The following is a 118,173-nucleotide window of genomic DNA, read 5'->3' on the forward strand; positions in this document are numbered from 1 at the left end:
TCCCAGGTGTTCACCTAATTCTTTCCAAACTACCCTTAGGGAATGGGAATGAAAGGTATAAATTGGTGGCGCTCAGAGACAAGGCTACAGAGGATATGGTCAGACCAGGTTTATTGAAAGGGGAGGGTGACCAGCCTGAGTAGTGCAAAGAACACGTCTGCACCTGTGGGGCAGTTGGAGATCCCCTTTATATAGAGTCTGCAGGGGGTAGGCACATTCCACAGGTTGCCTGTCAGGTTAGGGTCTTTTGGTAGGAACTTCTGGGGGATGGGGCTAGTCAGATCCTTTGTGCCTTTGTTTTAGGAGGATTGGAGGAGGAGGAGAAAAGGATTTGTGTGTGGCTGCATTAGGCCCCCAACAGGGAGAATTTCTTGTTGTTTGTTTTTTTGTTTTCATATTTCATTCCAGTGTAGGGAAGGCAACTGTAAATATAAAAGCTGTTCCCTGGAGTTTTAGATCTTATTGCTGTTGTAATATATTCTCTTTAGAAGAATAAGTCCTAAAGGCTCTCTATTAGAATTTTGCTTAATACAAAGGCCGACTAAAGGCAAAACTTTTCAAATTGCAATTCTGAATCATTAGTGGGTTATAAAATCAATACAGAGGACTGTTTGCTACAACAGATTTTATTTAAATACTAATTAGGGGCGGTGCCCTACATCCATAGGTAGGGCACTGGCCACATACAAGGCTGGTGGGTTCAAACCGACCCCTGGCCAGCTAAACAACAGTGACAACTGCAACAAATAGCCAGGCATTGTGCTGGGCCCCTGCAGTTCCAGCTACTTGGGAGGCTGAGGCAAGAGAATCACTTAAGCCCAAGAGTTGGAGGTTGCTGTGAGCTGTGACTCCACAACACTCTACCCAGGGCAACAGCTTGAGACTCTGTCTCAAAAAAAAAAAAAAATACTAAGTAGGGCGCATCACATGTAGTCAAGGCTTTTTTTTTTTTTTTCTTAATGTACACTGGGCTATAGAGAGATATATTTCTTACTGCATCATATGGTCAAAAAAGTTCGAGAAACTATTCTACACAGATAGGTTATACGCTTAATCTATCCATCTACCTCTTTTTCTCTTCTTTTTTTCATGCTATACAAACAAGAGAGAGGAAGGCAAAGTCCACCAATGGCTGTTGTTAAGCCTTTTTATGAAATAGCTACACATTTGGAAACTTCCGTGCTGTGACTTGAGATTCTATTAGATTGATGGTCCTGATCTCTAGCCATGTTACCTGGGAGCTTAAGACTATTAATGTCCCACACCCATCTGAAACCATGCAAATCAGAATCTCTATATGTAAATCCAGGCATTTGTGTTAGGTAAAAGTCTTACTAATGTCTTATCATATGACAGCATGATTTAAAGCTACTGAGTAGACCCACCCTATTTCCCACTATTTTCCTGGTTTAGCTCTTCCACCATAGGCTTGTCTTCCTTCTCACAGTTGCAAGTAAATCATCTCTTTCTCAACCAGACTTCCAAGGCAAAGATTGTATTGTATTGCATTGTATTGTATTGTACTGTATTGTATTGTGTGTTGATATGAGGGTACAAACTATTAGGTTACGATGTTTGCATTCATTAGGTGGAGTCCCTGTTGTAGTTGTGTCCCAGGAGGTGTGCAATATACACTTATATGGTGTCTATTAGGTGGGAACACGCCAATCACTTGCCCTCCTTTCCTCTCCCCCCTCCCCCAACTTGAATTGAATTGAGTTTTTCTCTTGTGTGGGATTGTATTTATTTGTCTATTGGCTTCACAGTAATTGAATACAGTAAATACTTGCTTTTCCATTCTTGTGATACTTTACTAAGAAAAACTCCATCCAGGTTAATACAAAAAATGTAAGGTCTCCATCTTTTTAATGGCTGTATAGTACTCTATGATATACATATACCACGTTTGTTAATTCATTCATGAGGTGATGGACACTTGGGTTGTTCCTACATCTTGGAAATTGTAAATTGGGCTGTGATAAACAATCTAGTACAAATGTCCTTATGAGAAAATGATTTCTTTTCCTCCTAGGTACATCAAAGGCAAGGATTTTATTCTATGTATCTATCTGGTTCTTTACAACTTTGGCCTTTGGATTCCCTTTCCCAAGGCTAATCATCACTAGGACTCCCTGAAATCAAGTAGCTGGGCTTTTATACTCCTGCAATGGGCAGCTCTGGCCTGCCCATTGTCTTCTGTCTCTATAGCTGGATGTGGCAAGAGAATAGAGTCATTTGAGAGTAATTGGAATGTACATTGTGGGATTTTACCACTTACCTCTAGAAGTACAACTCAGGCAAGCAGGAAGTCTCTGGTATTCTTCCCAGACGACTCTGTTTTCATCACACAGCTGGGCAATGGAATCTAGGATCTGCCTGTAGAGGTCCGAGTTGCATCCTATTCCAGGAAATAATTACAACTTAGGCAAGTAACATGTGTTTTCTTAAGAGAATGCTTTATGTCCTTCCATTCTATCTCGGTCTAGGAAAAAAGTCATGGGGACTCAAGAGCTTGGATGCCAATGTGACAGGGCAGAAGCTTAATTTTCACATGATCCTCAACAAATGCCAGCACATTCACACATGTGTTATCACCCCCAATGGCTGCAATAGGAAAAGGTTTTTCCCATTAAATAGCTGTTGCTTTGTGTGAGAAGGACCGATTATTGTTCTTCAGGCCCAGCATGATGTGGAATGATGCTCTCTTGATGACAGCAATGTAGGAGGAGGATTGGATGGGGGAGGAACCACCTTGGGGACCATGAAGAATAACCAAGGTGAAAGGGAGGCCTATGAAGATGGCAGCAGAGGAGCTGCTCATTTTGCTGAATAAAGAGCTCAGAAAAACCTGGATTCTATTGAATGACATTCACATGAGGAGACAGACAGCAGACAGTACACAGCATAGGAATCACTACAGATCACTACAGTAGTTTTTATATCAGGTGGATCTCAGATGGAAACATAGCTTAGGCTTGGGGAAATCTCTTAAGTCTATTTATTCACCTACAAAATAGGAATAATAGTACCTTCCCTATCTCCCTAGATGGACCATTTGTGATAAATAAGTGAAGTAAAATATGTCAACTACTTGAAATCTGTAACGCTCTGCCCCAGCAACATGCCCTACATGTTGGCTTGGTGCCCGTAGCACAGTGGTGATGGCACCAGCCACATGCACTAAGGCTGGCGCGTTTGAACCCGGCCTGGCCCTGCTAAAGAACAATGATAACTGCAATGACAACAACAACAAAATAGCCAGGCATTTTGGCAAGCACCTGTAGTCAGCTACTTGGGAGGTTGAAGCAAGAGAATTGCTTAAGTCCAAGAGTTGGAGGTTGCTGTGAGCTGTGATGCCATAGCACTCTACTGAGGGCAACATAGTGAGACACTATCTCCAAAAAAAGAAAAAAAAAAAAGATACATGTTGCCAAAAGCAGGCCAGCTTGGGCCCCACCTACCATTTCTTTGGTCAAAGATGCTGAAATGATATTCCAACTTTTCTCGCAGGCAGTCATTGATGAAAAGAGTTTCGTTCAGGTGCTGCTGCAGGTTCTGGATTTCATCTTCTGCAGCCATTCCACCAGGACATGGAATAAGACAGGAGATAATGAACCCTTGTTGCAAATGGGACCTGTCCTCAAGATCCCTGCCTTTCACCATTCTTCTGCAACTTGATCCTCTCATCAGCAACACCATGCAACTGCCTTTAAGAGCTCTTAGGGTTTCTAACAAAGCATGGCCAAGTGCTAAGTGAACTCCACAGGATGTCTCCCTCACAGGGATGCGGGATATGGGATATCTTCCATACAGGGATATGGGAGGTGGACAGGAGGACCTCAGTGTTTTCCATGTGTCTGGGATGACTTGTAGGTACTAGACAATATCTTCCTTTCCACTAAACACCTCTCCCAAACATTTTTATCAGATGATAAAGATCTTATGCACCTCAGGGTGAAACTGAAAACAGAAATGAGTATGCTTTTGCAGGAGAATGATTTAGTAATAAAAGGAGCATATTTGTAGCCACCACTGGAAAAATGAGGTAGAAAGACAAACCTAACATGGCTTATATTACTTCAAAAAACTCCCTTGATAGTGAACAAATTAATATAGTCTTTTTCTTGCCTAGAAGAGGATATAAGATATAAAGTCCCCTAACAAACATTTGTCCTCAAAGGAAAGCCAAACAGTCAAGTAAGGGAGAGGAGATAACGGTTAAGGTTTTAACCTATGTACACAGCAATGAGGTTGCTATCCAAAGGGGCCTGAACCTACCTGAGGGCACTCCACTAGATAACTTGGAGTTATTTTGGGATGGGGGAATACTGGTGGCATTTCTGTTAAATTCAGCTTTTTCTTTTTTTTTTTTTTTTTTTTTTGGGTCGTCTGTAATTTCTTTCTTTCTTTTTTTTTTTTTTTTATTGTTGGGGATTCATTGAGGGTACAATAAGCCAGGTTACACTGATTGCAATTGTTAGGTAAAGTCCCTCTTGCAATCATGTCTTGCCCCCATAAAGTGTGACACACACCAAGGCCCCACCCCCCGTCCCTCTTTCTCCTTCCCCCCCCCATAACCTTAATTGTCATTAATTGTCCTCATATCAAAATTGAGTACATAGGATTCATGCTTCTCCAGTCTTGTGATGCTTTACTAAGAATAATGTCTTCCACTTCCATCCAGGTTAATACAAAGGATGTAAAGTCTCCATTTTTTTAATGGCTGAATAGTATTCCATGGTATACATATACCACAGCTTGTTAATCCATTCCTGGGTTGGTGGGCATTTAGGCTGTTTCCACATTTTGGCGATTGTAAATTGAGCTGCAATAAACAGTCTAGTACAAGTGTTCTTATGATAAAAGGATTTGTTTCCTTCTGGATAGATGCCCAGTAATGGGATTGCAGGATCAAATGGGAGGTCTAGGTTGAGTGCTTTGAGGTTTCTCCATACTTCCTTCCAAAAAGGTTGTACTAGTTTGCAGTCCCACCAGCAGTGTAAAAGTGTTCCCTTCTCTCCACATCCACGCCAGCATCTGCAGTTTTGAGATTTTGAGATGTGGGCCATTCTCACTGGGGTTAGATGATATCTCAGGGTTTTGATTTGCACTTCTCTAATACATAGAGATGATGAACATTTTTTCATGTGTTTGTTAGCCATTCGTCTGTCATCTTTAGAGAAAGTTCTATTCATGTCTCTTGCCCATTGATATATGGGATTGTTGGCTTTTTTCATGTGGATTAATCTGAGTTCTCTATAGATCCAGGTTATCAAGCTTTTGTCTGATTAAAAATGTGCAAATATCCTTTCCCATTGTGTAGGTTGTCTCTTTGCTTTGGTTATTGTCTCCTTAGCTGTACAGAAGCTTTTCAGTTTAATGAAGTCCCATTTGTTTATTTTTGTTGTTGTTGCAATTGCCATGGCAGTCTTCTTCATGAAGTCTTTCCCCAGGCCAATATCTTCCAGTGTTTTTCCTATGCTTTCTTGGAGGATTTTTATTGTTTCATGCCTTAAATTTAAGTCCTTTATCCATCTTGAATCAATTTTTGTGAGTGGGGAAAGGTGTGGGTCCAGTTTCAGTCTTTTACATGTAGACATCCAGTTCTCCCAACACCATTTATTGAATAGGGAGTCTTTCCCCCAAGGTATGTTCTTGTTTGGTTTATCGAAGATTAGGTGGTTGTAAGATGTCAGTTTCATTTCTTGCTTTTCAATTCGATTCCAAGTGTCTATGTCTCTGTTTTTGTGCCAGTACCATGCTGTCTTGAGCACTATGGCTTTGTAGTACAGACTAAAATCTGGTATGCTGATGCCCCCAGCTTTATTTTTGTTACTAAGAACTACCTTAGCTATACGGGTTTTTTTCCGGTTCCATACAAAACGCAGAATCATTTTTTCCAAATCTTGAAAGTACGATGTTGGTATTTTAATAGGAATGGCATTGAATAGGTAGATTGCTTTGGGAAGTATAGACATTTTAACAATGTTGATTCTTCCAATCCATGAGCATGGTATGTTCTTCCATTTGTTAATATCCTCTGCTATTTCCTTTCTGAGGATTTCATAGTTTCTTTATAGAGGTCCTTCACCTCCTTCGTTAGGTATATTCCTAGGTATTTCATTTTCTTTGAGACTATGGTAAAGGGAGTTGTGTCCTTAATTAGCTTCTCATCTTGACTGTTATTGGTATATACAAAGGCTACTGACTTGTGGACATTGATTTTATATCCTGAAACATTACTGTATTTTTTGATGACTTCTAGGAGTCTTGTGGTTGAGTCTTTGGGGTTCTCTAAGTATAAGATCATGTCGTCAGCAAAGAGGGAGAGTTTGACCTCCTCTGCTCCTATTTGGATTCCCTTTATTTCCTTGTCTTGCCTAATTGTATTGGCTAGAACTTCCAGCACTACGTTGAATAGTAAAGGTGACAGAGGACAACCTTGTCTGGTTCCAGTTCTAAGAGGAAAAGCTTTCAGTTTTACTCCATTCAGTAAAATATTGGCTGTGGGTTTGTCATAGATAGCTTCAATCAGTTTTAGAAATGTGCCACCTATGCCTATACTCTTCAGTGTTCTAATTAGAAAAGGATGCTGGATTTTATCAAATGCTTTTTCTGCATCTATTGAGAGGATCATGTGATCTTTATTTTTGCCTCTGTTAATATGGTGGATAACGTTTATGGACTTGCGTATGTTAAACTAGCCTTACATCCCTGGGATGACTTGATCATGATGAATGACTTTTTTGATGATAAGCTGCAATCTATTGGCTAGGATTGGCTAGGATTTTGTTGAGGATTTTTGCATCTATATTCATGAGTGAGATTGGTCTGAAATTATCCTTTTTGTTTGGGTCTTTTCCTGGTTTTGGTATCAGGGTGATGTTTGCTTCATAGAATGTGTTGGGGAAGATTCCTTCTTCCTCAATTTTTTGGAATAATTTCTGCAGTATAGGAATAAGCTCTTCCTTGAAGGTTTGATAGAATTCTGGTGTGAAGCCATCTGGACCAGGGCATTTTTTGGTTGGAAGCTTTTTTATTGTTTCTTTGATCTCAGTGCTTAAAATTGGTCTGTTCAGGAGGTCTATTTCTTCCTGGCTAAGTCTAGGGAGAGGGTGTGATTCCAAATAGTGATCCATTTCCTTCACATTGTCAAATTTCTGGGCATAGAGTTTCTGGTAGTATTCAGAGATGATCTCTTGTATCTCTGTGGGATCAGTTGTTATTTCCCCTTTATCGTTTCTGATTGAGGTTACTAGAGATTTTACTTTTCTATTCCTCGTTAGTCTGGCCAATGGTTTATCTATTTTATTTATTTTTTCAAAAAACCAACTCCTTGTTTCATTAATTTTCTGAATGATTCTTTTGTTTTTAATTTCATTGATCTCTGATTTGATTTTGGATATTTCTTTTCTTCTACTGAGTTTAGGCTTAGATTGTTCTTCTTTTTCCAATTCCATAAGATCTCTTGTGAGATTGTTGATGTGCTCTCTTTCTGTTTTTCAAATGTAGGCATCTAAAGCGATGAATTTTCCTCTCAAAACTGCTTTTGCAGTATCCCACAGGTTTTGGTAGCTTGTGTCTTCATTGCTGTTATGCTCAAGGAAGTTAATGATTTCCTGTTTTATTTCTTCCTGCACCCATCTGTTATTCAACAGAAGATTGTTTAATTTCCATGTCTTTGGGTGGGATCGAGCATTTTTGTTAGAGTTGAGTTCCACCTTTAGTGCCTTATGGTCTGAGAAGATACAAGGTAAAATTTCAATTCTTTTGATTCTGTTGATATTTGTTTTGTGTCCCAGGATATGATCAATTTTGGAGAATGTTCCGTGGGGTGATGAGAAGAATGTATATTCTTTATCTTTGGGGTGGAGTGTTCTATATGCGTCTGTCAAGCACAGTTGTTCTAGGATCTCATTTATATCTCTTATATCTTTGTTTAATTTCTGTTTAGATGGGCGGCGCCTGTGGCTCAGTGAGTAGGGCGCCGGCCCCATATGCCGAGGGTGGTGGGTTCAAACCCAGCCCCGGCCAAACTGCAACCAAAAAAATAGCCGGGCGTTGTGGCGGGCGCCTGTAGTCCCAGCTGCTCGGGAGGCTGAGGCAAGAGAATCGCGTAAGCCCAAGACTTAGAGGTTGCTGTGAGCCGTGTGACGCCACGGCACTCTACCTGAGGGCAGTACAGTGAGACTCTGTCTCTACAAAAAAAAAAAAAAAAATTTCTGTTTAGAGGATCTGTCCAGCTCTGTATGAGGAGTGTTAAAGTCCCCTGTTATGATGCTATTATCAGATATCATATTGCTCAGACTGAGTAAGGTCTGTTTCAAGAATCTGGGAGCATTTAAATTGGGTGCATAGATATTTAGAATTGAAATGTCTTCTTGTTGTATTTTTCCCTTGACCAATATAAAGTGACCATCTTTGTCTTTTTTGACTTTAGTTGCTTTAAATCCACATGTGTCTGAAAATAAGATTGCAACTCCTCTTTTCTTCTGAATTCCATTTGCCTGAAAAATTGTCTTCCAACCCTTGACTCGGAGCTTTAATTTGTCTTTTGAAGCCAGGTGTGTTTCTTGCAGACAGCAAATGGATGGCTTGTGTTTTTTAATCCAGTCAGCCAATCTATGTCTCTTCAGTGGGGAATTCAAGCCATTAACATTTATTGAGATAATTGATAAGTGTGGTAGTATTCTATTCATCTTATTTTGTGAGAGTCCATTGCTTAGTTTTATCTTTTGCATCAGTGTGGAGGTTACGTTCTGTCCTTTAATTTCTGAGTTCTTACTTTGCTGCTGATCCAATGTGGTGGTCAGTGTGCAGAACAGGTGGAAGTATTTCCTGTGGAGCTGGTCTTGTTGTGGCGAATTTCCTCAATGTTTGTATATCCATAAATGATTTGATTTCTCCATCAGTTTTTAAGCTTAGCTTAGCAGGGTACAGAATTCTGGGCTGGAAATTGTTCTGTTTAAGTAGATTAAAGGTAGATGACCATTGTCTTCTTGCTTGGAAAGTTTCATTAGAGAAGTCTGCGGTCACTCTGATGGATTTGCCCCTGTAGGTCAACTGGCGCTTACTCCTGGCAGCTTGCAGAATCTTTTCTTTTGTCTTGACTTTGGACAGGTTCATCACAATGTGTCTTGGAGAAGCTCGGTTAGAGTTGAGGCGACCTGGGGTCCGATATCCCTCTGAAAGCAGTGTGTCAGAATCTTTGGTGATATTTGGGAAATTTTCTTTTATAATATTCTCTAGTACGGCTTCCATTCCTCTAGGGCATTCTTCTTCCCCTTCTGGAATTCCTATAACTCATATGTTGGAACGCTTCATAAAGTCCCATAATTCTGACAGTGAACATTCTGCTTTCTCTCTCTTCTTTTCTGCCTCTTTTACTATCTGAGTTATCTCAAAAACTTTGTCTTCTACCTCTGAAATTCTTTCTTCTGCATGGTCTAACCTGTTGCTGATACTTTCCATTGCATCTTTAAGTTCCCTAATTGACCGTTTCATTTCCTTCAGCTCTGCTATATCCTTTTTATATTCTTCATATCGTTCATCTCTTATTTTATTCTGTTTTTGGATTTCCTTTTGGTTATTTTCCACTTTATTAGCAGTTTCCTTCATTGTTTCCATCATTTCTTTCATTGTTTTCAACATGTGTATTCTAAATTCCCTTTCTGTCATTCCTAACATTTCTTCATAGGTGGAATCATCTGCAGTAGCTACCTCATGGTCCCTTGGCAGGGTTGTTCTGGACTGGTTCTTCATGTTGCCCGGAGTTTTCTGCTGATTCTTCCTCATGAGTGATTTCTTTTATCTGTTTCCTTGTCCTAATTTTCCTTTGACTTCCTCTTGCTCTTTAAGTTCTCGTGCCTGTGGACTAAGGGTTACAGGACCAGAAGGGTGAGATGGTTGAAGAGCAAAAAAGGGATGAAAGAAAGGAGGACCGAGTGATAAGAAAAACAAAGAAAAATAGAGAAAGGAGAGGGGGTGGGTAAAAGGAATATTGACAAAAAGAAGAGAGGCACAGAAGGAGGGAGACAGAACAATATAGGTGTACAGTAGGGTACTTTGACACAACCTTAAAAAACCCACTTTCTGGGGGTGCCCAGTTGGGTGGTTCCCTTGAGGTCAGCAGCTCTTTGCTAACCTGATCAGACACAGTACCCCACCTCCACCAAGTAGAGAGGAAAGACAAAAATGCTATAAATCAAACCAAAACAAGCAAACAGAAAACTTTATGGGGTAAAATTGGGTGAAAAACCAAATAATAGCAGTAGAAACACTAGCAAAAATGAAGTTCTAATTATTGAAAAAGGCAGCAATGGGAAATTATAATTAAACTAGAAAAATTGAGAAAGAAAAAGGATCTGTATGGAAAAGGTCGAACTTATAAAACAAAACAACACCAACAACATCAAAATAAACAAACAAACAACCAAAAAAACAAAAAAAACAACCAAACCAAAAAAAGAAAAAAAAAAAAAACACAACCAAAAACTAAGCAGTATGTATATGTTATTGAATATTGTCTGGGCAACACGTGGTCTTCTGGGGTATGAGATGTTAATCACAGTTCTGATACGACTGGAGGGTGCTGATTTCTCAAACCCCAGCAGGTAGACACCCTAAATCTCTCTTCAGCCCACTTAAAAGGCACTTTGAACTTGTTCACTTGCTTGCAAAAGCTTTCCCAGGAAAGTGCTTGTCACTGGAATCACTGCTGAAGTGGCTATCCACTTACCCTGTGTGCCAAAACTGGTCTCACTCTGCCCCTGAGGGTTAGGGCTGCAAGGCGGCTCAGACCCCGCCCTTAGGCTACTTGGTCACTGGGTTACCAGCTCCCATCCAATTCTAGCTCTGCGACCCTGAGGGTGGAGCTTGCCAGGGCAGATCACTCACAATGGCTCCCTGTGACCCACCGCCAAACACCATTGGCTCCATCTGGCTCAGCGGCTCAGACTGGGGCCCTAGACAATGGCCAAAGTTCTCTGCACTCCCGCTCAGGCTCTCCCCAAGGCAGTTCAGCTGAGTGCCAAGTCCAAAGACACCAAAACAGTTCACAGGTAAGGCCTTTCTGGTTTGCCGTCTCGCTGCTACTGAACTTACAGTTGCGGGCGGGTTTAGATGGATTGAACACACGCGACCACTTGCCGGTTTTCCACTGTTTTAGTCCTCCTCTTGGGGTCCAAAAGTCTCTTGCTGACTCCCTGTATCCTCACAGGGGTGATGATAGGCAGATCCCACCAGCCAGAGATGCCTGGAGTTCTATCTCCCCAGACTCACGGTGCCCATATGCAAGCTAAATTCAGCTTTTTCCACAGCAGATATCCTTGTTCTTGATTTAGACTCGCTTACAGCACTAAAACTAAACCCACAAAGATTTTTTTAAAAAATCTTTGGTGCCACACAAAGGATGGAAACCCTGGGAATTTACCCAGGAATTGCCAAGCTCAGAGTCTTGTCTTAGGGAAATCACCTGGTGTTTTAGTACCTTACAGGGAGGCAAGCACTCAGGTAGAGTTGGAGACTGAAGGTTGAAACCCAGGAACCATGGTTATTGCACTTCCAAAAATATGCTCCAGGCTGCCAATATTCTTGGACAGCTAGAAAAACTCAGGGGGACTGTCCAGGAACTATCATGATCAAGATCATTTTAAGAAAGATAAGATATCCTGCCTTACAGAAGGAAGTCTGTTAGATTCTATACCTGTCTTACAGTGGTGGTAGTGGAGTTTGCCATGATCCCCTTACTCTCTGCCTTGAGTCCAGAGTGACTAAAGTGAGATGTGGATGAGGAACAGTACAAATGCCCTGACCCACCAGGGACCTGACCTCCAAAGTCTTAGGACTTGATCCCAGAGCCTAGTCTTTTCAAGGTGAATATTTAGGGTCTACATACAGAAATGATAGCTCTCATAGTAGTGGTGAGCATGTAGGATATAGAAGCTACTGGAAAGTTGTTGGAGCTTTATTTTCATTATAAGGGGAGGACTCACTGGCTACATCCAGAGCAGAGGTGGCCTCCTGTGCATCAAACAGGAAAGCGTTGCTGCTGGGAGGCTGCTGGGAATCACTGTGGCTGGAACACATCAAATACCGTTTATCTAGTGAGTCCATTAGTGCCTCTTCCTGGAGATCCCTGCTGAGCCTTTTGGGGTAGGCAAGACAAGGGATTAAATCAAGGCAACCTGGAGCCACAGCTTCATAGCTTGTCCTGATATGAAGCTCATGGAAGAGGTACCCAAAACCCAAGGGACAATCTTTTTGGTGAGGAAGCATAACAGTGCACTTCTGACGGGAGGACAGTGCACTTAAAGAGTTGGGGTAGAACAGTTATAACGTAAGAATATGGGGAAGGGGGAAGGGAGGGGAGGGGAGGGGGGAGGATGGGCGGAGGGATGGTGATTGGTGGGATCACACCTACGGTGCATTTTACAAGGGTACATGTGAAACTTACTAAATGTAGAATATGAATGTCTTAACACAATAACTAAGAAAATGCTAGGAAGGTTATGTTAACCAGTGTGATGAAAATATGTCAAATGGTATATAAAACCAGTGTATGGTGCCCCATGATTGCATTAATGTACACAGCTATGATTTAATAATAAATTTAAAAAAAAGAGTTGGGGTAGAAGAGGGAGAAGTAGGTGCTCAGTGTGCTGGCCTTGTGGCCTATGGATGAAGAAGTAGAATCAGCAACTACTCTGAAAATACACTCATGACACACAGGACACACAGAGACCTATAATGCTGGCTTCAAAATTCTGTGTACAAATTTTATTTAATACTATATGAAGTGGTCCATTGAATACTGGCTCCTAAGACAATGTAATCTGCCAGGGCATTTTAAAAATCTGCAGCTTTTTAGACTCCTCTCTCTAAACATTTGATATTTTTTAAATCTATTTTTCAAGGTAATTTTTCTGGCTATGAAATATCTGCCAACATATTTCAGGACATCCATGCAGAAACCAGATGAGGCTCTCAACTTTGCTTTTTAACCATAAGATACAGAAACCAGGGACCTCTGGTTAATTTAACTTTTGGTCAGACTGACTAGTTAACTAAACTTAAGGAATTAGTAGGAAAAGGGAACTAATACAAGACCTGCAAAAAGAACAGATAACCATTTTTAAAAGAACACATCTTTGTATAATGAATGAACAAAATAGGTATAAACACCAGTTTCTGTTTTTTCCTAGCTCTGGGACCTTCGACCTCTTGACATTTGCATTTGGAATCCTCTCTAGATTCATCATTTCATTATCAGTCCTTTCATCATTCAGAATTACCTGAGAGCCAGTAGCTCTTGTGTGTCTTCATCCTTCTTACCATTATGATTTTCTGCAAATCCCAAATAGAAAGATTTAATTAGAAATTAAGCAGGTCCCATTTCATACAGTGCCAGGGCTTATATCATCAGAGACATAACACTCTACGTGTGTGTTCTGAACACTCCAGGAGAATTATTCCAGGAGGGCTCAGGTTGTGTCTTTAGAGAAGTGGCCAGGCAGGCTTTCCGGAGTGAATCGTCTGCTACCAGGATCAAGGCGGAAAGGTTAAAATGCCTTCTGTCCCCAGTCCCCAGGGTTCTTGCTTGGCTGCCTGTGGGCTTCTCTAGCTGTCAGCATTCCTGCCACAGGCGGGTTGCTGGACCACCTTCATGTGCCCATTACTCCTCTCACACACAGCCAGCCTTTTAGGAGAGGACAAATAACTCTGTCCCACCTCTGCTCCCAAACCAGAGGACTACCTGGGCACCTACAAGTCTGTTCTTGTGGTACTTCCTTAGATGTTCTCAGTGGGTAATTCTCACTGTGAAAAGTGTTCCAGTATAAATCAACTTTTCTAACACCAGTTTCTATTATACTCAAAGCCTAAACTAACCCCCAAATAGAAATACACTCATGAATATTACTTCAGTTTATCTCTACAACTACCATGGCATTATGATTTGACCTACCTTACAAAGGAGGAAACAGAAATTCAGGAAGGATCAATCACATGTGCAAAGTTAGTGCATACAGTGCTGATATTAGAGCTTAGGTAATTCTGACTCTTAGTCACAGCTCTTTCCATTCCAATAGCTGCCTCCTGTCATGCTCTGCTTTCTGCCTACTCTGAATGAATGAAGACTTCTGTTCCTGGGCAAGGTGGAGTGACAGACTTGTTCTCCCACTTTTTTTTTTTTTCGTAGAGACAGAGTCTCACTTTAACGCCTTCAGTAGAGTGCCACAGGACTCACATCAACCTCTAGCTCTTGGGCTTCAGCGATTCTCCTGCCTCAGCATCCCGAGCAGCTGGGACTACAGGCGCCCGCCACAACGCCTGGCTATTTTTTGGTTGCAGTTCAGCCGGGGCTGGGTTTGAACCCGCCACCCTCGGTATATGGGGCCGGCGCCCTACTCACTGAGCCACAGGCACCACCTGTTCTCCCACTTTTAACAGCTAAAACATTGGGGATAGTATTTTAATTGCTTTTGGCACTGGGTAGTATGCAATATAGTACAGTTACAGTGATCCTGTGAGAATGAAAACAAAGAACGTGAGTCCTATAATTGGTCCTGAGATATGTACCCTGCACAGCAGGGAGGGAGGACCTAGGAAGGGCTTGGTGTTAAGTTCAAAGAAGTCCAGGAGGCTAAACATCACAGGACAGAATACTAGAAAGGAGATTGCTGTAAGAGAGAATGCCTTGAATATCTGTCTTTAATCTTCAGCTAAGTACTAATTAGTACATATGTGTGAGGAAATTATCCAAAACGTGGGAAGAACTTCTCAAAAAGAATAATCTCTGCAGCATACTGAGCTTTCACTAGCTAATGTTTCCACCAGTTAGAATGAAAAACATTTTAAATAAAGAGGGCATTGATCAAGAGTATTGCCCCAGAATGTAAACTATGGACTTTGAGCAATAATGACATATCAATGTAGGTTCATTAATTGTAAAAAATGTACTATGCTGGTGGAGATATTGATAGTGGAGAAGGCTATGTATGTGTGGAAGCAGGGAGGTGTATGAGAACCTGTACTTCCTACTCAATTTTATTGTGAATCTGAACTGTTCTAAAAGTTAGGCCTATTTTTTAAAAAGAATATTGCCTCCATAATGGGAAAAAAATAGCCATAGACTAATAGCAGCTCTTGTTCTGCTCTAAAAAAATTTAAAAATCAGGTGCTGTGGCATTATCATAGCTCACAGCAACTCAAAATCTTAGGCTCAAGTGACCCTCTTGCCTCAGCCTCCTGAGTAGCTGGGACTACAGGTGCCTGCCACTATGCCTAGCTAGTTTTTTCTATTTTTAGTAGAGACAAGATCTTGTTCTTGCTCAGGCTGGTCTTGAACTCCTAAGCTCAAGCAATCCACCTGCCTTGGCCTCCAGAGTCTCCTAGGATTGTAGGCACCAAAATATTTAAAAATATACAAAATGCAAAAAAAATTCAACACTCAACAAGTTACAATTCACAATGTCTGGCACCAAATCAAATAAGGCCAGGCTTACAAAGAAGCAGAAAAATATGATCCATGATGAGGAGGGGAAAAAAGAATCAATTTAAATCAACATGAAAAGACACATTTGTGAGAATTTGTAGACAAAGATATTGAACTGATCTTATATTTTCCTCTGCCTTCTTTAATTCAATTTAATTAATTTTTCTTTAATTCAATTTAACTAATTAACTAATAATTTAATTATATTCCTTGAATTAAAGAAGGCAGAGGAAAATATAAGATGATGAGACATATGGAAGACTTTAAAAAGACTTCAATTAAACTTAGATGGGAAAATGTCTGGGATGAAAAATATACTGGATGAGATTAACAGCAGATTAGATACTGCTAATGAAAAACTCATGAATTTGAAGGCACAGAAATAGAGGCTATTCAAAATGAAACATAGGAGAAAAAAAGGTAAATGAAAATGAACAGAACATTAATCAGCTGTGGGAAAATGTCAAAACACCTAATACAAATGTAATTAGAGTCTTTAAAGAAGAGGAGAGAAAGAATGGGAAAAAAGACATGCAGTATATGTGCCATGTTTTTTTTTCAAATTTGATGAGAACTATAAACTTTCAGATGCTATAAACTCAATGAAATAAAATAATATGTAGAATAAACAGGAAACCCACACAAAATCTCATCATAATCAAATTGCTCAAAACGAGGGATGAATAGAAAATCTCAAAAGTAGCCAGAGGAAAAAGGACATATTATGTACAGAGGAACAAAAATAAGAATTATGAAAGATTTTTTGTTGAAAACAATGTAAGCAAAAGACAGTGGAATAGCACCTTTAAAGTATTTTTTAAAAACAAAAATAAAACTGTCAACCTGGAATCTTTCATCCAGTGAAAAATATCTTCCAGAAATGAAGGTAAATTCTTGTTATGCTCATCAAGATGAAGTAAGTCAACTGCATCTCTTTTAGTGATTAAAACTGAGTAGTTTAGAAAGATTATTAAAATTAAGTACCTGAGTGCTCTGCAAAGAAAAGAAAATAGCATATAGATTAGGACCATAATCATGTAATATAATAATCTACATTATTTGAGATTATGAGATTAACTTTACATAGTTTTCTCCCTCCTTTGGGGGACTTGGGTGGAACCTGCAGTCAACTTACTCGTCGTGAGTTTGCTGGCCAGGCTCTCCGCCAGCTGGCCTCCTTGGACCAGTTGCTCACAGAGTCTCTGCCCCTGGTAGTGGGCAATGTCGGTATTCCTGAGGAGGCTCTCAAAAGACTTGACTGTGTTCTTCACATGCTGGGTGAAAAGGTAGCAGGCACTTCTCCCTTCCTGGATTATCTGCTGTAAGTGGGTCAGTTCTTGGGCTTGAGTCTGAATTAGCAAATCATGTTTCCTAAGGTGGGAAATAAGAGTAAAATTTAAGAGTGAATGCAGCGAGTGGCAGCTTGTTGGCCTTGCAGTAGAGACGTCTCTCAGAAGCCCCTAAGGAACTTCCCAAACTGAATTCATGGGCAAGTTGTGTGACTTGCCTGTGGCAGAAGGAATAAGAAAACAGCCTTGGGTCTGTTTGTTTTTTCTTTCTTTCTTTTTTTTTATTTAATAATTTTGCTTTGAAAAGATGGCCCTTCGGTGTCTCACTTCAGCCCAAGTCCATTTCCTTGTAATATACATCAAGTATTATGCAGTAAACAGCCAAAAATGCCAGATACAGAGTGTTGGGCAGGTACCTCTGTGTTAATTGAAAAGTAAAAAGAATAGTGAAAGGACCAAGGAAAACATTCTTTTGAATGATATGAAGATAAGCTGTAACTAATAATGAGGCAATTTAGAGTAAATAAAGTTCTGAGCAACAGTTGCATTACTCTATATGAGATTTCATTGTTTTCTAATTATTGTATAAATATTTCTTACGGGTTCCAATGTAGAATGAGCTCTGTGAGGCTAACAGCTATTTAAGTATTACCCAACTTACAGCACCAAGTAAAGTGTACACATGTAAGTAATGCAGGGGTGAGGGGAAACTTGCCTGTTCCCCAGAAACTTCACTGTGAGATCAACTCACAATTAAGACAGATGAATAACAGAAAGGATTTATTTACCATGTACATGAGGAGAAATCACAGAACAATAACCCAAGTTTTCAAAGGAGTTCAGGTAACTTCATACAGACCTTTTAAAGGGGAAGGGGGAAATCGAGGAGTACAGAAATGGTTGCTAGGGAGGATGAATGAATGGGGGAGAAATTGACTGATTTGTAGATTAACCTGGGAGACAGTGTTTATGACCCAAATAATTTGGGCCAGGTCCACCTACTTTCTTGACCCCCATTCCTGAAATATTTTGAGATAATAGTAAAGGAGAAGGGGAGTCAGTTTGAAGCCAGAAAAGTGGCCGGCAAGAGGGAGTCTGACAAGCTGAGCTGAAGCAGTACAGCTGACCAAGTCTGCTCAGCCTTCCCCACACACCTATGATTATCTAGTTAAAGCTTCACCATGATGTGAGGATGTTTGTCTCAGGGGACTCTGAGGAGTGGTCACACATAGACAACAGGTGTTATGATATTGGTAGAGTAAAGGTTACTTTGAAGATGTTTTCTCTGATGATTCTCTTAGCTATTTTATTAAAGTGAAAATCACCTTTCTGTTGTTTAAACATTTTGCATTGTTAGAATGGAGACTACTTTGATGTTACTTCCTATCAGATAAAAATAAAATTTTCTAGGTTAGTATCCTTGCATTTCATTATAAAAGTTATTAGAATTGTAACTGAGGCAGAACAGCATTGAGAGGCTACTCTCGCTGTTCTCCAGAATCACTGGCCTTCTGATAATAAAGCTTGTTGGACCTAAATCCCTGTCTCTGAGTATTGACAGTGACAGAGGGCCAGACCTCTTCCTCCAGTAACATTTGTCCCCTTTGATCCTCTGATCAGGCCAGTCCAGTGCAGAGAGAGGGACGCCTCCTCCAGTGTTTCTTGACCTTGAATGGCCTTTAATTCAAAGTTATTCTTTATACCAGAGTGTCTTATTTTGGGGTGGAATTTCCTTAGCTCCTTCAGTAAACATTCAGTGAAAGCTTAGAAACATGTAATCCTAAACTGAATGTTGACATTCATCTGCTCCATCTGATGCTTGAATCTCCTCCCTCCTGTCCTATGAAGAAGTTATCTATAGATTATTTTTTAAACTCTAATCCCTAGAGTTCCTAGATAGAGTCAGGGGAAGTGAAGGCAAAAGGAGAAAAATAGGGGTTCTAGATCTCTGCCCCCTTCAATCAAGTATCTCTGTTTTAATGGGGTTTATGCATTTGAACTTCTAAGATTTCACTTCAACAAAGGGTTAAAAATGTTTTGAATGTTGCAATCCACCTTATGTCTGAAACCCTCTAAGGATGGGCAATGCTAGTCCTGAGCAAATTAATAATTCATTTTCCATATAGCAGCTGCTTAATTATGTATTTATAATATTAATAGCCCTACCAATTAATACTTCACATAGTATGATACTCAACAAAAAAGCTGCAAGAAGACACACTTTTATCAAGAAGGGCACTTTGCAGTGGCTGTCACATTTCAAACAGAATTCACACACCTCCCACACAGGTACCTCCTTACCGAAGCCATGAAGCTGGTCTCCTCTCCTCTACCAGCTCCCCTTTCTCAAAGGGCAGCTCCTCTTCCAGCACCGATGCGATGAGGTCTTTGTATTCTTCACAATCTGAGAAAAGAGACAAACTCACCTCAGTGGAAGCTGGACATGCAGCTGTGGTCACTGCTTACAGGGGAGGAGCCAGGCTCCATCCCTGGGACAAAAGAAACCCTAGTACCAGGCTCTACACTGGAATTTCCACTTTTTTTTTTTTTTTTTTGAGACAGAGCCTCAAGCTGTTGCCCTGGGTAGAGTGCTGTAGCATCACAGCTCACAGCAACCTCCAACTCCCAACCTTAAGCGATTCTCTTGCCTCAGCCTCCCAAGTAGCTGGGACTACAGGTGCCTGCCACAACGCCTGGCTATTTTTTGGTTGTAATTGTCACTGTTGTTTGGCAGGCCCAGGCTGGATTTGAACCCCCCAGCTCTGGTATATGTGGCTGGCACTTTAGCTGTTTGAGCTACAGGCACCAAGCTAGAATTTCCACATCTTTATTCCTCAATTCTCCAATGGTTTCTCCATTTTAGTGGGAAGGAAAGAAAAGCTCACATGCAGGTAAAGCAACTTGAGAAGATAGTTGAACTGGAATTAGGCAAAGTCAAAATTCACAGCCCCTGCGGTCTGACTCCAAATCTCAGCCACTTTGGCAAGCCCTTGCAGACTCCTAAGTAAAACATCAACATGAAATAGTGGTTTCCTGTGTGTTTGGAAAGACACTGGGGAGTGGAGGATTGATGGTTCTCTTTTGTTGAGAGTTTCAATTATGCCCAGACATTTTGAAGACTTAAAAATTGATCTGGATACAAGTGTGTAAGAAAATGTATATGAGGGGAAAAGATCTAAAACACATGCTAAAGGATGTTGCGTCAGGTTACAGTGAAAGCCAATGCATACTGCACTGGCTCTGTTTTAGTAGGTATTCAACAATTATCATCATGTGAGTATCCCCACTACCTCTAGCAGGAACTCTGTTACCATTACAGAGGAAGAAACTGAGACACAGAGATAATAAATAAGTTAGATTCAAACCCAGGAAGTATATACCCAGGTCCTAGAGTACAAACTTTTTTTTTGAGACAGGGTCTTGCTCTGTCACCAGGGCGCCAAAGTACAGTGACATGATCACAGCTCACTGCAACCTCAAACTCAAGAGCTCCTCCTGTCTCCTGTCACAAGCCTTCCAAGTAACTGGGACTATTGGCTTACACCAAGGTAAATGCTTTTTCATCACTGCATTATATTATCTTTATAACAAGGTCTTGGGTGATATCTTCTTCTCTGGCTTGAAAAATTTTGTCCTACAATTGTATAACAATTATAATGAATTATATAAAGTGTAAAATGAATGTGTAAGTTTTTCAAACCCCAAAGTTCATGTTTTACTTCTTTAACAAGTAGGCTTTAATTTTACTTTTCTGTCTAAGGTGGATAGCAAACTTTGCTCCCCCTATTGATTTATTCAAAAATGGTAGAAATTGCAAAGCAAACTCAATGTCAATGTTATCAAGAATCTTCCTCTAATATTTCTGTTCTTGTGCCCTCTTTCCATGTTTCCTTCAATTACTACAGAACCAGAAAAGCAGCCTACGAGATGGAGTTTGAGAAGCTAAGCTGAAGCTGTGTGGAGAACCCAGTCTGCCAAGTTCACATTCCTCCCCACACACAATGCCCCTGTGATTATCTAGTTAAGGTTTCTCAATGATTGTGCGGGCATTTACCTCAGGAGACTTGAGGAAGTGGTCACACATAGACAATAGATGTTGATATCAGTAAACGTTATTTTGATGATACGTTTTCTCTGAAGATTCTCTGAGATTTTTTTTTTTTTTTTTTGAGAGACAGAGTTTCACTTTATGGCCCTTGGTAGAGTGCAATGGCATCATACAGCTCACAGCACTTCCAACTCCTGGGCCCAAGCAATTCTCCTGCCTCAGCCTCCCGAGTAGCTGGGACTACAGGTGCCCGCCACAACGCCCGGCTATTTTTTGGTTGCAGTTCAGCCGGGGCTGGGCTTGAACCCGCCACCCTCGGTATATGGGGCCGGCACCCTACCGACTGAGCCACAGGCGCCGCCCTCTCTTAGATATTTTAAGTGAAAATCACCTTTCTGTTATTTAAACATTTTGCATTGTGAGAATGAAGACTACTTTGATGTTACTTCCCATCAGACAAAGTTAAAATTTTCTAGGTTTATTTCCTTGCATTACCATTATAAAAACTGTAAGAATTATAACTGAGGCAAAACAGAACTGAAAGGCTACTCTTGCTGTTCTCCAGAATTGCTGGCCTTCTGAAATAAATCTGGTTGAATCTAATTCCTGTCTCTGCATTTGGCTGACAGTGACAGGTGGCTGGATCCTCTTCATCCTCACCAATTTTTTTTTTTTTAGTTTTTGGCCGGGACTGGGCTTGAACCCACCACCTCCGGCATATGAGGTCAGCGCCCTACTCCTTTGAGCCACAGCTGCCGCCCTCACCATTTTTTTTTTTTTTTTGAGACAGAGTCTCACTCTGTGCAGTGGGTAGAGGACTGTGGCATCACAGCTCACAGCAACTTCAGACTCATGGGCTCAAGAGTTCCCTTGACTCAGCTTTCTGGGACAACAGGCTTCTGTCACAATGCCCAGCTAAGTTTTTCTACTTTTAGTAGATATTGGGTCTCGCTTTTGCTCAAGCTGGTCCTGAACTCCTGAGCTCATGCCATCCACCTGCTTCAGCCAGCCCCACACTGGCCTGGCCTGCTTCTGCCACTGGGCCTTGTTCTCATTTTGGCTAGTTGTCTCATAGCCCAGGGCCCACCTGGAGTTGCTTGCAGGTTCATTTATATTCAGGGAGAGAGAGAAGGGAGTTATAGTGTCTTTGATTTTTCCTGGAAACATCCTCAATCTAACTAGAGCATGAGGAATTGCTTCTTTGAACTTCTGTGGGAAAATAATCTTGCTCCAGACAAGGCTTTCCTCTGTGTCTGCTATCGACTGTTCCCATCTCCAGATATCTGTGACTCCATTGGGAACAGGTAGCTTTAAACTCTTTAAAGCTGTAGTAACAGCAGAAAAGGAGGCAAACTCTGCAAAATAATTTAAAGAGGTTTATTCTGAGTCACATTTGAGGAACATGGCCCAGATCTATGCCTAATAAGGCTTAAGTAGACTTGCTGTGGTTGGGTAACAATTTGGTTTTATACATTTCAGGGAGATAGAAATTACATATAAAGTAAATCTGGGAAGGGACGCTAAGAAAAGGACTTCAAGGGGAGTGGGGGGAAAGCTTGGCCTGCCGAACTGGGAAGTCTGGAGGCCCTTAAGAATGTGGATATGAGACTTTACATCTTTTGTATTAACCTGGATGGAAGTGGAACACATTATTCTTTGTAAAGTATCACAAGAATGGAGAAGCAAGAATCCTATGTACTCAATTCTGATATGAGGACACTTAATAATTAGTATGTGGAGGGGGGTGGGGGAATGGGAGAACAGAGAGAGGGAAGGAGGGAGGGAGGTGGGAGGTCACGGTGTGTGACACACCTTTTGGGGGCGGGACACAATTATAAGAGGGCCTTTACCTAACAAATACAATCAATGTAACTTGGTTCTTTGTACCCCCAATGAATATCCAAAAAAAAGAATGTGAGTATGAGGCAACCTACCCCGTTTCCCTGAAAATAAGACATCCTCCAAAAATAAGACCTACTTATAGGAAAGGTAAGATGTCCCCTGAAAATAAGACCTAGCGCATCTTTGGGAGCACACCTTAAAATAAGACAGGGTAGGACCAATAGAAAGAGATAATCAATGACCAATAGAAAAGGGCAATAATGCCTAGAGGTGCAGAGAGGCCAATGAAAGACTTGCAGCCCATTTCAAACAAATAAGGTGCTTATACCCCTGCAGGCCTTTGCATCTCCCTCTCTCTCTCACCTCTTCTTCATGAGAGGGACTCACTTCTAACTCTTTGGAAGTGCTCTAAACTTCCTCTTTGTTCTTCCTAAATAAAATTTATCTTTGTTGCTCTGAAACTTGTGCAGGTGACTTTGCTCTCAATTCACACCGCCTGTGCTGCTTCAGTTTTATTTTCAATTTCCACTATTTTTTTTTTTTTTTTTTGAGACAGAGTCTCACTTTACACTGTGCCTTGGTTGAACTTTCTAGCTCAGCCAAGTAACCTAACCAAGTCAGCTGGGTTCAGGGAATCAGGACCTCTGACCCACAAAAAATCAATGCATGGGAGGTTTGGCCCCAAAAGACGGGACATTTCGAAGAAGGGACTTATGGGTTATAGGTGGGTGTAAAGGCTCTGATTTGTAATTGGTAATTTTAATTTTTAATTAAAGAAATGAAGCTTTATCTAAAGGCTTGGGATATTTTTAAATTAAGGAAGTCTGTTAATCAGAACTTCTAACCAGACTCAAGTGATTTTTTTTATCACTTGAACTGCAGATTTGTCTTGCAAAGCCTTAGACATGTTAATGGCTTATAAAGGAAATCTACAAGAAGGGAGAGTGGCATGATGAGGCTTTCTGACCTCCCTTTTCATGGCTAGCATCTCATTTTAGGGTGATAGGAACACTTTGCTTGCTAGTAAAATATTAACCATAGTTTCTCAATAAGGGCTAAGATCAATTAGCTTTCTTCCTAACAGGCATCCTATGAATTGTGCTTTCACAAGATCTAAAAGGAGTGGAGGAGATGGAAAGGAAACGTAACATCTTTTTACAATTGCTAGACCTCACTAAAAACTGCCTTTTAGAATCTGGTTTTCTACCTTCAAGAGTTTCTGAGTTGGACAAGAGCAGACAACAAGGGTGCTAGGTACAGTCCTCATTTCTGCCCTAGGGACAGAATCAATGATGACCATGATCACTTCTCCAACGGGAAGGCAGCTGCTTCTGTTATCAGTCTGCTGCTAGGAAGAGACGAGATGCAGGTGCAGCAGGTCTGGACCCTGTTAATTTGGCTACAGCCATAAATCTCCATTCCCTTTATGACCCCTAAATAAAAAGACAGAGCATCCGATTGTCTCTGCCAACATCATCTCCCTCTCTTTCACCATGTTGGCCTTTTTTCTCATCTGAAAAAAGTAAAATAAACTTTTCTCCTTTCTATCTTAATCTTTGGAGAAAGCTTTCTCAAAACCCACATCCACTAGCCAACACCCTGATAAGTGTATTCCTTGGCCAAGAGGTGGTCAATTCAGTCATCTGAGGGGGTGGGGCTTAAGATTTTATTTTAGTTCAGAGGAGGATTTACTATTACTTCTTTCTCCCTCATGCTGTTGACACAGTGTCTTGCAAATGAGTGCTGACTAAAAGTTTGAGTTGAATTCTGAGATATTTAAGCCAACTGTGATGTTATATGTTTGTAGAAGCTGAGACATGTTCCTGTGAGAGAAAAGAGTTCAGTGCCTGAACCATGTTAGTCTCTATTTCTCTCTACGTTCTCCCTGCCAACCTTACTCCTCTGTGCCTTCATTTTTCCATCCTCTGCAAATTAAGAGTAAAATACCCACTTCTACTTTGGGGGGAGTATAGTCAGGGTAAAATTAATTTTGATGAAGAAGAGAGAAGACTAAAGTCTTGAGAATGTTCATTTCTCAGAGGAGAGATGGATGATCTTTGATCACTTTGGTGACCATGACCCCGCAGGACTTACTGTATTTCTGCAGGCGGTTGGCCAGGCAGAAGGCAGTCGCTGTGGATGTCAGGTACTTCTCTGTGAGGTCTCGGAAGTTCTGTTTGTTTTTTTCCAGCTGGGAGCGCAAGTACCGATTGGTTTCTAGGGTGCTCATTTCTGCCCTCTGACCGGAAGAAGTGGTAAGAGACATTTCCATGTTGAAGCTTATGGGGGACGTAGAGCCAGAACCTGGGAGAAGAATTGAAACAAATAATACATTAAAAGCAAGTGAATAGATTATGGTGATGGTTGCACTACCTGGATAAATTACTAAAGATCTTTAAACTGTACAATTGTACTGGGCAGTAGTATGTCAATTACACCACCCTTCTTTATATTTAAAAAAGGACTTAAACGGGTCTCAAGAATGCAGATTTTATTCATAACTTACTTTTGGGATATACCTTGTCAGCATCCCACAACTTTGAGAACCCTTAACCACAAAATAAGGCACAAGATGCCTAAACTCAGAGGTACTGCCTATAACATAGGCTCTGACAGGACTGCCAGAGGTAGAATGCCAGGTAATGGTCTGGAGTCTCCACAACAGAATTAGAAGGTGGGGGTGCCATGGAATCCTAGGAGCTCCTGCCTTCTAGTTGCCGAGGCCATGAGGAAACACATGGCCAGGACACCTGGTCTCTTCTGCAGGTCACCACCAGTGAGGACCACTCCCTCAGCAGTCATTCTCGTTTTTGTGTACCCTTATGACAATAACACAAGCCTATCTCTTTCTAAAATTTATGAGCATTTTCGTTCTTTATTATTGCAAGTGCATAAAAAATATCAGGGAATTGATATTTTCCCAAATTCTTTCACTGCCTTAAGGACTGTCATGAAGTCATCTTTTCTTTATTAAAAATTTAAAACTTTCAAGTAGTCTTGGTGTTCTTTGGTTTTTCAGTTTTCCACACCATTTCAATATGATAGGAAAAAATTATAAGTGTGGTGGCTCATGCCTCTAATTTTAGCACTTTGGGAGGCTGAAGCAAGAGAATCTCTTGAGGCCAGGAATTTGAGATAAGCCTGGACAACATAGTGAGCCCTGTTTCTATGAAAAGTGAAAAAAAAGTTAGTCTAGCGCACTGTAGTTTCAGCTACTCAGGAGGCTGAGGGGGGAGGATCACTTGAGCTCAAAAGTTCAAGGCTGCCGTGAGCTATGATTGTGAGCCACTGCACTATAGCCTAGGGCAAAAAAAGTGGAATAATGTGTAAAAGATAGAAAGAAAGAAAAAGAAAGAAAAAAATTCTGAGTATAATATTTTGTTCAGTATGGGAAGAATATGAATAGTTTATGAGGATTTTGGACTTGTGTCTCAATGTTACATTGGACTCTTTACCCACCCCTACAACTAGGAAGCATGTTGGCTTTTTATTAAACTTGAAGACAAGTTTGACATCCACACCTCCTACACACACCCTCCTCCTCTATGTGTAGGTTGCTTTGCGTTTGAATTGCTATATACATGTTTTGTGCTTGTCACTGATAAATTTCATTCTAGCTCTAAAGGGTCTCTTTCTAATTTTCATTGAGATAGTTTATGTATATCTATGTTTGTGTATATTAGTTGCTGCCATAGGACATTTCAATAAAAATCAGGAGTATAATGGGTTGGTTACTTGTTGCACTGGAGGAAATGGGGAAGCAAAATGATGAGTGCAAGGCTCTAAATTCCTAGCTCAAGATTTAGGTTAGGGACCTAAAATGCTCTACCCAATTCCCCTAAATCCAGAAATAAGCTCAGTCTGATTCAACATTATATTTCTTCTTCCCTGCTTCTTCACCCTTAGTGTTCATTCCCACAGAAGGTCTCCAGGATTTCTGTTCAGATAAATTGACAAAATCTTGCCGTCTGTTGGGTCACCACACTTTGTACCTTCCCTCTGGAACTTTCTGGGACTAGAGTCTGATTGTAGGTCTGTAAGGCAATGACACCTGCTGGAAGAAGGCTCTGAGGGGAATCAGTAGGTCCCCTGGAAGGCAACCACTCAGGGGAGGCCATTAGAAATTCTTTAGGCAAGTGGAGACAAACCTCAACATGAAGGAAGGGCTGCTTCTCATGCAATGTGAGGGGCAGAGGTGTTTAGGGTTCCAAGATCCTCAGCTTCATCGGAAACTGTTCATACTGCCCAGCGGTACCTTTACAATTGATACCCTGACTTTTAATGGAAGTGCTCCTATGATAACGGGAATTCAATTTAGGTTTAGTTTACAGAATTAGGCCTACAGCTTCACTAGATAAGGTTTGTTGGTTTTCTTTTTTCAAGACAGTCACAGAAGATTTCAAGTTCCTAAACTAAATTTTGAGCTGGGAATTTAGAGCCTTGCGTTCATCATTTTGCTTCCCTACTTCCTCCGGGGCACCGACGAGTAACCAACCCATTATTCTTTTGATTTTTATTAAAATGTTCTATGGCAGCAACTAACATACACAAACATAGATATACATAGATATGCAGAAACTATTTCAATGACTTTGACATTGGAAAGAGACCCTGTAGGACTAGAATGAAATTTATAAGTGACAAGCACGAAACATGTTTATAGCAATTAAAACACAAAGCAAACTACACATAGACAAAGAGGGTGGGTGTAAGAGGTATGGACATCAAACTTGTCTTCAAGTTTAATGAAAAGCCAACATGCTTCCCTAGTTGTGGGGGTGGGTAGAGTCCAGTATATACTCCTTATTTTTATCCATTGTGTTACTCTAAGCACCTGGGAGTGGATCTCACTGTTTACTTGCTTGGTGGACTGAAGCTTGCATCCAAAAGTGGCCTATAGTAAATTAAAAATGCTAGAACCTTTTTGATAGTATTAAAGGACAGTTCCCAAAGGCTTCTGGAGATCAGCAGTGGATTAATCATGTAAGATATGTTCATTCAATCCTTCTATATCCTATCTAATGGTCAAAAGACACTGCTTTCAACAAGGCTGTGAGAAATATATTCAAGAGATGTGTCCCTTCATCCTCCAAGAAGTCTGTGGTGGCAATTTTATGTAGGACACTGAAAACTGCTGCCACTGAACTATGATCCCTGAAACTAAAGGTATGATCCCTGAAACTAAAGGAGATGATGGGAAGACATAGATGGAAGGGTCATGTGACAACTAATTGCTAAAGACCAGGGGGCCCTAATTACTACAATGTGTAGCAGACCTGAAGCCAACATCAGAGTGGCCAAACCATCAGAGTTCTTTGACATTAACTCATTGATTAGTGCCCCTAGAACTGAAATAAATGGGAAGCCTAGTAAAGACTTAACTGATCTGTATGGGGAAAAACACTCTGGATCTGGTGAACGTAAGTCTCGTTGATCACGATAGACTTTCAAAAAATTCACAGACCCTCAACAAATTCACAATTCTATACTCCTTCAAATGAGGAAAGATAGATCCTCTCAAGGAAAGAGGATTTACACAGGTAAAAATGACCACTGGGTTATTGGATATTCACATGAGATCTCCTTGAAAGTCTAGAATGTTTTACTGATCTCTGAATCCATAGCTCTTAGCACAGCACAGGCATTAAGGTCATCAGTAATATTTATCCAGTGGCTGAAAAGTGATTGCAAACCTCTAATCATCTCAACTATATTTCTGTCCCAAATGTCCTCTCAGGAATACATCCTCCAAGGAGGCAACAAATTCTCTTCCCTAGAAATCACCCTGCCCTCCACTATTTGGTCCATGTTCTAGGACCAGTTACTTGTGGTAAGCTTTAATGAAAACAAACTGTCCTCAGGGATTCCTCTCCATCATTCCCCCTCTCATTAAGAAGAGATGATCTTGGCTTCCCTGCCTGGAATCTGGGCTGTCATAACACCCCAGTTTAGGAGAACTACCACATTTTGTTGAAATGAACTCATTGTGTTCTCTCTCTCACTTGAGTCTCCTCCGGGAGACATTGATATCTGAACTCTGATAGATAAAAACCGAGAGAAGGAGATCAAAACACTCCAGACCACAGACCATTGTAACAAAAGACAATGATGTTTATTTTCACACTTGGGTGCAAATGTCTAGGATCTGAAGGATGTCAGCCGCTAGGGAGGGCGGCAGATCTATTTATGGCAGGCTGAAGAGCAGCTGGCTTTACAGACAAGTCTTTATTTATTTATTTATTTATTTATTTTGCAGTTTTTGGCCGGGGCTGGGTTTGAACCCGCCACCTCCGGTATATGGGGCCTGCACCCTACTCCTTTGAGGCACAGGCGCTGCCCCAGACAAATCTTTCTTATCAGGGTGCCAAGTACCTGAAGTTCATTAGTGGGACTCTCCCACTGGCTCTTCTTATCAAGGTGTCAGAGGCTTGTGGTGTAAGTATATTTGTCACAGGTTTGTAACTGGCTGGTGCAAGGACATGACAAGTCTGGAGCATATCTCTTTTATCTGAGTCATGACCACTGTAACAAAATGTCACAGAATGTTTTTTTCAGATCTGAGATGGAGTTAGCTTGGCCCACCTAACAAACTCGAAGTGCTTAACACAGGGAAATTAACATTCAACAAATATGCGTAAGGTACTGTGTATAAATCCCTTTACCTTTCCCAACTGTAAATAAGAAGAATAGTGTTAGTATCACTGCTTCAGTTACAAGAATCCTCTTACCCTGCTTCGTTTGGCCTAGGGCAGAGTGTTTAAGGCAACAATGGACTTTTCCATCACTTTTCCAAGCATTGTCTATTCCCACTAAGCCCACGCTTACTTGGCAACCTCAAGGTTGAGACTCGTGGGCCTAGACAGGGTCTCATGGTCTCGTCCTTCCCCCTCTTGGAGTTGGTGTTTCCCCTCAGTATAAACCATCCTGAGTCCATCTTGTGTGTCTCCTTGACCAGATGTATAATTTCACTGTGGAGTAAGTTACTTTCAGTCATCACTGCTCAGCTCAAGATGTTCCTTGAGGAATTTGATGATGGTATAGGCATGCCTCTGTTTTCCCTGATTTATCTGAACCCAGTGAAGTGTTCTCATTCTCCACATCATTGGCCACCACATGCTTCACCATTACTTTGACATTCTTTGAATTATTTTCATTCTCCAAACTTGATGACTTACATTTGCTCTCTTGGCTCTGTACTTGGTCAGGAGGAAAGAGCTGGGTCCTAGAGGAAAAACACGCAGCAGGGACCAAGTTCAGGTCTCAGTTGCATTTTCCAGGGCATGTGTAATATATAGCTTAGTCCCTCCTGGTCTCAGAAAACTGAGCAGAAAGTGACCTTTAGAGAACTAGAACAATAACCTGTCCTCCTGATGAAGAAACGGTAGCTCAGAAAGACCAGGAGATTTTCCCAAGCTCCCTCATCACTTGCTTTTTTTTTTGAGACAGAGTCTTATTCAGTTGCCCTGGGGTTGAGAGCCATGGCATTATCGCTCACAACAACCTCAAACTCTTGGGTTCAAGTGATCCTCCTGCCTCAGCTTCTCCATCAGCTGAGACTACAAGCGCCAACCACAATGCCCAGCTATTTTTAGAGAAGGGGATCTCTCACTTGCTCAGGCTGGTCTTGAACTCCTGAGCTCAAGCAATCCACCTGCCTCAACCTCTTAGAGTGCTAGGATTATAGGTATGAGCTACTGCACTTAGCCAGAGGGAAAATATTTTATCATAGTTCCATAGTACTTACTTTTCTATCATTGGCTGTGGATAGTTATCAACTAACACTTATCACAAATAAAATGTATTTATGGGTTTATCTGTGAGATGTCTGACTCCAGGGCCAGAAGATATCTTCCTGATAGCATAGACTCACTCTGTCTGCCTTGTTCACACCACATCCCCAGTGCTTCTATCCCATATCTTCCAGATAAAATTCAGTGCGTATTTGTGAAATGAGAAAATAATTTTTACAATGTTGTCTAGCTCAACCATATTTCCAATCAAATCCTATACTGGATTTGCACAGCATTAGCAGAGGCAGTCTCAGACATGAATACCACGCATGTCACATAGAGTGGATGATTTCATTATCTTCTTTGAGTCTGTCTTGTTTACATAGAAAATGGAGAAGGACGTATTAACCAGGAAAGTTGGTGGATATTCAAATGAAATAACATCAACAGAGAGGGCTGCTTCACAGAGAATCCCTGCTTCACAATCACAGGTGTAATAGCTAAAAATATCTGGTAATATAGCCCAAGAAGCCATATTTTAGACAAATTCCCCAGGGAGATTCTCATGCAAATAAAAAGTCCCACCATTAAACCAACAGCTGGAAGAGAGACATCAAAAGGACTAACGCAGCAAGAGTAACTGAGCTGAAGTGACGCAAGTTCCTTGTTCATGGTGGCCTTTTGATGGGAAATATTCCTGTTGCAGGAAGGAGTGTCCCACCTGACTGGGAAACAGAAAAACCTCCCTCCCTAGTCTGGCCCTTTAGTCCTCCATTCTCCTTCCTCTGCCATGATTGCTGGAAAATCTCAGCCCTTATGTGAGTTATTCCTTTATGAAGATTCCTATTATTGTCTTCTCTTAGAGAAAGATAAGGCAGAGACTGGTCTGGGTCTTCACAGTTTCAGACTTCCTCCTAAGCCTCCAAAATGAGCCGAAAGCAATTATGGCTGATAGCAGTCAGGTCATTATAGGGGATCTCAAAGGAGCCTCAGAGTCTATGGGCAGCCCCCATGGGAGAGAGTAGAAAACATGACATAGTCAGTATCAGACAGATTTGGGAGGAGAGGACAGGGCAACCTGTTAAGGAGGCAATGCCTCCAGGAGGAGGAAGAGGAAGATCCAAAGGAGTATAAGAAGAAAAAAACTCAAAATACAATGGATTCAATGAGGATGGAAAAAATGGGATTGCAATTGGCCTGGCAGGCAGATATTTGCCGCTGAGAGGTAAATCCTTAGTCTCCCGAGGATCCCCTCAGCAAACAGTAACTTCATTAGTACCCAGGACAGTCAAGAGTTCTTGGCCCCAAGAAATAAGGCTCAAGATGCTGAAGCTTAAAGCCTGAGACACTGCTTGTAGATGTCAACATAATTGCCCATTCTGTCTGGGGTTACAATCAGAGAAGCAGAATTAAGAAAAAGCTTCCTACCCAGAGAGGCTCTGCCCTTTGTTTGCCTGGCCAAGCTGACACTGAGGCAACCAGCTTGCTTCAAAAGTCTATGCTGATGGGCATTGCCCTTATTAACAGCCATTCACAGTCTTATCATGTCAAAACCACCAACCAACCACCTTTATAAATCTATTTCTGCTTGTTCACCCTATGCATGTGAAACATCAAGATGTGAATGTTTTCCCTTTTTTTTGAGGACTTTCATAACCATCCTCTATTCTCTTTCAGTTAAAATGGATTTTACAGCTTTTCTTCAAATAAAAAAAAAAAACTAAGAGTTTTAGACATTTTTCCTTCTTCATTGGATTGGCTCCAGTTTTTAAAAATTGTCACATTTTTACATTTTAAAATTTATTTCATGGAGATCCAGTCTCACAAATTGTTCACATTCTTAAAAACAAATATAGTGACTAAAGCCTAACTAATATTCTCTTTAGGTATGACTAATCAGTCAATGCAGTAGGGTCTTTTTCTGACTTTTAATATTCATAATATACCCTAATGGTTGGTGGGGTTTTCCCCACACAGTGGAACATGTTGGGGGCATAATTTAAGTTGTGAACAATTTTTCTTTTTTGAGACAGATTCTCACTCTGCTGTCCAGGCTGGAGTGCTGTGGCATCATAGATACAGGACACGTTGTGCCCCAGCCAGCTCAGAAGAGCTGAGGGGTGAACCTGCTGCCTCTGCCTGGGCAGTGTTGGTGCGGTGGCAGCGGGCAGAGGAACCAGCTGGCTGTAAGGTAGGCAGGAGGACCCTGCAGGAGGCTCCAGTAGCCAGAGGGGCCAGACAACTGCCGGGGAGACACCAGCACCTTAAGGTTCTCTCTAACCCTTTCATTTGGCTGAACAGGGAACCACCCACCCACACCCACACCCACACCCATTTCCTCCGCCTGGTCAAGTTCATGTAAGTTTCCTAGGCCTCGGAATGAAAGGGGTTGTAGCCATTCATTTGCTACCGAGTCCCGCTAAATGTAACTACAGAGGACCCGTGCACGCTAAACGTAACTACAGAGGACCCATGCAGGCTAAATGAAACTGCAGAAGCCCTTATGTGACTGTATATACCCCTAGAGAATGAGCTCCGGGACGGAGAGGGAGTCAGAGAGCTTTTTTCCCCCACTTGGTTTGTTTCTCTCTGCCAGGAGCTCTGGTGTTTCTGTATTCTTTTCTATAAATAAATCCTGTCTTACCACACATCTATGGTCCGTGGATTCTTTCCTCTCATCACCCAAACCAAGGATCTACTGAAGACAAAATTCTGGTATCAATATGTAGGATAATATTTAGAAATAAACTTATCCTACAGCAAGCACACAAAGTAAAATCAGTGTGAGTTTAAAATGACATGCTTTTCTTCCAGAGGCTTAAGACGCTTGGACCCCCCTGGGTTACTCACAGAGTTAGGCTCTTTGGAAAACTCCTTAGGCCTTTTCTCTGAAGCAGTACACCCCGTGAAGCCTGAGATCCAAGGGCATGCCGCCCTTCCTCAGAGATACGGGCCAGAGGGTTGACATATGTTAACAACATATTGTCAGAGGTCTATAGGTGCTCTGCCCTGAAGGAAGGTCACAGTCGTTACTTCATACTGAGTAAACTGAGTGAATGCTTGAAGATTAACTCTGTTCCCCTATAGCTGTTTTCGTCTTTGTGCCCTGCTTGGAAAACTAGTCACTGTTTAGAGGAAGAGATTTACTACACAAGTGGTTACATTGATATGTTAAATTTCCTTTCAAAGTTCAAATTCAGCTAATAGATATTGGATTAGGTGTGTACATGACTGGAAGAGTATAAAACTTAAACTTGGAATAAAGAACTTTGCTATATGCCATCAAACGGTGTATAGTCTGTTTCTTGACTTAATAATTACAGGAGCGAGTTTACACCTACAGCAAAGCTGCTGCTCGTTCGCGTCTCGGTTCACGCAACATCAATAGCTCACAACAACCTCAAACTCCTGGGATCAAACAATCCTCCTGCCTCAGCCTCCCAGGTACCTGGGACTACAGATGCCCACAACAACATTGACCTAATTTTTCTATTTTTAGCAGAAAGGGAGTCTCCTTCCTGCTCAAGCTGGTCTCCAACTCCTAAGCTCAAGGGATCCTCCTTCCTCAGGCTCCCAGAGTGCTAGGATTAGAGGTGTGAACCACTGGTCTCCCCAACCTCCTGGGCTAAATTGCAATGAATTTTGAGCTACCAATGTCTCACCTTTTACTACTACGTCTGTGGAATCCGTTTGTTTTTTATTTCTATAATATTGTTCTTACATTTGTCAGTTTTATGCATCATGCTAGTTACACAAAATCACTTCCCAATTAATTTTCTTAAATATAAATGATGGATACCTGTTTGATGACTTGGACATCTGATGATTTTCTTCATTCTTTTGTTCTAATGTAGCTTGAGATAAATCTTGATTGATTTGCTCAAGACCACCATAAAACAATTGAGTATGGCCCATGAATGTAACATCCCTATAGAGCGTGGTAAAATCTAGTCCTTGGGCATTTTGTGGGTGATCCATGGCCTGCATGTACAGTGGTAATTTAGTGATATTGCAGCTAAGATTGTGAAGAGACAGATGCTCAAGCATAGAAGGGGAGAGACTGATAGTCTAATCCACACCCTCTCTCCTGGGCATCCTTTTCAACTGAGGGTGAATCCTGAGATTAGGGAGCATAAAATGGAATATCTCTACGGCTTTGCTGCTGGGCTTGGCTAGGCTGGTGGTAATCACATGTATGACCCCAACCACCTGCACAAGTGCAGCAGAACAGTGTAAAAAGTTGAGGAAAAAACCATTTTTAGAAGTTGTCCCACCCCTCCCTGCCCACATCTAGTTATGTTGTGCCTACTGCACTGTGAAATGTCTTAAACATGTTTCTGAACTCAAAAAAGACATTCTAATCAAAATCCTTTTTTAAAAAAAAAATCAAATCCTGTCTAAAATCATGTGCTTGCATGATGTAACTCAGTGATGAGTTAATTGACAATGATAAGGATAGTCACAGTAATAGATGCCATTTATTACCAGGCGTGCACTGGGTACTATGTTAAGTATTGTACATCTCCATTAACACACTTACATTTCTATTAACATTTAAACAAGTGTTATTATTCATTCATAGTTACCAAAAAAAAAAAAGTGAGGATTAGGAAAACCAGATAATTTATTTGCTCAGGTGCTCAGGTTATGAAGGTAGAACTGGGACCTATGACACAGATCATCTATCTCTAAATCCTAAGGAGTATCTCTCTGCCAAAAAGATGAAGTTTAACTTTAATGATAACTGCCCATTTTCAATGTACTTTTTGCATATATGCCATGGGATTCTATAGACAAAGTATATCCAGACTTTAAAAACATTTTTACCTTGATCCCATGAAATAGTAATAGTAGAAAAATATGAACAGCAGATTCTCAAATTCTTCCATTTTAAGATAAAATAGATAAGTCTAATATTTGTTTTAAAATGATAAATAATTTTATTTTTGCTAATACATTTGAAATACTTTTTTGAGTATAAAAGTAACATAGTAGATGATCTATAGTAGTTTAATATTTGCATCTAATGTTTGTCCACAAATAACATTGCCAACTTTTATATTATTTAAAACTAAAAGAGGAATTGAGATACATTTTAGATAATGTTTATACCTTAAATAATGTAAATATGTACCATACTTTATGTAAATGGAAACAATAGGGGTGTTCACTGTGGGAAAGGAAAAAGAAAGGACACATTTCATGGAAAAGGTGACCTTTTGTAATCTCCTTAATATTATTTTAGCTTGGGTTAATTCAAATTTTCATATTCTCTTTTTGAAGGTGTCTTAGCTTAGAAAACCATTTCAAATAAAAATATATTAAAATTGATTCTGACCCTCATTATTAGTTTTCTGTTTTTGTCTACAAAGAGTACAAGTTTATGATCTTATTTTGTTTTCCCAAATGAAATTTCTCTGCTTTCTGAATGAGTTTTGGTGGTGATGGAGTCTCCTGATGATGGAGTGACTTTATGAACTGCCCCCTAGGTAATCATATCTCCTAGATGATCCTCTCCAGCTCACCCATTCATTGTTTAGTTTCCTTCATGATCTATACCATTTACTTTGTACGTAAGCTTCCCATTCCCTGCCAGTGGTCAGTGAGAAGTTGTGTTTTCTTATAGGAGTATGTTTTCCCTTCTGTCTACAGGACTCGAATAGTATAAGTCAGTTGTTCTCAGACAGCTTGGCCTAGCAAACTCTAAATTTGTCCTTCTTACTCATTCTCTTAACGTCATTAAAAATTAGCCTTTCCTGTGGTGGTGCATGCTTGTAGTCCCAGCTACTCCAGAGGCTGAGGTGGGCGGTTGGCTCCAGCCCAGGAGTTTGAATCCAGTCTGGGCAGCATACTGAGATCGTGTTTCTTTTTTTTTTTTTTTTTTTTGTAGAGACAGAGTCTCACTGTACCGCCCTTGGGTAGAGTGCCGTGGCGTCACACGGCTCACAGCAACCTCTAACTCTTGGGCTTACGCGATTCTCTTGCCTCAGCCTCCCGAGCAGCTGGGACTACAGGCGCCCGCCACAACGCCCGGCTATTTTTTGGTTGCAGTTTCGCCGGGGCTGGGTTTGAACCCGCCACCCTCGGCATATGGGGCCGGCGCCCTACTCACTGAGCCACAGGCGCCGCCCGAGATCGTGTTTCTTAAAAAAAAAAAAAGTAATATTAAATTAGCCTTTCCCAAGGGAATTCAAATAATGTTCTAGATTTTTTCCTCTGGTTTCATATTGAGATCCTTGATTCTTTTTCTCCATTATAAACAATCAAATGAAGAGGGCTAACTTGATGGAGTCTCCTGATGATGAAGTGACTTTATGAACTAGTTTGTCTGCCAAGGGCCAGTGAGGCTCACATTATGAGGCTATTTAGCGTGAGGTGCTTAGAACCTGGTTCCCTAATAATGTCTCTTGTTCATTTATATTTGACTTACCCCTGTCTAATAGCAGCAGTGGCCATTAGTGACTTGGCCCTGTCCCCAGATGGCTCTATCTTAGAGTGCATATCTGTTCATCTTTCAGGTTCCTCTGTCTCAAGATTGTCATTGAAGTCAGAAGCAAAGAGCAGAGAAACCTGGTCAGAGAGGCAGAAGCAGACCAAGTTAAGGCAAGAAACTTCAGCTAGGAGGACTCAAGAGAAGCTTTCAAGCACAAGGGAAGGGATGATCGTGAAAGGACTTAAAGCAGGATGAGGACCAGCTCTGGCTCTGGCTTGTAGCAAAAGAAAAGATCTCTGGTTTTCAAGCAATGGTCCCTCAGCCTTAAACACATGCTTCATTGCTCTGATTTCCTGGGTTACCTGCAAACCACATGTGTCCTTTGCCTGCTGGCTGCCTGTTATAGATTCTGCTAATAGGGGGCACTAGAACACAACAGGAAGGCAGAAAAGTGCAGGGAGATTTGCTACCTTCTGTTTGCTCAGTATTCCTTTTCAGCATCTCTTCTGCAATGGTTCTTTACCCTGGCAGTTGTTTCCGGTAGTTACAGTTGGTCCCAGATTCTAGGATTTTCCCCTACTCCCAATGTGAGTCTCCACAACCCCCTTCAGAGATGTCAGCATCAGCTGCCAGGGCCTCCCTCTGAGCCCTTCAGACGCCAGCATTTTTGGCAGTGCCCTCGGAGGTCTGGATATCAGTCCCATGGGGCCTTGCTCAGGCCCTGGAGGTCAAGGTGGACTTCACCCCTTCCTCAAAGCCTGGGCGCCAGCTTTGCAGGGTCCCTCTTTCTGACTTCTGATCAACCAGCACTACCAGATACTATCAACCCCTAAAGATTTGAGTCCTAGTTTGGGGGGCCTCATCTGATTTCCTGAGGTAATGGCAAGAGCTAGACAACCTCATCTCAGACTGCTGGGTTCTAGCTCCACAGCACTTCTCTCCAGACTAAAAATTCCAGACTAAAAATTCCAGCACATTCCCTTTGATTTTCCAGCCCTAGGTGTGGCAGTTGCTGGCTACTTTTTTTTTTTTTTTTTTGAGACAGAGTCTCAAGCGGTTGCCCTGGTAGAGTGCCGTGGCTTCACAGCTCACAGCACCCTCAAACTCGGGCTCAAGGGATTCTCTTGCCACCGCCTCCCAAGTAGCTGGGACTACAGGCGCCTTCCACGACACCCGGCTATTGTTTTTTTGGAGAGGCAGGGGGTTGTGGTTGTCATTGTTGTTTTAGCTGGCCTGGGCTTGGTTTGAACCCGCCAGAGTTGTATGTGGTCAGCACCCTAGCCACTGAGCTACAGGCGCCGCTCATGACTACCCTTTTTACTGTTAATTTGCTACTTTGCCTTTTGTATTTTGAGCCTTCAATAACTGTTTATTCAATTCCACATGTTAAATTATCTGGTGTGGTTTCTGTTTCCCAGCCATCTATTCATCTTTATAGCCAATGCGTGTGCCAAATCCTGATCACGTGAGCTCTTTTCGTTAGATCCTTTAGCTGCTTTCTATTTTTCTCATGTAGGAGAGGAAGAGCTATCCCATGGAGCTCATCCACTCCATGATCCTCTAAGACAGCTATCAATGGGAAAATAACCAGCTATTTCTGCAGAAGAATCCATGTTCTACTTTCAGCAATTCAGAGTGCCACATCTATAAATGGCACTGGGTGAGTGGTGACACCTGTGTCCCTGTCCTCGGCCTGGGGGGTCCAGAGAGTACTCTACGATCACTGTTAGTGACTTGAGTTCTGAGGGCCAGATCATTTGCCCTAAGATGGTAGGACAAGTTACAAGTGCCTGTTTCAGTGGTGAGTGAGAGTGGTTTCCATCTTGGCTTCTGAGACTTTGTCAAATTTGACTTTGTCAAATTCTGAGAGTTGACATGGGCTTGCTCCTAGTGCTGTATCTGCTTGTCAACAAGTGCTCATATCCTGGGCATAGGATAGCAGTTCGCCAGAGCCTCCTAAGAAAGTCCCCTTTAACACTGGACATTTCACCAAGAAATATCCCTTTTGCTGTGCACTCAGGTTCTCCTGAAGTTGTCTGGAGAGCACATGTCACCAAGTAAGTCCAAGATACTTCCAGTCCCCAAGCTGATCATCAAAGATCTCCTCTTCCTTTGTGTGTCTCAGGTCACAGATAGGAGTTGCCATCTTCTTGTTGAGTGTGCAAATGTTTCTGACACTATAGCTACACAGGGTAAAAAAGATAAAAGAGGAGCAGGAGAAGTCAAAGAACCAGAGTGTGAAAGCAGAAGAGTTAGAGAAGCAAATGGAGATAGGAATCCTAGGGTTAGGGTCAGGTACTGACTCTCTAACTTGTGCAGCCTTCCTGCTAGACACTCGGGATGAGCTCTGGGCACCCTTCTTCTCTTTGCCTGCAGCTGCTTCTGGAATCAAATGCTAAGGAGTAAAGTGACTCCCTGTGGGATGGTTTCCAGGAAGCATCTAAACATAAAATCCCGGGTGGCGCCTGTGGCTCAAGAGTAGGGCACTGGTCCCATATGCCGGAGGTGGCGGGTTCAAACCCAGCCCCGGCCAAAAAAAAAAACCAAAATATAAAATCCCTACTCTGCCTCGTTGCTTTCCTCCTATATGCTCTCCCTAGCCTACTGGGACAACAAAGTAGACAGAACTTTCCTGCTTTGCTGACATGATCTCACAATTCTGTAGCCTTAGTATCAGATCTTAAACTGGCCTTCTCACCACTATCCCCATGGAGCTGACAGTCACCTGAGTTCAGAAGGTCTAAGTTATTCTCAGCCCTGCCACTATGGGCTATGTAACCTCAACTTCCACTGCTGTAAAGCAGGGCCACGTGTGACTCGCCTATTTCCCACCACCGAGAGCCAAAGGGATCCTTGACAAACTAAAGTAACTATTCTGAGATTAGGCCAGCCCTGTCCCCTCACTTTGTCCATTTCAGTTCTGCAACGCAGTAATCATGCTCTGGAATTCCTCCTGTGGGGCCCTGTGCCCAAGAGAGCCTTAAGCACAGAGCGGCCCCAAATTTTCCTTATTTACTCCTCTGACTTTCCCTCCTCCATCTTCCCCAAGGTCTTGTTCAATGCCACTTTACCCAAGGCTTTCTCACACTGAACACCAAAGTGACATTTAATCTAAAGGCAAATTCAAGTTAGGTCATAGTCACTCGATGTGCAATCCTACATACCTTGCTCCATATGACAAGTATAATTCGTCATTGCTGTGTAATGTAAATCTGGAGTATACCACAACTTATTTATCCTTTCTGCTATCAATGGCCTCTTACTATTTGGCCTTAACAAATAATGCCACTAAAATTATTTTAGTAAATGTTGTCTGATTAAAATGTGATTTTCTATTGGGAGATCCTTCTCTCCAGCTTCCTTAGAATTTTAATATGACCCCATCATTCCTTGACATCTTCCTTGGCCTCAGTGTAGAGTGAAGTCCATATCGGCAATCATCTAACCTGTATGGTGCCATGAGAGAGCTGAGAGCAGGGCTCACTGACTTTGTGTCAGTTTTCCAACAATCTATCCACACAGCAGCATGTTGTACTAGTTCCTGAGGGAATCAGGTACAAGGCAATGGGCCAGTTTGGGGATCACCTAATTCAGTCATAGGGGCAGGATTTTCTTTGCCTTGGAAGGCTCCTGTGCTGCTATCAGTGAATCCAAGTTCACTTGAAGCTTGTTTAAAAGCAGGATTATAGTTTATGCATGATAATCCAGCTGTAGAAGGATTACTGACTTTCTACCTAGCCCAAGAGAACATAGCTGTGACTACTTTTTCTGAGCCACCGGTAGGTTTGCAGAGACAGGGTTTAGATTTGGCGCATGACATTCTGCTCTAAAAGTTGGGCAATGTCGGACTCATGCTTTCTGATGATTTCACGAGTAAGGGTGGTTTTGTTTCTTGCCTGGCTTCTACAAGTCAGCACTCACAGAACCAGGGCATCTACTTAGGTTTGATGTGGAGACAGAAAATGAAAGAAACCTAAATGCGAGTCTTTTGGGGGGTCCTACTGACAGCTATGCAGACCTACAAACCAAGAGCACACTGAGCGTCTAGTAAGAGGACAGGCTGAAGTGTGAGCTGCAGTCCTGCAGGGGGAAATCATGCCAGTAGGTTAGAGGCTTCTCCTGTGATGCAGGATGGATGCCCACCACCAGGAGCTGGCAACGTCCCTGCCAAAAGCTTCCAAAGGTCCTAGGCATGCATACCCCAACTTCACTGCCAGTTTCCTCTACAGACCCACCTAGCAAAAGATAGCTTTTTCCCTCATTCAAAAGGAAGAGAGGTATTTAACTTCAAACATGCACATAAAAGTCTGATTCATTTTATAGGGGGGAGAACTATTTCCTAATTATATTTTCCTTTCCATTTAGAGAAAGGAGAGGGGCCAAAGAAGAGCCTTTAACTGGAAAAGCTACTGGCTCTTCAGAGATCACATAAGCCTAGTTCCAGCTTGCACAGATCAGGAAACAGCAGTTCTAGGATGCTGAGGGAGTATCTGAGTAAGCACAACCATTTGGTGAGAAAGCAGAGATCAGTGGAAATGGGGAGAAAAGGCTTCCATTTGGAAAGATCCAACAGTCACCAGACACTGATGGGTCACCTCTGTGGGGACCAATAATAAGCCTTTAGAGAGGTCATATAAGTGTTTTTGTGAATAGGTTCAGCAGAAAAAGGAATCATCAGAGAAATATAAAAGAGAATTGACAAAAGAATTAGAGATTCTACCAATTTTCACCCTGAGCTGAATATCCTCTAAAATTCATCTCATTACACTATGTGGACATTCTAAGCGTATTGTGAAAAACCTCGCCTTTATATTTTGAGATATTTCTCTGACCTATAGTTCTTCAAACTACTCATCAGGTAATGATTTTCCTCTTAGTTTCTCATGACAGGGTAAAAAACAGCCTGCACACAGGTAACAATGTTCTTACATGTTTTAATTCCTATTTAAATGATTGCTTAGGACCATAAGGCCCAAGACTTCTCTTTTAAAATATTCCTTGGAATGGATTAACAAACTGTGGTATATGTATATCAGGAAAAACTATTCAACCATAAAAAATACAAGAGATTTTACATCTTTTTTATTAATCTGGATAGCATTGAAACACATTCTTCTCAGTAAAGTATCACAAGAATGGAAAAGCAAATATCCAATGTGCTCAATACTAATACGAAGCCAGTAGATGATCGAATTCTCGCTCACATAGGAGAAAAACTCATTTCAATTCAAATTGAAGGGGAGAAAGCAGAGGGTTTGGAGTGCTCCCACTAAATGGGCACAATGTAGGGATGTATGGCACACCTTTTGGGTACGTGACACAAATACAAAAGGTACTCTACATAACAAATTCAAATATTATGACCTCGTTGTTTGAACCCTCACTTTAAACTGAAATTAAAAAAATATTTATGCCTCGACCAGTCTGAGCAAGAGTGAGACCCTGTCGCTACTAAAAAAAAAAAAGAAGAAAAAAAATTAGCCAGGCAAGGGTGGTAGGTGCCTGTAGTCCCAGCTACTTGGGAGGCTGAGGAAAGAGGATTGCTCAAGTCCAAGAGTTTGAGGCTGCTGTGAGCTATGATGCCACAGCACTCTACCCAGGGTGACGCTGTCTCAAAAAAAAAATTAATTAATAAATAAAATAAAAATGCCTAAAGAATACTTTTCAAATCTATATTTTTTGAGCCATGTTTTCAACCCTTGGATGGATTAGAAAATCAGTTTAATGTGGAAATTATTAAAGTGCATTGCACATGGTAAGAGTAAGTATAGTTTCGTGATGCTTTTAACTACATATGTGTATAGTATGAACTGGCTCACAATGTGATGTGCATTTCTTACTGTGGGTTGTGGTACAGAAAATTTGAGCAACATGGCTCTAGAACAGTGATTTTTAACCAGTGTGCTGTGGACACTGGTGTGCCATGAGAGGATCTTAGGTGTGCTATGAAAATTTTTAAAGATCATTAATTCAATTATTTTTGAAAGAAGTGCAAAGCACAGTATATTCTTTCTTTACTCTTTTTTTTTTTTTTTGTAGAGACAGGGTCTCACTTTATGGCCCTCGGTAGAGTGCCGTGGCCTCACACAGCTCACAGCAACCTCCAACTCCTGGGCTTAAGCGATTCTCTTGCCTCAGCCTCCCGAGTAGCTGGGACTACAGGCGCCCGCCACAACGCCCAGCTATTTTTTGGTTGCAGTTTGGCCGGGGCCAGGTTTGAACCCGTCACCCTCGGTATATGGGGCCGGCGCCTTAGTGACTGAGCCACAGGCGCCGCCCTTCTTTACTCTTTTTTTTTTAATCAACATAATTTAAGTGTGCCTCAGAAATTTAACTATTGGTTCAAATGTACCATGAGATAAAAAAGGTTGAAAAACACTGCTCTAGAAGGAGATTATCTGTGTGGGAAACACAACTGACATAACCTTTCTATCTTCTGCTTTTCCCTTGACTTTTGTTCTAGGCTCTATAACCACTACTGAGAGGAGAATGTGAATCATGGCTGTGTCTGATTTGCAGCCTCTGCTGGGAATGAAGTACACATGTTGAGGCACTTCATAGTCATTTTATCGGCAGTGCTACAATTCTCAATCCTGCTTGTTTAATAGATTCACTTGTGGAGAACTTCTAAATCCCTATGCCAAGCCCCATCTCAGGTTAAATAAGTCAGAATATCTAAAGATAAATTTTGGTACCCACTTTTAAAGCTCCTCGGGTGGAAGTAAGGTATAGCCAAAATTGAGAACCTCCTTTTCCTTGGCACAAGGAGCACACAGCAAATCCCTCCCTCGGGACCATGGTCATCTTAATTATTGTTTTATCTTCCTATATCTCTGTACATTTCAATAAAATTGGCTTCCTTCCATACTCCCTTGATCTCAGGCAAAGTCTTTTACGTGTATCCTTAAGATTCAAATGAGTTGCATTTCACATATTCAAAACTCAACAAAAGAAAAGTAAAAGGAGCAAAGAGAATGATGATGGGAGGCTGAGGAGAATAGTGAGAGAATGAGAGGGACTGACCAGGGTGGAGATGGAAAGTAGAAGGATATGAATAGGGGTATAGGTAACTTGGGGTATATTCATACAATGGAACAGTACTCAACAATAAAAAGGAACTAATGACTGATATATGCAACAAAACGGATGAATCTCAAGTGTGTTATGATGAGCTAAAGCCACCAGGTAAAGAGCAGTAAATGTTTCATAGCTCCACGTGTATATGTGGGTGCAGGGTGGGCTCTCTGACTCTGGCTAGTTGACTAGACTTAAGCCTCGGTTTATTGAAAAAGTATCATGTGATCTGGTCACTGAAATGGGACAGCTAAGTAGAATTGTTTGACACGACTTGTGTTTCCACAGAAAGTCTTTCTTCTTCATTCTTTTGTTGTTTCTTGTTGCCTCCATTTCCCTTTCCCTGCATCCACAGTTACCCACGTCATAGGCAGTCCAGGTGAACCTGAGATCAGGTTTCTACCCATCACTGTATCCTCTGGCCTCAGGGTCACTGAACTATCTACCAGCCCAGGTGGAGTGTTGGAAGTCCCCCTCCTCTTCGTTATTCCCTTCTCTTGATATTCATGTTGGTTGATAAGGAGCCTCTCGAGGCTCTCCTCTTGAATGCTCGTCTTCAGTTGTCCATTGTTCGTTGAGGGGACTCTCTACATGTATGCTTTTCTCTGAAGGTTAAAGTCTTTGTTGATTCTTCCTGAGGAACAGGATCAGGCTCTCTATCAGAAGTAAGGAGGTCTAAGGCACCACAAGTTCTATATCTCGAAACCCTGCCTTCTGCATCTATTTCTGAATTGATCTCCCCTTTCTCTTTAGTGTACCCTCTAAAGTCCTTCAGGGAACTTCAGCTTCTGATGAGGCCATTGGGTATAGCTACTGGACACCTGAGGGACTCACAATGATGAACACAGGTCTACAAGCCCAATAACAGGGGAAAACTAACTTGAGGGCAGGACTGCCATTCTTAATTCTGACCAGCAGTTCTCATTAAGGACTAGATGTGGGGGCTCTTGCTCTTGGTGATCACTTTTGAATCAGAAGGACATGTTGGATATTGGGGTCATCCTAGGTCAGATTTACTAGGAACAGATCCTGAGACAAGGATTTACATGCAAGTGATTCCTTAAGATCACTATCTGAGATCTGGAATGGAGTACAGGAAGCAGAAGAGCAAAGAAGGAGCCAAGAAAGGGTGATTTCAGGCAGAGTCTCTTTGACAGTAGGCTGGTGTGATGCTGCAGGAGAACTCTAGAATTTATTGTGCCTGAGAGCTTTTCTAGTCCCAGGTCAAGAGACTGTCACTTCCTCCTACCCTGTCCCTTTAAGCTTTGCACTAGTAGACTGCACAATTCTCTCAAGTCTGAGGTCCTTATTTTTTGCAATGGCTCCTTTGCTCTTTAACAAATGGCACCTTGTGCTTCAACCATGCTGAGTAAGTTGTAGTACCAATTTAAGGATGCACCTGCCTACCTAGAGAACCCTGCAGCTTTCACAGCTGTCTGAAATATTTTCTCTTTTTCTTAGGAAGAAATGATCACATCTGCCTTTGTGCCCTTGTTGTAACCTTGACAATTTTTTCTTGCTATACTTTTAGGGTTTTTTTGCTTTTTGAATTATGTTTCCACTAATGTAAGACCCCCTTGGCCATTCACTCCCCATCCATGAAACTTCGGTCACTCACCCATTGTTCATCCTTGAAGTGCTCTTAGGTTGATCAGAATATCAATGACCACCTTACCCATCCCCAGTTGGTATGAAAATTGTATGGCTACCAAATCTCTAAATATTCCCATACGTGTGAGTCATGTCTTTCTGATTGTAATGGATTTGTTTTGCTCTCTGGATGTCCTTTGCTCATAGGTATATGCCAGGTCACCATAAGCTAATAAAGGGGGACCAACACACTTTGTATATTTTGGGGCTCAATGAATGTGCTACTAAGCATAAAAGTGCACAGACTCCCCTGTGGCTGTGAGGCAGGGTGGGGAGTGGAGAGAGGAGAAATATTAGGACAATTATTTCTGGAACCAAGCAGAGTTCAAAGTGCACAGAGCAAACACAGATGGGAGGGGCTGGCCAGCAGATGGCCACAGCTGTTATTCTGGATTCTCTATACAATGACATTGTTAGGGGAAATAGCCTTGTGAAAGGAAATAAGAAGGTATTGAGAAAGGCTAAAAGAGGCTTTGAGATATAAATGAGACCCTGAGTGAGGCAGAGAGGATGAAAAGGTGAAATAGATGCACCCAGGACTGCCTGCCATGGAGGAGCCATCATGGAATCATTGAGTCAAAGTCAACCAGAAAACGGCCCCCGTCTCCCAGGAGTGGGTCAGTCTTGGCACCTCCTGCACTCCACGATTGGCAAGGAGCAGCCCAGAGCAGGTCAACCTCAGTGATGGATTCTAAGGCACAGCAACCAGGGCCTTAGTCACTCAAGTTCCATGTGCTATGCATTGTCTACAAGGCAAAAGTTCCTGTGGCCATCACAGCAGCAACATCCAGAAGAATTAGCTTTTGGCAAAAATATAGCATAGAAAAAAGAACAATGGTCATAAGCGAGCTATAAAGGGCAATAAGAAATAAGTGGACCCAAGAGCCACAAATGTAATTATTTCTGTGTCCTGGGCTTAAAGGCAAGGACAGTAATGTGCTGATCTCATGAGAGAATCCATCTTATTGGCAGCATCTTGATTAAAACTACCCCTTTTCTGATAAATATGGCATGGTTTCTTTCTCAAGCCTGCATGGTAGGTGAGCATGTCAACAGTGACTGAGACATAAGGCTGGCTCGTGTTGCAAAAGACAAAGAGACAAGAAAGACTGGATGGAGGGAAGGAAAGACATAAGCAAAAGTAGTACATTTCTTTAAAAAAGTAGATAAAATGTGAGGAGTTTGGGTTGCTGAAGGAATCTACATTCTTTTTGAAGACAAGGAAGATTAGATTGAAACAGAATACCAAAAGAAGGCCAGACACTGTGGCTCATGCCTGTAATCCTGGCAGTCTGGGAGGCTGAGCCAGGAAGATGGCTTGAGCTCAGGAGTTTGGGAACAACTCTGAGCAAGAGACCCCCATTTCTACTGAAAATAGAAAAATTAACTGGGCCTCATGCTATATGCCTGTAGTCCCAGCTACTTGAGAGGCTTAGGCAAGAGGATCACTTGAGCCCAAGAGTTTGAGGTTGCTGTGAGCTCTAATGATGCACTCTACTCGGGGCAACAGAGTGAGAAACTGAGAGGAGAAGGGCTAGGTATACCCTTCTGAGAAAGTAAGTACAACTGAGTCCATAAGGACTGAAAAATGCAAGAAGCTTATGCACATCAGATGGACTAATAATGCATTTTGTTGATTTCTAAAGCACCCCCAAACACAAGAGAGAATGTATTGAATGGGCACTGCCATTATTCAGATTCTTTACTGTCTTTATTATGCCGTAAGACAGTATTGTATACATTAACTCATCTTATAGTAAAAACATTTTATGTATAACTGTAAACTGCTGCAAGGATAGCTCAAACTTTAAAATGGATTATAATTTTAATCCATTTTATGATATATAAATTGGAAAATAGTTTCTCTGTAGAAAACAGTAAAAATGATAACATTGCCCAGCCTACCCCAACAAGTCATTTAAACCAAATAGTAGCTAAATACATTATACATTTAAAATATGATTTAAATTCTGGGATCCAGGAGAAACTTTAGTTTCACTTATTGAAACAGTTATATGTTTTTCTTAAAATTGAGTTATGTGAAGTGAAATTCCTATGAATTTCCCTATTACTCCTGATTTAATACCTGAATATTTTTCTTTTTTTTTTTTTTTTTTTTTAATTTGGCCGGGGCTGGGTTTGAACCCGCCACCTCCGGCATATGGGACCGGCGCCCTACCCACTGAGCCACAGGCGCCGCCCCTGAATATTTTTCTTTAGGCCAGTCTATAGTTCACATCAAGTTTTAGCTGTTCTTCCCTAATCTGTTTGATAAAGTACCCATTCCTATCCAAATCACGAAATGTTTTGTTAGTAAACCGTATCCATAATTGGGCAAAACCCAGAATTTAATAAATTATAACCCACAAGGTATATGTGGATATCACCAAACATCTTCCCCTAATTCCCTGTGACTTGATGGGAAACCACAACTGACAAAATTAACAAGCAGATCAAGGATAAAAGCAAGAGAATTCTGAGAACAGAAGGCAAGAAACATCTAGTCAGGATTCAAAGATAGAACTGAAGTTCAAAAGAAAAAGGACGTTGCCTCAAGGATCAGGAGTTAGGTCGGCAATCAGAGCCTCTCTAGTGCAAGGTGATCAAGTAAACAGAAATAAAGACTGGATTAAGCAAGAGAAACCTGGGTCTAGCAAGATTTTAGTTGTTCACACTGAATGAGAACAAGACAGAGCATGTAGTTTTAATTATCCTAGCATAGTCTGTTCCAGGATTCTCAGTATGGAATCTCTAGGAATTAAGGCAAGAAGACAATGCCACTGTCACACTCCTGTGCTGTGTGGAATGTTTCCCAGAGAAATGGTATCTGAGAAATCAGGCAGAGTTAACTAGCTAAGGGCTACATTAAGTTCTTCAGTTTCCTCAAATCAACAACTTAAAATATCCATACAGTTTGTCATAAAAGGAAGTCTCTAAGGATCTGAAAACCTTTCACTAGAGAAGCTGTTTAACAGAAACCGAGTCTCCTGGTAGCTTTAGGAACAAAGCCTCTGAGAACCTAACCTGGCTCATTCCACCTAAAAGCCGGATCAGGCCCAGTAGAATTTAACCTCTAGAAATATTAATGATCTATTAAGTTTTCACCAGTAGAAGAATATTTAATAATGCTTCTTCACTTGTTCTCTTTGCTCTCCACAGTTGTGAATGTTTTCCTCTTGTATGTAAAGAATATTCTGGTGGTTTTCTTTTTTAACCTACCTATAACAATGCTAATCTGTGCCCCCTCCCTTAATTCCTTCTTGGTAAATAATGTTAATCTCCCAATAGGAAGAAGTGGAGTACATTGTCATTTAAGTACCATTTATCCAGCCTTCTTACAAAGAAAGCTATGGAGCCATCTTACACATTTAGAATTCCTTAAAGACAGTGGCTTTCTATTAAAATGTATGCTTTCTATTAAAATGTATTTCTGGTGGGGCTCAGTGGCTCACATCTGTAATCCTAGCACTCTGGGAAGCTGAGGCCAGTGGATTGCTCTGAGCTCACGGATTCGAGACCAGCTTGAGCAAGAGTGAGACCTCATCTCTAAAAATAGCCTGGCATTGTGGTGGGCACCTATAATCCTAGCTACTCGGAAGGCTAAGGCAAGAGAATCACTTGAGCCCTAGAGTTGGAGGTTGCTGTGAGATCTGACACCATGGCATTCTATGGAGGGTGACAAAGTGAGACTCTATTTCAAAAAAAAAAAAATGTACTTCTATATATACTATGGGTGAAGAATTCATGGAAGCACAAGTCACCTTATGATGAGAAGCTAAAAAGGTATCAAAATGCACATAATATAGGTAACCTATACTGAATGTACTACACCTTCCAAACCTAGAACATATAATGGCATAAACTGTATTATAACCCAGCTAAGTTTAAAATCTTGTTTCAAACCATTGCTCAGTATGAACTCTCAGAAGACAAGTTACAGAATGACATGAGTAATTGTTTGGCAGGTGGTTGAGGCATGCCATTTACAGAACTTTGACTTCCAAAGGCTCGAAGTGGTCCTTGAGAGACTGTTGCATTCCTTTAAGTATGGAAGGACCCTATTAACAGCCATTTTTAAGTATAAAGACAGGTCAAAATGTACAGTCAGAAACATGCTTGCTTTTACCTTGTAACCTATACACAATGCATTAGAATAAAAATGAAATGACTTTCCAACACCTTTTCAAAAGGAAAACCTGATGAAATAGCAATAAAGTTACAAACGATAATGATCAGATAAAATAATTTAGATGAAGCTTGTCTGTCTGAAAGAAGAGGGGACTAACTGGCAAGTGGTCCCAAGGAGGCACAATATGCTTTTAACTTTGTATGAAAAAGAATGTTGACTTCTATACTGCCAAACATTATTCTCTTTTCTGCTATAAAAATCCTCTACTTCTACTTATTTACTGAATGCTTTATTGAAATTCCATTTCTGGCCTTTGTTTTGGGATCTGTTGCTTTTGTTGCTACCTCCTGAATGCTGTCCCCTGAAGCTTCTGTTTCCTACCAGTGTACCCCTGGAGGCTCGATAGCCTTCCAGCTCTGGTTGCTCTGTGGCCACAGCGAGCTTCCAGCGTTGTGAATCATGCCATGTCTCCTGTCACTGGTGCAGTAGGTACATCAAAGCACACACCCAGCTTTCCTTTGAGAAAGACCATTCCCTTCCCCTTGGAATCAACATCCCCTCCCAGTTGCTCTTTTAAGTTCTTTCCAAGCATAACTAATATTTGGCATTTCAGCCAAGCACTGCAAGATCACAGTCACAAAACACACTTCTGAGTTCATCAAAGAGCTCTGGTCTACTGACGCAGTGCCTGAAATATGGCCAGTGCTGCCACAAGGGCTTCCACAGCTCCCTTCTCCTCTATCAGCTCCTCTGCTGACTCCTTGAAGTGAGAAACAGCAGTGGGAGGCACAGAACCCAAAAGCTGATGCCATCTTTGCTGGACGCTTTTATTATTTCTGTTGCAGAAGGAACACCTATTCATTTAAACGTAATTCCCACTTTTTGTTCCACTTGTACCAAATTATATTCTTCCCTGTGCTGGTAAAAGCTGCTGCAAACCCCTGCCCTTCCAGCTCTACCTGTCCAGCCAAGGCAACGAATTCTGTACAACCAAATCAACCTCAGGGATGTCTAACCATGTGCAGCAACATTGCTTGCCACCAAAACTCCAAAAGCTCTAAAACCTTTCAGGGTGATTTCCTTTTGCTTCTGTGGGATCTCCATGTAATGACTGCTCATCCTGCCTAGTAGCCACTTCTGTGACAGCTCCTGGGCTTCTTTCTTGGTTTCACAGAAGATGATACTGCACCCTTGATGACCACTGTACACTCAGATCACAGCCCCAGTCACTGCTGCCCTCTGAGTCCAGTGGCTCTTGATGGCCAGATGCTCCACAGTTATTGCAGTTTTCTGTCTTTCTGCTAATGAGGTCCACTTGTAAGTTTCATGCATTTCTAAGCAACATTAAATACCCAACGAGGGTAAGTTGCAGAAAAAAGCAGTGTTTGGGGTTGTCTTCAGAATCTTTCTTGTATGCAACACTTAAAATCTCTTCCACTTCATCTTCAAAACCCGTATCCAACATCAGGTCGACTTCATCCAGGACAACATGCGTAAGTTTGGTGAGATCCAGTTTGTCATTCTGTAGGTGACCTTTGATCCGTCCTGGTGTTCCAACCAGGATATCAATCCCGTTCCACAGGCGTTCAATTTGACCTCCACAGGGAGTTCCACCATAAAAACAAGTCACTGCCAGCTTTTTTGTGATGTCACTAAAGTCTTTGCTTACTTGTTTGCTAACTCTCTTGTAGGTACAAGAACTTGTACCTGAGGGGGACAACCTCTCTTCCTTGCAGTTCTCCCTGAAGTTTCGAAATCAAAGGGATGGCAAATGTTTTCCCAGTTCCTGTCCGTGCCTGAGCAATTAAGCCCTTCCCAAGGTAGACATGAGGGAAAGTCTTTGTATGGGAAATAGGAAGGTCACCCTTCAGCCTTTGAGAAGCTTAATAGTCAGATATGGGAAAATGAGAGAAAGTGCCCTTTTTATGTTCCACAGGTATTTCTTGCTCTATCTCACTGTACTTTCTTCACCGGCAGTTTCAGTGGAGTTAGGTCAGGTTCAGGATGAGAGAATCCATTCTTCAGTTCAGGGCTCTTCTCTCCTGTTTCTCCATTCACTTCCTCTTCTTCATGCTCTGGGGCTTTGGAGCACCTGCTTCTTCAGAAAACGTCTCACTTCTTAACGTTTTTGACTTTAGGAGAAACAACTTTCTTCTCCAAGGGTTCCTTTTTCTTTTTCACACTTGCTTTTAGGTGAAACAATGTTATCTTGAGATGGCTCCTCTTTCTTTTTGCCTTTTTGGCTTTAGGAGAATTCATGTCAGCTTCAGAAGGAAGCTGCTTTCTTTGTAACTTATTTAGCTTTGGGGGAATGATTTCTTCCTCTTCTGCTGCCTCTTTGGTCTTACTCGATTTTGGTCTCTCTCTCCTGAATTTGCTTTTGCAGCATCTCCACTTGTTCCTGGTTGGGTCTGATTCCAAATTGGCATCACTAAGAAAGAAGTCCTCCCAGCATTATTCAGCACCTGCTGCCCCGGTCCACCGGTCTCCTCAACCATGTGGAAAGGAAGGCATTATTCACATTCTTGTATTGCTTGGCACCCTATATTGCTTGGCACTCAGTTAATGCTCCTAACAATCATGAGGTAATTTTTTTTTATTATCTTGGTCTTAGAGATAAAGAATTTGAGCCTAGCTTAAATACCGGAGAGCCTAAATTATTTGTCCAAGGCAAAACCCAAAAAGCAGTAAGTGGTGGCAAACCCAGAACCTAGTGTGGATTGTGGGGACAAGTACATCTGCTCACCAAAAGCAAGAGACATTAAATTAGAAGGTCAAAGAAAGTGCCCAGAGGGTTGAGCCCAGGGTAAAAATTAGGCCCAGATATTCTAAATTAGTCATGATATCACTCGGTTTTAGAAGTACTTCTGGATGACAGTTTTATTTAAATCTGAGGGGCCAGATGTTTTTAGATGTCAGAATTTGTTATTCTTTTAGGAACATGATATAGAACACATTTCTACTACATAACCCCTCTAGCGAGGACTGGCACTATATCCCATAATCAAATCTATTGGGAGTCTATAAATGTGGGCACTACTGTCTTGCCCTGGTCACTTCTGGCTCATAAAATGAGGGTAACATTAGTTGAAGTCTAGACATGCCTCGGGAAATACAAATTTTTCTGTTGCTTCTCCTTCACAGTTCTATGAAAGCTTCTGTCACTCCACCTTCCTTTACTCTTGAAATCCTGAAGCTGAGGTTGAGAGGACAGCAGAGACTCCCCAGGCATTCTGTCTCCTCTGAGTGCTCTGCTGACTGGGGGCTGTGAAGGGGGATAAAGGGAGGGGCAAGTTCTCAGTACTGCAGAGCTGTCAGCCTCAAGGTGAGCTCACCACCCACACACAATGAGATCCAAGGCAAAGGCAGAGGAAAGAACCACTGCGGGTATCTGAGGTGGAGCCAGCCCTCCATAGCCACATAATGGCCCCTGGGAGGGCCTATACTTCTTTGAGTTCAGTGAAATAAGTGTGGTGTCTGAATTCCTGGGAGCTGAGCGTAGGGTCTAGGTGTCAGGAGATGCAGGGAGGTGTATTTGTGGGAGGCTGGTGAGGAATGCAGGAGCTGTTGAGGTAGTGTGGGCAGCTTTGTGATAACCTACTGAAAAAGGTAACATCTAATGAAGACAAGCAACACAAAAACTATGCAACAAAACTATTTATTTAAAAGACCAAAATAGGACTGAACCCAGCTTTCAACAGAGGCTCCCGTCCAGAAGGAGAGTTAAGGGACAGGAATTTAGTAAATATCCTGGTGGACTTGAGCCTCACCAAGAGAGAAGGTTGAAGAACGCACATCAACACCGCTGAGGCAAGCTGTGATCACAAGGACGCAAACAAAAGGTACAAAATCCACCACCAAGCGGACGGGAGTCCCCCTCCCCCATGAGACCGGCTCAAGAGCCCCACAATTAAATAAGCAGGCGGAAATTAAAGGCCCTCCCACTACACTCCACGGGAGAGACCTTCTAAAAACTGGACCTACCTCCCCTACTGGGGTGCCGTGGCGTTCTCCTGCCGGGCATAAAACTGAATAAAACTTTAAAAATCCTTTGCCGGCAACCCTGAATCCCCAACACTCCCCTCCCGCCCACTGAGGTCTGGAGGCCTGTCCCCCAGGAGTTCGGATCCTTGAGTGATTTCTCAAGGGGAGTGGACAGTCCCCAAGTTGCGACTGGTCAGCATTGACTCTGAGGCACGCGAGTGAGGAGAGGGCACCGGGCTGAGGGGGAGTCACGCCTCTGCGGCACTTCCCTGTGGTGCGGTGCAGCAGCCCTCCCCGGGCGGGTGTAAAACTGAATGAAACTCTAGCTTCCCCCCACTCCCAATCGGGGTCTGGGGGCCTATCCCTGAAGAGTTCGGATTCTTGGGGGATCTCTTGAGGGGTGTGGACCCAGCATAAACTGCGGCCGCTCAGTGCTGACTCTGGGGTGCGAGACAGAGGAGAAAAGGGTCGGCTGAGTGCCCACACCAGAGCAGCAGTTCCCTGGAGGTAGATCAATAGCCGTTTTTTCTTTAACGGCAGAACGCTCACTTCTGGATATTCTGAGGCCACATCCCCTGTCTCCCTGGGCAACCAGAGGAGGCCACCGGTAAGCGGGGGATTTCCTGACACTGCTCACAAACCTGGGAAGCTTCCAGGGCGGGGCCGACCCAGAGAGGTGAAACCTCCAGCAGCAAAGACGTTTGAACTCAGAACAGCCCGTCTTCTGTAGGCGATTTCGGCAGGAACAGAGACAGAACCCCACAAAGTTGTCTGTTCTGTTCTGTTCTGTTCTGTTAGCAGCATCCATCAGGGACAGGGCTAAGCCTGAGTGAACACCTCCTTCCCATCACCTGCATCAAGCACTCAAAGATGTCAGGCCCCATCTCCTCCTGCTAGACAGCGGCAGTCTGAGGGGGCCTGGCAGACTTCCTTGTGATTCAGGCAGGTGCAAACCCCTGGAGTGTCTGTTCACTACAGGCAACTGGGTTAGCCATCTGCAGAGATACCAGTGACTGGGTCCGACGGAGGGGCAAAGTGGGGAAGGAGACATCAACCTTCCCAGACTGCTCTGTTTGCTGGGTGGCTCCTCCTGACTCCACGCTGCACTGGGGTGAGCCGTGTCACAGGAGTCACCAGGCCCCTGTGATCCAGTTCCCAGAGACCTCTTGAACTCTCCCACCCGAGACAGGTGCCGATTGAGACAGTTGATTTGGACCTTTTGAACTGGGCTAATAGACTGAGGACTTTTCAGGCGGTGCCCTGGGTGTGCGGTTGTAGGAAGGTTTGATTCTCCTTTTCCAACTGGGGCCAGAGGTGGGCAGGCGGGGTGACTTAATTGCTGATTTTTCCACACAGCTAAGACTTCAAGCCAGAGTAGAAGTTGCAATAGGATCGAACAGAAACCAGCTGAAAACAAGACAGAACCACTTTGCTCCACCACACCAGACAGGGCCCCAGTTTCTCAGGCCACAACACTGTACGGGCCCTCGATAAAGCCCCAGGGGAAAAACCAAAGGGAGTAAAATAACCATGGGGCGGAATCAGCGGAAAAACTCTGGTTACATGAATACCCAGAATAGATCAACCCCCCCCAAGAAAAGATATGGCAAATGTGATTGAAGATCCCATTCATAAACAACTGGCTGAGATGTCAGAAATTGAATTCAGAATTTGGATTGCAGACAAGATTAATAAAATGGAATTAGGAATTCGAGGAGAAATTCAAAAGTTGTCTCAAGAATTTAGCGAATTTAAAGACAAAACCACCAAAGACTTAGACACACTGAAGCAAGAATTTACAGCCCTCAAAGATATGAAAAATACAGTAGAATCCCTCAGTAACAGAATGGAGCAAGCAGAAGAAAGGATTTCTGACATTGAAGATAAAGTCTTCAAATGCTCCCAATCTCTCAAAGGGGAAGAGAAATGGAGAGCAAAAACGGATCACTCACTCAGAGAGCTCTCAGATAATTCGAAAAAAAAGCAATATAAGAATTATAGGGATTTCTGAGAACGATGAAGTGGCCTCCGAGGGCACAGAGGCCCTTCTGCATGAAATTATGAAAGAAAATTTTCCAGACATGCCTAGAGAATCTGAAATTCAGATAGCAGACAGTTTCAGAACCCCAGCACGATTCAACCCCAATAAGTCATCCCCCAGACATATCATAATTAGCTTCACTAAAGTTAACATGAAAGAGAAGATTCTCAAAGCAGTCCGGCGAAAGAAAACTATTATGTACAAAGGTAAGAATATTAGAATAACTGCAGATCTCTCTGCTGAAACTTTTCAAGCCAGAAGAGGGTGGTCATCAACTTTTAATCTCCTAAAGCAAAATAACTTTCAACCCAGGATCTTGTATCCAGCTAAACTGAGTTTCATCTATGATGGAGAAATTAAATACTTCAATGACATATGTTGAAAAAATTTGCCATAAGTAAACCAGCTCTTCAGGATATTCTCAGACCTATCCTCCACAATGACCAACCCAATCCTATACCACAAAAGTAAACTCACTCAGAAACTTCGGATCAAACTCCAACTTCCACACTGGTGAAAGGATTAAAAATGTCCACTGGACCTTTGAAAAACTCGATACCCAAAATTCCACCAGACTTATCAATACTCTCCATCAATGTGAATAGCTTAAACTGTCCTCTAAAGAGACATAGGTTAGCTGACTGGATACAAAAACTCAAGCCAGATATTTCTTGCATACAAGAGTCACATCTCAACTTAAAAGACAAATACAGACTCAGGGTGAAAGGATGGTTATCCATATTTCAGGCAAATGGTAATCAGAAAAAAGCAGGTGTTGCAATTTTATTTGCAGATACAGTAGGCTTTAAACCATCAAAAGTAAGGAAGGACAAGAATGGTCACTTCATATATGTTAAGGGTAATACTCAACATGATGAGATCTCAATTATTAATATCTATGCACCCAACCAGAATGCACCTCAATTTATAAGAGAAACTCTAACAGACATGAGTAACTTGATTTCCTCCAGCTCCATAATCGTTGGAGATTTCAACACTCCTTTGGCAGTGTTGGATCGATCCTCCAGCAAGAAGCTGAGCAAAGAAATCTTAGATTTAAACCTAACCATCCAATATTTACATTTAGCAGACATCTACAGAACATTTCATCCCAACAAAACTGAATACACATACTTCTCACCAGCCCACGGAACTTACTCCAAAATTGACCACATTTTAGGTCACAAGTCTAACCTCAGTAAATTTAAAGGAATAGAAATTATTCCATGCATCTTCTCGGACCATCATGGAATAAAACTTGAATTGAGTAACAACAGGAATTTGCATACTCATACAAAAACATGGAAGTTAAATAACCTTATGCTGAATGATAGCTTGGTCAGAGATGAGATTAAGAAAGAAATCGCCAATTTTTTGGAACAAAATGACAATGAAGACACAAACTATCAGAACCTCTGGGACACTGCAAAGGCAGTTCTAAGAGGGAAATTTATAGCACTGCAAGCCTTCCTCAAGAGAACGGAAAGAGAGGAAGTTAACAACTTAATGGGACATCTCAAGCAACTGGAAAAGGAAGAACAGTCCAACCCCAAACCCAGTAGAAGAAAAGAAATAAACAAAATTAGAGCAGAATTAAATGAAATTGAAAACAAAAGAATAATACAACAGATCAATAAATCAAAAAGCTGGTTTTTTGAAAAGGTCAATAAAATAGATAAACTTCTGGCCAACCTAATCAGGAAAAAAAGAGTAAAATCTCTAATCTCATCGATCAGAAACAACAAAGACGAAATAACAACAGACTCATCAGAAATCCAAAAAGTCCTTAATGAATATTACAAGAAACTTTATTCTCAGAAATATGAAAATCTGAAGGAAATTGACCAATACTTGGAAGCGCGCCACCTTCCAAGACTTAACCAGAATCAAGTGGAAATGTTGAACAGACCCATATCAAGTTCAGAAATAGCATCAACTATACAAAACCTCCCTAAAAAGAAATGCCCGGGACCAGATGGTTTCACGTCAGAATTCTACCAAACCTTTAAAGAGGAATTAGTACCTATATTACTCAACCTGTTCCAAAATGTAGAAAAAGAAGGAAGACTACCCAACACGTTCTATGAAGCAAACATCACCCTGATCCCCAAACCAGGAAAAGACCCAACAAGAAAAGAAAATTATAGACCAATATCACTAATGAATATAGATGCAAAAATATTCAACAAGATCCTAACAAACAGAATCCAGCAACACATCAAACAAATTGTACATCATGACCAAGTTGGTTTTATCCCAGGGTGTCAAGGCTGGTTCAATATACGTAAATCTATAAATGTAATTCAGCACATAAACAAATTAAAAAACAAAGACCATATGATTCTCTCAATTGATGCAGAAAAAGCTTTTGATAATATCCAGCATCGCTTCATGATCAGAACACTCAAGAAAATTGGTCTAGAAGGGACTTTTCTTAAACTGATAGAGGCCATCTACGGCAAACCCACAGCCAATATCATATTGAATGGAGTTAAATTGGAATCATTTCCACTCAGATCAGGAACCAGACAAGGCTGCCCATTGTCTCCATTGCTTTTCAACATTGTAATGGAAGTTTTAGCCACCGCAATTAGGGAAGAAAAGGCGATCAAGGGTATCCATATAGGGTCAGAAGAGATCAAACTTTCGCTCTTCACAGATGATATGATTGTGTATCTGGAAAACACTAGGGACTCTACTACAAAACTCCTAGAAGTGATCAAGGAATACAGCAGCGTCTCAGGTTACAAAATCAACATCCATAAATCGGTAGCCTTTATATACACCAACAACAGTCAAGTTGAAAAAACAGTTAAGGACTCTATCCCATTCACAGTAGTGCCAAAGAAGATGAAATATTTGGGAATTTACCTAACAAAAGACGTGAAAGATCTCTATAAAGAGAACTATGAAACTCTAAGAAAAGAAATAGCTGAAAATGTTAACAAATGGAAAAACATACCATGCTCATGGCTGGGAAGAATCAACATTATCAAAATGTCCATACTACCCAAAGCAATATATAATTTCAACGCACTCCCTATTAAAGCTCCACTGTCATATTTTAAAGATCTTGAAAAAACATTACTTCGTTTTATATGGAATCAGAAAAAACCTCGAATTGCCAAGACATTACTCAGAAATAAAAACAAAACAGGAGGAATCACACTACCAGACCTCAGACTTTACTACAAATCGATAGTGATCAAAACAGCATGGTATTGGCACAAAAACAGAGAAGTAGATATCTGGAACAGAATAGAGAACCAAGAGATGAATCCAGCTACTTACCGCTATTTGATTTTTGACAAGCCAATTAAAAACATCCAGTGGGGAAAAGATTCCTTATTTAACAAATGGTGCTGGGTGAACTGGCTGGCAACCTGCAGAAGACTGAAATTGGACCCACACCTTTCACCATTAACTAAGATAGACTCTCATTGGATTAAAGATTTAAACTTAAAACATGAAACTATAAAAATACTAGAGGAGAATGCAGGGAAAACCCTTGAAGAAATTGGTCTGGGTGAGTATTTCATGAGGAGAACCCCCCGGGCAATTGAAGCAGCTTCAAAAATACACTACTGGGACTTGATCAAACTAAAAAGTTTCTGCACAGCTAAGAACACAGTAAGCAAAGCAAGCAGACAGCCCTCAGAATGGGAGAAGATATTTGCAGGGTACATCTCTGACAAAGGTTTAATAACCAGAATCCACAGAGAACTCAAACGCATCAGCAAGTAAAAAACAAGGGATCCCATCGCAGGCTGGGCAAGGGATTTGAAGAGAAACTTCTCTGAAGAAGACAGGTGCACGGCCTTCAGACATATGAAAAAATGCTCATCATCTTTAATCATCAGAGAAATGCAAATCAAAACTACTTTGAGATATCATCTAACTCCAATGAGACTAGCCTATATCACAAAATCTCAAGACCAGAAATGTTGGCGTGGATGCGGAGAAAAGGGAACACTTCTGCACTGCTGGTGGGAATGCCAATTAATACATTCCTTTTGGAAAGATATATGGAGAACACTCAGAGATCTAAAAATAGATCTGCCATTCAATCCTGTAATTCCTCTGCTGGGCATATACCCAGAAGACCAAAAATCACAACATAACAAAGATATTTGTACCAGAATGTTTATTGCAGCCCAATTCATAATAGCTAAGTCATGGAAAAAGCCCAAGTGCCCATCGATCCACGAATGGATTAATAAATTGTGGTATATGTATACCATGGAATACTATGCAGCCTTAAAGAAAGATGGAGACTTTACCTCTTTCATGTTTACATGGATGGAGCTGGAACATATTCTTCTTAGTAAAGTATCTCAAGAATGGAAGAAAAAGTACCCAATGTACTCAGCCCTACTATGAAACTAATTTGGGGCTCTCACATGAAAGCTATAACCCAGTTACAACTTAACAATAGGGGGAAGTGGGAAAGGGGGGGATGAGTAGAGGGAGGGGGATCGGTGGGATCACACCTGTGGTGCATCTTACAGGGGTATTTGCGAAACTTGGTAGATGTAGAATGTAAAGGTTTTGGCACAGTAACTGAGATAACGCCGGAAAGGCTATGTTAACCACTGTGATAAAAATGTGTCAAATGGTCTATGAAGCGAGTGTATGATGCCCCATGATCATATCAATGTATACAGTTATGATTTAATAAAAAAAAATAAATTAATTAAATTAAATTAAAAAAAATAAAAGACCAAAATATAAATATTGATTAAAAAATCATAGAAAAACCTACAGTTGGATTGTTCCTAAGGTACCTCATTCAGCAAGATTTCCTTTCAGGGATTCCCTCTAAGACATTTCTCCTGAGGAAACATCCCCTGTGCCCTTGAACACCTGCTCCATGATGAGGCATGCTGCTTCTTTTATTGGGACAGTTTCAGTTGAGAGAAATTGCTCTCTTCATCAAGTCCTCCTCGGGCCTTCATGTCACTTGCACTCACTGGTGTTCATTCTGTCCTCTAACTTCATAGACAAAGTCTAATTTCAATTTCATATGGAAGCCATTCAAATATTTGATGGACCTGGATTATTACAGTATATTTACGGTATATTTTCCTCAGGTAGCTTTTCCTTATAAAATATTCCTGTATCATCCTCTGAAAACCCTAGCTAAGATACATGCCTTTTTAAAAAGCTAGCATCCAGAAGTCTTCTTTAAGCTGAGTTATACACTGGCCAATGTAGAGAACATGGGTCTGATTTTTACCGTTGGCTCAACCCTCTGGGCACTTCCTTTGACCTCCTAACTTATGTCACTTAAAATTTGCTCTTGGTGAACCGTTTTGGCTATCAGTGCCTATCTTTTCTACATGGTGACACACTGTCTAATTAATATCAAACTATTCTTAGTTTTCTAAAGATAAAAATATAATTACTCATATGTTAAAATACATTTTAATAATTTTGAGATTTTGACAATTGCTGTCTACTAGGCTTAAGGAAACTGTTTTTTGTTTTGTTTTATTTTGTTTTTGAGACATAGGTCTTGCTCTGTTGCCTAGGCTAGAGGGTATTGGCATCATTATACCTCATTGCAACCTCCAATTCCTGGGGTCAAGAGATCCTCCTGCCTCCAACTCCCTGGTAACTGGAACCATAAGCCCACACCCCCACCTGGCTAATTTTTTCTATTTTTCGTAGAGACAAGGCTTTTGCTATGTTGCTCAGGCTAGTCTGGAAATCCTGGTCACAAGTACTTCTCCCACATTGGCCTTCCAAAGTGCTGGGATACAGGACTGAGCTATTGTGCTGGCCAGTCTACATGACTTCTCACTGGTCATTCCCACTGAGAGACAGCGTCTGTCATTCTCCTGAATGGAGCTCACCTGGGTCTGGTAAATTGTTCTCATTTTAAACCATTCAGATTTCATTCTACTAGGTGATAATAGGTTTTCTGTTCTTTGCAAGCCTGTAACAGGAGTCAAAGAATTCTCTAGTTACTAGGGAGACCAAGCTATGATGATGGCACTGTCCTCTAACATAGGCAACACAGCAAAATCTCAAATAACAATCCAGAAGGCCTGCCTGCCTACCTCATACCTCTTGTCCACTATCAATATTTCTTACCTTCCTCCAGCATGGCCTTTCATTCTAATCTTCTTAAATAGAGAAAACTCACTTCCCCTTGAACATTTTTGGTGAATTCCAGGCCATTCTGGGTCTTATTCTTTCCTACACGAATTTTACTCTTTATAAAGTACCCAAAATATATATATATATGAACAATATTTTTAAATAGCAATTTATTAATTTGATCTATTCATTTAAGAATAATTCTGATGACTACAAGTTTGCACCCAAAAATGTTGTTAGGACTGGGAAAGTTCTGGAGTACATTCTTCTAGACACACCAGGTGTCATGTCACAGGATGTCCTGGCCAGAGCCAGAAGGATGACTCTGAGTATGTGAACGAGGGGCTGTGAAAGAGACATCTGGGGCTGAGTGGGCAGTACCTAAAGGGAGAGAGAGAGCTGCAATGAAGTTCTAGAGAGACTCAGGGAGATCTTTCCATGATTGTGCCAAATATAAACTGGTATTCCTTCCCCTCCTCGTTCATATGCAGTTGGAAGTGGGAAAGGCCGTGGTGGTATAAGGTGGGATATGGCCCTCCCTCTGTTTAAGAGGGCACCAGAGAAATCTTGGTGCTACCACTTGCCAGTGAGGCCATCAGCCCAAGAACAGCAGCAGGCAGTAACGAGTCACAAGACGGGCATCACATCAGACAGCTCTGAACACAGGACCTAGCCCTGCCTGGGGCCAGCTACTTGGTCTTCTTTTATAAAGTAGGGACAATAGCACCTTCTCTGCTTCCTTATCTGAGCTGATTATTAGGAAATGAAAATAATGCACACTAATGTGCTTTAAAACTATACACCTCTGTCCCAAGAGCCTATATGCCTTTTTGAGCCTGCCTAGATGTGGACAGAAACAGAAATTTCAGCCTTTCCTACTTTTTCCTTGGTCAGCATTGCTGAGCACATGCTCCAGCCTCTCCCGCAGGCGGTCATTGATGCAGACGGACTCCTCCAGGCGCTGGCGCAGCTTCTGGATCTCAACAAGATTCTTTTCCAGCAGGTCAGCCCCTGTTTACACATCAGCAAGACATGGGAGAGGTAGGAGATAGGAAAGCCTGATTGTGCCTGCACAGGTCGGGGGCCTGCCTGGGGGCTTTCTGCAAGATCCCTGCCAATCTTTATCCTTCTACCAACCCTCTTCTCTCTCCTGGGCATCCAGGCAGCACCAGGCAACTTTATTTAAGAGCTTCTGTGCCTTCAGTTACAAGTGGGCCTCTTGAAAGAAACTTTGCAGGGCTTCCTCCCAGACAGAGACTGAGGACATGTAAGGGAGATGGACACTGGGCTAGAACCTCTGGCGCGGGAAACTGTGTCTGGGTAGGACTGGCCTAGCAACAGGAAAGGTTGTCTACCTCCCGGGTCTAACTGATAACAACCCAGAAGGCCTCTCTGCCCACCTCATCCCTCTTCTACCTGATGATCCCTGACTGAACAACCATTCTATTCACCTACTCATAAAGGGAAAGAGCAAGATAAAGGCATATGAGATTAAACCAGGTGTGAATAATGAGTGATACTGAGTGTTTTTCTTTGACCAATTTTGGTGAAGAGGAACATGGAAGAGCCTGGGGCAGTGTCAGGACCAGAAGGTTGAACAGGAGAGAAGGGAACAATCTGCAAGGAAGGAAAAAGATCCACACAGGGGAGAGAAAGGCCAAGAATAGGCTTCATCTGCTGGGACAATTTGTTAGGGTCAAGTTTTTTTTTTTTTTTTTTGGTTTTTGGTCGGAGGGTCAAGTTTTTCTCTGACAATTTCAAATGTCTTATTGTTATACTAACTGAGATCCAGAAGCTGCTTCAAGCTGCTCCTTCACATTGCTGCAGCCCTGGCCACAGGATGCCTGGCTCCAAACCCCAAAGCACAGTTTAAGAGGGCAGGTTAACTTGTTGTTGTATGCATAGTGTGTGTGTGTGAGAGAGAGAGAGAGAGAGAGAGAGAGAGAGATATTGTGTGTGTGTGTGTGTGTGTGTGAAACTATAGAAATAGTTTTCCATCCCACAGTAGCTCTTGACCTAAGGAAGCCCTTCCCCATGGAAGTCTGAGGTGGTATTCTAGAACAGTCTAAATCTAGGCCTAAGAAGATTGTGGCAGGGAGAAAAAGGTGCATGTGAATGTGAGGTCACTCATTCTCCTTCAAGAACACCTCTGAGTGTCCCTGGCTGCCCTTCTTCTCCTGCCCAGACTGAGTTTCCAGATAGAGGGTTAGGAAAAAACACTTGTCAAGAGCCAGCACTGAGCCAGAATCTCATTCCCTGGCAGACCTATGGGACATTGCCCCTCATCTTCTCACTCACTCCTGTGAGCCAGGTTCTAACAGAGGAATAACAAATCCTCTGGCCAGGAAAGGAATGCGTCATTCTTGTTAATGGGCTCTGTTTCACCAACTGCTCGTTTGTGTTTTACCAGAGGATCTGGAGTTGGGCCGATACAAAGAGGAGAAGGAGGATAGGTCCCCAGATGCATTCATTTTTTGAGGTCTCATCTCTTCCCTCAGGCCACTGCTGCCATGTTCTGGTGTTCTGCTCAGCTGGTTGGTACCATGCAGAGGATAGAAGGTCTGGGCAGACCTGGCTCCTGAATAATTGCTGGGCAATACAGTTGAATCAGCAGGAATAGCAGGGCTGACATCTGTCAAGAAAGGAATGTGAATGAGAAATAAACAGGGAAGTCAAAAAGGGAATGTTTTGAAGGTAGTTATAGTGGGCTGAATAGCACCCTCCAAAAATCCACATCCACCTGAAACTTCAGAATGTGACCTCATTTGTAAATGGGGGGTCTTTGCAGATGTAATTAGTTGAGAAGAGATGATACTGGGTTGGGGTGGGCCCTAAATCCAACATAAACTGATGTCTTTATGAGAAGAGACAGAGACAAAGAGACATAGAGGATAGAAGACCATGTGACAGAGGCAGAGATTGGAGTGATGTGTCTGTAAGCCGAGGAATACTCCTAGAAATCACAGAAGCTAGGAAGAGGCAAGGAAGGATTCTTCCCCAGAGCTGGCAGAGAGAGCATAGCCCTTAGCCAACCTTGATTTCAGACTTCTAGCCTCCAGAATAAATTTCTGTTGTTTTAAGATACCTAGTTTGAGGTACTTTGTTCTGGAAGCCTTAGAAAACTAATAAAGTCATCCAGGGAATGAAGACTACGGTACACCAGTAATCCTAAATCTATTACAGAATATCAATTAGATTAAGACTCATTTCCCAAAGACTGCAAGTTTTACCCCAAAGTTACTGTCATATCCTAGACCATGACATCAAGAAGTAGTGGTTGGATCTGAGGGTCACAGTGCACATACAGCATAAGTATCAGGACCCCTCTCCTACCACCTTCTATGACCCTCCTCCCAATTCCAGAATTACCCCAGGGATGTACTTAACTAATGTCTCCTCTAATAGCACGACTCACTGCTAATTTTAGGAGTCAAGAGAGTAAGGGCTGAAGCATTTTGCTGGTCTGTGAATGGGTAACTACTCACCCAACAGTCTCAGTTTTCACCAGCAACATTCCAGCTAATTCTTCACAGGAGAAGAATTAGCTATACTGAGGCTAGAGGAGGTAGAGACAATGTACAGAGAATCTGGACAGCACTGTTGCCATTCCTGGTGGTTACCTCTCTTCCTGCCTCAACTGACTCTGTACCTCTACTGTGAGGGAGTCTGTGTAAGGCAAGTAGTGATTTGGATCCAACCTAGAATGGCTCACAACATTGCAAAAATAATTTTTTTTTTTTTACAGTTTTTGGCCAGGGCCAGGTTTGAACTCACCACCTCCGGTATATGGGGCTAGCACCCTACTCCTTTGAGCCATAGGCGCCACCCTGCAAAAATAATTTTTAAATACAGTTCATACTGTCTGGCTCCTGTCCATACGTACAATAACTGGAGTATTCTTGCATGGGTGATCTTACATGGCATCTTACAGCTCAATGACACTATGAGAACATGGCCACGTCCTTTGGGCCTTGGTCTTGTCCTGCTTGCAGAGGCCAGACCTTTGTGTTGGGCACATGGGACAGAAAGAATGAAATGGGAAAAACAATGGCTTGTAAAGTCTAGGAAAGAGGTGCTGAGAAGGGGTGAGCACCCTCTCCATGTAGTCCCTGATGGCTCAGGCTACAGAGTGCAGTGGATAGAGCCTGAGCTTGGAGTCCAGTAGATTTGAAGTGAATGTTAGTCCAAGCTGGGTTGTCTTCAGCAAGTTCCTTGCTTTTGGTGAGCCTCTGAGTCCTCAGCTATAAAACCAGGGCATGATGACCACCTTGCTTGAGGGGATTACTGTGCCAATTAAATGAGGCAACATAAGTATAGCACTCAATAATGTGAGCATAATAGGTGTTCAGGAAATGTCAATTTCCTGCTTTTCCCTGTCTGCTCTAATCATAGGGGAAACATTTTGCTGTTTTGCTCCTCAGCGAGTAGGAATAGTACAGGTCAAAACCCATTATGACCCATTCACGGCCTAAAATTGTTAATTTAGAAAAAAATAATCAGACATAGCCAGGAAGGAACTAAAGATGATTTCTTGGTGTTGCTCACATTAGATTTGACTCAGAGTTGCCTGAAATTTCAAATAATTTTCTCAGGAGGGAAATTAAAGAGAAAAAAATAAAGGCTTGATCATCTCTACGAAGGCTACTAAGGGCCTTCTTAGGGGAATTTGAAGTGGTGGCCACACATGTGGGGTTGGTGAAAAGGTCAGCTTGAACCTCATGACATGTCCCAGTTATTGATAGTTTAGAGGATATTACAGAATTATTAGGAGATAGATGGGATCTGTAAATCCATAAATGGTAAAGAATATTTAGAGGTGAACAGAAAATGGGAACCTTGGAACCCTTACTCCAAGGATTCCAAGACCTGGGACAAAATGTTAGCCACCTTCATGTCCCTGGCCTGGGCATGACTGTGTTGCAGTGATGAAAATGTATTTTCCCCCCTTCTCCTTTCCAACTCATGTGTCCCTTCCCCCCCACCCAAGTCCAACATCATGTTTGTACCAGTGTCTAGTGACTGATGACATGGGAAACTAGGAATGGAGAAAAGCCACCTGACACCCATGGGGTCTTTGCTTGGCATTGAGTCCCAGAGCTGTGCCTAACCAAGGACATCACAGGGGATCTACAGGGCCTGCCTCAAAGAGGCTTCCCCATGGCTCTCTAAAACTGAAGCATGTGGGTACTCACTGATTGCAGCCACTGCAGGAGGCATTTCCTGCTCAGCAGTCCATGCAGAAGTGCTGCTGTGGGAGTGGTGGGTGGCAGTCCGCGTGTGGCTGCTGGAGAGGACCTGGGGCCACGTCTGGGACCAGGCGCCTTGCTTGGTCTCTGGGACCTCTGTCACTTTGCCCTTCTTATGCATCTCCCTCAAGATAATGGTGGGATAAGAAAGACAGAAGGAAAAATAAATGTCACCTGAATGCCACAGCTCTAGTGACCTGGAAGCTCACAAGCCAAGCCAAGGAGAGGTCAAGAAGTCACTCATTCAGACATTCAGAGAAGAAGCCAAACAATTCATTCCTGTTTGAGGGAGAGAGTGGAAGGCAGTGGGGGAGGAGCAGGGAGCACAGCAGCTGTCTAGCGCATTGGCCAGAAACATCCTAAGGGAAAGAGAAGATGCATCAGGCGCTTTAAATAACGCTCAGACTTCCTTCACAAGACACCCAGAGGCCCGTAAGAGTTCAATTCACTCTGTGAACATAACCTCTTCAATAGTGTTTGCAGTAGCCCATTTAAAACTGGTTCCCGAAGCAAAGGCAATGTAGCCTTCCAGATGTGCAGTTTCTATATCTCCTTCCCTAAGTATAGAAATAACGTAAAAATCTTAGTTGGCAAGAAAAAATTGTAGCTATTTAGCATCTACCAGAGCTCCTTGGGTCACCCTTGAAGAAAACAGATATAATCTTATCCTGGTCTTTAAACAGCCAGGAGAAATCAGAAGTGGTCCCTAAGGGTTTGGAAAATACCTAAGACCTGGATAGTTAGGTTAGAGTGGCTTTATATTACTAAACTGGTGAATTAATGTGAGAATGGGAAGCAAAATAATAATACATTTTTTAAAAATAGGAAAGAAGATTACCTTGTCACTAAAGATACATAATAATTTGGTGACTAAATGAAATAAAACAATAAGCTATTTTTTTTTTAACTGGGTATGTGAGCTGCTGTTCCTTTGATCTTCTGGCCCTTCATTCTGGGTCCTTTACCAGATGACATTTGTCTTAGACCCTGGAAAACTGGAATCACCTGAGGGTGGTCAGAGGCACCTGTCCTGCTTGATTCTTCTTACTTATAAAGTCATCTGCAAACCAAATGCAAATAAGAACAGTCAAAATTTAAGCAAGTCTCATTTCCTACATTACAAACCAACTCTTGGTTCTATCTGGGATCAGAGACATGACTACTTGATACTTGAGTCCAGGATTCTCTGAATTTTCCCAGATTTGGGGTTGAGTCTTTAGAGAGCTTGCCTGGTAGAATTCTCTGAGCCCACTAGAAAGAGCATCATCTCCTCTTGCTCTGCCCTGAGTCACAGCAAAAAGCTAAATATGTCTTTTCTCCACTGATTGTGGCACTTTTATCCAGCTGGCCTCTAGATCACTCCAGCCAGAGCCTCTAAGACATGGCACAAGGCTGGTACAACAGATTCATGGTTATGTGTCATGGAACAGCTTTCTTGCAGAACTCACTCTTTTCTCTGAGGAGATGATAGACACCCTTGTCCTGCCTCTGCATCTGCCATCTGGAGACAGCACAATGGCCTGAAGCCTTCTGTTACTATGTGCCCACAGACTTCTGTAGGGAAAATTCTACGTAAAAGATTCCTGAAATAACTAATGTTCCCACAAGTTGGTACAAACAGTGCCTAAACCATGCCAATTCATCATGATTGTCATTTCTTTGAAGTGTACTGATTAATATCACTTACTTGATCCTTAGAATAATCATGTAACCTTCAGGGGTAGTATTATTTGATCTAACTTTTTAGGTGAGGAAACAAATGAAAAGCCATCCAGAGCAAGTAATGAACACATATAAGCAAGAGCTAGGGTCTTAAGATTTCTTGTTCAAGGCCTTCACAACAACCAGCTGCCCCTGTTCCTTTTCTCTTTCTGCTATTATTTTCAAATAAATGCCATCATCCCTACAGATGCCTCCTGCCCTAAATGGCCAGGGTGGAAGGTGCCGATAATCATCATGGCATCTTCAACACCAGGTGTTTCTCCTTGGAGCTCCTCACCAGCCTGCTCTGACCCTGCTAATGTCCCAATGTGGATATTACAAAGCAGAACTCCTTTCACAGATAGTGGTGGGCTTGTGTGAGCTAGGACTTTGGGAAGAACCGAAAAGCTTCCTAAGTTCTGTGGCCAATTTACCAGTACTGAATTTGCTGGCAAGGCTCTCTGCCAGCTGGCTTCCTTTGGCCAGCTGCTCACGGAAGTGCAGTTCCATGTAGTGGTCAATGCTATGGCTGCGGAGTAGTTCCTCAAAGGTCTTTACTGTGTTTTTGACATGCTGGATGAGAAGGGAAGACACTGCTCTCCCAATCCTCATCTTCTGTCGTAGATGGGTCAATTCTCGAGCCTGATCCTGAATCAAGGAATGATATTTCCTAAAGTGGAAACAAAGAAGAAATAAGGGTAAAAAGGGGTGACTGGAAAGTTATGGGCTTTTTAGCAGAAGGTAATTGAGAATCTTACCAAAGGAGGCCCCACACTGAACTCACACATGTTCAGGGATCAGAATATGGCAAATTGAATGAAGGAATGAAGAAAAATAAAAATTAAAAAAAAAAAACCCAAGAAAGAAAAAGAAAAATGATCTCTGTGTGAAAGACTCTTTCTAAGATTGTCATTTGCCCTGCCCCCCCCGCTAAAGAAGAAAATCACACAATCCTATAAATAGAAGAAAAAGCATTCAACAAAATCCAACACCTATTTATTTATGTATGTATTTATTTATTTATTTAGTTTGAGATAGAGTCTCACTTTGTTGCCCTCGGTGGAATGTCATAGTGTCTTAGCTCACAGCAACATCAAACTCTTAGATGAAAAAGCTCCTCTTGCCTCAGACTCCCAAGTAGCAGGGACTACAGGTGCCTGGTACAATACCTAGCTAATTTTTTTCTCTTTCTTTCTTTTTTTTTTTTAAGATATGGGGTCTCACTGTTGCTCAGGTTGATCTCAAACTTTTAAGCCCAGCTGATCCACCTGCCTCAGCCTCCCAGAGTGCTAGGATTATAGGCATGAGCCACTGTATGAGCCCAAACACCCATTTATGATAAAAATTTTCAGGAGGTTGGGTGGAGTAGCTCATACCTGTAATCCTAGCACTTTGGGAGGCCAAGGTGGGAGGATCAATCAAGGCCAAGAGTTCAAGACTAGTCTGGTCAACATAGAGAGACATCTCTATAAAAAAAATTTTTTTTAATTAGCTAGGTATAGTGGTGTGTGCCTATAGTCCCAGTTTACACAGGAGACTGAGGGAGATAGATTACATAAGCGCAGGAGTTCAGGCTATAGTAAGCTATAATTATGCTGAGGAAGGAGAAATAAATCTTATATTTCTTTTTTTTTTTTTGGTAGATCTTATATTTCTTAATGGTCCTGAGAAAGCAGTGGACAGCTGCAGAAGAACTCCTCCTCCAACCATAAGAACAAACTTTACCCTGAGCTAAAATAACCTTGAAAAACAAAAAAAGACTACGTAACTAATAACAGTACCCTGGTTTCTGGATAGCCATAAGAACTGAAGAAAAAATGGTATAAGAGTTTGGAAAAAAACTGTTCCTTGGAACTCAGCATTTCATGCCTTGAGGCACTTGAGTTTTTGGCAATTAAAGGTTCCTTCCTCTACATTGTTGGTGTAAGTGTCCGTCTGTTTTAATTCACAGTTTTCCTGTAACAATGCCACTTCACTCCAATTGGGGCAACAAAGTGAGACCCTATGGAGACATAAAAACAAACAAAAAAACTCTCAGTAAACTAGGAATAGAGGAGGAATGTCCTCAACTTGATAAAGAACATGTACAAAAACCCTACAGCTAACATCATACTAGGAACTAGAAACTTTCTCACTAAGATCAGGAACAAGGTAAGGGTGTTCCCTCTCACCATTCCCTTTCAACATGATACTGGAAGTCCTAATTAATAAAATAAGACAAGAAAAGGAAATTAAAGGTATACAGATTAGGAATGAAGAATTAGAAGTATCATGTTCACAGATAACACAGTTGTCTATATAGAAAATCTGAAAGAATTAGCAAAAATATTGCAGAATGCACAGTTCATGTACAAAAGTCCATCATTTTTATACAAACTAGGAATGAACAAGTAGAATTTGAAATTTAAAACATCATATCAGTTATATTAGTACTCCCCAAAATAGCATACTTAGGAATAAATCTAACAAAAATGAGTAAGATCAATATGAGGAAAACTATAAAACTCTTTTGAAAAATATCAAAGAACTAAATACATGGAGAGAGATTCCATGTTCAAGGATAGGAAGACTCAATACTGTCAAAATGGTAGTTCTTCCTAATTTGACCTAAAGATTCAATGAAATATCAATCAAAATCTTAGCAAGTTATTTTGAAGATACCAACAAACAAACTCTAAAGTTTAAAGAGAGAGGCAAATACTCAGAATAGCCAATGCAATGTTGAAAGAGAACAGAGGACTGACTTTAAGGCTTACTATAAAGTTATAGCAAGCAAGACAGTGTGGTATTTGTGGAAGAATAGACAAATAAATTAGTGGAACAGAATAGAAAGCTCAGACTACTCTGCAAAATATAAGGGATTGATCTTTGGCAAAAGAGCAAAGGCAATGCAATGGGAAAAGGTGGTCTTTTCAACAAATGGTGCTGGAACAGTTGAACATCCACATGCAAAAAAATAAATTTAGGCAAAGACCTTACATTCTTCACAAAAATTAACTCAAAATGATCACAGACTTAAATATAAAACACAAAACTATAAAAAAAAAAAAACCTAAAAAGTGGGCAGCGCCTGTGGCTCAGTGAGTAGGGCACTGGCCCCATATGCCGAGGGTGGCGGGTTCAAACCCAGCCCCGGCCAAACTGCAACCAAAAAATAGCCGGGCGTTGTGGCAGGCGCCTGTAGTCCCAGCTGCTCGGGAGGCTGAGGCAAGAGAATCGCGTAAGCCCAAGAGTTAGAGGTTGCTGTGAGCCGTGTGACGCCACGGCACTCTACCCAATGGTGGTACAGTGAGACTCTGTCTCTACAAAAAAAAAAAAAAACCTAAAAAGTAACATGCAGAAAATCTAGATAATCTTGAATTTGGTGATGATGTTTTAGATACAAAACCAAAGGTGCAATTCATGAACGAAATAATTGATAATCTGGACTTCATTAAGATTAAAAACTCCTGCTCTGCAAATGACACTGTCAAGAGAATGAGAAGAAAAGCCATACACCGAGAGAAAATATTTGCAAAAGACAAGTCTGATAAACCATTATTATCACTTACTCTAGAGACAAAGACAAATCTGATAAAACCATTATTATCACTTACTCTAGAGTAATTTTAGAGTAAGTTCTTAGTATTCAAAGAACTCTTAAGCTCAACGGTAAGAAAATGAACAACTCATTTAAAAAATGAACAAAAATCCTGAACAGATATTTCATCAAAGAAGATGGACAGATGGCAAATAAGAATATGAAAAAAAAAATTCAACATTATATGTCATTAGGGAATTGCAAATTAAAACAACAATGAGACACCACCACACTCCTATTGAAATGGCAATATCCCAACCACTGATAACACAATTGCTGGTGAGAATGTGGAGTAGCAGTACTCTCATTCATTGCTGGTGGGAATGAAAATGGTACAGCCACTTCAGAAAATAGCTTGGCAGTTTCTTACAAAGCTAAACATTAATTTACTACATGATCTAGCTATCACACTCTTTGGTATATACCCAAATGAATTGAAAATTTATGTTCACACAAAAACCTACACAGGATGTTTATAGCAATTTTAATCATAATTGCAAAATCTTGGAAGCAACCAAGATGTCTTTCAGTAGATGAATGGATGAATTTTGGTACAGCTAGATAATGGATATCATTTGGCTCTAAAAGAAATCAGCTTTGGGGCGGCGCCTGTGGCTCAGTCGGTAAGGCGCTGGCCCCATATGCCGAGGGTGGCGGGTTCAAACCCAGCCCCGGCCAAACTGCAACAGAAAAATAGCCCGGTGTTGTGGCGGGCGCCTGTAGTCCCAGCTACTTGGGAGGCTGAGGCAAGAGAATCGCTTAAGCCCAGGAGTTGGAGGTTGCTGTGAGCTGTGTGAGGCCACGGCACTCTACCGAGGGCCATAAAGTGAGACTCTTTCTCTACAAAAAAAAAAAGTCTCTTTTGTAGAGACTTTTTCTCTACAAAAAGAAATCAGCTTTGTAGCCGTGAAAGTATTTGAAGAACTTTAAATGCATATTACTAAGTGAAAGAAGTCAATGTGAAAAAGCAACATACTGTGTGATTCTGACTATATATGATGTTCTGGAAAAGTCAAGGCTTCTGACTATATATGACATTCTGGAAAAATCAAGGCTATGCAGATCAGTGGCTGCCAGGAGGTAAAAGGAAGGGAGGGATGACTAGGCAGAGAGAACAGAGAAGATCTTTAGGGCAGTGAATATTCTACATGATACTGTAACAGCGGATATATGTCATTATACCTTTGTCAAACCCACCGAATGTATGCCTCTGAGAATGAGGCCTAATATAAACTGTGGACTTTGGGTGCCAATGATGTGTCAGTGTGGGCTCATTAGTTGTAATAGATGTACCACTCTGGTTCCTGCACTTGGGCAGGGGCAGGGGTGGGTCTATGGAAATCTCTGTACTTTCCGCTCAATTTTGCCATGAACTTAGAGCTGCTCTAAAGATAAACACTATCATATAAAGAACAATCAAAGAGTATAATTTTTTAAAATGTATTTGACAAAGCAGGTGTAGTGTAGGCTTTGTGAATTGTAAGTCCAGGATTCTAATTTTATTTCTGCCAAAGGCTTTTGTGCAACTTTGATTAAGTAACTGTCTCTTTGGGCCTACGTGTTCTCAGTTCTGAAATGAGGAAGTGGGACTCACTTACTCTAGAGTAATTTTAGCTCTGTTATTATTCTCTGGGTCGCTGAAATGCTAGTGGTATAACTTGGGCAATGACTAAATGGCGCATGAAGCAGAATTCGAATCACCTTCAGAGCTGTGTCCCAATTACTAGGCAAATTAGTGATAAGTTAGTATTTCAGTACCTGGTGCTCACAGGCAAATGCATTAATGAATTAACTCCATATGATTTGAGTGTCCCCAACAAACTACAGAAAAAAGCAGCTATTAAGGACAGACTGACAAATCTAGCCATTAGCCTGCTATTTAGCAATTTTATAAGCTTATTTTAAAAATTGAGCTTATCAAAACTGCCACTCCAAAAACCAAGGACATAAATTTCCATAAATAATGGAATGGACATGGAGGGGCTTTTGTATAAATCTACCTCCTCGGGCAATAATAGAATGGTTTAGCACTTACCGGACAAATATCTGAGGTAACAGGAAGTTCCTACATGTTCCTGTTATCCAGGAAAGAGGCATTGCTCACAAGAATGGAAGATGTCCAGCTCCAGTAGACAGGAAGACCATCCATTTAGTGAATACATGCATTGTTAGTTAGAATAAAACCAAATTGTTCTGAATAATATAATCAGTAATAAAGATTTTATAGACTTTTCTCTAAAGAATTTCCAGGCATGGCTTAAGAGAAAGCCCTGCAATTAAGGTGCAGAGCCTGGATGCAGATTCGGAAAGCTGCTGTGACAGGAGTGACTTAATTCTGACAGTGGAAGGTTCTGAGCAGTCTCTTACCCACTGCAGAACACAGAGGAGAGTCCTGCTTTCCCAGGCCGAGTCTTCTGTTCCTGCTCATTCACTCCCTTCTCAGCAGGTCCCTTCTTCTCTAAGGGCTGATGCATCCCAGCCTTCAGTTGGAGAATTTTCTCATGAAGAGCTCTCTTACAGATTCCTTTGAAAGACGGAGAAGAAATGTGTCTAAGTGTCTGTAATGGCCAGCCTTTTCTCCAAAGCTTACGAAAAGGTATTGAAACAAAATTATGGTTTGAAGAAGTTAGACTACTAGCAGAGACCCCACAGGAACTTAGAACCCCAAGAGCAGAGCCTATAAGGAAATAAAGAACAAAGCCTAGAACATGCTCCCTTGAAGCAGCCCACTGGGTAAAGGGAAGACATAGCAAGTAGGGGTAGGGGTTATTAGGAAGGAAAGTGGGGTGTTGTAGAAGAAAAAAAGGCAAATGATGAATAAATGAACGGAAACCAATGGAATTTAAACTGGGCTAAGGGATGAGTATTTTTGATTCTTATAGTTGAGATGAAGTTCCCAGGGAGTCCCTTCAGAAGTCAGAAGACAATTTTATCACCCACAAAGTTTTGAGAGTCATAAAGGCTGAATGAAATTTTGAGATGCCACAGCTCCAATCCCAAGTCACTGGGACATCAACAGTAGTGCTACGGAAAGGCTCAGAGTGCCACGTCTCACTTTGCAATCACAGAATCAGAATGTGGAGATGGCTCCAGAACCTGGGGAAGCCCCGCCTTCCGGTGGCCTGCCACACTCAACACAGGCTCCTGTTTCTTTTTTTTTGAGACAGAGTTTCACTTTGTCACCTTAGTAGAGTGTGGTGTGTCACAGCTCACAGCAACTTCAAACTTTTGGGCTCAAGCAATTCTCTTGCCTCAGCCTCCCGAGTAGCTGAGACTACAAGTGCCCACCACAATGCCAGCTATTTTTAGAGATGGGGTCTCACTCTGGCTCAGGCTGGTCTTGAACCTGTGAGCTCAGGCAATCCACCTCCCTCAGACTCCCAAGTACTCGGATTACAGGTGTGAGCCACCTTGCCCAGCCCAAGGCTCCTGTTTCTTCCTGGTGGCCGCCACTGTCCCCAGCCAGTTTTAATGTCTGTGAGCCCTTTGGATGATGCTACCAGTCAATCAATTCCTTAAGGAAGAAAAAAAAAAAAAACAAGACAGTATACTGCTCCTTGCTTGATATTGCCTTTGCATAGAAAACATTAAAAAGCAATGTTTTCTCAGCACCTTTTCTTTTCTTTTTTTTGTAACAATTTAAAATGCACTTTTATTCCACGGAAGATAAATTATTATTATTATTATTATTATTTTTAAGACAGAGCCTCAAGCTGTCGCCCTGGGTAGAGTTCTGTGGCATCACAGCTCACAGCAACCTCCAATTCCTGGGCTTAATTGATTATCTTGCCTCAGCCTCCCAAGTAGCTGCCATAACACCTGGCTATTATTTTTTTTAATTTTTTTTTACTATTAAATCATAGCTGTGTACATTAATGCAATCATGGGGCACCATACACTGGTTTTATAGACTGTTTACACATTTTCATCACACTGGTTAACATAGCCTTCCTCGCATTTTCTTAATTATTGTGTTAAGACATTTATATTCTACATTTACTAAGTTTCACATGTACCCTTGTAAGACACCGCAGGTGTAATCCCACCAATCACCCTCCCTCTGCCCATCCTCCCCTTCTCCCTCCCTCTACCCCTTCCCCTTATTCTTAGGTTATAACTGGGTTATAGCTTTCAGTCAAAGCCATAAATTAGTTTCATTGTAGGGCTGAGTACACCGGATACTTTTTCTTCCATTCTTGAGATACTTTACTAAGAAGAATATGTTCCAGCTCCATCCATGTAAACATGAAAGAGGTAAAGTCTCCATCTTTCTTTAAGGCTGCATAATATTCCATGGTGTACATATACCACAATTTATTAATCCATTCGTGGATTGATGGGCACTTGGGCTTTTTCCATGACTTAGCAATTATGAATTGGGCTGCAATAAACATTCTGGTACAAATATCTTTGTTATAATGTGATTTTTGGTCTTCTGGGTATATGCCTAGTAGAGGAATTATAGGATTGAATGGCAGATCTATTTTTAGATCTCTAAGTGTTCTCCAAACATCTTTCCAAAAGGAATGTATTAATTTGCATTCCCGCCAGCAATGTAGAAGTGTTCCCTTTTCTCCACATCCACGCCAACATCTCTGGTCTTGGGATTTTGTGATCTCCACATCCACGCCAACATCTCTGGTCTTGGGATTTTGTGATATGGGCTAATCTTACTGGAGTTAGATGATATCTCAGAGTAGTTTTGATTTGCATTTCTCTGATGATTAAAGATGATGAGCATTTTTTCATATGTCTGTAGGCCGTGCGCTGTCTTCTTCAGAGAAGTTTCTCTTTAAGTCCCTTGACCAGCCTGCAATGGGATCACTTGTTCTTTTCTTGCTTATACGTTTGAGTTCTCTGTGGATTCTGGTTATTAAACCTTTGTCGGAGATATAACCTGCAAATATCTTCTCCCATGCTGAGGGCTGTTTGCTTGCTTTACTTACTGTGTTCTTGGCTGTGCAGAAGCTTTTTAGTTTGATCAGGTCCCTGTAGTGTATTTTTGAAGCTGCTTCAATTGTCCGTGGGGTCCTCCTCATAAAATACTCACCCAGACTTATTTCTTCAAGGGTTTTCCCTGCACTCTAGTATTTTTATAGTTTCGTGTCTTAAGTTTAAATCTTTAATCCAGTGAGAGTCTATCTTAGTTAATGGTGAAAGGTGTAGGTCCAGTTCCAATCTTCTACAGGTTGCCAGCCAGTTCACCCAGCACCATTTGTTAAATAGGGAATCTTTTCCCCACTGAATGTTTTTAATTGGTGTGTCAAAGATCAAATAATGGTAAGTAGCTGGATTCATCTCTTGGTTCTCTATTCAGTTACAGACATCTATTGCTCTGTTTTTGTGCCAGTACCATGCTGTTTTGATCACAATCAAGTTATAGTATAGTCTGAGGTCTGGTAGCGTGATTCCTCCTGCTTTGTTTTTATTTCTGAGTAATGTCTTGGCTATTCAAGGTTTTTTCTGATTCCATATAAAACAAAGTATTATTTTTTCAAGATCTCTAAAGTATGACAGTGGAGCTTTAATAGGGATTGCATTAAAATTGTATATTGCTTTGGGTAGTATGGACATTTTAACAATGTTGATTCATCCCACCCATGAGCATGGTATGTTTTTCCATTTGCTAACATTTTCAGCTATTTCTTTTCTTGGAGTTTCATAGTTCTCTTTATAGAGATCTTTCACATCCTTTGTTAGATAAACTCCCAAATATCTCATCTTCTTTGGCACTACTGTGAATGGAATAGAGTTCTTAACTGTTTTTTCAGCTTGACTATTGTTGGTATATATAAAGGCTACCGATTTATGAATGTTGATTTTGTAACCCGAGACACTGCTGTATTCCTTGATCACCTCTAAGAGTTTTGTAGTAGAATCCCTGGTGTTTTCCAGATATACAATCATATCATCTGCGAAGAGTGAAAGTTTGATCTCTTCTGACCCTATATGGATACCCTTGATTGCCTTTTCTTTCCCAATTGTGATGGCTAAAACTTCCATTACAATTTTAAAGAGCAGTGGAGACAATGGGCAGCCTTGTCTGGTTTCTGATCTGAGTGCAAATGATTTCAATTTAACTCCATTCAATACAATATTGGCTGTGGGTTTGCTGTAGATGGCCTCTATCAGTTTAAGAAATGTCCCCTCTATACCAATTTTCTTAAGTGTTCTGATCATGAAGCGATGCTGGATATTATCAAAAGCTTTTTCTGCATCAATTGAGAGAATCATATGGTTTTTGCTTTGTACTGAATTATTCTTATAGATTTACATATATTGAACCAGCCTGGAGACCCTGGGATAAAACTGACTTGGTCATGATGTATAATTTGTTTGATGTGTTGCTGGATTCTGTTTGTTAGGATCTTGTTGAATATTTTTGCATCTATATTCATTAGTTATAATGGTCTATAATTTTCTTTTCTTGTTGGGTCTTTTCCTGGTTTTGGGATCAGCATGATGTTTGCTTCATAGAACATGTTGGGTAGTCTTCCTTCTTTTTCTACATTTTGGAACAGGTTGAGTAATATAGGTACTAGTTCCTTTTTAAAGGTTTGGTAGAATTCTGACGTGAAGCCATCTGGTCCCGGGCTTTTCTTTTTAGGGAGATTTTGTATGGTTGATGCTATTTCAGAACTTGATATTGGCCTGTTCAACATTTCCACTTGATTCTGGCTAAGTCTTGGAAGGTGATGTGCTTCCAAGTATTGGTCAATTTCCTTCAGATTTTCATATTTCTGAGAATAAAGTTTCTTGTAATATTCATTAAGGATTTTTTGAATTTCTGAGGAGTCTGTTGTTATTTCGTCTTTGTCGTTTCTGATTGATGAAATTAGAGATTTTACTCTTTTTTTCCTGGTTAGGTTAGCCAAAGGTTTATCTATTTTATTGACCTTTTCAAAAAACCAACTTTTGGATTTATTGATCTGTTGTATTATTCTTTTGTTTTCAATTTCATTTAATTCTGCTCTAATTTTGTTTATTTCTTTTCTTCTACTGGGTTTGGGGTTGGAATATTCTTCCTTTTCCAGTTGCTTGAGATGTCCATTAAGTTGTTAACTTTCTCTCTTTCTGTTCTCTTGAGGAAGGCTTGCAGTGCTATGAATTTCCCTCTTAGGACTGCCTTTGCGGTATCTCAGAGGTTCTGATAATTCGTGTCTTCATTGTCATTTTGTTCCAAAAATTTGGCAATTTCCTTCTTAATCTCATCTCTGACCCAGTTATCATTCAGCATAAGGTTATTTAACTTCCATGTTTTTGTATGAGTATGCAGATTCCTGTTGTTACTGAGTTCAACTTTTATTCCATGGTGGTCCAGGAAGATGCAAGGAATAATTTATATTCCTTTAAATTTACTGAGGTTAGACTTGTGACCTAAGATGTGATCGATATTGGAGTATGTTCCATGGGCTGATGAGAAGTATGTGTATTCGGTTTTGTTGGGATGAAATGTTCTGTAGATGTCTGCTAAATCCAAATGTTGGATGGTTAGGTTTAAATCTAAAATTTCTTTGCTCAGCTTCTTATTGGAGGATCTATCGAACACTGCCAAAGGAGTGTTGAAATCTCCGACTATTATGGAGCTGGAGGAAATCAAGTTGCTCATGTTTGTTAGTGTTTCTCTTATAAATTGAGGTGCATTCTGGTTGGGTGCATAAATATTAATAATTGAAATCCTATCATATTGAGTATTACCCTTAACAAATATGAAGTGACCATTCTTAGCCTTCCTTATTTTTGTTGGTTTAAAGCCTATTGTGTCTGCAAATAGAATTGCAACACCTGCTTTTTTCTGATTACCATTTGCCAGAAATATGGACGACCATCCTTTCACCCTGAGTCTACATTTATGTTTTAAGGTAAGATGTGACTCTTGTATGTAGCAAATCTCTGGCCTGAGTCAGCTAACCTGTGCCTCTTTAGAGGACAGTTTAAGCTATCCACATTAATGGAGAATATTGATAAATCTAGTAAAATTTGGGGTATTGAGTTTTTCGAAAGTCCAGTGGACATTTTTAATCCTTTCACCACTGTGGAAGTTGGAGTTTGATCAAAAGTTTCTGAGTGAGTTTACTTTTGTGGTAGAGGATTGGGCTGGCCATTATGGAGGATAGGTCTGAGAATATCCTGAAGAGCTGGTTTGGTTATGGCAAATTTCTTCAACATATGAATGTCATTAAAGTATTTAATTTCTCCATCATAAATGAAACTCAGTTTAGCTGGATACAGGATCTGGGGTTGAAAGTTATTTTGCTTTAGGAGATTAAAAGTCAATGACCACCCTCTTCTGGCTTGAAAAGTTTCAACAGATAGATCTGCAGTCATTCTAATATTCTTCCCTTTGTAGGTAATGGATTTCTTATGTCTGGCTGCTTTCAGAATTTTCTCCTTTATATTAACTTTAGTGAAGTTAATTATGATATGCCTGGGGGATGTCTTATTCGGATTGAGTCGTGCTGGGGTTCTGAAACTGTCTGCTATCTGAATTTCAGAATCTCTGGGCATGTCTGGAAAATTCTCTTTCATAATTTCATGGAGAAGGGCCTCTGTGCCTTGTGAGGCCACTTCATCACTTTCAGGGATTCCAATGAGGCGGATATTAGCCTTCTTCGAATTATCCCAGAGCTCTCTTGAGAGAATTATCCATTTTTGCTCTCCATTTCTCTTCCTCTTTGAGAGTTTGGGAGCGTTCAAAGGCTTTGTCTTCAATGTCAGAAATCCTTTCTTCTGTTTGCTCCACTCTGTTACTGAGGGATTCTATTGTATTTTTCAGATCTTTGAGGGCTGCAAATTCTTGCTTCAGTGCGTCAAAATCTTTAGTGGTTTTGTCTTTAAATTCGTTAAATTCTTGAGATAACTTTTAAATTTCTCCTTGAATTTCTTTCTTTCTTTTTCTTTTTTTTTTTTTTGTAGAGACAGAGTCTCACTGTACCACCCCCAGGTAGAGTGCCATGGCATCACATGGCTCACAGCAACCTCTAACTCTTGGGCTTACGCGATTCTCTTGCCTCAGCCTCCAGAGCAGTTGGGACTACAGGCGCCCGCCACAATGCCCAGCTATTTTTTTGTTGCAGTTTGGCCGGGGCTGGGTTTGAACCCGCCACCCTCGGCATATGGGGCCGGCGCCCTACTCACTGAGCCACAGGCGCCGCCCTTCTCCTTGAATTTCTAATTCCAAATTTTCCTCCATTCTATTAATCTTGTTTGCAATCCAAATTCTGAATTCGATTTCTGACATCTCAGCCAGCTGTTTATGAATGGGATCTTCAGTTAAATCTGCCATATCTTTCCTTGGGGGGGGTTGATCCATTCTGGTTATTCATGTTACCAGAGTTTTCCACGGATTCCACCCCATGATTATTTTATACTGTTTGATTTTTCCCATGGAGCTTTGTCATGGACCTGTACAGTGCTATGGCCTGAGAAACTGGGGCCCTGTTTGGTGTGGTGGGGCTAAGTGATTCTGTCTTATTTTCAACTGGTCTCTGTTCAACCCTAGTGAAACATTTACTCTGGGTTGAAGTCTCAGCTGTGGAGAAATACCAGCAATTAAGTCACCCCACACCCCACAGCAACAATTGGAAAAGGAAAATCAAACCTTCCTACAACCACACACCCAGGGCACCACTTGAATAGTCCTCCAGTGATTGGCTCAGTTCAAAAGGTCCAAATCAATTGTCTCAGTCACCACCTGTCTCAGGTGGGAGAGTTTAAAAGGTTTCTGACAACTGGATTGCAGGGATCTGGTGACAACTCAGATATGACTTGCTCCGGTGCTTCGTGAAGTCAGGAGGACCCACCCAGCAAATAGATCAGTCTGGGAAGGTTGATGCCTCCTTCCCCACCTTGCACCTCTGTCATGCCCAGTCACTGATAGCCCCGCAGGGCTGTGACTCAGTTGCCTCTAGTGAACAGATACTCCAGGGGTTTGCACCTGCCTGAATCACAAGGAAATCTATATCTGCTTAGCCAGGCCTTTGCACTCTGCCTCTATCCAGCAGGGGGAGGTAAGGCCTGACAACCTCAGGCACTTGATGGAGGCTAGGGGGTGTTCACTCAGTTCCAGCCCCGCCCCTGATTGATGTTACTGACAGAACATAACAGAACAACTTCGCGGAAATTTGTTTCTGTCCCTGCTAAATTGCCCTGTAGAAGAGAACCTGTTTTGAGTTCCCAGAACCTGCACCTCAGGCCCTGTCTTTGCTCCTGCAGGTTTGTATTCAGTTAGCTGTCAGTTCTAGCCTCTTGCCTTCCTTTGTCTATAGGCTGACGATCCCCTGAGGGCCAGGTGCATCTTAGGCTCAGTGAAGCAGTCCTCTGGGTCAGCCCCACCCTAGGAATTTCCTGGCTCTGCACGTGCATTTTCTAGTCCCCGTGCTCCACCCAGGCCGGTACCGCCTCAGGGAAACCCTTTACTCATGGGGCCTGCGTTTCCGTCCCAGATCTGTTCTGTGGTGGTTGCCACCTGAGAAGATGCCTGGCCTCCTCTGTTTGCCCAGGGAGACAGGGGGTGTGGCTTCGAAATATCCAGGAGTGAGCCCTATTGTTGCCAAAAACGGCTGCTGGTCTGTGCCTCAGGGCACTGCCGCTCTGGTGAGGTTCCCTCTCAGCCGACCATCCTTTCCTCACTCCCGTGCCACAGAATCAGCACTGACCAGTTGCAGTCTAGGCCCTGTCCACACCCCTTGAGAAATCACCCAAGAATCTGGACTCCTGGAGGACAGGCCTCCAGACCTCAAAGTGAGAGTGGAGGGGAGTGCTGGGAGCTCAGTATTGTAGGTAAAGAATATATACAGTTTTATACAGTTTTATGCCTGGCAGGAGAACACCATGGCACCCTAGTAGGGGAGGTAGGTCCAGTTTTTAGAGGGTCTCTCCCATGGAGTGTAGTGGGAGGACCTTTGAACTCTGATAATTTGTTTGTGGGGCACTCCGAGCCATTCTCATGGGGTAGGGGACTCCCGTCTGCTTGGTGATGAATTTTGTACCTTTTGTTTGTATCCTTGGGGTCGCAGCTTGCCTCAGCAGGGTTGATGTGCATTCTTCAACCTTCTCTCTTGGTGCAGCTCTAATCCACCAGGTTATTTGCTAAATTTCTGTCCTTTAACTCTCCTTCTGGGAACCTCTGTGGAAAGCTGGCTTTAGTCAGCCATCTTGTCTCTGCCCCCCCCCTTTTATTTTCTTGAAAACAGTTTCAATAAAACTCTGTGTGGCTTGGCACCCACAGCTCAGTGGTTAGGGTGCAGGCCACATACACCGGGACTAGTGGGTTCTAACCCAGCCTGGGCCTGCTAAACAACAACAAAAAAATAGCCAGCCCCATGATCGCATTAATGTACACAGCTATGATTTAACAAAAAAAAAAAAAAAATAGCTGGCTATTGTGGCGGGCTCCCATAGTCCCAGCCGCTTGGGACGCTGAGGCAAGAGAATTGCTTAAGCCCAAAAGTTAGAGGTTGCTGTGAGCTGTGATGCTACAGCACTCTGCCTCAAAAAAAAAAAAAAAAAAAAAGAAGACTCTTGTGGCTTTTCCTACGTGAATATTTTTAAACTTCCAAGTGATTCTTTCTGTTCCTTTTTGGGAACTCTCCAGGTTTTCAGCTCCTACATTCTTTCAAGAGCATGGTGACCAAATTGCAGTGTATTACTCTCAAGTAGGACTCATACATTTAGCAGAATAATGTCTTACCTTCTCACTCCATAAGAACCAATATAGCCCAATGTGATACTGGATTCTTTTCTCTTACAGTAGCAACATGTAGGGGTTTCATTCAACATAAGGTCAATTTTAACCTTACCTACTCCCACCTCCACCCAACTTTGCTACTTGTGGAACTGTTTTTGCTTTTTTTCTTTTAATCTCTATAAATATACTTGCTGATGTCTGTTTTAAATTCCATTTTGGCTTACAAGTTAGTTTTCACTTTGTCAGAATCCTTAAAACATTTTATTAATTTCCTTGAATATGGGTAATAGATATTTAATGTGCTTCTTACTTGTAAATCTAATGGATTTCTTTATTCTTTCATTCAAGTCTTGATAGAGTTGCTGAGGCTGCTGCAAAGCCATTGAAAATGGCCTGTGGTAGACCTTGGTATAATCCAGCGCACAGAGGATAGGGAATGGATGGCAAATGCAAGCTATGGTTTTTTGTTTGTTCATTTGTTTTTTTAAGAGACAGAGTCTCACTTTATTACCCTCAGTAGAGTGCTGTGGCATCACAGCTTACAGCAACCTCCAACTCCTGGTCTGGGTGATTCTCTTGCCTCAGCCTCCCGAGTAGCTGGGATTACAGGTGCCTACCACAACACCCGGCTATTTTTTGTTGTTGTTGTTGTTGTTGTTGTTGCAGTTTGGCCGGGGCTGGGTTCAAACCCGCCATCCTTGGTATATGGGGCTAATGCCCTACCCACTGAGCCACAGGTGCTGCCAGCAAGCTATTGTTTTTAGTGACTTAACAGCTGAGAGTATGAAGAGAGTCACAAGCATAACAGGAGTGGAAGGATCCTCTGACCTGCTGCCTCCATTTCACTGAGGTGCAGATAAGTGTTTACCTACCAGCACTTCTGGGGGTAAAGTCCTGATTTGTAGCACTTGCCTGCTTTCATTGGGTTAATAGTCTCATCATAGACAATTTTAAACTGCCAATGAGGCATCACTGAGATGGAAAGTGGTGCTAAGTAGCACATTATGATACAGTATTTCCACCATGTAAATACAACAGATGTACACTTCACACCATTAGGATGGCTACCATTAAAAAACAACAAAAAAACTCAGAAAATAGCAAGTGTTGGTGAGAATGTGTAGGAACTCTTGTGCACTACTGGGAATGCAATATGGTAAAACATCTATGAAAAACAATATGGTAGTTCCTCAGAAATTAAAAGTAGAATTACTATATGATCCAGCAATTTTACTTCTGGGCATATACCCAAAAGAATTGAAACAGCGACTCAGAGAGATTATTTGTATGCCCATGTTCATAGCAGTATTATTTGTTGTAGCCAAAAATGGTACAACACAGATGAACCTCGAAGACATTATGCTAAGTGAAATAAGCCAGTCGCAAAAGGACAAATACTGTGTGATTCTGCTTATATGAGGTACCTAGAATAGTCAAATTCATACAAGTAGAAAGTAAAATCATGGTTGCCAGGGACTAGGAGGAGCAAAGAATGATGAAATATTATAAAGTGGTAAATAATTTCAGGCTTGCGAGATGAAAAGAGTTTTGTGAAAAGAGATAGTGGTCATGGTAGCACAATAATGTAAACGTACAATGCCACTGAAGTGTACACTTAAAATTGGTTAAGATGGTAAATTTTGTTATGTGTATTTTATGACAATGAAAAACACATCTGACACAATAACCTCAAGAGCATAGGTAATAGGAAATGTAAAATAATTAGAAAGTGATGAGTTTTTCGTATTTATTACCTTTGTTTTTGATATATAGTTGACCTTTAAACTACGGACGGGTTAGGAGCATCAACTCTGTGTGCAGTTGAAAATTCATGCATAATTTTGACTCCCTCAAAACTTAACTGCTCATAGTCTACTGTTGACTGAAGCCTTACCAATAATGTAAACAGTTGATTAATATACATTTTATATATTGTGTTTATTATATAATAACTAAACTAGAGAAAAGAAAACATTGATGATGATGATCATATGGAAGAAAAAATACATTCACAGCATTGTATTGTACTCATTGATACCATAAGTTCATGTTGTCATTTAGAAGAAGAATCTGATGGTGACGTCAGATGATGTCAGTCTGATCGTCAGTCTGTAGATGGTATCTACAGTACATATCCACCAATTCAACTTTTTTTTTTTTGTAATGTCATGACTTTTATCTCACCTCACATGGGTCCAATGGTGTTATTCAAGGTTTACAATACTATACTAAAAAACGATAAAAAATACATGAGAACAGTGAGAGATCACTTGTTACTCTGATACGCAATTTATTGGAGACAAGAACTGCCCTCGCAGAGATGATTACTGTCACAAGGCACTGTAAGCACTGTTGAGTTCACCATAACAGCAACTGGAGGTGGCAAAAATAGTCTCACAAAATTAGCATGTGGTCCCTGCTGGCTCTTGGCTTTTCTGGACAGATTCATAGGTCTGCCAGCTCCCCACCCTTGGCAGGTGACCTCAAGTGCTGCTATTTCTTACTCTTTTTTTTTTATTTCTGACTCTTAACATCTCTCTCCCCAGCTCCCCAGCCTCTTGTCCCTTGCCAAGAACTAGCAAATGCCCTAGGGGGAAAGACAGAAAATTCATTTCATTTCAATGAGCTTCTGTCTCTGTCACACTGGAGTGGCCCTGTTGGTCCTAGCTTTCCAAAGACGTCAGAATTTCTTTAAACTAGCTTTTATCTACTTGCTTTTATTGCCAGTTTGCTACAAATCTCTGTTGTAACTAAAAGAGGAAATCTTCTACAAATTCCAGGTAAATTAAATTTTCCTACTTTGATTTCTTAAGAACAAAAACAAAGAGTGACTGATAGGTACATACTTTAATTTTTCTTATCATACTTTGGTAAGTCTGAATGAATATGAAAAGTTCTTGCTAGAATCATGTGCAAAAGATTATCTGCTGTGAGCTAAACAATCATTGCGTCTGTCCAAAGCCCAACAATTGGATGAGGTTGACCCAGTTCCCTGCTGTCCTGTCTACACTTTCAATTAGACCTTTCAAGTAACTAATTTTCCAGACACCTGGCCATTAATATTGAGGGGTTCAAGAGTAAAGTTGGGGTGAGAATCCACCCAGTCCAGGGATTAAGAGAGGCTTTATTTGAAAAGAGCAGAATGGAGTCTGACCAGGAGTCAGCTCCCAGGTCACAGTTTTAAGAGACCTTTATGGGTTAATTGGAACGGGAGTGGGGGTGGGGATGAAGGTGGGGGTGGGGGGTGGGAGGCGGATGTTGTGCTGTGTGAGGCAATGGACAGAATGAAAATGTGAGAGGTAGTTGGGGAGGAGTGAAGGGAGTGCTTCTCTTCTGCAGAGTGACTGATCTTCACCACAGGAGCTCATTTCTATTTCCATGGAGGACTCAGATAGGGAATTGTTCTGCTGTTTCCCAGGCACACCGGCTTTAAAGCATACCATGTGTGTGGAGAGGGGGTTGCTGTGATCAAGCAGTTTGGTTTGTGGCCTGCTTTCTCTTACTAGCTGTCTGCCAAAATGGCCATACTCTTGTCAGGGAAGTGAGGATTCTCTCCATACAAACAAGAGTGAGAAAGGTCAGCCAAACCATGTTACACACCTAGTTCATTCTACAGAATGTTGAAAAGTCCTCACTGGTGCAGTTAGAAACAGAAACAAAGACATAATAATAATAATATTAACAACAATAATACTGTCTCAAGAGCATTACTATGTGACCAGCATGGTTCCTAAGTGCTTTATTGTGTAATACTTAGTCCACATAACAACCCTACAAGATAGTGTTGATTATTGTAACCCCTTGTTGCAAATGAGAACATTGAGGCACTGAAAGGCTGAGTGTACCTTTCCAAGGGTCCCCCCTCTATGACAGTGAGAGCCAGTACTCAGACCCAGGCAGTTCCTTCCTTGATCTGAGCCATTATGCTTGGTGGCAACTGAGAAAATTCCACTAAGATTCTCACTCCCTCCTCCCTACTCAACCTCAAAGATTTCAAAGAGAAAGTGAAAATTAAAAGTAAGGCCTATAAGATGACTATTATTAAAAAAAAAAAAAAAAGAAAGAAACAAAAAAGAAAGCAAATGTTGGCTAAGATGTAGAATAAGTGGAACCCTTGTCCACCATTTTTGAGAATGTAAAATAGTACAGCTACTGTGGAAAACTCTGTGACAATTCTTCAAAATATTAAAAATAGAATTACCATATAATCTAACAATTCTTCCAGCAGGTATTTTTGTACATCTATGTTTGTAGCAGTATTATTCACAATGGCTAGCCCAAGTGTCCATCAACAAAGAATGCGTAAACAAAATACAGTAAGACCTCTGTAAGTTGACTACCTAAGGGACTGTAACAAACTGGTTAACATACAAAAGAATATTATTCAGCCTTTATAAAGGAAGAAACTTTTGACATGTGCTACAACACATGAATCTGAGGACATTGTGCTAAGAGAAATAAGCCAGTCCACAAAAGGAGAAATACTTATGGCTCTGTTTATATGGTAGTCATACCATATAAAGTAGTCAAATTCAGAGACAGAAAGTAGAATGGTGGTTACCAGGGAAGAGAGAATAGGAGATTATTATTCAATGTGTTTAGAGTTTCAGTTTTGCAAGACGAAAAGAGTTTTAGAGATGGCTGGTGGTGATGATTACACAACAATATGAATGTACTTTAATGCCATGGAACTGTCCACTTAATTAAGATAACAAATTTAATGTTATATGTATGTTGCCACAATAAAAAATGCTGGAAAAAAAAGTAAAGTCTATCAGAAACTGAGAACTTAATGAAGTAAAGAAGAGAAAAAAGGGCAAATGAAACTACTATATTTTGTCTTCCCCAGAGATGGATCCCAAGGCTCCACATCTGCCAACCAGAAGTGTTTATGAGCCTTGATTCTTCTTAAAGGTCTAAGCAAAGGAGTTCTCTAGAGGGGTTCACAGAACAAAGTGACATTAACAGTTCATTCCTCACTCCTGCCTAGACTTAGTGCAAGAGGGAGCATTGGACCATATCCCATAAAAGTGATCCAAAATCATATTTTCCAAACTTCATGAATTTGGATGTCTGGCCATATCCATGTACTTTTACCACTGATTACTTAATATTTTCTTTTCGTTGATTCACCTTTTTTAGTTAGAAAAAATACTTTAAAAATTAATTTTATGTTACACAATGGGAATAGCAGAATGAATTGTCATAGCAGGATGTAACTATAAAATAATGTTGAAATATTTTCAAATACAAGTGAAAATACAGTGATTTGGCATAAAGTATAATAGATAATTTCATTCTCATAGCAACAATTCAAAGCGAATACTATCTGCGTTGTTAACAAACAAGGAAATGAAAGTGCAAGTATTTGAAATTTACTGACGACATGACAGAGCTAATTTGTGGAAAAGCCAAGGTCAAACTCATATCTATTAGATGCCAAAGCCAACACTGATGCCAAAGAGGTTTAGACACAGAGATTTGCAAGGAGTTTGTAAATCATATCAGCTGGCAACTGGCTTTATTTAAATTCCAAGCTAGACATATCTTCCAACAATTTGGGGCTAAATTCCGGCTAAATTACGTGGAAGTGTCTTCACTCCAGAATATATTTTCAAGCTGGCTATACTGTATATAGAGAAGTTAATATGAAAATTACACTTAAACATGAATAGTAAATGAGAGATTTTCAATGAGTTATCTCACAAAAAAAGGAAGATAGTCATTAGAATATTGTTAAATTACCAGAAGGCCAAAAGTATGAGGACACCAAAATATCACAATAAATACTTTGAATCTCCTTTGAGTTTTGAAAGGTTATTAATTATTAACTTAATTTCTTTGATAGAGGCCAGTAAATTTATCTGTTTCTCCTTATGTGAGTTTTACTGATTGTGTCTTTCAAGAAATATATTCATTTCATCTAAGTAAATAAACTTGTGGGCACAGAGTTTTCATAATATTACTGTATCACTCTTTTGATGTTCATGGGTTCAGTAGTGATGATCCCTCTTTCTGATATTTTTGAGACAGAGTCTCAGATTGATAAAATTGATAACTCCCTAACCAGATTAATCAATTTTAAAAAAAGAGAAGGCATGGCTTGGTACCCGTAGCTCAGTGGTTTAGGGTGCTGGCCACATGCACTGAGACTGGTGGGTTCAAACCCGGCCAAGGCCTGCTAAACAACAGTAACAACTACAACAAAAAAATAGCTATGCCTTGTGGCAGGGGCCTGTTGTCCTAGCTACTGGGAGGCTGAGGCAAGAGAATTGCTTAAGCCCAAGAGTTTGAGGTTGCTGTGACCTGTGACACCACGGCACTCTACCAAGGGCAACATAGTGAGACTCTGTCTCAGAAAAAAAAAAAAATTGACAATGTGCAGATGAGAGTGAAAACAAGACTTGTCTAAAAATTACACAGTGTGTGGAAACCAAAGCTCAATTTTTGCTCATGAGATTCAACAGATGAACTGCAGGAACATGAGCCAATAGCTCTAAGGGTTCAGGTAGGCCTGGGGTGTCCATAGGATTATATTGGCTATGATGCTGTGTCTCAGTTAAGCACATTTTTGTGGAAATAGAAAAAAAAATCTGTCAAAGAATATAGAGACAATGTGATGGCTAATTCTGTGTGTCAACTTGAATTGGCTGTAGTGCCCAAATATGTGGCCAAATACAATTCTGGATATTGCCATGAAGATGTTTTTTGGATAAGATTAACATTTAATTTAGTAGATTTTGAGCAAAGCAGATTGCCACCCATAATGTGAGTGGACCCTCATTCAATCAGTTGAAGATGTAAGGAGAAAAAAAGTCTGATTGCCTAAAGAAGAGGGAATTTTGTCAGCATATGACCTTTGGACTTGAACTGCAATTCTTCTCCAGTTTTTCAGCCTGCCTGCCTATTTGTCAAGCCTCCTCTGAGTCAATTCCTTCAAATACTGGTAAAGAAATAGAGATATTACTGATTCTGTTGCTTTAGAGAACTCCGAGCTATGACTCGAGTTTACTGAGGGTAACAAACTAAGACTCTATCTCAAAATAAACAAACAAAAACATCAGTTACAAAAATAAAGGGAAGAAAAGCTACATTAAGGCTACATTAAAAAAAAAGAAGAAGAACATTTGCCATGCAAGAGTATAAAGAAAAGGATTCTGAGTTGAAAAAGTAAATTAAAATATAAACTGGTCGCTCTCCTATGGAAGGCAAATTCATAGGGTTTATTACTTAAATTAAAAAAACATACTGTTACTGGCCAGGCATGGTGGCTCCCACCTATAATCCTAGCACTTCTGGAGGCTAAGGTCGGTGGATTGCTTGAGCTCAGGAATTCCACCGGAGCAAGAGACCCATCTCTACTAAAAATAGAAAAACCAGAAAAACCAGTTGGGCGAGGCGGCTGGCACCTGTAGTCTGAGATACTCTGGAGTCAAAGGCTAGAAGATCACTCAAACCTAAGAGTTTGAGGTTGCTGTGAACTATGACATCATGGCATTCTACTCAGAATGAGACTCTGTCCCCAAAACAACAAAACAACATATTGTTAGCCAGGCATGGTGTCTCTGGCCTGTAGTCCTAGCTATTTGGAAGACTGACCCAAGAGGATCATTTAAGCCCAGGAGTTTAGGTTGCTGTGAGCTATGTTCACACCACTGTACTCTAGTCTGGGCAACAAAGGAGACCTTGCCTGGAAAATAAACTATAAAAACACACACACATGATGTAGCAATTATACTTCCAGAACTTTACCCTACAGAAACACTTTTACAAGTGGCAACAGATATGATGATGACAGCAGCATTATTTGTAATCGTAAAGTTATGGAACTGACTTAATTTCAAAAACATCATGTGAAGGGTTAGATAATGAAATAAACAAAAAATGCCTTTATCAAAAATAACGCAAAGAATAATGATAATAAGCTGGCTTCTACAATAACATCGATAAAGCAATCACTAAATCCAGGCACATCCACGATCCTTATAGTTGGAAAAAAAGAAGTACAGAAAGTTTGCTAATAATCCAAGGACCCACAAGAAGAGAATCAAGGTTTTACACCGGAACCCATACTCCTAAGCACAGATTACAATTAGGTCTCTTTGGTTCCCCAGTCCAAGAAACTTCTGTGTCTCCCAATACATGTCTTTCCAGCAGATCTGGAAAGATGAGAAGTAGCTGGAAGATGAGAGTAGAGTTTTTTTGTTTTTTTGTTTTGCAGTTTTTGGCCAGGGCTGGGTTTGAACCCACCACCTCTGGCATATGGGGCCGGCGCCCTATTCCTTTGAGCCACAGATGCCGCCCGAGAGTAGAGTTTTTATAAAAGATTCCTGACGTTCCTTTATGGGCTCAAACCACCAAGCTTTCTGTTAACAGCCAAACGCGCTAACAGATTGTGCCACAGGGACACAGCAAAAGTATTTTTTTTTTTTTTTTTTTTTGTGGTTTTTGGCCGGGGCTGGGTTTGAACCCGCCACCTCCGGCATATGGGACTGGCGCCCTACTCCTTGAGCCACAGGCGCCACCCAAGTATTTTTCTTTGTTCTGACAAAGGGTACAGGAGAGGCTTGGATGAGGACACTGAGACCTCCCACAAGGCTGGTACAAAGCCTGGAAACTGAGTCAAGAACTGCTTTTATTTATGTATTAAAATGGGACACAAAAGAGAGAGGAAAAAAGAACTTGTACTACAAGAAGAAAACAGGAAAATATTGTCAATGTTTTTTTTTTTTTTTTTTTTTTTTTTTAATTAAAAACACATTAGCTGCCAGCAAATTTGTGGTGCGCGGCAATGGTATAATGGTTTCTTCTGCATTGTGGCTGCAGCAACCACAACTGGAACCATAGTAACATCTGGCTGCTTTCTTGGCAAGAGAGCAACCTAGGACAGAGTCCAGGGCAGGTGGGCAGGGTCCAGGTCCGAGCACGCACAGGACCCATCCCCCAGGGTAAGCGCAGGGTCTCCTGGAACCTTGTCTGCAGCTTCAGCTGAAGTAATGGTGTGGCCATAACTGAAATTTTTACACCTAATGACAATGTGCTCTTTATGAATTTGCTTCTAACAGATATTTTACAATAAAATCTAGTAAGTTAAAACCTAATTCATGTCATAAAACCTAAACTCGATAACATGCTCTGCCTCCACCCCAATTTTTTGCTAATAGTATGCTATCAAAGTGTTATTCATACAAAGTAAAGTGCACAAACGTAAGTATATAGTCTGATGAATTTTGAAAAATGTAATTATTGTAAGAGGAAAAATAGCCTCAACACCCCAGACCTTTGGCTGTAAAAATTACTCAATAATCTAACTAGATATGGGTCAGTCACATCAGCCAGTCCTCCCCTGTTTGGGACACTGTCAAGGCCATTACATTCCTGGGCGTGCAGCTTGAGAAAGTAACAAACACTGAGTTCTTCAGCTAAAGGTAAGAGGGCTAGGTGATGTGTAGCTAAAAAATAGTACTGGGGAGAGCAGAAGCGTAAGACCTCCTTCAAACTCTCTCAAAGCAAGGCAGGTTTTCCAGTGTGGTCCCAGTACTCTGAGAGGCTGAGGCAGGCAGATCACCTGAGCTCACGATTTGGAGACCAGTCTGAGCTACAGCCAAACTCGAATCTCTTAAAAAAAAAAAAAAATAGTCGGGCTTTGTGGCAGGCTCCTGTAATCCCAGCTACTTGGGCAGCTGAGACAAGAGAATTGCATGAGCCCAAGAGTCTGAGGTTGCTATGAGGTATGACGCTAAGACATTCTATCAGGGGCGACAAAGTGAGACTGTTAGATAATTACCCCAAAGAAAGCCCCTCCCAACTTATGGCCTACCCCTAACGCCTCTTCCGGCCAGGGCAGTAACTCCTTATTGGCTATTCTACCCTCCCATCACCATTCTAAGACTTCCCCTAACCGAACCTATATAACTCTCTCTCGCACGTGTGCTCTCTCTCTCCCCTCTCTCTCCTCTCTCTCTGTCTCTCTCTGTCTCTCTTGGTCCCCGTCTCTCCACCCACTTTCCTCTCTCTCTCTCTTATCCCCTCTCTCTATTTCTTTCCTCACTCCTCCTTGGTGTTGTCCTGCAACATCCCCCCCCTCACCAATAAAGACCTTTCATATAAGCCTTGGTGGTCTATGAGATCTCTGCAGGTCGAGTGCCCCTTTCAGAGACTGTCTCAAACAAAAAAAAAAGTAAGGCACGTTTTCAGCATGATCTCCCTGTCTTCCTGAGATTCTGAATCTTGGTAATAAAGGACAACTTTAACCCATGTAAGTGTTTGGCTTATACTCCTGGTTCTGGCACTCTAGTTACACTATCACCTAGATCAAGTTACAAGTACTTTTCTATCAGCCCAGAAAGGCCAGGAGAGCGTTTTGAGTCAATTCACATCTGCCGGGAGCCAAAACATCTCACAAGAATACCCCTTGCTATCTTGATTTTACAGGCAAACTGTTCTCAGGAATTCAACCATAAACAGCAACGGTACTTTCCCCTTGCGTATCTCCTCAAAAATGCACCCCCCGCCTTAGGGTCCTTCTCCTAGTAATTTTCCAGAAACTAGCCCCCTCCCCGCCCTGCTAGGAACAGCCCTTAGTTACTTCCTCGTTTGTGTGCTTATAAGCCCAGCTGAAAAATAAACTCTTCGGAGCTTGATCAGACTCTTGACTTGCTCTCATTCTTTCTTGTCTCTTGTCCCCTCATTCGACTGACCCCTTTGTTTCCCAGGTCCCCGTTGAATTCCCCACGGGCCGGGGCACACATCCACTTTCTCTTAACTTAAATCATTCTGATTTCTATCTCCACAGATTAGTGTTGACTGTTTCTAAAATTCATATAAATGATATACTTTCTTGTGTCACACTTTTATTTCAATATGTTTTTAATAATAAGTGTATTATTTTGGTGTTATTGGTGAGAGGTATTCTTGTGTATAAACATACCACTGTTGACAGACAATTGGGTTATTTCCAATTTGGGCTACTGTGAACAAAGGGGCTATAAATATTACTGTACAATTCTTTTTGTAGACACGTGCATTTGTTTTTCTTGAGTATATACGTTGTAGTGGATTTGCTAGATCATCTAGATTTAACTTTATTAGAATTGCCAGTTTTCCAGAATGTTTTGTGCTATTTTACCTTCTCACTAGCAACACAGCAAGAATAAAGCTGCAATACACTTATTTGCTTATTACAAGAGTATAGCCACCTTCTTGTCAGCACTTGTTCTCCGTCTTTAACATTTACCCATTCTAGTGAGTATATGTCATACTCTATTCAGGTTGTTATAATAAAATACCTTAAACTGGGTAGTTTATAAACAATGGAAATTTATTTCTTACAGTTTTAGAAGCTGGTAAGTCCAAATTCAACATGCCAGCATATTCAGTGACTGGTGAGGGTCTATAGCTTGCCTTTTTATTATCTGGTTCAGAGATAGTACCTTCTCCCTGTGTCCTCACATAGTTTATAAAGACATTGATCTTATTCAGGACAGCGGAGCCCTCATGATCTAATCACCTTCAAAGGGCTGGAACCTCATGTACCACCCCCTTGAAGATTAAGATTTCAACAAATAAATACAGTGGTAGTATAGAGACATAAACATTCAGATCATGGCAGTGCATAAAGGTATCTCACCAAAACTGGGTGCGGTGGCTGTACCTATAATCCCTCCCCCCCAAAAAAAATATATATATAAATTGCTAATTTGTAAATGGTTTGGCTTTTATTATTGATTTCTTTTCTTTCTTTTTTTTTTTTTTTCCAGTTTTTGGCCAGGTTCAAACCCACCACCTCTGGCATATGGGGCTGGCGCCCTACCCTTTTGAGCCACAGGCACCACCCATTATTATTGATTTCTAAAAGTTTTAGTATATATTCATTATTTGAATGGTTTTTTTCCAAATAAGCATATTCTAAATATCTTCTCCCAGTCTGTGGTTTGCCTTTTTACATTTTCTTATGGTAATTTTTGATGAGCAGAAGTCTTTAATCTTGGTGTAATCCAATTTTTAAATTTTTTTCTGTTATGATTAAGACATCTCTTTTACCCCAAGATTGTGAATATACCTTCCTACATTTTCTTCTAGGAGCATTTGCTTTCATTTTCTTTTTTTTTTTTTTTTGAAGATAGTCTTACTTTGTCACCCTGGGTAGAGTGTTGTGATGTCACAGCTCACAGCAACCTCAAACTCTTGGGCTTGAGCGATTCTCCTGCCGCAGACTCCCAAGCAGCTGGGACTACAGGTGCCCGCCACAATGCCTGGCTAATCTTTTGTTGCAGTTGTTTTAGCTGGCCCAGGTCCAGTTGAAATCTCCGTGTATGTGCCTGGTGCTGTAACCACTGTGCTACGGGAGCCGAGCCTCGTTTTCATTTTTAAATGTATGATTCTTCTCAATTTCATCTGATGTCAGCATTGTGCTATATTCTTAACTACAGAATCCCAACCTTGCAGAAAACAACTCAGACTCTTGGAAACTTTTATAACTTTTGATGTAATAACATTCACAAGGGTTTGCTGCTGTGTCTTTTGGTAACTACAAAAAGTGCTTTTATCCCTCACTCCCAAACCCTTTTTGCCTTATTTCTTCTTCTCTCGACTCTTCTCATCCCTACAGCTAGGGTAACAAATATTTAATATTGAGAAGAAGAAAGACCTGGTCTAATCTGTGCTCCAACCACACCTGTGTTCTGGTTTGTAAATCTAGTTCTACCTTTGTGTGGCCTTAGACAATTGGCTTAAATGTTATGTGCCTTAATTCTTTCTTCTGTAAAATGGGTCTAATAAGACTATTCTACTTCATTCTGTTGTTGTTAGCTGTGTCTAACTCTAGGATATAATCAATGATGTTATTAGCAGGAGAATCATCATCCTCATCATTATCTTCTGCTTTATTTTTGAAAGCCACAGTGCTGATATTTTGCATCTTAGTTTTGCTTCTTCTAGAAATTCTTGCAGATGCATTAACAGAGTATGCACCTCATTGGGTCCAATTCTTTCTTTCTGCATAAAGTCTCTGAGTTTTGTTGATATTGCTGAGTATATCAGATGTTCATTCCTTTTTATCAAGTAGTATGAATATACCACAATTTGTTTACCAGTTTCCTGACAACATCTGTTGTTTGGGTTGTTTGTAGTTTTGGCTATATGAAAAAACTGTTATAAACATTCTTGTTAAATAATTTGTGTGTGTGTGTTTGAGAGAGAGAACATGTTTCCAGTTCCCTTGGAAAAGTATCTAGGTAAAAAAATTACTAGGAACAAAGGCATTTTTATGTTTAAGTTTATGAGAGTCTGTCAAATCAAACTGGCTTTAACATTTTATATTCTCACTAAAAATGTATAAGTTCTGGTTGTTCCACATCTTCACCAGGATTTGGTGTTTTTAGTCTTTATAATTTAAGCCATGCTACTGGGTGGAGTAATATCTCAATGTGATTTTAGTATCCATTTCCCTGACAACTAATGATATTGGGCTTTTTTTTTTTATTAGCCGATTGGCCATTAGTATGCCTTCCTCTCTGAAGTGTCTAAGGTTTTGCACAATTTTTAAAATAAGTGTTTCAGTTTATAAGGTAGAATTGTGCTCGGGAGGCTGAGGCAAGAGAATCGCATAAGCCCAAGAGTAAGAGGTTGCTGTGAGCCATGTGACGCCACAGCACTCTACCCGAGGGCGGTACAGTGAGACTCTGTCTCTACGAAAAAAAAAAAAAAGTAGAATTGTAGGAGCTAATTATATATTGTGGATACAGGTTTTTTGTCAGATATGTTTTGTGAATATTTTTCTCCTGGTCTACGGCTTGCCTTTTCACTTAATGGTATCTTTTGATGAAAGTACATTTCAAATATTGATCAAGTCGAATTTCTCATTTTTCTGCTTCATCATTTTCTTTCTGTGTAACATTTAAGAAATATTTGCATGCTCCCATGTTATAAGGATATTTTCATCTCTTTTCTTCTATAATTGTGTTATTCACATAGTTTGGTCTATGATCCAACTCAAATTAGCTTTTGTGTATGTTGTGAGGTAGGGATTGTGGGGATTTTCCCCTAGTAAATATGTAATGGATCAAGCACTATTTGTTGAAATGACATTCATTTCCCCACTGAATTGCTTTAGTGCTTTTTTTGTAAATCAGTTGACTGTATTATGTGGGTCTGCTTTAGGTGTCTTAATTCAGTTCCCTTTATCTATATATGTATCCCTTTGCCATTCTCACGCTTTTTTATTTATGGTAATAAACAGTTTAATAGTGAGTCTTAAAATTTCACACAGGTCAATAAATCTGAAATACATACATACTCTGGTGCCACCATGCAAATAAAAATCTGCTGTCACTTAACCCCTCTCAGTTTACTGTAGAACACATGCCCTCTTATATAATGGCTAAGCTTGTAGCCAAAGATCCTCTTCTGTACCCTCTGGAAAAAATAAAGCTTCAGTTACCTTCAGAGCTGATCTAGAGGTAAAATGTCTGCAACCCTTAGCCATGAATAGATTTTTCTTGCAAAAAAAAGTTCAATTTTCACTTGCTTTGCCATAGAAATTGTTTTCTTTTAACTATGAGTATGACATATGATGTTTGGTTTGCAATTTTCTATTATTCATAGAAAGAAAAACATTAGTGGAAACAACAAATATTTAATGCCATTCTATGAGACTTTTTCATTTACATTATCAATATTCTTTGCTGCTTTTGTAAACATGGCACACAGTGGGCTTTATATGCTTGTTACATAATTTTTGGAATGTGTATTTAAATTAAAAGCACTAAAATTGAAATATTCATCGTGAATGTCCTAGATTCATCTTAAGTTCCACCAACAGTGCACTTAAAATAAAAGTGCCCAGCCTAAGGACACAAATCTACCTGGCAGAAGTGTAGTGCTTATGTGTGAGAGATTCTCAACCGTATTTGCTTGCCCTAGTATACTGATTTTCCTGTTTACCCCGCACCTGAAAAGTCCTCAATTCAAAACTGTAAGAAATCTCCTTTGCTGAAAAGACTTTAAAGTATTATTTCTTCAAGTAAGGGTAGTTTTTCAATAGTTATCACTTACATCCTTGGAATTCACAGCTTGGAGCGAGATGATCCAGGGCTACCCAATGGGGGGTACAGGATTACGTACTCACCAGCAGCCAGGCCGGGGTGGTCCGCTTCGCCTGCTTTGGCTTCCACTGGAGACCTGAACTCGGTTCAACAGCTGGAGGACCCGGTTTCAGAGAAGGCCTACTTCATCATCTTCATGGCGCCTTTAGGTCAGGAAACCTCACAGGATTTCTGCCCTTCCTTTTGATCTATTTCCACCTGTCCCTCTAACGCCTCAGGACAGGACCCAAGAGGGCTGCCGCCGCTTTCCTTACCGGTCCCCCCCTGCTGGGCGTCTCCGCAACTCAAACTGACCCCGGACGTTACCGCGGGCGGCTGAGAACCTGAAGAGCCCGGAGAAACCGCGAATTCCCCACGCGCGCACCGTGTTCTTGGCAAATTGAACCAACGCCTTGCGAAACTTTTTTGCAAGTCACAGGGAAGGGATGTGGGGTTCCTGACCTGGGCCTCGAAGACAGGTCTGGAGAGGCTTGTTTTGACAGGCAGAGCTGAAAAAACTCTCAACGGCAGCCCAAACCCGGAACGAACCCGAGATTAAAGGTCTTAAACCTGCGTCTGAGGCAGCCGGTGGCGAATCCAGTCGATCTCCGTGTCATGTGGTTTGCCAAAATTCAGAGACCAAGAAAGAAAAAAATTGTGTGGATCGAAGTCCATATTCACCCAAGAGGAAACACGATTTCCTTAACTACCAGGTAATTGGATGCGGATTGTGAGAAAAAGACTGGAATCGGGTTTTGGCCCGAGCATAAGAAGGATAAAGTTGCCGCCAACTACGTTGAGAAAAGGCAGGCGCAGCAGGTTGTAGGGACAAGATCCAGAATTCAATTCAGGACCCTGGGTCTGCCTGGAAAGAGTTTTCTAGCTCGACTGTCGCCGTTCCTGCCTCCGTTTGAGTCCTTTGTGATGTTGCGGGATGCTGAGGTCTGGGTCCCCCTTCTTATTCTGGGTACCCCACCCTTCGTGCCTCCTCCAGACGACCCGGTCCGCTGCCCCAGCTTCGGCGACCATTTCTCCACACGCCGCCGCCTCGCACAGGTGCATCTTTAGGGCAGTGGTGAGGTATGGCTGGGACAAGGCAACTTGCTCCCGAACTCGTTGACCTGGTGGGCTGCTGCCGAGGCAGGGGTGGGGGACGCTGGATAGCTGCAGCGGCTCATAATTTGGACGCAGGGGTCCTCAAACTTTTTAAACAGGGGCCAGTTTCACTGTCCCTCAGACCGTTGGAGGGCTGGACTATAGTTTAAAAAAAACACTATGAACAAATTCCTATGCACACTGCACATATCTTATTTTGAAGTAAAAAAAAAAAACAAAACAGGAACAAATACAATCACACCGCCTCATGTGGCCCGGGGGCGTAGTTTGAGGATCCCTGCGAGAGCAGAGAGGGGAGCGCTTTCTGGAACTACTCCTCTGAGGGGCAGGCAGCACCTGGTTGGGTAGACGGAGCTTTCCAGAGGTCAATGCAAGGGTGGTTTCTGCTAAAAAGGATTTTAGCGTGTGGTTTCCTAGTGATCTAGGGGCCCGAATTTGGGCCTCCGCCGAGGACGGTGTTCCATTCCCAGTGAAAGAAAGCGTCTCCAACTCATTGTAACGGGTTATTTACTTGGTTTGCCTTCTACCAACAGCTGTTGGTCTCGTTTTCCCAGATTTTAGAAATGAAGTTAATTTTGATCCTCACCTACGTTCTAGGTAGTTGAAATTTAATTTATACTTACAATGTATACTGCTTACCAACATACCAGCACCAATTACATGCCCAAAATTATGAGACTGCATTTCCCCTCAAGATTTAAAACAAACACTAGAAATAGTCGTGTAGATATAATTTTAAAATTTATCATCAAATGATCTCTTTATAGTCAATTTACCTCTTCGCCAATAAATCACAAGTAACGGGGAAAATGGAAAAACTGCCTAACATGTCAGTCAACTTGAACTCAAGACTCTCTGTCCTCCTTTGTTCGGACATTTACCCTTTTCTTCCAAGTACAATTGATCACAATAAAAAAAATAATAAATGTAATAAAAACATAAGCTTTGCCTTTTCCTTGACATGTTCTCACTTGTTCTAAATTTTGTGGGTGTGATGCTATTGCTTGGACAGATTCATGGGTGTGCTTGAGACTTTAGGAACTTTGGAAATATGGTACGTAGGAAAGTCTCAAAATCCATCATTTGCTCAAGTGATGGACAAATGCCCCGGGAGCCCTATGACCAATTGGGATATATTTGTACTGTCTGATGCAAAAAAAAAAAAGAAGAAGAAGAAGAAAAAAAATCCAAAAGTAAATCAGCACCAGTAATAAGGGCAACACCTTCTGAAGACCAACTCTTTGGAAACAGAGCAGATTTTTAAAAAACAGATGGATTGTTTTTGTAATTTAATTTTCATTTTGAGGGGCACGTTATTTATCTTGAGAGGGACATTAATGGGGAGAAATTGCTTTAATGGATCACCAATTTCTCTATAATTTTTTTCTCTCTTAAGGAATTTTATAATGCTGGGTTTAATAATATAAGAATAAATATAATAAAATAATATTTCACTTTCTAAATGATTCACGTTGATTTAGTTAGCTTATCCTGTCATGTATCGTTGCCCATACATCGTAACATTATCTGATGAGTTATGTTAGACTATGTAGTATTACATACTATCACACATGCATATGTAAAATAACTATGTGTAATGAGAAAGTGTTGGTAACTTTTTAGATAGTGTAGCCCTAAAATTAGCTGAATTTATACCATGTTCTCACATCCTTTAGAAGTCTCGTATGCTGTAATATTAAAATGACATTCATTGGTCAGCTAAGTTGCCCATTTGCTGGCCCAGTATGATACACAGAAGGAATGAAAATGGGAATACAATGGGCTTTTGAAGAATTTACCTAATATACCTCTTTCTCTCTTATTATTTGGAATGGCATCAGAAAATCAGAAGGAAATAATCATGTAGTAAAGGCAAATTCTCTGTTTTCCTTCTCCCCCAACCCTTAATACACAAAGGAGGAGAAATACTCTGCTCATTCTTTGTATATCAGGACAGACACTGAGCTTACTTTACTAATGTTTGGGGACACAATATATTAACAGCATAGCTATCACTGACCATTTCTGCCTGAGAAACAAATCTGGCAAACTTGGGAAGCCGAGGCAAGTGGATTGCATGAGCTCACAAGTTGGAGACCAGCCAGAGCAAAAGTGAGACCCCCGTCTCTACTAAAATCAGAAAAACTGAGGCAAGAGGATTGCTTAAGCCCAAGAATTGGAGGTTGCTGTGACTGAGGTATGATGCCACAACACTCTACCTAGGGCGACAAATTGAGACTGTCTCAAAAAGAAAAAAACCCCCAAAACTGACAAACTGGCTGTTGTCAAGGGGAGCTTCCAACCCTGCATCCTCACTCCACATGCTTTCTTTATGGCCCTCTCAGAGAGATTCTTTACAAACATCAGATTCATTTGGGGAAGTTTGGTAAAGGTTATTTTGTGCTTAGACAGAAGGAAAAATCTCTAAGACCTCGAAATGAGCCTTGCGCTGTGATCCAGTTTAGCGGAATTCCCTCCACTGTGGCATAAACGCTGTCACAGTAAATGGTGATTTCTACATTTTGCCACTTTACTTTACATACACATCTTCCTCAGGAGCACCCGCACCAAACAGAGAACCTAGGTTATTGGCGGAATGAGATTTGGGAATTCTTTTGTTCTCTGACAAAATGCTACCAGTTAGTACTCTAATTCCACCATTTTTGAAATTACGTACAACAAATTTTAAATATTTATTACTGAGAGTTTAGTTTAGAGGCAATGAAGATTATTACTCAATGTTATTTCTGCATTTTTAAAATTTTAACTATAACAAATTTCTCATGAAAAAGTGTGAAGGCCTGAAGATAGTGGAACAATTTTTACTCTAAAGCAAGCATACCAAACTTTGGCAGGAGTTACAAGTCTGTCAAGCAGCAGTGACTTCTATATCAGAAACATAGAGCCCTTTACTTTGTGGGAGATAGCAGCTTTTTGTTTTGGGGATGTTCTCCCCGTTTTAGCTGCCAGAAGGACTGAGTATTTTGAATTCCTTGGCATAGTTCCAAGAAACTGACCTTGGCAAGCTAAGATCTGAATACATTGCAGTCAGAGGTTTTCAGTTTCCTCAATAACCAGAAGGACTTTATTTATACAGTGGAGCTTCAGACATCAGAGGCTACAGACATTCATGCTGAATTTTGACCCATCTGCTGGTGAAAAATATTAAGGGAATTTGCCCCATTAGCACTTTTTCTCACATGGTAATACCATGAACAGAAGATTTTTCTCTAACAACTTAAGATCACTCATTGTATAAGCAGGTAACACATCAATTTCAATTATATATTTTCTCGACTTTACATTGAATTGTCTCACTTATAACTTTAATTCTCTCTTTGCTGCATGTTTTACCCAAACTCTGTCAGTTGAATTCACATTCTCTTTTATAAGAACCAGATCAAGGAGTTTAATACACACACTCCTGCAGAGCTACACAGCAGCTGCCAGGAGGTCTTACCTCTGGTTATCAGGATGAGGGGAGGAGAAGGGTTGGGGATACAAAGAGAGCAACCCCACAGCAGGAAGCACAGCTGTGGAATTGCTTTTGGTTTTAAAAGCTTGTCCACTCACTTTCAACAAACTTTAAACAACTAAAATGCCATTTGGGCGGCTGGCTTCAATCTTCCCTTGCTGCTTAGACTCTGGATAGTCGTTACCAATGTAGAACAATAGCAGGACCTTTATTCTCCTCTCACACTCACCATTTGGGGGAAGACATATGCTACCAGATCCCAGGGACCCTTCTCAAACCCTCCCCAAACTGGCCCACACAGTCTTTCTGTCTTTTCTCTAAGGAGGCCCCACGCTGGGCATCAAGTTTGCTAAGTGGTTAAGAAGTCAGTAGGCAGCACTTCCCACCACAGTGGGAAGTGGGCTTGTCTCACCTTTGAAGAATTGAGCAGTAAGTAGACAAAAAGCTCAAATGAATTGAGGTCATTTATTACTTATACACATAGCATAATGCAAAATTAGCATGTTGGCAGCTCCCCACATCCATAATCCCACAGCATGACACCAAACTGGAAGTGGCAGATGATAACATAAGTGTTTGCTCTGTCATGAAGGGGCCAATTTTATGTTGTAGCTAAGCAGCTATATAGTCTGTAGTTGTACTCTGACAGGATGGGGGCAAAGTAGAAATTCCCATGGCTTATCAGAGCAAGGTGAGAAATTACCTGCTAGTAGCCTAATGCAGGACAAGGAGTGTCCCTCAAGAGATCAGTGAGAAATAGTCTTGTGATAGCTCCTCAGGAGACTTCCTATGTTGCCACGGTCCTGGAGGGCATTTGGCCAAGCCTTAGGTCGTTTGGAGCCTTGGCTATGTGTTCTATGTGGAGAAGTATAAACAGAGCTTATACCTAGATAAGCTCTGTTGGATATAATTTCCTCGATTTGTGCTTTCTTAAGTTTCTTGAAAATGCCTTATCTTAAAAGTTGGTGCCCATCAAATTCAGTTCCTTTTATAACTTATTTCATAGTGATGCCTGGAAAACCTAAGGATGTTTTAGCTTTACAAGCTAGTAATTTTACTACAATATTACCTCGAAGTTGATCATGCTGGGTTAATTCTTCTGATACCGATGGGCCCTTTCAAAGTGCCTCATCACATAAGTAGCCTATCATTTCCATTTTTATAAATCAAGTCTTCTAGATTGTTCCCCTAAAATCTGATTCCTGCTTAAAGAAAAATTTAAAGAGCAAGAAATTATGCATCGTGTTATAAATTTTATATAATGAATACAGAGATTTCCAAACAAATTACAATGAAATAGAAAAACAACTCTGATGGTTTCTACACAGTATTGCCAGGTAAGGACTTTAAAAAAAAATCACTATTAGTTTATAAACAAAATGCAGAAAGCCATAATGTCAGAAGAAAGATTTTGAATATAAAATTTATTATTATTTAATTAATTTATTTTTTTTTAAATTTATTTATTTATTGAGACAGAGTCTCAACTTTGTCACCCTTGGTAGAGTGCCCTGGTGTCATAGCTCACAGCAACCTTAAATTCATGGGCTTATCTGCCTCAGCCTCCCGTGTAGCTGAGACTACACGCCCCACCACAATGCTGAGCTATTTTTAGAGAAGGGGTCTCTCTGGCTCAGGCTGGTCTTGAACATGTGAGCTCAGGCAATCCACCCACCTTGGCCTCCCAAGTACTGGGATTACAGGCTGAGCCACTATGCCTGGCTGAAATTTATTAATAAAATCTTAGATTTAAGTTACCTTTTTTTTTCTTTCTTTCTTTCTTTTTTTTTTTTTTAGACAGAGTCTCAAGCTGTCGCCCTGTGGCATCACAGCAACCTCCAACTCTTGGGCTTAAGCCATCCTCTTTGAGTTTTTCTATTTTTAGTAGAGAGGGTGTCTCTTTTGCTCAGGCTGGTCTCCAAATGGTGAGCTCAAGCTTTCCACCCACTTTAGCTTCCAGTTTTCTAGCATTATGGGAGTGAGCCACTGAGCCTGGTCAGATTTGAGCCATTCTTAGATTTAAAAAAATAAATAAAAAATAAACTTTGGAAGAAAATTGTTCACCCCTTGCCTCTCTAAGCACACCCATATTACTCTCAAATCAGAATCTTGCACAGGAGCTTCCTAATGTGCCAAGAGTATAAAATAAAACCAGATAAGTAGTTCCTAGATTCTGTAGTTTGCTTTAGCTTATTAAAAATGTAATTTTCAGGGCTGCTCCTGTGGCTCAGTGAGTAGGGCGCGGGCCCCATATGCCTAGAGTGGGGGCTTCAAATCTGGCCCCGGCCAAATTGCAACGAAAAAAATGGCTGGTTATTGTGGTGGGCGCCTGTACTCCCAGCTACTCAAGAGGCTGAGGCAAGAGAATCACCTAAGCCCACGAGCTGAGTTTGCTATGAGCTGTGACGCCACAGCACTCTACTGAGGGCGGAATAGTGAGACACTGTCTCTAAAAAAAATTTAAAAATATAGGCGGCGCCTGTGGCTCAGTCGGTAAGGCGCCGGCCCCATATACCGAGGGTGGCGGGTTCAAACCCGGCCCCAGCCAAACTGCAACCAAAAAATAGCCGGGCGTTGTGGCGGGCGCCTGTAGTCCCAGCTACTCAGGAGGCTGAGGCAAGAGAATCGCTTAAACCCAGGAGTTGGAGGTTGCTGTGAGCTGTGTGAGGCCACGGCACTCTACCGAGGGCGATAAAGTGAAACTCTGTCTCTACAAAAAAAAAAAAAATTTTAAAAATAAAAAGAAATGCAATTTTCAGGTCAACACTGTTGACACACATTGCTAGGGACACCGGATCCCTGGAACACTGATGGGCCAAGAGAACACAGATGCCGCAGAGGCTGACAAAATTAAGTTTGGTGCAAGGTGTCCGGGGTACAGTCCCCAGGGTCCTGGCGTCACCTGTGCATGAGGCCATCTCGGCTGCTCCTCTTGGCTCCAAGCAGTTTCCTCCCCACCTGCCTCTTTTCTCCAGCCTCTGATTCCTGCCATACCACAGAGGGGTCCATCCCGCGGCTTCTCTCCTTCCAGAGCTTCATTTCTTGACCCTCCCTTTACAGTGAGACACGGCCCAAAGATCATCTCAAAAGTCTAGCACACAAATTAAGGACCTGATGGCTCTTTGGGTTTCCAGGGATCCACCCAGAGAATAAAGGAAAATAACAAAGATTTTAGGTACCAATGTTCAAAACTGCTGCAACATTCCCGAGATACTTGACGCTTTTGCCTGCCACTTCGTTAGCATTGTCATCAGTTCAAGGCTGCCACAACCAGGGACCCTAAATGCAATCTGGAAATAGGATGGGGGAAAGTCAATCTGAGTGCTCAGGATTGCAAGAAAAATATTTGGTCTTTTGCACCAGACAATATGGGGCCTAGGCTCAGTGGGACTGAGGACTGGGTCCTCAGGACCCAGTAGGACTGGGACTTAGCAATTGCTCTCCTGTGGGATAAGGTAAGGAGACCTTGTTTGTTTGTTTTATTGTTAAATCATAGCTGTGTACATTAGTGCAGTCAAGGGGTACAATGTACAGGTTTCATATACAATCTGAAATATTTTCATCAAACTAACATAGCCTTCATGGCATTTTCTTAGTTATTATATGAAGACATTTGTATTCTCCATTTAGTAAGTTTCGCCTGTACCCATTCTAAGAGGCACCATAGGTGTGGCCCCATCCATTACCCTCCCTCTTCCCCTCCCTTGGCCCTTTCCCCATATTCTTGTGCTATAGTTGGGTTATAGACTTCATATGAAAGCTATAAATTAGCTTCAAAGTAGGGCTGAGTACATTGGATACTTTTTCTTCCATTCTTGGGATACTTTGCTAAGAAGAATATGTTCCAGCTCCATCTTTACCTCTAAACATGAAAGAGGTAAAATCTCCATATTTCTTCAAGGCTGCATAATATTCCATGGTATACATGTACCACAATTTATTAATCCATTCGCGGGTCGAAGGGCACTTGGGCTTCTTCCATGACTTGGCAGTTATGAATTGGGCTGCAATAAACATTCTGGTACAGATGTCTTTGTTATATTGTGATTTTTGGTCTTCTGGGTATATACCTAGTAGAGGAATTATAGGATGGAATGGCAGGTCTATTTTTAGATCTCTAAGTGTTCTCCAAACATCCTTCCAAAAGGAAAGTATTAGTGCGCATTCCCACCAGCAGTGTAGAAGTGTTCCCTTTTCTCCACATCCACGCCAACATCTCTTGTTTGGAGATTTTGTGATATGGGATAATCTTACTGGAGTTAGGTGATATCTCAAAGTAGTTTTGATTTGCAGTTCTCTGATGATTAAGGATGATGAGCATTTTTTCATGTGTCTGAAGGCCATGCACCTGTCTTCTTTAGAGAAGTTTCTCTTCAAGTCCTTTGCCCACCCTGAGATGGAATCACTTGTTCTTTTCTTACTAATAAGTTTGAGTTCTCTGTGGGTTCTGGTTATTAAACCTTTGTCAGAGGTATAGCCTGCCAATATTTTCTCCCATTGTGTGGACTGTCTGCCTGCTATACTTATTATGTTCTTGATTGTGCAGAGCTTTTTAGTTTGATCAGGTCCCAGTAGTGTATTTTTGATACTACTTCAATTGCCTGGGGAGTCCTCCTCATAAAATATTCACCCAGGCCGATTCCTTCAAGAGTTTTCCCTGCACTTTCTTCTAGTATTTTTACAGTTTCACGTCTTAAGTTTAAATATCTTAGTTAATGGTGAAATGTGTGGGTCCAGTTTCAGTCTTCTACAGGTCGCCACCCAGCACTATTTGTTAAATAGGGACTCTTTTCCCCACTGAATGTTTTTAATTGGGTTGTCAAAGATCAAATAACGGTAAGTAGCTGGAGTCATCTCTTGGTTCTCTATTCTGTTCCATACATCTATCTCTCTGTTTTTGTGCCAGTACCACACTGTTTTGATCACTGTAGATTTATAGGACAGTCTCAGGTCTGGTAGCGTGATTCCTTCTGCTTTGTTTTTATTTCTGAGTAATGTCTTGGCTATTCAAGGTTTTTTCTGATTCCATATAAAACAAAGTATTTTTTTTTTTTGAGATCTTTAAAATATGACAATGGAGCTTCAATAGGAATTGCATTAAAATTATATATTGCTTTGGGTAGTATAGACATTTTAACAACGTTGATTCTTCCCAGCCATGAGCATGGTATGTTTTTCCATTTGTTAACATCTTCAGGTATTTCTTTTCTTAAAGTTTCATAGTTCTCTTTATAGAGATCTTTCATGTCCTTTGTTAGGTAAACTCCCAAATATTTCATCTTCTTTGGCACTACTGTGAAAGGAATAGAGTCCTTGACTGTTTTTTTTTTTTTTTTTGGCTTGGCTATTGTTGGTATATATAAAGGCTACAGATTTATAGGTGTTGATTTTGTAGCCTGAGACATTGCTGTATTCCTTGATCACTTCTAAAAGTTTTGTAGTAGAATCCTTGGTGTTTTCCAGATATACAGTCATATCATCTGCAAAGAGTGAAAGTTTGAGATCAAACTTCTGACCCTATGTGAATACTCTTGATCGCCTTTTCTACCCTAATTGTAATGGCTAAAACTTCCATTACAATGTTAAAGAGCAATGGAGACAATGGGTAACCTTGCCTGGTTCCTAATCTAAGTGGAAATGATTTCAATTTAACTCCATTCAATACGATATTGGCTGTGGGTTTGCTGTAGATGGCCTCTATTAGTTTAAGAAATTTCCCTTCTATACCAATTTTCTTGGGTGTTCTGATCATGAAGGGATGCTGGATATTATCAAAAGCTTTTTTCTGCATCAATTGAGAGAATCATACAGTTTTTATTTTTTAGTTTGTTTATGTGCTGAATTACATTTATAGATTTACACATATTGAACCAGTCTTGAGACCCTGGGACAAATCCCACTTGGTTATGGTGTATAATTTTTTTGATGTGTTGCTGGATTCTATTTGTTAGGATCTTGTTGAATATTTTTGCATCTATATTCATTAGTGATATTGGCCTATAATTTTCTTTTTTCTTTCTTTTTTTTTTTTTTTATTGTTGGGGATTCATTGAGGGTACAATAAGCCAGGTTACACTGATTGCAATTGTTAGGTAAAGTCCCTCTTGCAATCATGTCTTGCCCCCATAAAGTGTGACACACACCAAGGCCCCACCCACCTCCCTCCTTCCCTCTTTCTGTTCCCCCACCATAACCATAATTGTCATTCATTGTCCTCATATCAAAATTGAGTACATAGGATTCATGCTTCTCCATTCTTGTGATGCTTTACTAAGAATAATGTCTTCCACCTCCATCCAGGTTAATACGAAGGATGTAAAGTCTCCATTTTTTTTAATGGCTGAATAGTATTCCATGGTATACATATACCACAGCTTGTTAATCCATTCCTGGGTTGGTGGGCATTTAGGCTGTTTCCACATTTTGGCGATTGTAAATTGAGCTGCAGTAAACAGTCTAGTACAAGTGTCCTTATGATAAAAGGATTTCTTTCCTTCTGGGTAGATGCCCAGTAATGGGATTGCAGGATCAAATGGGAGGTCTAGCTTCAGTGCTTTGAGGTTTCTCCATACTTCCTTCCAGAAAGGTTGTACTAGTTTGCAGTCCCACCAGCAGTGTAAAAGTGTTCCCTTCTCTCCACATCCACGCCAGCATCTGCAGTTTTGAGATTTTGTGATGTGGGCCATTCTCACTGGGGTTAGATGATATCTCAGGGTTGTTTTGATTTGCATTTCTCTAATATATAGAGATGATGAACATTTTTTCATGTGTTTGTTAGCCATTCATCTGTCGTCTTTAGAGAAAGTTCTCTTCATGTCTCTTGCCCATTGATATATGGGATTGTTGGCTTTTTTCATGTGGATAAATTTGAGTTCTCTATAGATCCTAGTTATCAAGCTTTTGTCTGATTGAAAATATGCAAATATCCTTCCCCATTGTGTAGGTTGTCTCTTTGCTTTGCTTATTGTCTCCTTAGCTGTACAGAAGCTTTTCAGTTTAATGAAGTCCCATTTGTTTATTTTTTTGTTGTTGCAATTGCCATGGCAGTCTTCTTCATGAAGTCTTTCCCCAGGCCAATATCTTCCAGTGTTTTTCCTATGCTTTCTTGGAGGACTTTTATTGTTTCATGCCTTAAATTTAAGTCCTTTATCCATCTTGAATCAATTTTTGTGAGTGGGGAAAGGTGTGGATCCAGTTTCAGTCTTTTACATGTAGACATCCAGTTCTCCCAACACCATTTATTAAATAGGGAGTCTTTCCCCCAAGGTATGTTCTTGGTTGGTTTATCAAAGATTAGGTGGTTGTAAAATGTTACTTTCATTTCTTGCTTTTCAATTCAATTCCAAGTGTCTATGTCTCTGTTTTTGTGCCAGTACCATGCTGTCTTGAGCACTATGGCTTTGTAGTACAGACTAAAATCTGGTATGCTGATGCCCCCAGCTTTATACGGGGTTTTTTCCGGTTCCATAAAAACGCAGAATCATTTTTTCCAAATCTTGAAAGTACGATGTTGGTATTTTGATAGGAATGGCATTGAATAGGTAGATTGCTTTGGGAAGTATAGACATTTTAACAATGTTGATTCTTACCATCCATGAGCATGGTATGTTCTTCCATTTGTTAATATCCTCTGCTATTTCCTTTCTGAGGATTTCATAGTTTTCTTTATAGAGGTCCTTCACCTCCTTTGTTAGGTATATTCCTAGGTATTTCATTTTCTTTGAGACTATGGTGAAGGGAGTTGTGTCCTTAATTAGCTTCTCATATTGATTGTTATTGGTGTACACAAAGGCTACTGACTTGTGGACATTGATTTTATATCCTGAAACATTACTGTATTTTTTGATGACTTCTAGGAGTCTTGTGGTTGAGTCTTTGGGGTTCTCTAAGTATAAGTTCATGTTGTCAGCAAAGAGGGAGAGTTTGACCTCCTCTGCTCCCATTTGGATTCCCTTTATTTCCTTGTCTTGCCTAATTGTATTGGCTAGAACTTCCAGCACTACGTTGAATAGTAAAGGTGACAGAGGACAACCTTGTCTGGTTCCAGTTCTAAGAGGAAAAGCTTTGAGTTTTACTCCATTCAGTAAAATATTGGCTGTGGGTTTGTCATAGATAGCTTCAATCAGTTTTACAAATGTGCCACCTATGCCTATACTCTTCAGTGTTCTAATTAGAAAAGGATGCTGGATTTTATCAAACGCTTTTTCTGCATCTATTGAGAGGATCATGTGATCTTTATTTTTGCCTCTGTTAATACGGTGAATAACGTTTATAGACTTGCGTATGTTAAACCAGCCTTGCATCCCTGGGATGAAGCCTACTTGATCATGATGAATGACTTTTTTGATGATAAGCTGTAATCTATTGGCTAGGATTTTGTTCAGAATTTTTGCGTCTATGTTCATGAGTGAGATTGGTCTGAAATTCTCCTTTTTGTTTGGGTCTTTTCCTGGTTTTGGTATCAGGGTGATGTTTGCTTCATAGAATGTGTTGGGGAAGATTCCTTCTTCCTCAATTTTTTGGAATAATTTCTGCAGTACAGGAATAAGCTCTTCCTTGAAGTTTTGATAGAATTCTGGAGTGAAGCCATCTGGACCAGGACATTTTTTGGTTGGAAGATTTTTTATTGTTTCTTTGATCTCAGTGCTTGAAATTGGTCTGTTCAGGAGCTCTATTGCTTCCTGGCTGAGTCTAGGGAGAGGGTGTGATTCCAAATATTGATCCATTTCTTTCACATTGTCAAATTTCTGGGCATAGAGTTTCTGGTAGTATTCAGAGATGATCTCTTGTATCTCTGTGGGATCAGTTGTTATTTCGCCTTTATCATTTCTGATTGAGGTTACTAGAGATTTTACTTTTCTATTCCTCATTAGTCTGGCCAATGGTTTATCTATTTTATTTATTTTTTCAAAAAACCAACTCCTTGTTTCATTAATTTTCTGAATGATTCTTTTGTTTTCAATTTCATTGATCTCTGATTTGATTTTGGATATTTCTTTTCTTCTACTGAGTTTAGGCTTAGATTGTTCTTCTTTTTCCAATTCCATAAGATCTCTTGTGAGATTGTTGATGTGCTCTCTTTCTGTTTTTCGAATGTAGGCATCTAAAGCGATGAATTTTCCTCTCAAAACTGCTTTTGCAGTATCCCACAGGTTTTGGTACCCTGTGTCTTCATTGTTATTATGCTCAAGGAAGTTAATGATTTCCTGTTTTATTTCTTCCTGCACCCATCTGTTATTCAACAGAAGATTGTTTAGTTTCCATGCCTTTGGGTGGGGTCGAGCATTTTTGTTAGAGTTGAGTTCCACCTTTAGTGCCTTATGGTCTGAGAAGATACAAGGTAAAATTTCAATTCTTTTGATTCTGTTGATATTTGTTTTGTGTCCCAGGATATGATCAATTTTGGAGAATGTTCCATGGGGTGATGAGAAGAATGTATATTCTTTATCTTTGGGATGGAGTGTTCTATATGCGTCTATCAAGCACAGTTGTTCTAGGGTCTCATTTAAATCTCTTATATCCTTGTTTAATTTCTGTTTAGAGGATCTGTCCAGCTCTGTAAGAGGAGTGTTAAGGTCCCCTGTTATTATGGTATTATCAGATATCATATTGCTCAGACTGAGTAAGGTCTGTTTCAAGAATCTGGGAGCATTTAAATTGGGTGCATAGATATTTAGAATTGAAATGTCTTCTTGTTGTATTTTTCCCTTGACCAATATAAAGTGACCATCTTTGTCTTTTTTGACTTTAGTTGCTTTAAATCCACATGTATCTGAAAATAAGATTGCAACTCCTCTTTTCTTCTGAATTCCATTTGCCTGAAAAATTGTCTTCCAACCCTTGACTCGGAGCTTTAATTTGTCTTTTGAAGCCAGGTGTGTTTCTTGCAGACAGCAAATGGATGGCTTGTGTTTTTTAATCCAGTCAACCAATCTATGTCTCTTCAGTGGGGAATTAAAGCCATTAACATTTATTGAGATAATTGATAAGTGTGGTAGTATTCTATTCGTCTTATTTTGTGAGAGTCCATTGCTTAGTTTTATCTTTTGCATCAGTGTAGAGGTTAGGTTCTGTCCTTTGATTTCTGAGTTCTTACTTTGCTGCTGATCCATTGTGGTGGTCAGTGTGCAGAACAGGTTGAAGTATTTCCTGTAGAGCTGGTCTTGTTGGGGCGAATTTCCTCAATGTTTGTATATCCGTAAATGATTTGATTTCTCCGTCAATTTTGAAGCTTAGCTTAGCAGGGTACAGAATTCTGGGCTGGAAATTGTTCTGTTTAAGTAGAGTAAAGGTAGATGACCATTGTCTTCTTGCTTGGAAAGTTTCATTAGAGAAGTCTGCGGTCACTCTGATGGATTTGCCCCTGTAGGTCAACTGGCGCTTACTCCTGGCAGCTTGCAGAATCTTTTCTTTTGTCTTGACTTTGGACAGGTTCATCACAATGTGTCTTGGAGAAGCTCGGTTAGACTTGAGGTGACCTGGGGTCCGATAGCCCTCTGAAAGCAGTGTGTCAGAATCTTTGGTGATATTTGGGAAATTTTCTTTTATAATATTCTCTAGTATGGCTTCAATTCCTCTGGGGCATTTTTCTTCCCCTTCTGGAATTCCTATAACTTGTATGTTGGAACGCTTCATAAAGTCCCATAATTCTGACAGTGAACGTTGTGCTTTCTCTCTCTTCTTTTCTGCCTCTTTTAGTATCTGAGTTATCTCAAAAACTTTGTCTTCTACCTCTGAAATTCTTTCTTCTGCATGGTCTAACCTGTTGCTGATACTTTCCATTGCATCTTTAAGTTCCCTGATTGACTGTTTCATTTCCTTCAGCTCTGCTATGTCCTTTTTATATTCTTCATATCATTCATCTCTTATTTGATTCTGTTTTTGAATTTCCTTTTGGTTATTTTCCACTTTATTAGCAGTTTCCTTCATTGTTTCCATCATTTCTTTCATTGTTTTCAACATGTGTATTCTAAATTCCCTTTCTGTCATTCTTAACATTTCTGTATAGGTGGAATCCTCTGCAGTAGCTACCTCATGGTCCCTTGGCGGGGTTGTTCTGGACTGGTTCTTCATGTTGCCTGGAGTTTTCTGCTGATTCTTCCTCACGAGTGATTTCTTTTATCTGTTTCCTTGCCCTAATTTTCCTTTCACTTCCTCTTGCTCTTTAAGTTCTCATGCCTGTGGACTAAGGGTTACAGGACCAGAAGGGTGAGAAGGTTGAAGTGCAAAAAAGGGATGAAAGAAAGGAGGACCGAGTGATAAGAAAAAAAAAAAAAAGAAAAATAGAGAAAGGAGAGGGGTGGGTAAAAGGAATATTGACAAAAATAAGAGAGGCACAGAAAGAGGGAGACAGAGCAATATAGGTGTACAGTAGGGTACTTTGATACAACCTTAAAAAAAAAACCACCTTCTGGGGGTGCCCAGTTGGGTGGTTCCCTTGAGGTCAGCAGCTCTTTGCTAACCTGATCAGACACAGTACCCCACCTCCACCAAGTAGAGAGGAAAGACAAAAATGCTATAAATCAAACCAAAACAAGCAAACAGAAAACTTTACGGGATAAAATTGGCTGGAAAAACCAAATAATAGCGGTAGAAACACTAACAAAAATGAAGTTCTAATTATTGAAATAGGCAGCAATGGGAAATTATAATTAAACTAGAAAAATTGAGAAAGAAAAAGGATCTGTATGGAAAAGGTGAACTTAAAAAACAAAACAACAAACTGGCTTATTGTACCCTCAATGAATCCCCAAGAATAAAAAAAAAGAGAAAAAAAAACACAACAATCAACAACATCAAAATAAACAAAAAAACAAACAAAAAAAAACACACAACCAAAAACAAAGCAGTATGTATATGTTATTGAATATTGTCTGGGCAACACGTGGTCTTCTGGGGTATGAGATGTTAATCACAGTTCTGATACGACTGGAGGCTGCTAGTTTCTCAAACCCCAGCAGGTAGACACCCTAAATCTCTCTTCAGCCCACTTAAAAGGCACTTTGCGCTTGTTCACTTGCTGAGCAGAAGCTTTCCCAGGGAAGTGCTTGTCACTGGAATCACTGCTGAAGTGGCTATCCACTTACCCTGTGTGCCAAATCTGGTCTCCTTCTGCCCCCGAGGGTTAGGGCTCCAAGGCGGCTCAGACCCCGCCCTTAGGCTACTTGGTCGCTGGGTTACCAGCTCCCACCCAATTCCAGCTCTGCGACCCTGAGGGTGGAGCTTGCCGGGGCAGATCGCTCACAATGGCTGCCTGTAACCCAGAGCCAAACACTACTAGCTCCGTCTGGCTCAGCGGCTCAGACTGGGGCCCTAGACAAAGGCCAAAGTTCTGCACACTCCCGCTCAGGCTCTCTCCAAGGCAGTTCAGCTGAGTGCCAAGTCCAAAGACACCAAAACAGTTCACAGGTAAGGCCTTTCTGGTTTGCAGTCTCGCTGCTACTGAACTTACAGTTGCGGGCGGGTTTAGATGGATTGAACACACGCGACCACTTGCCGGTTTTCCACTGTTTTAGTCCTCCTCTTGGGGTCCAGAAGTCTCTCGCTGACTCCCTGTATCCTCTCAGGGGTGATGATAGGCAGATCCCACCAGCCAGAGATGCCTGGAGTCCTATCTCCCTGGACTCACGGTGCCCAGATGGAAGGAAGCTGTTACTCAGCTGCCATCTTGCTCCGCCTCCTCGATCATCCTAAATTTTAACATGACAATAATCACTTATACAAAAAGTTTAAACATAAGGAATACTTAAAGACTTATTACTTTATTACACCTTTATAGTTGAGGATGATGAACAAAATATCAAAACTTTTTGTCTAACTGAATTCATAGAGATTAATTTATATATTGTTACCTATGATAGCCAATCAGCATAAAGGTATTTAGAAGGAGATAATTATATTCCACAAGAGATATGTAGTATACCCATTCTGAAATCATGCTCTTTGCCTTAAAGTCTATTAATATAACAACCTTTTGGTTAATATTTTCAATAAAGATTCTTTTCTTATTTTTTGCTTCCAACTGTTTTGTCACTTTCTGGTTTAGGTATGACTCCTGAATACAACACATAGTTAATTTTTTTTTTTTTTTATTGTTTCGGGTTCACTGATGGTACAAAGAATTAGGTTACAATGTTTACATTTGTTAGGTAGTCCCTCTTATAATTGTGTCTGACTCCCAAGAGGTGAACCATACATCGTAACCCCCAACCTGGTTAATTTTTAAATCCAGTCTAAATCCAGTCTAATTTTTAAATTCTTATATTTTACTGAATAATTTGGTTCACTTACATCTAATGTGATTGCTAATATATATTAAAACTATCATGTTTATTTTTTTCTGTTTCTCCTCCTTGTTCCCTATTTCTATTTTTTTTTTTGTCTTTTTTGGATTAACTCTTTTTTAACTATTATAAGGTTTCTTAGTCTTTTATATGCCTTGCTTCAATTTTTTTCCTTCCTTTTTAAAATTGTATTTCACTTTGCTTCTATTTTTTTAGTGGTTAATTTTTAAAAACATAGTAATAATGAATACTCTTATCTTCATTCTGCACAATATGAAGAAGACCTTGGCATACTTTTATTCCCTTTAGTCTCACTCTACATATATGCTGTTATCATTTATTACAGGTCTAAGTATTTTTAAACCACAGAAGACTATACACATTTTTATATAGTTAATGTTAATTTAGATTTATCAACATATTTACTACTATTTTGCTCTATATTTTTTTCTGTGTCCCTATCATGTCATTCAAAATCATTTCCTTCTGTCTAAACATCATTTAGAATTTCATTTTCTGTTGGTCTGCTAGTGAAGAACAATTTTTCATTAGATCTTTTTCTCTAAAAGTGTCTTTATTTTGCTTTAATTATTAAAGATTGTTTTTAGGAAGTATAGAATTCTAGGAGGCATGTTGGAGATATTTGAATTTGATTTTTGCTTTTTAGAAGTCAGTTGTCTAATTGCAGCTGATTTGAATGTAGTCTCTCTTTTTACTCTGATTTGTGGACTTTGTTGTTGTTTTACTATTTTTGTCTTTGTTTTTTATTTTCTACAGTTTTACTATGATGTCTGTACGTGTAGATTTCACTTTATTTATCTTGGCCTTCTAGAATCTGTGAATTGTGATTTTCACGTCGTCTACTATATTTTTAATCGCGTTCATGTGCTTAATATTATCCTTTCTCCTTTTTCTACATTCTGAATTGTTTTTCTTCCCCCATCTCATTTTACTAATTCTCTTTTCAGCTCTGTTAAACTCTTCCATGAGTTCTTTATTTTAGTTATTTCCTTTCAGAATTTCTATTTGATTCTCTAAATCTCTAGGTCATTGTTTTGTAGTTTTCAGTTTGTCTGTAAAATACTAACAAAACTGTTTTTCCTTTCTGCTTGATAATTTGGCCTTTAATTAACTTTCTAGCTCTGTCTTCCTGAAACCTTATAAGGATAAATGTCAACTATACTG

The 118,173-nt window shown here is 40.9% G+C and overlaps 2 protein-coding genes and 1 pseudogene across 5 annotated transcripts; all 3 read right to left on the reverse strand.

Moving 5' to 3' along the window:
- Window positions 1-12,170: 12,170 nt before the first annotated feature.
- On the reverse strand, window positions 12,171-24,944 carry NBPF12 (NBPF member 12). Its single transcript, XM_053590343.1, has 6 exons — window positions 24,767-24,944; window positions 19,084-19,186; window positions 16,629-16,864; window positions 13,293-13,344; window positions 13,103-13,107; window positions 12,171-12,205 (listed from the first exon to the last, which is right to left on the reverse strand). Exons 1-6 carry the CDS (start codon window positions 24,942-24,944, stop codon window positions 12,171-12,173), a joined length of 609 nt encoding a protein of 202 aa, XP_053446318.1.
- Window positions 24,945-49,961: 25,017 nt separating this feature from the next.
- LOC128586539 (nucleolar RNA helicase 2-like) lies at window positions 49,962-51,962 on the reverse strand (annotated as a pseudogene).
- An 8,549-nt stretch (window positions 51,963-60,511) lies between these two features.
- LOC128586161 (myomegalin-like) lies at window positions 60,512-100,259 on the reverse strand. Of its 4 annotated transcripts, none has more exons than XM_053591750.1 (8): window positions 99,159-100,259; window positions 74,710-74,866; window positions 69,197-69,432; window positions 68,067-68,121; window positions 67,008-67,186; window positions 64,223-64,447; window positions 62,695-62,826; window positions 60,512-61,651 (listed from the first exon to the last, which is right to left on the reverse strand). In XM_053591750.1, exons 2-8 carry the CDS (start codon window positions 74,814-74,816, stop codon window positions 61,407-61,409), a joined length of 1,179 nt encoding a protein of 392 aa, XP_053447725.1. In that variant the 5' UTR covers window positions 74,817-74,866; window positions 99,159-100,259; the 3' UTR covers window positions 60,512-61,406. The 4 variants fall into 4 exon arrangements, with proteins under 4 accessions (XP_053447725.1, XP_053447728.1, XP_053447727.1 ...); XM_053591752.1 differs by lacking the exon at window positions 60,512-61,651 and adding an exon at window positions 61,969-62,196; XM_053591751.1 differs by lacking the exon at window positions 60,512-61,651 and adding an exon at window positions 61,969-62,214.
- Window positions 100,260-118,173: the final 17,914 nt, after the last annotated feature.

Source organism: Nycticebus coucang, chromosome 5, assembly GCF_027406575.1.
Source record: "Nycticebus coucang isolate mNycCou1 chromosome 5, mNycCou1.pri, whole genome shotgun sequence".
In the NCBI taxonomy this organism is placed as follows: Eukaryota; Metazoa; Chordata; class Mammalia; order Primates; family Lorisidae; genus Nycticebus; species Nycticebus coucang.

Bases quoted from the DNA above. Each gene is read 5' to 3' on its own strand.
- NBPF12 (XM_053590343.1), bottom strand. From the start codon at position 24,944: ATGGAAATGTCTCTTACCACTTCTTCCGGTCAGAGGGCAGAAATGAGC. The intron at 19,187-24,766 runs GTAAGTCCTGCG...CTCTTTTCTCAG, and splicing joins CAACCGCCTGCAGAAATACA to ATTGTGAAGAATACAAAGAC. The intron at 16,865-19,083 runs GTAAGGAGGTAC...TTCCCACCTTAG, and splicing joins AGACCAGCTTCATGGCTTCG to GAAACATGATTTGCTAATTC.
- LOC128586161 (XM_053591750.1), bottom strand. From the start codon at position 74,816: ATGCATCAGCCCTTAGAGAAGAAGGGACCTGCTGAGAAGGGAGTGAAT. The intron at 64,448-67,007 runs GTGAGTACCCAC...CTTTCTTGACAG, and splicing joins TCCTGCAGTGGCTGCAATCA to ATGTCAGCCCTGCTATTCCT. The intron at 62,827-64,222 runs GTAAAACACAAA...ATGTGTAAACAG, and splicing joins GCCCAACTCCAGATCCTCTG to GGGCTGACCTGCTGGAAAAG.